Source organism: Labeo rohita, chromosome 5 (genome assembly GCF_022985175.1).
Source record: "Labeo rohita strain BAU-BD-2019 chromosome 5, IGBB_LRoh.1.0, whole genome shotgun sequence".
NCBI classification, from domain to species: Eukaryota; Metazoa; Chordata; class Actinopteri; order Cypriniformes; family Cyprinidae; genus Labeo; species Labeo rohita.
The window spans coordinates 32779741-32920754 of record NC_066873.1 but is presented as its reverse complement, the minus strand read 5'-3'; the positions used below and the strand labels follow the sequence as shown (position 1 = coordinate 32920754).

The window sequence follows — 141014 nt, the reverse complement described above, 5'->3', positions numbered from 1 at the left end:
GAAACAGCAACCCTGATAACACACATACATCACGGAGACGTCTGTTTGACGTCTGCATTTACATCTGGAATATGTATTTTTTTAGTGTTTGCTCATCTGCAATACGTCTATAGGACGTTTCCTATCAAATGTCAAAAAGACAAAAAAACTGACATCTTACAGACATCTGTCAGATGTTTGTACACAGCAGATGCTTTCCAAGTGATCTTTAACAGACATTGTGCTATCTGGGAACCCTCTGGTGACCAACGCCAGCCTTTATACTGGTAAACCTTCAGATAGCACACATACATCTGCAAGATGTCTGTTAAAGGTCACTTGATCTGGAAAGCATCTCCTGTGTACAAACATCTGGCAGACATCTATAAGATGTCAGTTTTACATTCATTCTAAATCATAAACATCTTAAAGACATCTAATAGGAACGTCCCACAGACATATTGCAGATGAGCAAACACTAAAAAATATGTTTTGCAGATGTCAAATGGACATCTCCATGATGTATGTGTGCTATCAGGGAAGCAGAGCTACATTCCCAGATAGCACACGTACGTCTGCAAGATGTCTGTTGAAGATCACATGATCTGGAAAGCATCTGCTGTGTACAAACATCTGGCAGATGTCTGTAAAATGTCAGTTTTACATACATTCTAAATCATAAACATCTTAAAGACATCCGATAGGAAACGTCCTATAGACGTATTGCGGATGAGCAAACTAAAAAATACGCCTTCCAGATGTAAATGCAGATGTAAAAACAGTTGAAGCACTTTACCATTAATCTCTTACTACACAAACCTGTTTAACTGTCAGCTGCTGCTGTGCAGCATGTAGTACATTTACATGCACAGCAGGCGCTTATTTGCTCAGCAGGTGGCATGTATTGCATTTGTGATGAGGATTATTTGTAAGTGAGTTATTATAAATATGATCATCTCTTCATTTAGCAATGGAAAGGCTAATCCAGAATGCAGAGCTTTTGACATGTTCTCATGGTCTTATGGTAGTTTAGTGGAACATGTCAGTCAGCTGTGCAGGGCTCCAGCTGTGTAGCTGTCAGACATGATAAAAGGTGACAAAATTAAGATGACTTAAGGTGTTCTTCAACACCTTCTATCAACCTAATGCATACAGACAACTATAAGGCAGACAATACTACACTGAAATTCCCTGAGAAGTGTAAGCATCAGTGCACTTGAGTACAAATTCACAGGTACTGAAGCTGAAATGAAACATTAGTCAGTAGAAATTTGTCTTAAATCTGTCTTTATTTACAAAATATACTTAAATGTTTAAGAGTCGGATGCAGTCATGCAGAGGGACAGATTACTGTTTTCCTCAGGATGTTTCTTGACCATTTCATAATTTTCTATTCTTTCTTTTTTTATTAATAGGGAATGGAGGAGGAGGAGAGGGGGAGCAGAGGGCTGGGACTTGGGAAGAGGGGCATATCAAGGGAGGCTTTATTGAGGGGAAAAAGCTGTTTTCATCCTTACTGTACATGCAAGTTCATTTAGAAATCAAACAGACATCAGTTTTATAAAATCTTCAAAATAAATATGCATTTTACCATCTAAACAAATGTTAAGAATTTAAACAGACTTCATCTGCATTTAGAAAATCAAAGATCTATGCGTTTTCTTTCTTTCTTTTTTTTTTTTTTTTTTTACTTTATCAGAATTCATATTTTATTTCAGTGGCAATTGCATTTTATTAAAACAAAAAAGTAATTACAAACTATTAAACATTTTTTTGTTGCTTGACTTTATAAAGATCTGATCGAAACAGAAAACAGCTGACTATGATAGTGTAATATATGAAGTTTTTTTTCTTGCTGATGTTATATGCATGTGCTGTCATTATTTATCTTCTACGTTTCAAAATGAAGTAATTTTGCAGATAAATTCAGAATCTTACACTCTTGTTGGTTTTAGAGTACAGAAAAGAGAGAAATATCTCTCTCTCTCTCTCTCTCTCACACACACACACACACACACACAACCTGAATTTACTCCCACTGAAGTAAATATGCTACAAATAAACAAAAAATTGTAAATAAACTGCAAATTGTGAAAGGGAAACAATATTGACAGTTCTCTGATGCACTAATGTATGCTGAGGAATTATGACACAGAATCACAGCACAAACTTTAAATTAATAAGCAGAATCCTTCAAAAATATTTCCTACAATTTGCATAAAATGTTTGTCTGCAGACACTCCTTCTAGTGCGAGTTGTCATGGAGACAAACCGACTGTCACTCATTAAACACTGTCATCACTGATCACGAGATCAGCCGAATCAAACCTCTGATCGCTGTGTGTCTCTCTCTCTCCTTTTCCGTCTTTCCCTCTCCTAATAAGAATGAATTGAAATATGGTTTTAGACCCAGCACCCAGCAGGACATCTCCAGGACTTTGGTGAGATGGTCTGCATGTTTTGATGTTTTGCCACTGGTTCAGTAAGGCACTGAGAGAGGGCGGGTGGGCGGGAGGGTGGGTGTTTGGTCCATCCGATAGTCTGTCGCGTGATTATTGGTTCAGGTTGTGGTCAGAGCCGAGAAGAGGAGTGTTCTGGTGAGATGAGTTTTGGTTGGGTGCGTGTCCACTTTCTAAAGGGAATCGCAGTCGACTCAAAGAGACGGAGAGTCTATCCCATGCCACAAAGCACATGTTCAGCAAGGGACAGGCTTCCAATCTGAGAATAAGAAAAGAGAGTAGCCCGACCCATTTGAGACTTGCAGACAGATACGCTATTTTGATAAAAACAGAACAATTCAGTCACACAAAAGACAGCAAATCAAAGTTCTAAAAGCAGAAAGTTTGAAGAGATGGAGTCCCTGATTCATAGGAATCAATTTAAAACTGCTCCGCCAGACTAAAAGTTTGGTCACATCAGCAAACTTTCGGCAAAAAATAGTGTATTGATGTACAACACACAGCTCAAAGAGATGTGACTTTCAAAGCAAGCAGCTTTCAAGAGAATTCGCTTGATCAAATTGAACCAGATGAGAAATCTGAATGGGGAAATATTTCACAATCCTGACTGCATGGATTCCTACTGAACAAACCGTAAATGTGACCACACTTTAAGACACTGAATTAGAGACATCCTCCTACGGTGTGTATCCCTGAGAGTTTGAGATGCGCCTTGAAGTTTTACAATCGGCCCCATTTTCTTACTGGCAAATAACTCATTTTACATAGTCACTACTTATTGTAGTTATTTATGCCATTCATAACAGTATTTTATTTACACTATCATTCACAAGTTCAAGGTCAGTACATATTTTAAAAAAACTTAACAGAACCATCAGTGGGATAAATCAAAACTGAAAGCATTTATATTGTTACAAAAAAAATCAATTTTAAATAAATCCTGTTCCTTTGAACTGTCTATTTATTATAGAATCCTAAAATACTCTACCAGTCAAACGTTTTTAAAGTCTCTTCTGCTCACCAAGCCTGCATTTATTTGATCCAAAGTACAGCAAAGACAGAAATATTTTGAAATATTTTTACTATTTATAGTCACTTTTTTCTATTTGAATATAATATTTTAAAATGTAATTTATTCCTACGATTAAAGCTAAATTTTCAGCATCATTACTTCAGTCTTCAGTGTCACATGATCCTTCAGAAATCATTCTAATATGCTATTATTATTATTATTATTATTATTATTATTATTATTATTAATCAATGTTTGGTTGAGTACATTTTTTTCAGGATTCTTTGAAGAATAAAAGATCCAAAGCATTTATCTGAAATAAAAAACTTTTGTAACATTATACACCATACCATTCAAAAGCTTGGAGTCAGTATATTTATTTATTTATTTATTTACTGGGGAAAGAAATTATAGAAATTAATACTTTTATTTAGCAAGGATGCTTTAATCTGATCAAAAGTGATGATAAAGACATTTATAATGTTACAAAAGATTTCAATTTCAGATAAATGCTGTTCCTCTGAACTTTCTATTCATCACTGAAACCTGAAAAAAATCTACTCCACTGTTTTCAATATAATAATAATAAAAATACATGTTTTTGAGCAGCAAATCAGAATATCAGAATGATTTCTAAAAGATCATGTGACTGGAGTAGTGATGCTAAATATTCAGCTTTGAAATCACAGGAATAAATGACATTTTAAAATATATTCAAATAGAAAGCAGTCATTTTAAATAGTAGGAATATTTCAAAAATGTACTGTTTTTTACTGTATTTTGGATCAAATAAATGCAGGCTTGGTGAGCAGAGGGCACTTCTTTAAAAAACAAAACAATCATACTGTTCAAAAACTTTTGATTAGTAGTGTATGCTTTAGCAGCACAACTGTTTTCAACATTGCTAATAATAAGAAATGTAAAAATAGGAATGAATTACATTTTAACATGTAAAAAGAACATGTTAGAATAATTTTAAACCCTAATAATATTTTAAAATATATTACTGTATTGATTGTATTTATGAGCAGCCATGGGGAGTATAAGAGACCTCTTTTAAAAATATTTAAAAATCTTGTAAATCCCAAACTTTTGAACAGCAGTGTAATTTGTCACTTTTAAAAGCAACAACTCTGCTGACTGGCTAACAAGGCTGGGTCACACTCAAATTCTTGTTTTTTTTGTTTACAGAGCCTAAGGCAGTTACAGAACCAAGTTATTTTGATATTTCTCAAATAGCAGGAACAACTTATAAGTGTTATTCTAAAAAACAGTAGCTTTAACACAGTGGGAAACTTTACTCACCTCAGAACTGAACACCAACTCTGATATGATCACTCATCAGAAGTAGATCTCCAATCATTCACACCCTTTTCTTAAGAAACGGTATTACTAACAAACATTCAAAACACACAGAAAACAGCCTGACACGAACCATTATATTTTGACGCTCTCTGTGCCGTAGACGTTATAGCCCTCTCTGTACGTGGTGAAACTCTGTGCGGTGGATGGAGGAGCTGGTTTGAAGTTCTGGGCATTTTTGGCAAGTTTGAGGCGTTTGGTCTCCTGGTGCGACTTATAGCAGAACTCCACCAAAGCCACAGTCATGGCCAGACCCAGACCCCCCACCAGGATATAGAACACGCCAGCCACGTTACTGAGACTCAGCGCGCTGGTCTTATCCTGCAGGGGGGAGACACAGTTAGTACAAAAGTAGTGTACTTGGATGCACACCAAACTACTAGGTAATTAACAAATTAAATATATGCATGCAAGCTTTTACCACCCAGCATGCACTCATTCACACACACTCACACACACACAGAGCAGCGTATCCTCACTTTCGCTCTCTTGCACATCAGGGGTTGCACGACTAGTCAACTCACTGGGTCTGTGTCGACTAGTCATGGTTCAAATGACTTTAGTCGTGCTAGTTCTATATATTTCTGACAGCAGGCGGATAATTTGTCTGTCGATAAACTGCTTCTGTGTAGGTACATGCTGTTAGCTCTGTATAACAACCTGTAATGGCCAAAAATGCTGGAAATAACACTCTTAAATAGGATCTTTAAAGACATCTACCATATGGTTGCATTAAGAACCTTTAACACCAATGGAAACTTTCCAATGCACAAAAAGGATCTTAATAGAGGGGAAAAAAAAGAATGTTCAGATTCAAATGTTCTTCACACTACTTAACAAAATGGGTTTTTTTTTTAATTCTTTACTGAAAGGTTCTTTGGGGTTCTTCTATGGCAGCTCTGTGAAAATTTAGATTCTTCATTTTCGTCGTAAAATTGCGTCAAATGACACTTATGTAGGGTTGGGTACCGAACTCGGTACTTTTAAGAGAGAGACACCCTGTGACGTTATGTCACCCCTGCAACTCGTTCAAATATACAGGAAAAAAATAAATGTTCTAAAGTGTGGTTACATTTCTAGGGCCAAAATACAGAAAAAAGGTACCACTGGGTACTGATTCCAGGTAACCATACTGGTACTGTATCAGTTAAAATGTGAACGGTACCCAACCCTAGACTTAAGAGAAGAAATGATTGAAGTCATTACTTGTGTTTTCTGTGTGCCCAAAACGTAATTCTCAAAGCTTCATAAAATAACTGTAAAACCACTGATGTGACATGGATTATTTTATCGATGTTCTTACTACTTTTCTGAGTCTTGAATGTGTCAGTTGCGTTGCTGTCTATGCAGGTTCAAAAAGCTCTCGGATTTCATAAAAAATATCTTAATTAGTGTTCTGAAGATGAACGAAGGTCTTACAGGTTTGGAACAACATGAGGGTGAATAATTAATGACAGAAGTTTCATTTTTGGCTAAACTCACCCTTTAACAAAATGGTTCTTTGAAGAATTGTTCATTGAAAGTTTGTTTGGTGTACCCAAAATGAATCCTCTATGACACCACTGTGAAACCCCCCTTTTTGGGCCCTTTATATTTAAGAGTGTACGCTCAAATACACTGGAAATGACTTAAATGAACACTGAGTGGTTTACTTTCACAAAGCGCATTATAAGCAAATGTTATATAACTGCTGCAGAAATCTAAGATGGTTAATTTCAAGCCAAATTGATCCAAAGTTATTGCGAACCGTTCTGAAACTAAGTGAACTTAAATTAAGTGGAGCTCAGAGGCTGACAGAAACCATAAGCGATTGAGACATGACTGTTTTTTTGCAGAATGAATCTGGAAATGGCAATTTCTCACCTGATTCGGCCGAGTGGACACTCAAGCTCTCCATTAATGCAGAATTAGACTTGCCAGACACAGCAAAGGCTGCTGATGTTGAGTCATATGAATAAAGCAAACAGTGATCCGCTGACTAGTCGACCACTTTCCACCTAGCAAAAATGAGAAGCCGTGCAAGCCCTATTACACGCATACCGCACGCAATTCGCTTGGAGGGAAAGAAGATGAGCTAAATAAAAGGGGGTACTTGAGGGGGGGTATTCAAAAGGGCATCAAATCAATGAGATGTGCCCAGAGGTCAAAGATTAATGTATTAAAAGCTCAGGCAGCTCAAGAGAGGAAGAAATTATTCCCTCTCTCCTCTCATACGTTCACTCTATTGGCCAGAGACACACACACACACACACTCTCATAAGTGAAGAGCCAGCTCTGAGCTTGTCGCCCCCTCTAGAGGTGAAGTTAAGTCAGTACAGAACATGACAAATAAGCTGCCATCAGAGAGCTACAGTCGGATCCTCTGGCTTCTTCGGTCTGCCATCTTAACAGAGGAAGTGAGGAAGAGGAGAAGGAGGGGGAAGAATATTGATGTTACTATGGCAATTCCCCTCTCTGAACTACTTCTGCAAGCTTCACAGCCTTCAAAACTCATTAACAGACACCTGCATGCGACCAACGCCACACCTCAAAACACAGACAAGCCTCAACAGGACTCGGTTCTGCTGCTGTGACCACCAGCCTTGCTGTCTACCAACACTCTGACACACACAAACATGGTCTGTCTTCACTAGACGCCTGAGAAAGGGCACCATAGCAACAGAGGACTGGGAGTGTTGCATTACCGTCTTGAATGCAAAGCTAGAGACCTGGGTTTTTTTTTTTTTTTTTTTATAAATACGGTTACCATGGTTACAGGCCCATATAGTCAGCGGTATAGCCTCCGCTGTGCATATGGGACATATGAGGGTTAATTAACTTTCTTATCAGACTGGATTACACTGAGAATTGTAATAAAACAATTGCATTTCATGCCCATTAACTAGAGTCTCCAGGCAAACACGCTTTCCTGCACGTGGTCTCTATTAAACCGATGCCACTGGCTAATAAGGGAAAAATCGATTTCTTCTTCTATAGGGGGCGCTGTGCGGTTTCATCAACTCGGTCAGGACTGAAAATAAACTTATATCCCAGGTGTCTGTCTTCAAATAATATACAGCATTCAGACTCCTACTTACTCCCTTCATTAGCATTACATGATAATGCATCATTGCATCCGGCCAATTAGAAATACTTTCTAAGAGACTGTGCTTCTGTGAAATTTCTGATGACTAATGTGTTCAAATGTCGCCTAGAGATGATTTCTACACGAATCAGTACACACGACAACAATATTGAGAATGAGGCCATGTCACAGCAGCAGAAGAGAAGAAATCTAATGAAATACTTAATTGCTAAATCACTGTTATGAATGCTTACTACAAAATACTTTTTATGTAACACTTAATTACTACATCATTAAAATAATGAATCATATAAACTCGTAAGTGCTTTGTTAATATGTCGTATCGCTTCCTGTGTGTGCGTGTTTGTGATTTTGTCCTACGTGATGTTAAAAAAACAAAAAACCTGCTTATGTAAAAGATGATTTCTTAGGAAGGATCCAAAATGAAGTGAATCCAGCTGGAGCCAAATCTACTGAATCCATTAAAACCAGTAAGTGATGCTGGGGCTCGTTGTGATACTTAGAGTATGAATATGTTTGTTTGTTATAAGTAAATGAGTGAGCAGACTAACCTTACTCCCAGAGTCTTTGGTCCCACATTCACCCTTATCGTACCACCACTTGTTTTTCAGCTTGTCTAAGATGCCTTGTTCACTGAGTTTCAACACTGCAAGGTTTACAGGAGTTCTTCACGAGGGGAAATAACATAAATAACATGGCACCATTATGTTATTTTATGTTATTAAAACTTAAACCTACCGAATATCTGTTAACCAAAGCGATACTGTAGGACACCTGGCCTTGTGCTGTTGATATCGTAGACAGTAAGAGAATAAGAGAGGGAGAGATGGAGAGAGAGAGAGGGAATGCAGGCAGGGCTAGCCTCAGTGTTACCTTTGACCTTTGACCTGGCAGTGCTACCTACTGTTATCGCTTTGAGTAATCGGCACTCACTGTTCCAACAGAGGCAGAGAGAGTAACCATGGTAACACAGCCAAACAGAGCATAATTACAAAGAGCATTGGGCAGATGAGTTTGGTTATTTGTAATTGTGGTGTGAATGCAGCTTTTCTAACCCAGTATTCAGCAAGCCGGATCCGTCGGGAGAAAAAACCCTTACTTGACTAACAGACAAACAGGACCCAGCAGTCAGAAGGGGAACCGGTCTGTGGTGGGTGAGGGCTGAAGCCAAACATCTTACAAACTAAAACACTGAGCCCAGTAAATAATAAACAAACTATTAATATAATAGAGGGGAACTAGTAGAGATTTGCATAATGCATCCTTCTGCAAATTTTATTTGCAACAAATCGTTTGTTTTCGGCACGGCAGACAAAATAATGGAAACGGTACTGCTCGATGATGTTACTATTCCTTCTGGGCATTTCGGTTTGTAAGATGTTAGTATGTCATCAGCAGGACTGCTGGGAAACTCAGTTTATTTTCCTTCTGCTAAATGATGAGAGTCGTAATCCAGAAAAGCAAATATGCCATACTTACCACTGCAACACAAGCCAGCTTCAGACACTGAGTGGTTTGACACCTGACAAATAAGACCTATTTATGCTATTTATGGAGAGATGGACTTATACTGGAGAAATCAACTTGTATTTATGTATATAATTTAAAATCCACAATATTGATTCATTTTCAGCTCTACGTATGCAACGGCACTTTACAAATATGTGACCCTGGACCACAAAACCAGTCATAAAGCTTAATTTTTTGAAATTGAGATTTATGCATCATCTGAAAGCTGAATAAATAAGCTTTCCATTGATCTACGGTTTGTTAGGATAGATTTTTTTGGCCGAGATACAACTATTTGAAAATCTGGAAGCTGATTCAAAATCTGAATACTGAGAAAATCACCCTTAAAGTTGTCCAAATAAAGTTCTTAGCAATGCATGCGGGTAATTCCATGCAAAAGTCAACCTTACCATGAAAAAAGTTTTTATTTTTAGTGTATGATTTTCCATAGTCTGGTAAGTGATATTTTCAGGCTTGTCATATCCATATTCTTCATAAATAGACACATCAAAATTAAAATCAAGTAACAATTATATGTTCTTTGAGGAGTCATCGCTTCTCTGTTTGTTGGGTATTATTGCGTCTGGTTTGTGCATTTTAATTTGCAGAAATCCTACAAAGTATGTAGTCTCTCAAAAACGGTGTCCTTTTTTTCACATCCATAACGCATAATTATTTCCCTTTTTTTTTAACATAGAAAACTTGTGCATAGACTGATATTTTTCTGATGTTTAGACTATAAACCAGGGTTAATAAAATATAAACAGATAGTTCGGTATATTGAAAAACATACATTCTCTAAGAATTCATGTCACATCCATAATGCTGGATTTGCCCATACTACTTATTAAAATTTGATTTTGATATATTTATTTGAGGAAATTTACAAAATATCTTCATAGAACAAGATCATTACTTAATACCCTAATGATTTTTGGCATAAAAATTTTGAACCATACATTGTAGTGTTGGCTAATTGCTACAAATATACCTGTGCTACTTACGACTGGTTTTGTGGTCCAGGGTCACATATGGTTTCTCCAAATTTCATTCACATTTTAAAGGGGTCATGAACTGCGAAATCAAAATTCCCTTGAATGTTTGACATATAAGAGTTCAATGTATTATAAAAACATTCTGTAAGTTTCAGAACTCAAAATTTTCTTATTAGTCTAAAACAACTTATTAAAGCCAGTCTGCCAAAATTACAGGTTGACAAATGTGCCACTCTATGATGTAATAGCGTGGCTAAACACCGACTCCGCAGTAAAAGATCAACACCTGCTTCTACATCGCTACCTGTTTAGCCCCACCCACCGGATTTGCACATTTAGTGTAAATAATGAGAGCAAAAATAGGACAAAACATAGCCTGTTACTTCTAAATTATGTTTTTTGATGTAAAAGTCTAGATAACATTATAAGTGGACCTCAGAGAACAGTACAAAATAATAAAAAAGGCAGTACATGACCCCTTTAAATCAAAATTCAACAAATTACTAACTTGCTACAACTTCAACACTGTGTTCTAGATAGAATGAAGTGGCCTTGGCAGCCACAATCGAATACTGTTTGTTAAATCGAACCTTGTTTATGAGCATACAAACCTATTGCGTTGACTCCACAATGAGCAGAACTCAGGATTGTGTCAAATCACTAACAGCTAAATACAATTGGATCTATCACTAACAAATGTATGAAAAAGAGGCCTTGATTCTTACATTTATGACCATTTCTTATTGAACTGTGGTAGGTTTTCACTACTGTTGCTGTACAGTATGTTTGCTGTTGGGATTTTCTATATATTTGCAGACATACTGTAGTATATGGTTTTTAATTTTGCTGTGCACTAATAGTATGGTATACTTGCTGGGTTTGCTGAATTACTCCATTCATGCATTTTGGATCAGACTCAGGTCAATAAATGAGAAACATGCAGTTGTGATGTCATAACAGACTAGACACCCTCCACCCAGCATGCTCAACTTATCAATGCATGGACTAGGCAGCCATTTCGGTCTTGGAGTTTAGATCTCTTACACCATTCATGAGCGAGAGCCAATTACTGAAGTGAACTCGCTTTTGAAGACCAAAAAGGACTGAGTGGGGCTGCCTTGCCCTCATGATAGGCTGAACACAGGGTGACCATTCTGCAGGCACAGGGGCTAAAGAAAAGTGGCCATAAATTCATTGAGAAGTGTGGGAGTATAATGAATTTGTGTTTGTTTGTGGTTGTCTGTGCAGATGAATGTGTGCATTTTGTGAGCCTACAATACGGCACCAGATCCTTCTCCACCTTTGATTTCTAGGAGTGTTTAATTAGAATTCTCACGTTTTCCTGTGATGTTTTGTCCCTTCAGGACTGTCTGCCCAAGCGGGCTTATATTTTCCTTTAATCCCACAACAAGGGAGCTACGGGCTTTTCCATGGGTTACACGCCAATTCAGGGAATAATCTGAAAAAGCTTGCGGCTTCAAAGGGATTTGCATACTAGTGGAAGGAAGTTGGCTAAAGCCCAAAAATGGTGTCTTTTCAAAAAAAAAAAAAACCCTGACATTTGGCTGTTTGATTGGAGATGTGAAGATACCCAAGTCTTCACACTTCTTTTCTGCCACTACCAACAATTTTTCCACCATCACATACAAACAATCACTCAACATGCCCTCCAAACATTTTGAAACTCCATAGGCTTGGATAGTATCAGCATAAATCCTTGTCATTTGTGAAGAACTCACAAGGGACAACACAAAATATTAAAAAAACATTTTATTAACCAAAAGCAAGTTGCTTCAATGTATTTACACCACAAAATGTGACCCTGGACTACAAAACCAGGTAGTGAAATTGAGATTTACACATCACCTGAAAGCTGAATAATAAGCTTTCCATTGATGTATGGTTTGTTAGGGCAATAGTTGGCTGAGATACAACTATTTGAAAATCTGGAATGTGAGGGTGCAAAAAAATCTAAATATTGAGAAAATCACCTTTAAAGTTGTCCAAATGAAGTTCTTAGCAATGCATATTACTAATCAAAAATTAAATTTTGATATATTTATGGTAGGAAATTTACAAAATATCTTCATGGAACATGATCTTTAATATCCTAATGATTTTTGGCATAAAAGAAAAATCAATAATTCTGACCCGACGCAAATATACCTGTGCTACTTACAAATGGTTTTGTGGTCCAGGTTCACAAATGATAAATATTTATGCTGATATTGTCCAAAATCTTACTTCACATTTCCAAACTTCTGGAGAGTATTGTAAACTACAAAGTAAAAATGTAACTACGCTAAACTACACCTACAAAACTATTAAGGCAAGAGTTTAACCCAAAACATACAAATTCTGTCATCATGTGTCCTTGTGTCAATGCAAATCCTTATGACTTTATTTCTTCCGTGGAACGCAAAAGAAAATACTTTGAGAAATGTTGGTAACCAGTTTCAGTGACTATTATCCAGACAAAATATGTTTATGATTCACAGAAGAATAAAAGTCACTGGTTTGAAATGACATGAGTACATCAAATGACGACAGAACTTTCACTTTTGGGTGAACCATCCCTTCAACACTGTAATAAACATCAAATAGGCCGATCCTCTGTCCTTTAGAAAAATATAGACACCTATTTTCCAGAGCAGTTTTGGTCTGTTTGCCTTGTCTATTAGATCCTTGTATATCTCTCTTTTCTTCTTTCTGTTGATAGCCCATTAAATCCTAGAGCCCTGGTGTACACAAACAGTACATTTTCTGACGATCTGATATTACAGATCAGAGGAGAGAGCCAGGGAGGGCCTAGCCTCTTCTACCTAGAACAAGCTGTTTGTTTTAGCGCACAAACAAACCAAGAACCTAAACGTCCTAATAAGCTGCACTCTTGGTGACCGTGACCTCGCTCCACACATCCACCCACCCGAGCCTTTATTCCTCTCCTCCTCTGCTTCCTTTCCTCCATTAGCCAAGTAAAGGGTCACATATGATCACAGTTTGCCTTATTACGTAAGCTCAAAAAACGTTACATTAGCAGCGCCGACAGTAACCGTGGCCGTCGCTGTGATGCTAATGTCCTTGGGTCATTAGGCTCAGTTTGCTCATGTCCACCCCTTAGGGTCACGGTACTGTTGCCGGGGGTCATAGGTCACAGCCTTGCCGATTACTCGTAGCTAGGAAATGGTTGTTTGGGTGAGATTGAGGCTGACCTTCGAGTCCCCTCCCCCGCTGCCGCACTCTCCCTTGTCGTACCACCATTTATTTTTCAGCTTGTCCAGCAGGCCCTGCTCATTCAGCTTTAACACCGCCAGGTTTACAGCACTTCTTCAAACGATAAACACATAGCTCGTAAGAAAAGGGACAGGTTCGTGAGAAATCTAATGAGACTGCAGCAACTGGCAGTTGCTTTTTTTGTTAGGGGTCAATACAAGAGGAGAGACCGGTGGTTGGACCACTCGACTGGTTAACTGGTGAACTGTTTGGACCGTTCCACTGGTTAATTGCGTCAGCTAACGGGTACAGACAGAAGCGTGTGTGCAAGTGAGGTGCGTGTGGTGCAGAGTGGATAGAGAGAAACAGAAAGAAGTGAGAGTAAGAAAAAGATGTTGAGTGCTAGTGAGTAATGGGAGGATGCAGGAGGAGAAGAAACAGCGTATGGCATGACATGCTTGGAAGCAGGCAGTACAGCGTCAGTGCAGAGAAAAAAAACAAACCATACAAGCATTACAAAACTGCAATCACAGCACAAAGCAGAATAAAACAGAGGAAGGAGGATGACAAGAAAAAGGGGGTAGGAAATCAACAGCAACAGGCATTACACTGTAAAAATGGGCTGTAAATTAAGTTAAGTGACATTTCTGTAGAGAGAAACACGATAAAAACATTACAAAATACATAACTTAAAAAAAAAAAAAGAAACTTAACACACAAAGACACGGTTACCTTATCATGTACCGCAAGAGAAAGAGAGAGAGATAGGCAGAGTGAAAATAAAAAAAAAAGAGTTTGAGGTAAAAAGAATGAGAAAAGGTAGAGGGCGAGAGAGTAAGAATGAAAAACAAAACATGAACGAGACAGAGAAAAGAGAGAGATGGTGGAATCAGGGTAGGTGGAATACTATAACAACAGAGCGAATTGTTATATTATTCCACCCACCTTAATGCCGACCCTTTGGGCGTGGCCACACCGTAGCCCTTGGAGTCCAGGTTCCCTCCCACCTTCATAGTGTCACACGGCTTTCTCTGCTCGATGTATTCGTTCATCGTGGACTCGAGCAGGAACGCGAACTTCCCCTTCGACTTGCGCACACGAGCCACTCCGTCAGGGGTGGTCTTAACGAACACGGACGGCTCGGCAGACTTCATGTAAGACCACATCTTCTCGTAGACAGCGATCTTTGAACGCTGAAAGAGAGAAAGGACAAAGAGGAAAAAAACAATGAAAGGTTAGGAGAGAGAGAAATTCGTGAGTTTCATGACCTTTTACTAATAAAACGTGGATGGCTCAGATTTCCTGTCAGCAGGGATGGACTTGAACTTATTTTGTGACATATAAAAGTCCACCACAGACAATTCTCCACTATATTATTAGAAAAGCAGCTAAATTTGGTTAGATATAGGGTACAATGGGGCTAAAGGCACCCCTTAAGAAAAAATGTATGTATGATTGCAGAAAAACACAAACGTTTGTATTGAACATTTATGAAGCAACAGATTCTGTGTGAAAAAAAAAAATCATACAAAGTTGTTTATTTTGTTTAAAAATCTCATAAATGTATGAGGTGGCAAGGGGGGGCTTTTACCCCACACATGGGGTAAAAGGTTCACCAGCATGGAGTAAAAGGCACACAGTATTGATACAAATACTTTAGCTAAAATAATAATTTTTTTTTAAAATAATGCTTAAGTTAATACTTGTGCAAAATAATCACTTTAGCAAAGTTTGTACTATTTTCTGCTTATTTTGATAAATAAAATAATTATTTTTTGTTCAGTAAATATACTGTCATTAGAATATGTTAATATGAAACATATATTAAAATACAGAAACAAAATCATTTTAAAATGTAAAGATTCTGAAAGCATTGAAGAGGATCCCATAATAATTTAATATAGATTTACAGTAATAACAACAAATGACAATTAATTATATGATGTGATTAATATCATATTTTTATATATGATGGTTTCACTGTAAACATGGTGATTATCTCTAAGATAATATATCATAATTTACCATCTCAATCTAACAATGTCATGTCAATAAATGGAAAAGTCAGCCTTCTATTAATTATCATAATTATTGTGCCTTTCAGCCCCCACAGCAGGGGCACTTTTTACCCCAAATACCATACTTTTACATATTGTTTCGCTATTCAGAAGCTGCTGTTTTAATTATCTTAGTTTTAACAAAACTGAAAATCATTTAGAAGACTTTTGTCTTAAGATATACCGAATAATTGTAGCAATTCTCATTTGCTACTTAAATCTACAACATTTTTAAAAACATCAAATATTAGATCAAGTAAGCACAGAATCGACTTTTTGCGCTGCTGCTGAAATATTATAAGATAAAATGATTCTCAGGTCGGTATACAGAAATCTTAGCCATCTGGCAAAGATTTATCTGTAATATTTTACTGGGGCACACCGGTAAAAAAAGGATGCATCCATATGCTACGGTGTGCATTTAAATGTGCATTCAATTTAAAACCTACACTGGGTTAGAAACAGCCCAGCGCTGTGTGAAATATGGACAAACTCAGCGAATGGGCTGTTTTAACCCAGTGGTTGGGTTAAATGTTTAACCCAAACTTCTGATTAGTTTTATTTAACTTAAAAGCTACTATATTTCTGGCTTAGAATGAACCCAAAATAGGTTGAAAATTAACATTCATTAAAGGAGAAGTCACGTCCAGAACAAGAATGTACAGATAATTTACTCACCCCTTGTCATCCAAGATGTTCACGTCTTTCTTTCTTCAGTCGTAAAAAAGCTATTATGTTTTTTGAGGAAAACATTTCAGGATTTCTCTCCATATAGTGGACTTCAATGGTGCCTGTGAGTTTGAACTTCCAAAATGCAGTTTAAATGCAGCTTCAAAAGGCTCTAAACTGTCCCAGCTGAGGAAGAAGGGTCTTTTCTATCGAAACGATCGGTTGTTTTGTAAAAAAAAAAAAAAAAAAAAAAAAAAAAAACACAATTTACTTTTAAACATACTTTTTAACCTTCAAAATCTTTTCCAACTTCAAAATCATTCTACGTCGCTGCAGACCTAGTGTTTACAAAGTGAATGTGCAAAGAAGTTCAAACTCCCTTAACAAAAAAAGGTAAAACAACGATGTAGAATGATTTTGAAGTTGGAGAAGAAAATGAAACGGGAGTTTTTCGACATACCCTAACTGCCTTAAACCGGAATACAAAGAGTTCACACAGAGCTAGACAAGATGAGCATTAAAGGTTAAAAAGTATATAAATTGTAATTTTTCTTAGAAAATAACCGATCGTTTCGCTAGATAAGACCCTTCTTCCTCGGCTGGGTTCTCCTTTTGAAGCTGCATTTAAACAGCATTTTGGAAGTTTAAACTCGCAGGAACCATAGAAGTCCACTATATGGAGAGAAATCCTGAAATTTCCTCAAAAAACAATGTCTTTACGACTGAAGAAAGACATGAACATCTTAGATGACAAGGGGGTGAGTAAATTATGTGTAAATTTTTGTTCTGGAAGTGAATTTCTCCTTTAATATGTATTTATAAGTTGAATAAATAATTCATTAAATAATAAACATTTAAAAACATAAACATAAAATCTTAGGAGAAAAAGAAGAGCTCTCTAAGTAATCACTGAAAAGGTCCCTCACATTGTCTAGAGGGAGAAACATCTGCCAAGGTTGCTCAACCAAGGCTATTCCTTTTAGCGGCATTACAAACATTCTCTGTGAAATGTATAAGATGACTCACTGACTACTGAACATACCATAATCAAAATCAAATTCGAGGACACAAGTTTTTTACATGACTTAAAGCCAAGACCATTTAAGTTAAGAATAAACCTAAACATTTCTCGCACACAACTTTCTTATACTTAGAATGCGTAGGCTGAATGAAAGAACAGAGAAATTATGGCTTTACTCATCCTTGTAATTCTGCTGCAATTCTGCATTTGGGGTGAATCAAAGCTTAAGTTTCATAAACCAAAATATTCAGTGCCCATCTCTTGCGAGGGTAGCTATAAATGGCCATGTAGCGGACAGGATATCTCTGGAGAGAACACACACACATACACCTAAATTTATTAGGACAAACACACACAGACACACACACACTCCTTCCTTTATAGGGCACAGATTTACACACATACACTCACACATATCGTACATGTAAGTAGGTTAACTTGACCTCCAAACAGCTGGTGTAGGAGTATATGTGAATGTGTTTTTCTTAAGTTTTCAGACACAAACTGTAGAATTCAAAAGGGGAAGTGTGCAATTTCTGTGCCACTAGCGGCACCAAATGGAAATGCAAAGTAATACCTCTTTCCAGATCTCTGACATGATAAACATATAGTACCAACTTACACTACTGAATGACCTGTGTCGGGCCAATTGAATGCTCAAGTACTTAACAAACCCCTAAACGTAACCCTCCCAGAAACCTTTCTGTATTTTAACATTTTCATTAAAGGGATCATGTAGAGCCATTTGAACCTGCACTGAAACTGCAATTTGGACTTTCAACCCGCTGATCCCCTTTGAAGTCCACAATATAGAGAAAAATCCTAAAATGTTTTCCTCAAGAGCCTTAATTTCTTTTCGACTGAAGAAAGAAAGACATGAACATCTTAGATGACATGGGGGTGAGTAAATTATCAGGAAATTTTTATTTTGGAAATGAGCTAATTCTTTAATCAATCACTACCTTCATTAAAAAAAAACAGTTCACAAAAAAAAATGAAAATCCTGTTATTATTTACCCAGACTTATGCTTTTTCAAAACTGTACGTGTGAGCGACTTCCTCAGACCACAAAAGGAGCAATTTTGAAGATGTTTTCATGTAATCCTTATAATAAAATTTTGAGGCCAGTCAGATATTTTTATGAAAGAGGAACAGCAAAAGCAGTAATATTGTGAAACGTTATTATGATTTAAAAATAACTGCTTTATATATTTTAAAATGCAATTTATTCCTGTAATGGCAAAGTAGCCATAACTCCAGTCTTCAGTGTTATGACCCTTCAGAAATCATTTACTGATTTGGTGCATAAAGGAGAAGTTCACTTCCAGAACAAAAATGTACAGATAATGTACGGTGGGTCATCCAAGATGTTCATTTTCTGTCTTCAGTCGTAAAGAAACTGTGTTTTTTAAGGGAAAACATTTTAGCATTTTTCACCATAATGTGGACTTCAATGGTGCCTGTGAGTTTGAACTTTTAAATGCAGTTTGAATGCAGCTTCAAAAGGGGGTTTAAATGAACTTATCTAGTGAAACGATCGGTTATTTTGTAAAAAAAAAAAAAACCTCAAATGCTCATCATGTCTAGGTCTGTCTGAACTCCTCCAACTTTAAAATCATCCTTCATCACTGTTTTAGCCTTTTTTGTAAAGGGCGTTTGATCTTCTTTGCATGTTCACTTTGCAAACACTGGGTCGGTTCTTCTGCAGTGATGTAGGACGATTGCAAAGTTGAGGGAGAAAATGAGATGTGAGTTTTTCAACATACCCTGACTATACTGAACCAGAAAAAAAAAAGAATTTTGAACAAGACGAGCGTTTGAGGTTAAAAATATATATATATATATATATATATATTTTTTTTTTAAAATAACCGATCATTTTGCTAGATAAGACCCTTCTTCCTCAGCTGGGATCGTTTAAAGCCCTTTGAAGCTGCATTTAATCTGAATTTTGGAAGTTCAAATTCATGGGCACCATTGAAGTCCACTATATGGAGAAAAATAAAAAACAAAAAAACAATTTCATTATGACTAAAGAAAGAAAGACATGAACATCTTGGGTGACAAGGGGGTGAGTACATAATCTGTACATTTTTGTTCTGGAAGTGAACTTCTCCTTTAAGCAACATTTATTATTAATATTATCAGTGTTGAAAATAGTTGTGGTGCTTAATATTTCTGTGATTACTGTGATACATTGTTTTTTCAGAATTCTGTAATGAACAGAAAGTTCAAAAGAACAGCATTTATTTAAAAAAAGTAAAAATTTACTGTCACTTTTGATAAATTGAATGCATCCTTGCTAAATAATTATTTCATGGTGTTTTTCTAGTGCTTTTTCATCTTTCTTTTAGTTTGAAAGTGTTCGTTCTCATTCTATGTAATTTAATGGAAAAGAGTACTAGCATAATTTCTCCATTTGTGCTCCATGGAAGAAATAAAGCCATCGAGTTTAGAATGACATTGGGGTGAATATTTCTTTAAACTGCTTGTTTTGTGGTGACCGTTTCACAATATACCCACATTGCTTTTCCACCTAAAAACGAACTCAAACCGGCATTACCATCTACAACAGCAGAGTTATATTCAGTACTTGCAATGATAGATTGCTGCAATAATGAGTTATGAACACAAGGTGGCGACTGTCTCCACATCAGATTCAGTCCAAGTCTGTGTCAGCTGCTCTCCTGTCATCTTTGGTCTGATCCAGTTTGTTAACAGATGACAACTCATGAAAGAGAGAGGAGCAAAAGGGCACCTCATTTCATGTGTTCTCCATCTCAATCTTCAACCACTCTATAGTAGGTCTGTGAGGTGACAGTGACTGTGTGAGTGACTGATTACGTGTACATGTACATCTGCTTTCAAACAAACAAACCACACACATACAACAAGTAATCGTGACATTAAGGTGAAATGACAGGATGAGCTCATCAGCAGTGGTGTATCTGGGTCATCTTAAAACTGCCCTGTTCCCTGTCATCTCAAAACACACAAGCACACACATACTCTGCCTCTGGCTGCCTCACATGAAAAACGGTTTCTGGCTAAGATTCAGTAAAACATGTCTTTAGTCAAAGGTGGTCACATGTCTGCGGTGACAGCTTTCTCAGATTGCCAATTGACTCGCAGTCATCGCAGTATAGTCTCAGAATTTCTTGCAAGTAAATGAGCACAAATAGGTGCTTTCCCTTAGATTACTTAGTTGTTTCAGATTTAAGCCAGCAATCCTTTACCTTTCTCACCCTATGAACATGTAAAGTAAGCCTATAACTCAAAATTTATGATGTTTTAGAAAAGAAAATTAAAGCAATATCAGACACTCACTCAAGCCCATATAGCAGTATTTCTCAATCCTGAATCCAAAAACACTTACAATACTGCACATTTTGAATGTCTACCTTAATTGACAGATTCAGTTCAGCTACTAGTACCTAATGAGTTGAATAATGCACATTAGGCTTTGCTCAGACAGGAAAAATACATTTTTGAAAAATAACATTTTTGGCACATTTGACTCAAATCCATTTAGTGCCTGAAATACAAAAAAAAAGAAAGCACAAACCCTATCCATATGTGATTAAAAATGATTTAAAATCTTTTTTTCCCCCTAGCGAAGTTCAGGCTGAATGATCTGAAAAGTATTTTTGTCATACACGACACAGCACATATAACAATATACATTATACATTTCATAAAGTGCTTTTTTTTGGTTTCAGTATTGATGTAGTTACTACAGTTTGCCTATAGCTACCAATGTACAGTACTGTTTAAAAGTTTGGGGTCAGTCCTTTTTTGGCTGGAAACAGAAACTTATTCAGTAATATGGAAGCTGTTTCCACCACCGAATAAAAACAAAGTAAAAAAAAAAAAAAAAAAAAATTGTGGCTTTTTATTTCAGAATTCTGATTTTTTTTTTCTCAGAATTGCATTATCCAAACTCACAATTCTGACTTTTTTCCTCAGAACTGAGATAAATTTGCAATTGCAAGTTATAAAGTCAGAATTGTGAGATATAAAGTCAGAACTGAGAGAATTGTGAGATATAAACTTGCAATTGCGAGAAAAAAAGTACAAAAAGTCAGAAATGCGAGTTTTTATCTTGCAATTTTCACTTTATTTCTTAAAATTGTGAGTTTGTATCATCCAATTTTGAGAAAAGATTTAGGCTGCGTCCAAAAACCTAGTCAGCTGACTTGCTGCCTCGCTGCCTTATCAGGCAGTGACTTCGAAGGCTGCAAAGGCAACTCTAGAAACAGTTTCGGACAGACTTCAGAGGCAGCAGAACGTGACGCCGTTGCTAGGTTACCTAACGGTTAAGTTGTAGATTTTGTAGAAAAACGATCTTATACAGTTACGTATAAATGCTTTATTAATACATAAAGACCTCAATGTCATTACCCACCGAAGGTCTATGCGTTGGAGAAGACGACTGAGAATAGCAGCTACTTTTTGCTTAAAAAAATAAAAGCACTGATGCAAGTAATATTGCAGAACAGGTCATTGTTATTAGTGGCTGTTTCGTTATTATTGGTAGTATATTGTAAATATTATTCTTATTCACTACTCATTTGAACAAACAATATTATTTATCATGCTTTTTACACTATTACGATTCATAAAGTTTATCATGGTCAAGATCTCATCTATTATATAAAGTAACAAGTCTAATTTCACCAGAATATCTTTATTTATATAGCCTATATGACGCACACGCACAGGATTGTGGGAAATCGAAGGCAGCAAAGGACACATCTATGCTGCCTTCAAAATTCCATCAGAAGAAGGTACCTCCGGAGACAGGAAGTGAAGCAGAATTAGAATTCGGACGTGCCTTGATGCCTTCCTGCCTTGGAATGCTGCCTCAGAAGGCAGCATTTTAGAGCTTTTGGACGCAGCCTTAGAATTGTGAGAAAAAGTGGCACTTTAACCTTTTTTTTTATTCAGTAGAGAAAACAGGGATCCATAAAACAAGAATATGTTAAACTGATCAAAAGCGTTTTTAGTACATTTTACAAATTATTTCTATTTTAAAAATAAATAAATAAAAATAAAATTTAAAATAAATGTTGTTCTTTTGAACTTTCTATTTATCAAAGAATCCGGAAAAAGAATCTGGTTTGTACAAAGGTATTAAAGGAGAAGTCCACTTCCAGAACAACAATTTACAAATAATTTACTCACCCCCCCTTGTCATCCACGATGTTCATCTCCTTCTTTCTTCAGGCCCAAAGAAATTATGTTTTTTGAGGAAAACATTTCAGCATTTTTCCCCATATAATGGACTGATATGGTGCCCTGGTTTTGAACCAAAATGCAGATTAAATGCAGCTTCAAATGATCCCAAATGCAGTTGTAAACGATCCCAGCCGAGGAAGAAGGGTCTTATCTAGTGTAACGATTGGTTATTTTAATAAAAATAATACCATTTATGAGTACTTTTTAATGCCAAACGCTCGTCTTGTCTTACTCTGCCTGGACTGTTTTTGTTCCTGTTCATGACAGTTAGGGTGTGTCGAAAAATTCCCATCTCATGTTCTCCCTCAACTTCAAAATCATCCTATATCGCTGTTTTACTTTGTTTGTTAAGGGTGTTTGATCTTCTTTGCATGTTCACTTTGCAAAGACTGGGTCGGAACTTCTGCAATGATGTAGGATGATTTTGAAATGATTTTTGAAGTTGAGGGAGAAAATACGATCAGAGTTTTTCAACATACCCTAACTGTCTTAAGCCAGAATACACAGAATTCAGGAAGAGCAAGGCAAGACGAGCGTTTGAGAATAAAAAGTATTTAAATTGTATTTTTTTTAATGTAAATAACCGATCGTTTTGCTAGATAAGACCCTTCTTCCTCGGCTGGGATTGTTTACAACCACATTTGGGATTGTTTAAAGCCGCATTTAAACTGCATTTTGAAAGTTCAAAAGCGGGGCACCATATCAGTCCATTATATGGGGAAAAATGCTAAAGTGTTTTCCTCAAAAAACAATTTCTTTACGACTGAAGAAAGAAAGACATGAACATCGTGGATGACAAGGGGGTGAGTAAATTTTTTGTAAATTGTTGTTCTGGAAGTTGACTTCTTTTTTAAGTAGCACAAATGTTTTCAACAGTGTAATAAATGTTTCTTAAGCATCAAATCAGCATATTAGAAATGATGTGACACTGAAGACAGATGGCTGCTGACAATTCAGCTTTGCCATCACAAGAATACTACACTACATTTCAAAATATATTAAAATAGAAATCAGTTATCTTAAATCGTAATAATATTCCAGTAATATTATTGTTTTCGTTTATTGAACAGTAGCATAGACATAAAAAAGGGACAGATCCAAAATATGATTGGGGATCTCCGGGATCAGGACTAAGAAACACAGGTCACGGAATAAAAGTTTTATTATTATTATCAATAATCATTTTCCTACTTTTGGCTAAAAATGCTAGTAATATTGTATTTGACAGTCCATTTTTATTGCTGTCTTACCCTGAAGAACTCTTTGGTGGAACCGGAGTCAAGTGTTCCATAGGCGATCTCAGTCTGCTTGGCCAGGTCTTCTGCACTCTCTATAGGCGACACCATCCTCTCCACAGTCAGGAAAGCAGCCAGATTGGCAGTGTAGGATGAAATGATGATCAGAGTGAAGAACCACCAAACACCTCCAACAATACGGCCAGACAGAGACCTGAGATAGAGTGGGAGACAGGGAAAGAGGGAGCAAGAGAGACAATAGGAAAGCAAACAAAACCCCTGTGAAAGGTTAACAATTAGTACAGTTGTATTGAAACTATTACTGCTGATAAAACATGTAAATGTCTTCAAGAAAGTGTCAAAACAAGTGAAGCTTCTGTTTGGACAGGTCTGTCACATGAGAGACAGCAGAAAGAAGAGGATGAGAAGAACAGGGTCACAAAAATGACCTCGAGAATGAAATACAGGAATCCAAGAGGAATTAAGTGAGTATGATGGGCAGGAAAACTGAAATGAATGAATAGACGAATGCTGGAATGAATGAAGAGGGCTGACACTCCTCCACTGAAACAGTTTATAAACACCAACTGCTGACAGTAAAATAGAGACATGCAGCAAGAACACGGTAGCCCTCCAAGAAAGAGAAAAAGAGAGTGAAAGAGAGAAAATCTGAACACTTTACAGTCAACACATGGTGAATATAAATTATTTTAGTTGGTGCCCAGCATCACTTTAAGCAGTGGTTCTCAAAGTGTAAGGCAGTTCTCAAAAAAAAAAAAAAAAAAAAATATATATATATATATATATATATATATATATATATATATATATATATATGTATATATATATATATATATATATATATATATATATATATATATGTATATATATATGTATATATATATGTATGTGTATGTATGTATGTATATATATATATATATAATGCCTTTAAAAGCATTTAATAAGCCTTTAAAATAGTATAATTAAATTGTAAAAAATAATTTATTTAATTTATTAATAATTTATTTTATTTAATAATTACTTATTTATTTTTTGATCTCATAAAAGAGATTTTTAAACATTTTTAATATATACATTTTTTTTACAAATAATATAACATAATAATAATAATAATATATAAATATGATAATTTCTTTACTTTAAATTATTTAGAAACCAATTCAATTATTATCCAAAACATGCAGTTTTCACTGAGTTTTATGTTTAATAATTTTGTTATCATTAACAGTAAGTTTCAACAATAACACTTACAATATTTATACAAAAATATTTTAACTGCTGGCGCTAACTTGTGTATTTCAAATTGCTTGTTCCCCCAAAATAATCGGTTAAATAATTATATGTGACCCTGGACCACAAAATCAGTCATAAGGGTCAATTTTTTGAAACTGAATAAATAAGCTGTTTGTTATGATAGGACAATATTTGGCGAAAATACAACTATTTGAAAATCTGAAATCTGAGGGTGCAAAAAAAATCTAAATATTGATAAAATTGCATTTAAAGTTTTCCAAATGAAGTTCTTAGCAATGCATATTACTAATCAAAAATTAAGCTTTGATATGATTATGGTAGGAAGTTCACAAAATATCTTCATGGAACATGATCTTTACCTAATATCCTAATGATTTTTGGCATAAAAGAAAAATTGATCATTTTGACCCATACAATGTATTGTTGGATATTGCTACATATATACCCGTGCTACTTACAACTGGTTTTGTGATCCAGGGTCACATATGGCATTACAAGTGCCAAAACTGGCTACAAATACTGACAGATGCCGATATTTTGGGGTGAATGTAGTGCACAAGTCTTTTAATTTCAAAGAGAAATATGAATAAAAAAAAATGAGAACCACTGATTAAAACAAGCTGTACTTCAAGAGAGTAAAAGAGGAGATAAAGACAGGAACAGCTGTAGTGACAATATTGTGATTGATGAGTGACTGAGTGACTGAATAAATGAATGAATGAATGTATGAAGTGATGAAAGTGATTACAGAATGGGTTAAGGTTTGAAGATAAGCTTATTAAAGTGAAACGCCCCAAGTAGAATAACATATATGCACCATGAAAGACAAGACAACCATAAAATGCAAAGATGAGGGGAGAGAGAAAGATGAGGATGGAGAGACAAGGATGGGCTAAATAATACACCAACCTTGGCGAGATATCGCATCCTTGCTGCATGAAAGCTCCAAGAGAGAACCAGAGACTGTTAAAGATGCCGAAGTCGTTGGGAGGGTCGGGGGGCGTCTGCGGATCCTTCGCCTCTTCGTTCTCATCCAGGTGCCATTCGTATGGACTGAAACGACTCACCAGGAAGAGAACCACGCTCACACCGATATATGCAAACACGATACACATCCAGATCTCATAGGCCAGCGGATCCAGGAAGGAGAAGACTCCTGGTTTGGACTTCTGGGGTTTCTTGATCATGATGGAAATGCCCAGACTCATGAAGGGCTTGGAGAAATCTATCACCTCCTCCCGGACAAGGGTTATAGTGAGAGGAGCCACAGCTATATCTGCCCTCTGGAAACATGGAACACAGTAAAGCTCAGTTCATAATAGGAGAAAAAACAAAGTATGATCATGGAGATGTGATTAGATGGTCTGCTATTTTAATGCAGAACTGAGAAATTAACTTCTTTACATTTAACTGTATGTTATAACTGTATGTAACAGATGTTACCATGTACTTCTGTCCCAAAATGCCTTCTTGTCTCCATCTGCTTATAAATGCAACTCAGAACTGAATTTAAAATTCAACAATAGATTTAAATTAAACTTCATATTAATATTTTGTGCAGGGATGCACTAAATTCTGGCCAATATAAACCAAGAATTATTTTAATGGACAATAAATAGCTTATGATAAATTGATGACAGGATATAAAAATTTAAATATTAAATATTACATTACACATCAGCCAATAAATACTCAATATTGGCCAAAACTGATAAAAAAAATTGACTGATTACCAATATGACGAAGATACACTGCATTGTGTATAATATATTATATAAGGTACTAATGTAAGATATTTTTAGTAAAAATAAAAAATCATCTGAGATGATTAATTGATATGTCTCATATGTTCAGGATATGTTGAATGGCACACAAAACCAAAACAAATGCAAATACACACATGCACGCTGTCATTCTTACAGTGAATAAAGAATAAGTTGTGTTGTTTAACTTTAACAGGAACCGAATTGGTGGAGCTGATTTTTGATTTCCCAAATAAATGCATTTTAAAAGGCCTCTACACGTAGTGCTTTGACAACATGCAGAGAGACACTAATTTGGAGCCTTATTGTGTAAAAACACTGACCATGACCAAAGACTTGGGTGATGTCAGCAACACCAGAATATTGAAAGTAATTTAAAAATCACATCACAGTGTCAAAATAAATCATGTGACACAGGAAAGAAACAACATTCAAGCACCAAAGTTTAAAATATTAAATGTCAGTGAGAATATCTTCTAAGTGCTTTTGTGACTTTTATTTTGACAGAGTGCTCAGTGATTTTATATGAGGCCTCCTAAGTGTTGCTGGCTTCACAAAGCCACTATCCAACCATCAACACTTTCCCATTGCAGGACCATTTTCCCAGCACTCACCCCATATACCAACTCCCCCACCATGCCGTTCCAGGTCTTGGTCTCAGGGTCGCGTGCTCCGTATTTCCCATCAGCCACAATGGACAGTTTGTACTTTATGCCCACATGCTTTGCGATTTCTGACGCCAAGTCTACACAGTAGCCCTCATAGCGATCATTCCCTTCCAACTGCATATAATTCCTCTTGTACATTACATATGGAGCTTCCTGTTAACCAGATCAGATGAGGTTTAGCTGGCTTTCAAACTGTTAGCCCAGAACACACATACATACACATAAAATCACTAATTAGCCTGCAATCATGCTGATATGTCTCACACATACACACTTTCAATTCTCTTCCATTCTTACTCATTCACACACTGAGATATAAACATGCATTGTGAGTCTCGTAACAGCAATGTGACCAACAGCCAAGCTACCAGACAAACAGCAGCTGTGAAGAAGACTAGTCTGAATTTAAAATGGGATTTGGGATTGTGGACGGTGGTATTTAATGGTGGTTTCTGATTTTTCAAACTGGAGAGGTTAAAGAACTGGCAGATGTGAAGTTACAGGTCCTCTCATTGGTAAGCTGGAGTCATTCGTCAAAAGCAAGCAAGGATATGGTAGTTTAGGGGGTTCTTTTTTTAAAAAAAACTCACAAACATGTATGTGTAGAGTGCATGCACAAGGGTTAAAAAGGGCAGTGTAGGTTTTCTCACACTGGTGTGCTTTTGAATATTTTAATTAGGCCAAAAAGTAACATCTGATGAAACTTCAGCATTAAAAGCAGATCAAAATCTGCTTTAATAGCATCAGATCAAACTCTAGTTTTCTTTCATCTTATTTACTGAACACAATCATCTATATTTTCAGTTAGTTTCCAGCAATTTAAACTGGAGTCATATATAAATATATATATATATATATATAGGTTTCTTTACACAAGCTGTGCAGAACAAAACATTCTTTTTACAGTCTTTTTAAACTAATTATATACTTAACCTGCTTTCTATTTCTGAATCTACTTATGAGGTCATCATAGGCAGAGTCAGAAAGAGGTCGTCATCACTTTTAAATGTAACATAAGGCGAACCATATGGTACATTTAAATATGACTTTGCTTCTTTGCATCTACTTTAGTGACATTTTTATTTATGCAACTGTAACTGGTATTATAAATGTTAATTTTGCTAATGTAATGTAACTTATCTGTATTATAACAACTGTATTCCTTAATGACACAGTTCTGAAGTTCAATTTATTTTTTCCTACGAAGATTTGGTTTCTGTGACCTTCAGGTTATGTATTATTCAAAAGATTAATTACCATATTCATCCTTTAATTAATATTCTTTCAGTTTCATCCCAGTCCTCTCCTCTATCCACCCCTGCCCTCAAGTTCTCAGAGTTCTTCATTAAGGACGTAATTATGAATCTCGTTTAAGCCCAGCTGTAATCACTGTACAGCCGCAACCGATTCACTTCTAGCATTTGGTTCAATTAACGTGTGTTTGTTTAAAAACAGTGAGTTGTCCAACACAACATGTCCAGGTGTATAACCTGACACGTGTTAATATATGGGATGGACAGCTAATAGTTCACTCAAATGTATTAATCACTTTGTGTTGGGTTGGGAGTTCTAAAATAAGTGCCAAGATTTTTTTATTTTTAGTCAAAGAAAACTGCAGCTGTATATCAGAGAATGTATTTCAAGAATGCACTGGAACGTTATATTGAACGAACAGGCTCTGAGCTGGTTCTCAATCACAGCTCCTATGGCTGAAATAGCTAATAATAAATTTGAGAAATAATGTCTAATCAAAAACTTTAATTGGATTGATTTGCTATTGAGTGGGCACTAGCCACACTCACTCACATAGCTACATCCCCGCACACATTCATCATTCTGGCATGGACAATTGTGTCATTTTTAAGGAGCTAAATAAAGAACTGTCTGCACCTAATGGGCACATCTGATTGGACAGCTGGATATTAAAAACAGGACCTCAGCCAGAAAACACACAGCACAACTCGGAGGGGATGCAAAACGACTTTACTTTGCATCCTTTTCTGATGCTTACTATTTCACACCATGTGTGAGAAAACCATCAGCCATGTTTTGTGTGTATATTTGTGTGTATATGTTTTCTGCAATTTGCATCCAGCTTGGCATCTCAGTTATTTAATACTTACGTTTGGTGAAGTGAAAAAAGCAGAGAGAGAGACAGTCTAACCTATTTCTTACCAAAGCCAGTATTGTGATGTCACTGCTACAACAGGCCACCGGAATGGAACTGAAAATGCTTTGGCACTCACACGGATACAGTTGAAACACTCTTCTGTGATCGACTGTTTCAACATGTAGTGAGTGAGTGCAAAGCAAAGCAAAACACAAAAACGTTCTGCCCCTCAAGGATGCAATGCAACTGTGACACTAAACCTGAAAGGGCAGAAGGATCATGGTTCGGTATATTTAAAAGCAGCTTTAGATAGTGTACCATAATAGTAGTGACCACAATGGTTCTGTTTTCCACAGAGGAGGATTCGTTGGTAACCTGCTGCTCCACTATATAAACAAATTTCTCATATTCATTCCAGTAGCCAATCTGCAAAGGACAAAAACAGCAACAGCACAAATAGAATCAATCAATCACAGTCCACCAATAACAGAAATACAGCAATTCAGTAAGAGAATGACTCAGTAGAAACATGATCTCATGACTGATGGAGGAGGAAAGCAAGTATGAGAGCAGCTGGAGTGTTTAAGTGCATGTTAAAGGGGTCATATCATGAGAAATATCATTTTCAAGAGATTTCATGAGAAAATATTTACTTGCACTGTATGAAAACATATTGTAACTAAAAAAAAATTGAAGAAATGGACTAAAAATGAGACATTTAATGCTGAGGGGCTAAAAACACACACACATATATATAGCACTGCTAATGTTCTAAAGTGGCTTGTGGTTTTACTGTGACAGTAATATTGTGTGAATTTATAGAAACTGCCCTCCCAGAGCCACTAACCTTTCTGGCTCCTCCTGGCTTCATTTCATAAACATCAATGGTGTAATTTGATCGCCGTCCAAATGAGTCAAACTGAATATTTCCCGTCATACCCTGAACCTGAACCTGCAGGAGAAAAGCACACAGGAACAGTAATACCCACAAAATAATAAGCACATCAAAAAAGAAAAGCATAATACAATATTATTAACGGGGTCATATGATGTAATTTCATGTTTTCCTTTGTCTTTGGAGTGTTACAAGATGTTATAAAAGAGATATTCTTTATAAAAGTTAAGACTCAGCCACGCCTTCCTAAAACGGCTCATTCAAACATGACGACATGTCTACGTCACGGTGTGGGAAGATTTGCATAACACTGCACAAATGTATACGCAAAGAAAGAAGGCGCAACTTTTATTCTCGCTATAGTATTGTTGCAGCCGCCGCCATGTTGTGGAGACACTTTGCGTTTTGTTGTGAAAGCAAAAGTACTTTCCGGAACAGTACAACACAAATATTTGAGTGTGTGCAGCGCATTTTATGCAGGACTGTTTCCTGAACCTGGTAGAGTAGCTGTGCACACTATAAAGTGGGGCAATTCCAACATTGAAAGTACAATCTGGCGCTTCTGACTCACAGCCTGTAAGTACGTCTTCATATTTAAAGAATTTGCTACCGGCTATTCAAACACCAGTTTTGAGCAGTGTAGAGTAATGCTTCTTGTTTGTCGTTTCTACAATCACAAATGCAGACATAGTGTTATGTCGCGCATGGTGCAACACAACGCGTATAAAGACAGTATGTGTCATTATAATCAGTTTGTGTTTTTCTCTTGTCACACCAGGAGGCATCACAACATGGTAAGGGGTGTAACATTTCCGTCACACGCTTGAGATATTCGGCCAATCACAACGCATTGGTTACCTGGCTAATCAGAGCACACCGCACTTTTCGAAACGATGAGCTTTGTAAAAATCAGAAAGGCGGGGCAGAGAGGAGCAAGAGTAATGTACAGTATATGGATAATAATGTGTTTTTTGAACCTCAAACCGTGTAAACACATTACATTACACCAAATACACAAACTAATGTTCTTTTTAGCAACATCATATGACCCCTTTAAACATAATGGAAGCATCATATAACCATATAGACCTTATGTAGCACCGCCCCCTTTCAGCAATCTGTTTATCATGCTCTGTCTTCTGGTTTGTATTTCCACAGCATGAAGGTAAGATCTTACAGATTTCTGACTGAACTGCTCGTTTTAAGTGGACATCGGATGCAAACGTGCCAACGAATACACAAAAAACGGAAGAGAGAGCCAGGTTGAACAGTAGCTCATTAGCATTTAAAGAGACAAAACTGCTTGGGACAGAGCTGTTTTTGACAAGGTAAAAAAGGGTGTTGTTTTACACAACCTTTGAGGAATTTTACCCAAAGTATGTTGCAGACATTTCACAAAGACCCTAAAGAATCATACCAACTTGTGGAAAATGGGTATCTGATGTCCCCTTTAAAATCTTTCTGATCTATTGACATTTTATATGGCATCTGCTTCAAACATTACAATATTAATGATAACTTTTATTAAGCCTATAATAAGTAAATCTACTTCACCAGCTAATTAATCTTCAACAGCAATGCCATAGAAATATACAGAGCTACCACAAAAATGGAATTCAAAAGACAGCTGTGCTTCTTTTTCAGGCGCATAAAGTCTATAGGTAAACATAAACAAACCATTTAAAATTCAGCAAATGATCATTAAAAAATGTGAATGCAGCTTTTCTCCTAATTCTCTGAGGCCCTTTATGGACCCCTCCTACCATTTTGAGAGCTCTCTCAATGTCGATTCCCTGGCTCCATGGTACAGCCGGATTGGCAAGGCAATCGCCTGCACTCCCTCGACGAGAAATGTCAACACGCTGACGTCTCAGATACCGAAATGCTTCGGCTATCACCAGGATGGCATCATGTGTCAGTGCAGAGGTGTACTAAACATGACAACAGACATAAACGGTTTACATCAGCCACGTACACACTGCAAGTTTCAGGAGTGACAACTGCATTAGCTCATAAAGCACTTTATGTTAAATAAGGTTTATAAAGTGGTCTGTTGCGGATATGAGATATGATTTTAGATTTGGTATTACAAAACGAAGCATTTGGGTGTTTTAGTGTTTTTTGTGCTTTTTTCTCTATAAACATCTGGCAACACACTTTACTGCAGGATTCGTGAGTGCAACTAGCCCCGTGTCAAAATGTGCCAAGGTTAAGACTTCTTTCACTGTTATTTTCTTACGCACGTTTAAAATATGTTCAGTTCAGTTCCGTACACACTGCGTAGAATTTCTATAAATGCGGTTGTCACTACCTGTATTTTTCGGGAGTTAATGCGGTTGTCGAATGTGGTTGTCACTCCCGTATTTTACTGAATTATGTGTGTACAGAACGTGATTAAGGAGTAAAAGTTGAACTGACAACCGAATTTAGCTGCAGTGTGTACGTGGCCAAAGAGAACCACATGCACATTTAAATTCAAATGCAGACACTCAGAGCTCATATTCTGTTCTATTATAAACAGCTCTGTGGAATATTTGATTCTGATTGGTCAGTCGAGATATTCCGAGGTATGTAATTCCTTGATAACAACTGGCAAAAGCTGATAACACAGGTTCATCTGGGTAACTGAAGTTATAGTGCTATACGCTTGCTAGGACTGTTTTTTCTTCATGGAAGCTTTGTGTTTGGTTTGCTAATAAAATAAGAAATCTCAAATCAATATTATGTGCACAATTATTTAATTATGTCCTCTCATTTCATACAAATGCAGCTGCTGCCATTTTGCAATATTTTATTATTCATGTGTTAAAATGCTGTGTAATAAATGGTGTGATTGTACCGTATCTTTTAAATGTCTGTCTAGTTTGAACCTGCCGTTTGCTAGCGACTGCTTTCTTCACAAAAGCTTTGTGTTCGATTTTTTTCATCTTAAATCTATATTTTGTATCTAATTATTTACTTACGTAGCTAGTAGCCATGTAATAAGTGGGTTAATTTACATCCAGCTGGCTGTTATTGCAGTATAACCCCTGACAGGGTGATCAGGACATTATCCCTTACTTAAACACTCAATGAACAGTTAAATGAGGTGAATTATGGGAGAATTTAAGCAACATAGACTTAAAACAACAAAAAGTGATGACTAACGAAACTACTGCATGACTGCTACATTAAACTCATCAAAATATGTCATCATAAATTACACATACACACAAACAAATAAACTCTGCAAACATATTCACAAGTAGCACACTCACAAATAAACACATCACAAATGCACATAAATAAGCATAGAAATAAAGAGAGAGAAACCTTTAGGGGAGCGTTTCTAGACTCAGGAAACTCTCTCTCATCAAGCCGCTCCCAGCGCTGAAGGAACTGCTGCACAATCGGGCTCTCAGGATTTATAATTTGGAATCCGGTAATATTTGCTCCACCAGAAAACACCTTATCCAAACTCATGTTAGAAAATCCCTGGAGAGAAATGGTCAGTGGTCAAAAGTGAAAGGTCACTCGTAGAAGGTTAAGTAAGAAGAGATCTAGGCATGTGTGTGCATTTTCTCACAAGATTAGCCAGGATGTAATGATATCCTCGGCTGTTCTTTCCTGAGATCACGACCTGGAAATAAAAGAATGAAAGAGTGTCACCCAGCATTATGTCTGATTGTTTATGCAGAACCATGAGATGAAAATGACCGAATCACAGATTAAATTGGCAAACGACAAATTAAATGCAAACACCTGAAGAACTGCTGAGGGGTGATTCTGTAACTATGGGCACTTTGTGGTCCCAGTGGTGAAAAAAAAGGTGAAAAGCTTGCTTGCGTTTTTCTTTTTATTAATAGTAAAAAGCTGGAAAAAAGTACCAGGGAAAATATTTGTGTTTTTTATTAATAGTATAGCTGACAAGGACTGTTTGTCATTTTATGGGAAAAAGTTTCTGCCACGTCATGGAATATTTTACTTCAAAACTAATTTAAGCCAAATGACAAAATACTTTTATTTAAAATTAATGACAAATTTAAAATGTTGAACTAAAAGATGAATTATTTTGTAGCATTTCAAATTGTAATATAATATATACAGTTGAGGTCAAAAGTTTTCATACACCTTGCAGAATCTGCAAAATGTTAATTTTACTAAAATAGGAGGGATCATTCAAAATACATGTTATTTTTTATGTAGCACTGACTTGAATAGGATATTTCACATAAAAGACATTTACATATATTCCACAAGAGAAAAGTTGAATTTTTAAAAAAGACCCTGTTCAAAAGTTTACATACACTTGATTCTTAATGCTGTGTTATTACCTGAATGATCCAAACCTGTGTTTTTTGTTTGTTTGTTTGTTTAGTGATAGTTGTTCATGAGTCCCTTGTTTGTCCTGAACAGTTGAACTGCCTACTGTTCTTCAGAAAATCCATTAGGTCCCACAAATTCTTTGTTTTTTCAGCATCTTTGTATATTTGAGCTCTTTCCAACTGTATGATTCTGAGATCCATCTTTTCACACTGAGGACAACTGAGGGACTCATATGCATATGAAGGACTCATATATTACAGAAGGTTCAAACACTCACTGATGCTCCAGAAGGAAAAACAATGCATTAACGTTTTGAATTTGAAGATCAGGGTAAATTTAAATTATTTTGTCTTTTGGGAAACATGTAAGTATCTTCTGTAACTTCTGAAAGGCAGTACTAAATGAGAAAAATGTGATACTTAGGCAAAATAAGAAAACTGTGAACATCCTCGTTCTGTTCAAAAGTTTTCACCCCCCAACTCTTAATGTATTGTGTTTCCTTCTGAAGCATCAGTGAGTGTTTGAACCTTCTGTAATAGTTGCATATGAGTCCCTCAGTTGTCCTCAGTGTGAAAAGATGGATCTCAAAATCATACAGTCATTGTTGGAAAGGGTTCAAATACACAAAAATGCTGAAAAAACAAAGATTTTGTGGAACCTGAAGGAAGAACAGTGGACAGTTTAACTGTTCGGGACAAACAAGGGACTCATGAACAACTATTACTAAACGAAAAAAAAAAACAGCTGTGGATCATTCAGGTAACAACACAGTATTAAGAATCAAGTGTATGTAAACTTTTGAACATTGTCATTTTTAAACTTCCATTTTTAAACATGTAAACTTCCTTTATGCAAAATATCTTACTCAGATCAGTACTAAATTAGAAATAACATGCATTTTGTATGACCCCTCTTATTATGGTAAAATAATTAATATTTTGCAAATTCTGCAAGGTGTATGTAAACTTTTAACCTCAACTGTAATTATAATAATTATACAATTATTATAATTTCAAAATATGTATATTATATCAAACTCGTTCATGAGGACACAAAAAGATAGCAGTAGTAAAACTAACTTTAAAATGAATTTAAAATATCACTGTTCAGCACTCAAACAATACTTCCCCAAAAATTACTATACAATTTTTAACCATGGTGGTACTGACAATGTCCATTGCTAGTTATAAATACCTAAACAATACAACACCACATTCCATCTATGTACATTTGCATTTAAATTGTTTTTTAATTAAACAAATTAGGCCAGTATTGACCATATTTACATAATCAGAAATGAATGAACTGCTTGAACCTGTTGGGCACAGTGGAGCTGTTATAATATTGCGCCTTCCCACACATCACAGGACTGTGTTATTATTTATTGTTCTGCCAAGGTGCAGCACTTGAATACATTGGCAATATTGAAAATGTTTAATGCCGTGCCAGTAAAGCTCTGCTGACTCTTAGGCACAACATAAAGGTATGACCCAACCACACCCACACACACTCAGCTATTGATTTACAAATAGCAGCAGACAGGCAGTCTGCTGGAAGCGCAACGCTCTGATTAGCTTTCTCTGAGTGCTGATTGATCTACTCGTGGATTTCATTATCTCTGTGACCTCCTAGTGACACACACACACAAATTCTTCTCTCCATGTATATGTCCGTGTGGGAAAAAGCTAGGAAAGTAGAGACAGAGGATAAAAAACAGAAAGAGAAAGAATAAGTGAAAGAGACAAACAGAATCGGAGAATGTAACAGTACCTTTGAGAGCTGTATTTTTGGATGAGAGGAAAGGGAGTATTTTTAGTTTTCTCACTGTTCCCTTGTTATAGGACGCTGTGCCCTACTTACACAAACACACGCGCGCTCTCACACACACTATTTTTATCACCTTATTTGCTAACAACAGTTGAATTTTGGAAAGGTATTAATCAATAACACAAAACTGAGACGGAACTGTTTTTGAACTACCAAAACGACAAACAGACAGACAGTCCCTGCAAACTGACTGACAGATGAAATTATGTGTGCATGTGTGTTTTTATGTACCTGCTCTAGAATACTGTTAATACGTTCAACCTCACAGTCGATGAGGAAACGTTTCTCCTGCCGACGATCCATTTCTTCAATAATGCGCCGGTATTCCAGCGGATCCACTATGTTCCCCACCGAACGTGCCGTCACCTGCCAATTATTCATTACTGCAGATTCCATGATGGCCTGTAGGATGGCAAACCCTGAGAGAGAAAGAGAGAATAACACATGGTGTAAAATAGACCGCTACAAAGGGCCTGTGTAGATGTAGTACCAGGGCAGAATTGGGCCAGAATGATGGAGCAAGTACTGCTTCATTTCTCTCTCTGGTTTGAGAACACAGAGGAACTGCTGATGCAGTGCAAATCTGAAAGGATGAAAGGAGGGAAGGCAGAGAAAGAAGCATGGTGAATGTAATTACTGCAACTCTGCGCTAATGATGCTAATGCAATTGCAGAACACACATGTTTCAATATGATATACATATGTTTGTGCATATGTGCGCAGGTGCGTAGTAGGCTTTCATTCACATATTTCAGATACGCGCCGCTATAGATCAGATCCATTGCAGATCATATCTTCACACAACTAATCAGGTCTTCTGCAATACATCAGATACACTGCAGCACATATCAGACCCCTGCATAGGCACCCCACCCCAGCGAGTGAGGGTTTATTTGTTCTAAGCTATGTTTCCCTCCCAATTCAATTTAGTTGAAATAATTAGACTATTTCAAAACATGTTTTTTTTAATTAATCAGCGTTTCCACTCTGTTTGTTCAAGAGAAAAAAAAATCTTCTATGGAATGTGGTGCAAAACAAACAAATGTATTTGGTCTTTTTACTGAATACAACATTTTAAAATATCTAAAATATAAAAATAGCAATATAAATTATATTTATATTTATCAAATTCAATTATTAAATTACATTTATTATATGTTTTTTTAGATTAGTTTATTTTTATTTATTACTTTATTTATTTCTTTTACAAATGCGGGTATTCCCATCCACAATTTTTATACAATATACCCAAATCTGCATATAAATGCCCTCAGTGCCCTAAACCTACACCGTAAAAAAATAAGTTGTAAGTTCTCCTATTACATATGGTGAAAAACTGTATTGGATATTACATGTAATTTTACGGTAGTATATTGTACAAAGTATTTTGTAAGTGAACGTATAATTTATGGTGATTAACCGTAAATTGACAATCCCAGAATTCCCTGTTACATTTCACATTTGATGTTTAATGCCTTATTTCAGTTTCATGCGTGTTACCATGATGGTGCACCTTCTATATATGTTAGTATATAAAGGAGAAGTCCACTTTCAAAACAAAGATTAACAGATAATGTACTCACCTCCTTGTCATCCAAGATGTTCATGTCTTTCTTTCTTCAGTCGTAAAGAAATTATGTTTTTTGAGGAAAACATTTCAGCATTTTTCTCTATATAATGGACTGATATGGTGCCCCGATTTTGAACTTCCAAAATGCAGTTTAAATGCAGCTTCAAACGATCCCATATGCAGTTGTAAATGATCCCAGCCAATGAAGAAGGGTCTTATCTAGCAAAACGATCAGTTATTTTCATTTAAAAAGTACAATTTAAAATTTACTTTTTATTCTCAAACGCTCATCTTGCCTTGCTCTCGTTGAACTCTGTGTATTCTGGTTCAAGACAGTTAGGGTATGTCGAAAAACGTTGTATTTTCTCCATAACTGATCGTTATACTAGATAAGACCCTTCTTTCTCGTCTGAGATAATTTACAACCGCATTTGGGATTGTTTGAAGCATTTGTTTTCTCATACTCAATCGTTTAAACTGCATTTTGGAAATTCAAAATCAAGGCACCATATCAGTCCATTATATGGAGAAAAATGCTGAAATTTTTTCCTCAAAAAACATAATTTCTTTACAACTGAAAAAAGAAAGACATGAGCATCTTGGATGACAAGGGGTTGAGTAAATTATATGTGAATTTTTGTTTTGGAAGTGGACTTTTCCTTTAAAAGCTGCTTGTGATGGGCTTTGGTTCGTCATGTGACTTTCTCATCACCACCTGCTTTTGGTGGTTGTCAGTGTATTACAAAGGTACAAAACAGATTTGATGAAATCTGAGGGCTTTCTAACATTGCATAAACAGCAATGCAACTACCAAAAGGCCCAGAAAGGCAGTAAGGACATTGTTAAAATTGTCCATGTTACATCAGAAGTTCAACCTTAATTTTATGTATTTTATATACCAGAATTTTAATTTTTAGATGAACTATTCCATATCTTTTGAAAGGGAACTGCCTTATTGACAGCTTGGTACCTGTTTTCCTTTAGAGTGTACAGTGTACCACAGGTGTGCTTAACCCAGAATTTACATTAAAGGATTCAAAGCGCATACAATGTAACAGAAATGTTCACGAACACCTTTTATAACCTCCAGCTCAAGGCCATACAGGACACAAATCAGCCCTGTTCCATTCTGTCTCGTTTTTAGCCCTGTGATCACATTCATTATAGGACAACATGCACACACACACACACACACATTCAATCACTATTTTAATTAGCATACATCCTGGAGTGCGAGGCCGCCAGGCTGTTTAGCCGTGACCAATTAATCAAGACTGACAGCTCGCACAGAGGTGAGAATTCAAATGACACACATACACACAAGCACTTCAACTCTTAAAGTCATACATGTCAGTATTAGTGGAAGGCCACATGTGTCAGACAAGCAAAGGTTTATGAAAGATGAGTTAATTAAACATGAGTTTCTCATTAGCAATTTAAGAGGGTCTTGTTAAACACTCCATGGACAAAATCTTTTACAGCACCTTCGTTAAATATCTCTTAACCTCTCTCGCAGATCTGTACCTTAAATTATATACTTGGCCTTTTGCATTTTTTATTGAGAGTCTCTGCCAAATATTGCAGCACTAATCTCAACAGCACAAATCAATGTCTTAGAGCATTTATGCTAACCAGCAAGCCAAGACTCACACAGGTTTTTTTAAACACCAATGTTTAGCGTATTTACCAGATGCACGAGCCCTGTGGTGATGTAGAACCATTTAAAGTTTGGCATCAGCAGCCAAACTCCCTGCTGACAGTAGTGGGTGATTTCAAGGGTGGTAACAGATTGAGACTGTCCGCACTGTATCGTGATTTGAGAATGATCCAAGAGCACCATGCTTCAATAAAAGAAAATCTGACCTTTTGTACGAAAGAATTCACATGATCCAAGTATTTCAATGTGGTGTCTGACTTTTGTGCCCACTGTACTAAAAAGTGGAGCTCCACAGGAAGTTTCATTGAATTTAAGCTGAAAGTACACTGTTCTCTTCATTAGTATGATGTGTTTAATCCATTAAAGAAGATCCCTGGAGAAAACATAACAATATCTCCCGTTATCTTAAACTGTCCCTGTGAGCACTCTCTTTAGAGTAAACAAGCTAGTGAAAAAATGTGTGATTGTTGGCTGGAAGCCCATCAGGTGATCTGGAACACAAACACAGAGAAAAACTGTCCTCCATTACGCCAGTGTTTGACTGTTATGTCACTACGCCCAATATAAACAGCAATGTGCACTCCTTTAGAACGAATTTTCAAATCAATATTTTTTGATGAACAAAAGCAGACATTAGACCTATACAACTCACATAACAGACAAGGCCCTATACTACAGACCCCATTTCCACCTGAAATAAAGATGTGTTTTAGTTACCTTATCACAAGTGGTCAGCCGAGACACATTACCATTTACACAAGATATTAAAAGAGACATCGGATGCGCATTTTCCACAAGTTGATATGATTCTTTGAGGTCTTCATGAAATGTCTGTAACATACTTTGGTTCAAATTTCTCAATGGTCATGTAAAACAACACCCTTTTTACAGCTCTGTTCATCAGTGAGCTGTTTCAGCGCATGTCTCTTTAAATGATAATGAGCTGAGTGGCTCTGATGTCGGTAGAAAACTAAGACTGTCATGTTCACTTTTAGATCCTACAAAACACTACATTACATTACACTACAACTACAAAACACCTGGATTGCTTATGAGACATTGTTGTCGCTACAGTTACTTGAGTGTGGAGATAATGGCAGACAGCGTACAACTGGCTGAGGGCAGGAATACGGTAATACAAGACAGTGTGTCAGCGGTTGTGGGCGGGCCTGAGCAATATGATGTCATACTGCTTAAATCAAAACAGCTTGATAATTGAGACTGTTTATATTTTTTGTGGATTAAAAAGGAGTGAATGGATTTTTATCCATTTTATTGTAGGGTGGTTGTGTCACAAATGAAGATATTTTTGATGAAATCGGAGAGCTTTCTGACCCTCTATAGACAGTAATGCAACTGACACGTTCAAGGCCTAGAAAGGTAGTAAGGACAAAGTGCTTTTGTGCTCAAAGAAAATAAAACATTTCTTCTCTTTTGTGTCAGGTACTGTCTTGAACACACGTCAAATGCTCTCGGATTTCCGGACTTCCGTTGATGAACAAAGGTCATATGGGTTTGGAACGACATGACGGTGAGTAATTAATGACAGAATTTTAAGTTCTGTCATCATTTATTCACCCTTATGTTGTTTCAATACTATGATTTTCTTTTTTGCAAACCACAAAAGAACATACACTGAAGAATATTTGTAACCAAACTTCCGCAGAAGAAACTGAAGACATAGTCACAAAATTTTCATATTAGAAGAACAATTTTTTGTGTAAATCATTCGTAATGTCATTCTGACGTAAACTTTCGTATTCATAAAAAAAGGTTTGTATTTTCAAAATGTTCGTTGGTATGGAAGAAATGTACACCTGCTCCCTACCACATATAATTGGTGCGTAAAACATTTAAGATTTTAATTTTGGGTGAACTATCCCTTTAAGGGTTCAAATACTTTGCCTTTGACAGTATATGTGTTTGTGTGTGTGTGTTTACTCACCTCTATCAGTATCATAAAGGTAGACAAATTTCTCCCATTTATAATGGGCTAGCAAACTGAGCAGCGCCCCCCGGAGGCTCGGCCTCATCTGCAGGACAAACTGCACATCTGTGTCCGTGGGAAAAGATGGAGTGATGAAGGAGGTGTGCAGAGCGCCGCAGAACGACGTTAATGTGTTCATTGACCTCCTGTCGTAGAATCCAAATATTGCATATACACCCCTGGAGAACTGAGAACAGACTGCCAGAACAAGAGAGAGAGGGAAGCAGAGTCAGTGTACATAAACAAACATTAGGCACACAAACACTTATAAGCATTTTGTATTACGATGATCACTATTGAGAGTGTGTACTTTTCTTTGTGTATGTATGTGTGTCCGGGTCTTTAAAAATGATCTGAAGAGACAATAGCCTGTTCGCAGAAATGGAAAGGTTACGACATCAGGTTAAATATCACAGGCTGCATGGATATGATGTGAATTTGTCAAAAATCCAAATCAAATTCCTTGTTATTTATTTATTTTAAATACCCTAAATGCAGTTGTCACCTAAATTATTTAAAGATAAACTGCAAATGTTTCTAAATCTGGCAACCATGTAGCTAAGCTGACAGTAGACAGATTGAGTTCACTGACGTCGCTACAGCAATACATGAACGAATGCTCAGAAAAGTCAGTGTTAAGCATTAATTCAGCTTTAGTGCTGTCTTATTAACTGCATATTTACAATCTTATGTTATCCGGAGGGAGGACATTTGTACTATTTGTATTTTGCTATTTCCTGAAGCAAATGATTTTTGCCTTGCACAAACACCTGCTTCTTGAAAAATGAAGGAACAAAAGGGACAAATGTTCCTAAATGTGTCCAGAAGACATACAAACAAAAAAGCAAGAAAAAACAAATATGTGGCATGTGGACATGAGAGAGAAAAAGGAAGAAAATACAAGCAAATGTCACATTACTCAGAGAGCCCAGAGGTTAAAAATCATCACACACAGATGAACACACCGCCTACACTAAAAAATAAATAAATAAATAAAAATAAAAAAAACCCATACATGCTCAAACACTCATACAGCAAAGCAAACACATTCATACACAATTGAGAGCTGTAGTACAACAGAGAAAACACCACAAAACACATCTGCAAACACTGTAAGAGACTACATACAAAGAAACACATACACTGAGCCCTCCACATAAAGCTATATCTACCACACACACTAAAGGTGACACAACCTCAATATTCAAATTGGTGGTATATCAAAATGAGCTTTTGTATAAGCAGATTTTAATCCATTAATATAGTGGTGGTTATGAATGCTCTCCTCTGCACCATCCAGTGCTTCACACTCCAGTCCAGTAGGTGGCCGTATGATGCACTAGAAAGCAATGCTGTCCACCAGCATTTTGTTTTTACAATATGTGTTTGAGTGACACATTTTTGTGGCCAAAAAAAAACTCGTTTAGTTAGCATTTTAGCACTTCTGGTTCCGTCGTCAATGGGCCTCATTCATGAAACATGAGTAGAGAAAATTTTGATGTAGATCATTCGTAAAACCGTTCTGATGTAAACTATGAAATTCAAGAAATTTTCGTATTTTCAAAATGTTAGTTGGTACAAAACGTACATCTGCGCCCTACCACGTGTGACTGGTACATAAAATGTTCTGTGTTCTTTTTGGAAAACTGATGAGACTTAATTTTGACGCACTGCCATTAAAATATTTTACAAGTTTGTTTGCTCTGTCTTTTTTTTTTTTTTTTTTTTTCTTTTTAGGTTTTTTAGGTTTTTTAGTCTTTTTTTTAACTGTTCAACTGTAGGTAAACCACAATGCTCATCACTGTCACATTTTACCCAGCCATTCAATCAGTGGAGGCGGGTGGGACATTTACTACACCGACCAATCAATGCACTTGTACATTGACTGATCAACAATGGAGAAGTTAATATTACTGGTTACTGCATTTTTATATTCAGTAATATTCTTCAAAATGCGGTACAAGTAATTCGTTACTACCATGGATATTCCAAATCAATCTCAGCATCTTAGCTGGAAAAATGCTGTGCTACCAAAGCGTTCTCAAGAACCACCGTTTTTGGCCGTTTTTAGAAGAGTGCCTGGCATTTTTCAACTGAAAAAACTTTTTATTATTAGGCATATGGCCTATCAGTCTAATTTGCATTTATGAAATATACTGGGACCAAACCTGAGAAGGGAGTTCAGAATATTCCACTGCATTCCTGGACATGTAACTTACATAGCTGCAATTCATAGGCGGGACTATGCTAAATGTGAATGAATGTGCACGCATGCCCTATTTCCGAATGACTGGAATTCATTAACATACACGTTTAACTATCAAATCTGATGTTTACAAAGCATTTGTGAATCCGGAGAAGAGTTTTCGGGAAGGTCTGCTTTATGCGCAAATTACTCTGAATTGACTCATATATTTACACGAGTTTCATGAATGAGGCCTAAAGGGTTTTTGGTTAAATGTCTGAAATTTTTTAATTATCTTGAAAAAGGGAGTTACAAGTGGCTAAATATGATCACAGATGTTGTTTGGACCACCAAACAGGAAAACTCTTCTACTTACTAGCTAGCTTTCACAGCTTTGTTTATAATCGCACTCTTACAAACTATTTGACCTCAAACTTTCAGGAAATTTGTAAAAATTTACAGATAGCGAAACAATCGGTTATAAAAAAAAAAAAAAAAAAAAAAAAAAAAAAAATTATATACTTTTTAACCTCAAATGCTTGTCTTGTCTAGCTCTGTGTTTCTTCCCTAACTTCAAAATCATCCTACATCGCTGTTTTACCTTTTTTTTTTTTTTTTTTTTTTTTTTTTTTGTAAAGGGCGTTTGACCTTCTTTGCATGTTCACTTTGTAAACACTGGGTCGGTACTTCTGCAGCGATTTAGGACGATTTTGAAGTTGGAGGAGAAAATGAGATAGGAGTTGTTTTAAATACCCTAACCGTATTGACCTGGATTACACAGAGTTCGCATACGTGTCACCCAGAATAGACAAGATGAGCGCTTGAGGTTAGAAGTATATAAATGGTACTTTTTTATTTATTTTTTAAAAGAAAATAACCGATTGTTTCGCTAGATAAAACCTTTATTCCCCGGCTGGGTTCGCTTAGAGCCCTTTGAAGCTGCATTTAAACTGCATTTTGGAAGTTCAAACTCAGGGGCACCATAGAAGTCCATTATATGGACTGGAATCCTTAAATGTTTTTCTCAAAAATTTATTTAAAAAAAAAATTTCTTTACGACTGAAGGAAGAAAGACATGAACATCTTGGATGACAAGGGGGTGAGTACATTATCTGTAATTTTTGGTTCTGGAAGTACTCCTTTAAGTAAAGACTGAAAGAGTTGTCAGAACCTTAGTGATGACATTTAAGTCATGAAACTGCATTTTACTTCTGGCAGTTGCATTTAGACTTCTAAAAGTTGTGTTCATTTGTGAAGACAATCATGATGGAAATGCGTAAGAACCAAACCTGTTGGTCACAGTGATTATTTTCTACAGTAATCCAAATGCCAATGGAAAAATCCTGTTTGGTTTTTGTCGAGGGAACCAGGGTTACGCTAACTCCCGAGCTGACCTTCAAAAATACGTCTTGACTTTGGTGCTCCATTAGGTTGTTTTTCACCAAAACTAATCAAAGCACTTGGACTCAGTGAGATACAAACATTCATTAGCTGACACTAGTGGGTGTTTTGGTAATTGCTCAAGCAAGTCAGGATGCACTATCATTGTCCTTAATTCACCAACTGGATGTTCACAAAATGTGTCTAAAGAAGAAATGAAATAATACAGATAATATCTACACACAACTGGAACACTGCATTTGTGTGAGTGTCTTTTTAAGGTGGTCCTGTCCTGCTCTCTTTCTATATTGATCGCGTCTCGGAGGAAAGCAGCTCTCACCATGAGAGAACAAACGATCACTGCAGTTCAGAGAGACACATTCAGCTCTTACTCGCTCCCTCATTCAGTCCTTAAAGCTGAAGTGTGTATTTTTGTTACAATACTTTCTACTATCTCAGCTCAACAGTCGTCTATAAGTAAGGCTGACTTTCCTGAAGTGTAAACACTGTGGCTCTGGGGTGCATTCAAAACATTGCTCAGCTTGTTTGAGAAGCACAACATAGCAACACTGGCTTGACCAATAACGTGATTTTAGGGCGGTCAAATTACAGACAGTGCTTAAGAAACCTGTTTGACAACAACTATAGGTGCACGATACATGTATTTTGTTCTTAAGACATAATTTCTATAATTTGAAGGTGGAAAAAAATATGTTTTAATTTAAATATATAATCAGCAGTTAAGATTTGGTCTGTAAAAATAATTAAAAAAAAAAGTTTGAGAATGAAATTATTACAGAAATCTGTTCCACATAACCGAAGAGAAGTCTGATGTTTCACTGGAAGATTAAGTTATGACATTTTAATAAAAAATTACAAGGTCAAAAAAAGATATTGTAAAAATGAAATGAAATAATCATTTAACAAAACCAATAACGTGCATTTACAAATTTCCATTTCATGCCGACTTTAAAAGTTATTTTTGCAATTCCAATTGGTGACGCTAGTGGCGTAAAAAATTACACAGAGACAAGGTAATGATTACACGTCTCTCTCTCGCTCTGTTTTTCTCTCCTTCATTTGTTCTTCTAACTGAGCCAGCAGGTTACATCTGCTTACTGCCTTTCTGCCCTTCTTTTCATCTGTCTTTCGAATGCTCCAGGGAGCAATAAAGAAAAAAACGTTGAGAAGACTGAAAACCGTACAGAGGGAGAGGGAGCAAAAGAGTGAGTGAAAAATAACCTGTTTACAGACCCTCTGACCCCTACTGTTTTCTCTCCATTATGCAGATTGCCTCAATTAAAACAGCAGGGTCACTGCATACGTAAGCTGTCAAAACCTTTTTCTCAGAAACCGTTTGACGCACAACTCTCTCACACAGTGCTTTGAGCGACTTTTAGTAAACCTGCTCACCTGACTAATGCAAACACTGCATGCAAATGTTTGTGTGCTCTGATTCAAAGACATCCCCAGAGAGAAAAATAAGTGTCTGTCTCTATTTATGAACCGTTCTCGCATCACCGTTAAAGCACTTTGTCCTTCCTGTCATGTTATTCCCGAATATGTACTCTGAGCTTTGAGAGCATCTCTGCAAAGTTTATTCATTAAACTTTAAAATCACCTTCAGAGTCTGAGAGGTTATGTGCATGTTTCTCCACTTGCAAACATTTTCATTTATATTTTTAAAAGCCCAGCTGTTTTTGTCTGATGGGCCAACCAGATGCCTGAAGCAGTGTGTGTGTATGTGTGTGTTAATGCAGTGAAGAAAGATCAATGACTGCAGCAATAACATCATGATAAGCCAGGAAACCAAAAGCTCACAAAGACTGTCTCTCACACAGACACGCTCAGATGAGCAGCCAGGCCAGTCAGAGACACAAAATGGTAATGACAGCAGCTGTAAACAGGCATTTTATAATGATGGTAAAGCTCTCTCACTCTTGTGCACACACACACACACAAACACAGTGCAGGGCACTAACCCTTGCACTGGTTTGGGCATGTGTGCAAATGTCAGCCTGCACTCATCATCATCTCTCTCTCAGTCTTTCTGCTATTCTTTCAATCTCTCCATTATCAAGACCTGAGGCTTGTGCCACTGAAGAGTTTTTCACGTTTTCTTCCCTCCATTTCTCTTTTTTTGCCAACTTCTCACACTCTTAGTTTTTATCTGCTCTCTTTTTGTCTTCTCTTTTTCTTGACATTGTAAATAAATCATTGGATTTTTCATATTAAAACCTTACACTCTAAAAAATGCTGGGTTATTTTTAATGCAAATGCTGGGTTCAGCCCATTGAGTCATTTTATTGGGTTGTTTTTAATATTTTTACCCAGGTGCTGGGTAGTTTTTCTGCACTCTAAATGCTGGGTTCAGCTTGTTGGCTCGTTTTATTGGGTTATTTTTAATATTTGTTACCCAGGTGCTGAGTAGTTTTTCTGTAACTAAGCTGCTGGGTTATTTTTCTAATCAACTGCTGGGTTGAGCCTGTCTCCAACGAAACAACCCAGCCGCTGAGTTACAGTCAGTGCGCGGGCTTTTTGCATTCTCTGCACGAGAGAGCAATTCTCAGCATTGCCGATTTGGTGCACTTCTTCAGTGAAATAAAGGTCTTTACTGTGCTGTAAATTAAATGATTTTATACAGCGCAATATACAAGGATACAGGGATTCGTTTCGCATGATGGAAACGCCTTTTGTCATAGCTTAAACTGATTTTATTTGTTATAATACTGAATTTAACTTGATGTTAAAATATGTTTTATAATCTGCGTATTGTTTCTTTATGAGCACGTTATGGTGTCTGTCACGGCATCTTTCAGCTACAAGTGAAAAGCGAGGCTGTAGTCTGAGGTTCTTAGTTTCCCCAGCGAACAACAGCCCAACAACGGCTCAGATTTCGCCAACACACCAGCATGAGAATTAGCACTATTTTAGTGAAAAGGAATTACAGAGAACGGCTGAATACACTTGAATTAAAATGCTTCTTTTAAATGTTACCTTTTTTTTAATCTCTGTAATGCTTGTTAAATGAGTTTAAATGCATGCAATATTGTAAATTACACCGTATTCACCCAAATAAATTTAATTTGTCTTATATTTTTGTCCATGGGTGTTCTTGCTTATTATTAAGTGTTCATATTTTGATTATTGATGTTGCTTCAAGTAATTCTGTGTGTGATTTTTAAATTCCAGCCTATTTTAAGACAGCAATATAGTAATTTTAAACAATAGTTGACTTCAAAAAAACAACCCAGCATGTTGGGTAAAAACATTTAACCCAACCAGGTGGGTCAAAATAACCCAGCATGTGTTCTGTCCAATATTTACCCAGTGCTGGGTTGCCAAATAACCCAAGTTGGGTTGTTTTTAACACAAAGCATAGCTTTTTTGTCACCTACAAACAAATTCTAAACCGCGAGAATCTTTGAATGAGACAAACAGAATGCGTCTGTTACAGTTGTGTGCGGGGACAGCACTTCATGTCTAATGCTGCTGCCTTTTGTTGCCCATGACTAGACTTTAAGAACAATAAGAACAATACCTAATGCAATGAACTTTCAAGTTTTTAACAATACGTAAACAAGAGGATTCAGAGTGACATACCAGAAACAGGGCAGATCGGCACTGTTATTTAATATGTAATAAGCAGATAAATGACAGAAAATGAGACTTGTGATGAGAGGGAATATTGCACATGCTTGTAATAAGAGATTTACTTCCACGCAATTAAATTTTCTAAACTCCTACATAGTGAACATGATCAAGGTCCCGTGACTCACTGCTTGAATCGCTTTTGGTTTGTTTTAAAAATTACAATCTGAAGGTTGTCTCCTGCCTCCTCACAATATGTCCCTACCAAGTTGAAAACCATATGTGCACCCTTGGCGAGAATAAGGAGCTTTTGTTGTATTCTTATTATATTACAGACAGTCAGACAGACAGTCAGATAGACAGACATATAGATAGATAGATAGGGTTGAATTAAGCTTAACTGGGACATTTTTAATTTTTACATTTCAGTTAGAAAAAGTGTCCCAATTAACCTGAATTCACCCCTATTTGTTATTATAATGCTCTATGAACGGTTAAAGAAGAACAGGTGCGGGGCATCCCGCAGAATTGTATGTGGAAAAAAGAGCAGAGACTCACACGCGTGCGTGACTGAAAAGCTATTGGATGACTCCAGATTGTCCACGTTATAATTCAGATGAAAGGGTTTCTCGGTGACGTTCTGATTGGTGTTGTACAGCTGAACGGCGAAGCGGAACGCGCTGTGTTCCTGGACAGTGGAGCGCATGAAGAGACCACCTGCATGCGAGATCAGATGAGTTATGAGCATTTACTTGACTTTAGACTTGTTCGAGTGAGGGATAGTAGTAGCAACATTCACATCATTACACTCTGTTTGGCACCAGAGGTGCAAACTTCTCATATTAAGTGTCTGTGGGTGATGCAGCAGGTAGATGAATCTCTCGGCGCGATTCCAAGGAAAGAGATGTTTAATATTTTAATCAATAAATAATCAACTCACCGATATTGATCTGGTTTGGAAAGCCTGCCTGGGTTTGCAGCACCAGCCACGGCAGGAGCAGGACGCTGGCGTGCGCTCGCCGCCGCATTTTGTCTCCGACCTCTAGAATTCTTCAGCTCACACGCAACATCCAGACCGGGCGAGAGGGCGACAACAAAATCCGCCAGATGTGCACCGACTCCCTCAAGCGATGCCAGAGAGGTGCATTCGGGCTGCAGGACGAACGCCGAGTACGAGCAAACAAGCGCGGAGAGCTTCTCAATTCAGGACAGCGCTGCGGATCATCCAATCGGACCGCAGATCAAACTTGATGTGACGTGAAATTACAACAGCACCCGCGTACGCGCAAACGGACGCGCGCAACCCGCCACTGCGGACCCGCGTGCGCAGTCCGCATACAGCTCAGAAAAATCGGCACGCGACCCTGAGAACAGTCCACTTCAAAGCCGTCGTTTAAACCCCTTATATTCCCCACAAATCTTGTGTCTTTTCGCGCGCTTTTACCCCGCGTACAGTGGTAAATCAACGCAAAAAATTAAAGTTCCGAAACAGCCCACAGGTCCGGACCATTACGATCCCACACCCGCGCGCCAGTCACACAGTGACAAAGTATCTATCGAGAGATTTTGATAGGATACGAGTCAATGAGGTGAATTGCATAAGTCTGAATTTCTAACAGAACATTAATATTTTATGTCGAATAGCGGTGATCTCTGCAGGCTGTAAACTTGATGTCTTTACCAAGTACACCGCACTGCGTGTGTGTAAACAAATCATATTTGTGTTTTCCCTCATAATCTATCAGGAGATTCTTGCTGTTTAAAGGGGTCACGACATGAGAAACCAAATTTCCCTGGATCCTTTGACATTAATACATTCTGCAAGTTTCATAACTTAAAATGTCCTCATCACTAAAAAAAGCATTTACTGTGTTGGTCTGAATATAAGACCCTGATCATGAGACGAAAAAAGGCTTTTTGAAAACCAAACCAAATCTTGTGTTTTATTAAGAAAAAAAAAAAAAGTACCAACAATCACATTTAAGAATATTTTTAATATACCATAAAAATAACAGGTGGCCATCTGAATCATATAACAATTACAGTATGCATCTCATAGTAGCCTACCAAAATTTCATTAACAGTAGATGTGAAATATTAGTGTAGTCTTCAATCTGGGTACTGTCTTACATTTTAAAATCACTTATGAAATTGTCTTACTATAGGGAGATGAGAGGGTCTGCATTACTTACTATTGGAGAAAGCGTAACAGCTAACTTAGATCACGTGTGCCTTGATAACCAATCACATTAAAGTTGTGCGACACTCGCCGTTTACTGTCACAAAAAGGCAGTGACTTCTCTTATAAAAAGCATTTTTTTTCGTGGTAAAGTCTAAAAATAGTTCAGTCCAGAAGTACTGTTTAGTGTAAAACATGTTGAAGATTAGCAGATAGGACTCCATGTACTGCCAAACCAGAAGCGTTAGCATTAGCCATTACGTTTTCTTGGCTAATGGTTTCAGGTTTGCCTTCTAGTGGCTTTGACTTAGAGGATGTTTGGTCCCATCAGGCTACATGATAGTCACGACTCATGCCGCTGTAAGCATTACACATTACATTACATTACATTATGTATTTCTTGGCACACTCATTTTTTTTTTTTTTGCGTATTTGGCGCCACGTATTGTTGTGGGCGTATTATTGACATGTCAAAGTCTAGACCCTGAATATAAGACGGCCACGCTTTATCAGATGTATTTCCAAGAAAAAAAACATTGTCTTATATTCAGGCCGATGTAACCCCTTAGAAAACAGCTGGTTTGGATCCGAGGTGCAAGGTGACACCACCCAGGCACAGTCGTTTGCATAAACACTGCCTCCAGAGCAAGACACTGACAAATAGTCTTCTTATCACCAAAGGCCCCGCCCACTGACATTCAGTCACGTCAAGTCAAAAACAAATACAAATTACAATCACTGCCGCTATCTTGTCTACACTGGACACAGTATACAGATGCCCGTTTGCTGTCTGACACAGTCCACGCACTTGAGTCTGTCGTCAATAGGACAAATGGAGTGAAAAGACGTTCATTTTGACACATTTGTTTAAAAAGCTTGTTCGTGTCTTTGTACAGATATCAGAAGGATCCCAGCGTCAGGAACAAGTAGATAATTATTTTTAAATGGCATCCTGGATCGTGTCAGAGGATTGTTTGGAGCATGTTGTTTTGTAAACGAGGCACAGTGTCATGAAAAGTTCACAAAGAAACAGATGAAGCGGAACTAGATCTGACTGCAGCTGCATCACAAACGGTAAGTAAATTATTTCACAATGCTTTGTCCGGAAATGACCATTTTATTTTGATTATGCGGTCAAAACACTCACATGCAATACCGAGGGGGGTGTTAATACGGTTTCCTTTGCAATGATGTTAGCCAATCATAACTGTGGCCGATTACTGACTAGCCTTAAAGTACACGCTCCTTAAAAACAGGTAGTTTCAGATAGAGGTTCAGAATGAGACTTGAAAATAATCATTTTCCCACGGTTATTTTGTTTAGTATTTCTTTTGTGCAAAAAAATTAACATTATATGAAGAATATTAAAATAATACAAAATCCATGTCATGACCCCTTTAAAGAATTCTGTGATTTAATATTATCCATCTATTATTTTCATGTGCACGTTTATCTATTTTGTCCCGTGCATATCACTATACAAGTGATTTTTCTTCTTTTTTTAATCCTCTGATCTGTTTGATCACTGCTGTTGGCTGTGTGTGTGAAGTCTGTCTCTGGAGTGCTTCAGATAACACAAGCTGTCCTTTTATGCTTCTAAGAACTGCCTGACTCATAAAATGAAAACGTGTTCATCTATAATAATATTTTCATGCATTTAGGCTATTTACACCATTACAGGATCTGTATTCTTCTTGAAACACGCTCTACTCAGAGAAAAGCTCTCTGCAGGTGCCTGTAATTGTGATATGCTCCCACATTTTCAGCCTTGGCATCACCCAAAACTGAAAGCTCACAGCTCTGAGCTGGATACGGCTGACTAACAGCGACCCAGATTTCCTCAGCTCCTTATTTCCTATGTGTGTGTGTGTGTGTGTGTGTGTGTGTGTCTATACTGACCATACAAGCCATGTCTGTGTACGCTCTGCCAGATTTATCAGACTGACTCTCTTGTTGAATGCAGACACACATGCACACCCTCACAAACATCTTTCTCACTCAAATATAAGTGAACCATATGCCTGCTAATGTGAGTTGACCACATTGTCTTTTGGCTAAATTTTGACTTGCAGCTTGATGTGCAGATGGCTGGATAAGCTGTGTGCACCTAAAACAAATTCAATTATGTTTGAATTCAAATCTCTCTATAAAAATAGTTTATGTCATACATAACGACTCCAAGGAGAACGAACTGCTCATCTTAATTATCTCTTTATTATTATTATTATGTCACAATGACTCATCTTGCACCTGTTGCTTACAGGTGTCACTAATGAAATCTATTTAACATTGGATGCGTGTGAATTCAGATTAGCACGCAACACACCCACAATGCCACAGAAACGGTGAGGATTTCTACAGCTGGCTTTTCCACTCTGAAACAGCAGCACAGATGGAACGCAGCTGATCTGACGTCTTTTGAGTCCTCTGTACTCCCACGACAGTGCAAAACACAAAAGTTATATTAGGGGGAAAAAACATGAAATAAACAATGGGGTGCCCTCGCAAGCTGTGCAAAACACTGCACATGCAATGTAAACTAGACTATGAGCCCTTAAAACAAAACAAAAGTTATTTAGTACAAAGTAATAAAATATTCTTTTGAGTGATTTGTGGTTGATTGGTAATATTTAGCACTGCTGTATTAGCACTGCAACTTACAGCACAACAAGTACAATGTCACTGTTTAAGGATCCAAATCAAATAAAATCAAATCAAATCAAATAATAATAAAAAAATAAAATCAAATAAAATGTTGGCGTACAGTAAATGTAAATGCTGTATTAACACTGCAACTTATAGCACAACAGGTACAACGTCACTGTTCCAGGATCCAAATAAAATAAAATAAAATAAAATAAAAAATAATAAAATAAATAAAATAAAATAATAATAATAAAAAATAAATAAATAAATAAATAAAATAAAATAAAATGTTGGCGTACAGTAAATGTAAATGCTGTATTAACACTGCAACTTATAGCACAACAGGTACAACGTCACTGTTCCAGGATCCAAATAAAATAAAATAAAATAAAAAATAATAAAAAAAATAAAATAAAATAATAATAATAAAAAAAATAAAATAAAATAAATAAAATAAAATAAAATGTTGGCGTACAGTAAATGTTCATTTTGAACCCTAACAGGCACTCTGAATTGTAATTTTAGTATTCAGCTAAATCTAAATGCTTAAAACTACATTTCAGTTGCTGACCCTGAATTGTTCATTAAAACTCTCTCTCTCTCTCTCTCTCTCTCTCTATATATATAAACTTATTTTATTTCAGCTTGGAAACATTTATATATATATATTTATATATTATATTACATAATTTATTCTTGTGATTTCAAAGCTACATTTTCAGCATCATTACTCCAGTCTTAAGTGTTGCATGATCCTTCAGAATTCATTTGAATATGCTGATTTGCTGTTCAAGACACATTTTTATTATTACTATCATTATCAATATTTAAAACAGTTGAGTACATTTCAGGATTCTTTGATAAATAGAAAGATCCAAAGATCAGCATTTATCTGAAATATCATTGAAAAGCTTAAAGTATAATTTTTTGGGAAAGAAATTATAGAAATTAATACTTTTATTTAGTAAGGATGCTTTAAATTGATCAAAAGATGATAAAGACATTTATAATGTTACAAGATTTCTATTTGAAATAAATGCTGTTCTTCTGAACTTTCTATTCATCAAAGAAACCTGAAAAATTCTACTCAGCTGTTTTCAACATAATGAATGTTTTTAAGCAGCAAATCAGCATGTTAGAATGATTTCTAAAGGATCACTGGAGTAATGATGCTAAAAATTCAGCTTTGAAATCACAGGAATAAATTACATTTTACAATATATTGCTGTACTTTGAATCAAATAAATGCAGGCTTGGTGAGCAGAAGAGACTTAAACCCTTAAAAAACTTATTGTTCAAAAACTTTTAACTGGTAGTGTATATATCTCAATTATACTAAAATAAAGCTGCAAGCTCCAGAAATTGATTAAAGGAACTTACTAATTAAAACATATGCATAATACAAACACACACATGCACACACACCACATAGTCTACATCAGAAGCCCTAGGGAATTGTCTGTCCTATATTCGGGCACGTGGAACGTTCATTCATTCTGCATAATGATGGAGAGCTGTGAACAAATTTAATTGCACTGCAGGTTACATTCAAATACCTGTGAGCTCGCTATCTCCTTCTAAAATCATCTCATTCTAGTGATGTACCTGAAAAAAAATAATAATAATGTGGTCAGACTTTTATGTCTGAGATTGTAGCAACAGAAGCTGTTGTTTCTTGGCCTATTTTTGGAGACTACTTGGACATTATGTTTTATTGATTTATTTATTTATTTTTGCATGTGTGCAAATGCTAGTTGTGAATTAATTAAACAAATATGTTTTAATAAAGCAGGAATGTGTGTGTATATTCAGTGCTCAGCACAGCTGTCACAGTGACCTCACCATAATGAATGTGCAAGAAGTGATGTGGTATTAAATGTGGCCAGTGGCATCAGCTGGTGGGCAGTCATCCAATGAGACACAAGAACAGCGTTTTGCAGCAATCACTCCATTTTCACACTGAAGAAAGAAATGGACAAACAAGTGAGAATGAGGCAGTTCTTAGAAAAGTGTCAGTGCAGATTAGGAATTTCACACGTGGAAGTGAATACAACGCTAAAAGACACACAGCTCTTTGATGGCCATGCTGAAAAACAAAAGGCAATCAAATCACATCATAACATTTTAGCACGTATTTGATTGTGACCACACGTTATATCTGGTAAAACTCACGTTGTTTGATTCTAATTGGGCCAATCGGCTACACAAGCTCCTATGGGGATTTTAAGAGAAATAGAAGTTTTCAGCAGTAAACAGCTTTTCAATTTCCAAGAAGGCACTTGGCCCCAAACTGTCACTTTAAAGATCCCATGAAATCAAAATTAGACATTTGTGGCTTTTAGCCCATGTCTGTAAGTTTTTAGGCCATATATATGCTAGCATACTCCTAAAAACTGACAAAACGAACTTCAAAGTTTATAGCTTTCCCTCTATATGGACAAAACACAAGCAAAATATTGATGGCTCATGTTGCTCTCAAGGGTACAAGCCAAAGTTTTGTCCAATAAAATGCTAGCCAGAATGAAAAAGTCCTTCTAATCAACAAATAAAAAAGCACTTGCTTTAGACTCAAGCCTTTGAGAGCGAGACATTTAACGTTAGCAGAGAATGAAATGACGGTGAAATAACAAGGACAGCCATGTAGGTCTAAAGACAACTCATCCGAATAAAAGTGAATGATGCAAACCCAGTGCTTTCACAAGTGTACTGACTACACAGTTATATCATCAATCTGAGACACAGTGCTCTCCAAATTTTAGAGACTGTTCCTTTTTATGTTACTTTATTAAGCAAGTCTGTCAGTTTATATTAGTGACTCTGAATTGTAAGTCTGCATAAAACAATAGCTAATTTAGTGTTTTTCCAGACAGTTTTTCTTGCTCCTGCTCCATTGCCTTCACAACTCTGTTCCTGGCTGTGCGTTGGCGGAGAAAAAAAAAACCATATGGCCAAATTTTGTCTTGTTTGATTGTTGTATAAATATCACACTGCAAATCATACTGTTGGTCTAAATATTACCTGATATTCAAGTACAATAGCATGATTGTGAAATAATTCAAACCTCCATGGTTTAATGAATTAGATTTTTGAAAAGCATCCAAATCTAGTGTCCTAAAAGCCTTAGTGACCACAACTTTGACAGCTGGTTTGTATAATAATTTAACGTCAATAACAGCTAGCAAGTGAAGATGACTAACTGACTTAATCAGTAATCGGAGCGTTGTGGGTCCATGACTACTGACCGGAAAATTCTTACAATCTCTCATGAGCACTGCTTCGAGCCTGCAAATTTTCTTTTTTAGGGTTGGGATGATGCCAAACACTAGCAAAAACTGTAGCTAGTCTAAACTCTATTTGTAAGAATAAATAGATGCACTACAAAAACAGATATTTTTAACAGGTCTGAAGTGATGCTGACTGGTCAGAAACTGGAGGAGAATTACTGAAGTGATGAGGAGTATTTTACGCAATGCAATGACCATGAGCCACCTCGAGTGAGTGAATACACACACGTGCACACACACCACTGGGATCAAGCTGTAAATCATCCGAGTGTTGGTTATATGTTTGTGTGTCTTCATACCCCTCACTCACACCGGACATTTCATAATAGGAACCCATGGTTGACTAAGCACACAAACGCACACGAACCCACACACCCAGTAACACAGCCTCAGCAGCCATCACTCTTTCTTTTTTTCCATTTCTTCTCCTTCATCATTTATTCTCCGCATTTTTTCCAGGCAGAGATTCTTCAGTGCCGGCCCACTGAAGCATAGAGACTCGCCCTGAGCACACATACAAACACACACACGAGTACTAACACATTCCTAACTTGTCTCTGCAGTCTCTCACACACACCATCTAAGAGAACAAATCAGATTCACTGCAGATGAATCTCTATATTCTCAAACAGGAGCGCAGCAGAGAGAAAAGAGATTTAGATTTGTTGTTATTTATTGCATTTTATTAATAATACGGTGATATACTAATAAAAGAATATACATAAGTGCATGTTAACTGCAATTGAAAAAACAATGTGTTATGGTTAGTTAAAATTTATATCAAATGCAATAAACTACAGTATATCTATACATGAAATTTCAAAATTTCTTCCTATGTCTTTGAAATATGGTTAAAGTGTATAACAGAATACAAACACACATTTATAATTGTAAATAAATTGTAATGGTGAAATTCCAATTTGGTGCATTTAAAATATTACATTTAAATGTAATATTGAATAACTGCAGTTAAAATTTTTGTGTTTTTGTGTAAAGGGTACTTCAGTGTGTTAGGAAACAGGTACGAAAGTGTACTTTCTTGAAATACACTTAAAGGGCACCTATTATGCCCCTTTTTACAAGATGTAATATAAATCTCAGCTGTCCCCAGAATGTGTCTGTGAAGATTCAGCTCAAAATACCCCAATGATCATTTATTATATCATTTTGAAAATGCCTATTTTGAGTGGAAGCAGAAACTCGCTGTTTTTGTGCATGGCTCTTTAAATGCAAATGAGCTGCTGTTCCCGCCCACTTTTCCAGAATAGGGCTGTGCTTTTACAGCTTGTGCCTCAGATATGCTCAAAAAAACAAACAAAAAAACAAAAACAAACAAACAAAAAACACGTAAGTTAGACAGTTGATTTTATCTGTTAAATTAAACAGCTGGGGAAAAAATTGCACGTTCATATTAGATCTGTGTATTAAATGACAGAAGTATAATATACTGCTGTCTACACTGTTAATATGACCCAAACAATAAAATAAAATCTGAATATCACTCACTGCTTGTGACTGAATAACGTCTATAGCATTAACAAGAAGACATTTCTTACTTGAATGCTGCTCTGAAATGCTCTAGTGTGAAGATAAACATAGCCCTACAATTACGCCATTAAATATTATTTAAACCTATTACTATTAACATTTCAAGTTTATATCTTAGAATTTGGACTTTTTAACTCGATTTAACAAAACTAATGAGTTTGTTAATTCTAAGGGAAAAAGCCAGAAGTGTGGGATATAAACTCTGAGGCGAGGGGAAAAGAGAGAATGACAAGTTGTTTTTCCTCTAGAATTGTGGGATATAATCTCAGAATTGCTAAAATAAAGTCAGAACACAGAGTTTAGGAAAAGCAAGACAAGACGAGCATTTGAGATTAAAGAGTATTTAAATTGTAATTTTTTACATGAAAATAACCAATCGTTTCGCTAGATACCACCCTTCTTCCTCTAAGACCCTAAATTTTTGTTCTGGAAATGGACTTTAAAAGTACAGTAATCATAGCAGTTTTCATCCATAGTATGTGAATTTAAACGTCTGCGTTTAGCTTCAAATGGCGTCTTTGATGATGTCTAATGTCTGATGTCTACTCCAAATTGGTCTATACCAGGGGTGGCGAACATCGGTGCTGGAGAGCCGCAGCCCTGCAGAGTTTTGCTTTAACCCTAATCAAACAAACCTGAACAAGCTAATCAAGGTCTGTAGGGTTACTAGGAAGCTACAGGCAGGTGAGTTTTTAATAGGGTTAGAGCTAAACTCTGCAGGGCTGCAGCTCTCCAGGACCGGAGTTCACCACCCCTGGTCCATACGGTAGTGTCCGTCAACAATCTTGGGTGGGATGTCACATTTTGCGGATTCTGTGATTGGCTTGCTCTGAGATACTGCTTATGATTTATGGGGATTTTTGTAATGGGGTGGTTGTGTACACACGCTGCCAACACACATTTATATTCAAACAACATGTAAAAGTGAATTTTGCATAATAGGTGCCATTTAAATGGCCTTTTGTGTATTATCAATTAAATAAAAGTACATTTAGTTAAAAATACACTTTTAAGATTTTAAGTACACTACAAAAATGCACAATTAAGAAATTTAAATACGACTGATGAGTTAAGCTGCAGGGGTGAGACTTTTTCACAAAGGTTAGAATCCCATTAATTCAGTTTGAATCATTGATTCAGCATTAAGCGCATTCACACAGCTTGTAGTCTATGACGTAAAACACACTCTGAAATCACACACAGCTAGATGGTCGCTTAAAAACCACAGCACTCACTGCTGCAGAGAAAGAGTTATCACAGGGGAGGTTTATTTATTATGTTCAAATTGTACTGCTGATGCAAACAGGCAGTAAATTCTATGCTAATATGTTAATGAACAGCCTGAAGACTGTGCCAGTGATGTTCAAATCAAGATTCTACATGATTCAGTTCATGAAAACATTTAGCCAGAAGCTGCTTCCTACAAGTTAATACCACCGATCAAATTCTGAGGGTTTATAATTAGCTGCTTCCTCAGGCACAACCACAGCCTTCATCAGTTTTCTCAAGAGTTTGTATTGACGAGGGCCACTCCAAACCCTACCTGATGAAGCTTCATACAAACCGCTACATTTAAATACAACTGATGAGTAAAGCTGCTGGGGGCGTGGTTTAAAGAACATTTGATGACGCTGCGAAAGAGCAGCCACCGTGACGACTGCACTGATGATGTCATAGAGAGCAGGAGATCAAACTCTCCCTTCCGGCAAAAGTGCAACAACACAAAGCCTTCCTCTAACGCACACGCAGGACGTATTAAGGGTTCTAAGATTTCAGAGGGAATAAAAGCCTCATCCATCATTAAGTTCCCCCTCTTAACCCCCTCGGGGGAGCAGTGGGCCTCTATCATTCCTGCACATTTATCTGTGTGTCCGTCCTCTAAAAGTTCCCCCCAGGAAACCGCTCTCCCCGTCCTTGCGTGGCTCACGCAAACATGCTCTGTCAGCAGCTCTCACTGTCCATCTGCTAGAGGCCTGAACCCCAACTGCAACGTGCCCAATGAGAGCAAAAAGCGTGTGTGGAAGAAAGAGACTGTTGGAAAGTGTGTGTGTGTGTGTTTGTCAAGCTGAATTATGCCCCATGGTTTCTGTACAACTGAGGTCAGACTCGGATATAATGTTACGGAGAATTTTCATGGCTAGTACCATATCTACAGCGATCACACCAAGAACTTGTGACATTACCGATCGGTTATTTACAGTCATGCATGACATCCATGAACTGTTCAGTAGGGGTCACAAATCTGCTTTCATTGAGGTTCTGATAGAGCTTCAGCGGGTCATACCACCTATTACTGAAGCACACACTTCCATTCATTCAGTACATATCCCTTCAAATCTTGTATGGCAGCTGCTTGCGCTTTAGGAAAGGCACACAGGCCAGCTGCAGTTAAGCAAAATGGTTACATGAGCAACGTCGCTTTTCATTGAGGGAAATGTGGAGAGCGTGTCTTTAGGGAAAATTAAAAGTTTGAGCATAAGACAAAGACTTAGTAACATCACAAATAGGAAGAGAAGTGAAGCAACCAAAAGGTCAAAGTTTGGCTGGTCAGAATGACCCTGTTCCTCCTGGTGGATGGCTTAACTAAACCATCTATCTCTCCATAGAGTCCTAAAACCTGGAAACATGTTAGCATTTTTGAACTATGAATTTTGAATTACGAATATTGTTGGATCTTTGACAAATTGCTTTTTTAAGTTGTTTTGGATAACAGTGCCTGCTAAATACATAAATGTAAATGGGTCATTCCGTGTCAATTCAACCAAATTTTCAAAAAAAGCTCAAATTTTTGATTTTTCTAATATTTTTCCTGAGGAAAGATAGACATGTATAGTGATGAAAGCCAAAATAATAAATGTCATGGATGAATATTTACTGAGTCATCCACTATTTTGTAGAGGAAGGGTAAAAAAAAGGCAATTTTCACCTGAGATTCAGAGTCAAGTTACAGGGGGGTAAAAATGGCTTCAGAAAGATGCCCGCATCATCATCTTATTTTTACACCATTTTTGTTGCATTATGTGCCAATGGTGAGCATTCAAAAATGGGGAAACAGCACTTTAAGTTTTTCTCCAAAGTTTGCATGCCTGTAACTCAAGAAGTATTAAACATATTTTAATGCTCTTTTAGATACTGGCTCTCCTTTTGGCATCTTTATATTTAATGCTTTATGAGATTTGGTACCAGAGATATTGAAATTTCAACATGGCTCCAGGAGTAAATTGTTAAAATTTGCACATTTTCAGTGGTCAAAAACCAAATGTGGGTCAGTTTGCAAAAATATGATGATACTTTTCTTTTAAAGAGGAATGTTTGAAGAACAAATACTGTTGAAACTAGTGATGTATCTCGTTTCTTTCTGTCAAGCAACTGCATTGAACATACCAGTCTGAGTGACATAAATATTCTTTTTCCAAAGTTTTCATGTCTATAACTCAAGTAGTATTAAAAATATCACAATATGATTTTAGATTCTAGTTCTTCGTAAACTTTTCTATTGGAACCTTCATTTTCAAGGCCCTGCATTGTTCAGTCCCAGAGATATGAGCATCTAAATAAGGCTCTATGTCCAGATTGTTGTGTATTACCCACTCTCAGTGGTCGAATACCAAATGTTAATGCTTCTTGAGTAGGCATGCAAACTGGAGAAAAACTTGAAAAGTGCTGTTTCCCCATTTTTGAATGGTCACCATTGGCACATAAGGCAACAAAGATTGCTAAAGTCAACAGATTTTACTAACAGAACTACCTATCTCTTTGTAAAAATAAGATAATAACGCTGGCATCTTTCTAAAATCATTTTTACCCCCCTTTATCTTGACACTGAATCTCAGGTGAAAATTGCCATTTTGACCTCCCTCTACAAAACAGTGGATTACTCTGTAAATATTCATCAATGGCGTTTAATATTTTGCCTTTTATCACTGTACATGTGTATCTTTTTTCAGAAAAAAATATTAGCAAAATCAAAAATTTGAGCCGTGGACCTCTGGTTGAGTTGATACAGAACAACAAAAATGTTTTTTTTTCGTTAAATGCCTGAAATTGGGTCTGTGCTTAGTAAAAGGTCAAGAGTTTTTCATTTTTTTTTATTCTACAACATCAAATACATCAGTATTATTCCACTCAAATGCGTTTTTAAAAAGGCTGCTGTCAACAAGTTGCTAAATGGGACTATAAAGTTTAGACATTAAAGGGATAGTTCACCCAAAAATGAAAATTAAGTCATTAATTACTCACCCTCACATCGTTCTAAACCAGTAAGACCTTTGTTCATCCTTGGAACACAATTTAAGATATTTTTGATGAAATCTGAGAACTTTCTGACCCTCTATAGACAGCAACGCAAAAATAACTTTCAACAATTTCTTCTCTTCCATGTCAATTGATGCACGTTCACTTGACATGGAAGAGAAGACACTGTTGAATAAAGTCGTTATTTTTGTTTTCTTTGCAAAAAGTATTCTTGTAGCTTCATAAACTTAAGGTTGAACCACTGATGTCACATGGACTATTTTAACGACGTCCTTACTACCTTTCTGGGCCTTGAACATGTCAGTTGCGTTGCTGTTTACGCAGGATCAGAAAGCTCTCGGATTTTATCAAAAACATCTTAATTTGTGGTTTGAAGATGAACGAAGGTTTGGAACGACATGAGGGTGAGTAATTAAAGACAACATTTTAATTTTTGGGTTAACTATAACTTTAAATTCACTAGTCAGCTTTTTAGCCTCATTGTTTTTATATTCTTGCACTTGCCAAATAATTAAACAAAATTTGCAACTTGTTAACTATAAGGATTAAAAGAGTTGTCAGAGGCTTAGTGGTGGTGATGTTTAAGTTATGAGCTGTGCAATAGTTCAACTGTATTTAGACTTAAAATTTTACAAAAATGTTCAAACATGTAAGAATCAAACATTGATTGGTCACAAAACGTTCTGCAATAACCTAAAACGTAAATGGAAAAATCCTATTAGCTTTTTGTGTGATGCCAGCTTCTGGGTTGGAATGCAAAATTGTCTAATTTCTGCAGACAGCCATTAGCAATGTCTTCTGACGAACTCTGACTGACTGAAATATAGAAGTCTACCCAAAAACGACTCTCTATTAGAAGCAATGAAAAACAAATTCTGAAATGAACAAAGCATACAAATCTCCCTCTCAAAGTCATTTCTTCAATACTACATCACACAGCAAAAACATAATTCTCACAATAACTATAACGTGCTTGTCACTTTCCACTCCAACTCGTTCTTTCTCCTTAGTCACAAACAGGGATTTTTTATGGCCTCTCAGTAACCTGTAATTTAGCCCTTTAGTGGATAATATATCCCAAACTGCACCTGTAGAAGCTGAATGAGACAGAGATGGAGATGTGTTCCAAAACAGAAAAATACAGACATTACCTGTCAAACTAGGAAGAGCTGTATCAAGCAGCCAGTGAGTGATGCCTTTCTCTCCCTAACACAGTCTCTCAGCCTGAAATACAAGCAGCACTCCAAAAGTTCTCTGAAGGTGAGTTTAAATTTTAATGGATGCACTCTACACTCTAAAAGCAGAGTGGATCCATTTAAGAACATATCAAGGAAATATATGACAGGAAGGACAAAGTGGTTAAACACGCACGTACCACTTATTTGCAGGTTGTGCAGAAAAAACTATTAAAGTCAACATGAAACACACGTTCACAACCCATTTACTGTCATAATCTGACATATTTCGGAGTGAAACGACACAACAAGAGGGAAAAAAAAAAAGTGTGGGAGTGAGGATTTCATCCTTGGGGTATTAAATGGATAATGAAAAATGGGCATTTCATAGGAGCCAGGTGGCTGAAAGTGAAGGGTTATAAAACAAGGTTATGTTGGCCGAAAAGGACAGTCGAAGGTTATGTTTTGATGAAAGATTACAAAGACTTTTTTTGTTCAGATCTGGGCAGCCTTATGAAAACACTGGGCTTAACAACCAAAGCTTTTGCTCTATTCTATCTTACATGTCTTCACATTAACATTAATGTTCATCATTTTGGGGCCAGTATGATTACATGTTTTTTTGTTTGTTTTTTTATAATAATATTAAAGGAGAAGTCCACTTCCAGAACAATAATTCACAAATAATTTACTCACCCCCTTGTCATCCAAGATGTTCACGTCTTTCTTTCTTCATCTATGGTTTTTGAGGAAAGCATTTCCATATAATGGACTTCATTGGTGCCTCGATTTTTAACTTCCAAAATGTAGTTTAAATGCAGCTTCAAAGGGCTCTAAACGATCCCAGCCGAAGAAGAAGGGTCTTATCTAGCGAAACGATAGAAAATTAAAGTTTTTTATACTTTAAGCACATCTGCTTGTGTAGCACAGGCTCTGGGATGTGCGTTCATGACACTACGTACTATTAAATCACGTCGAAAGGTCATGCAGAACGTAGGCAGTTCCAGTGTTTACAAAGCGAACGCGCAAAGACTAAGAAAGTGCAAGTAAGTTTGTAAATGCTGTTTACAAACAAAAAGGTACAACGATGTCCTCCTCTCAAGTTGTAGGAGAAAATAAGATTTTGAGTAAGTTTTTCACCATACTCAGTACACAGACAATGAACTTACAAGTGATTCGTAGTAGTGATGGGAAGTTCGAATCATTTTACCAACTCGGACCTTTGAGTCTCGTTCAGCAAACTGAACAAATCTCTTTTCGAGTCATTTCGTTCATTTTAGCAAAATATAATTAAAATGTTACGTGTTACTTCCCTAATACATCTACTGCTTACACAAACGTTGATCACACTACAAACAAGACAAAACTGTAATGCTATAAGAAACAGAAAAGATTAATTCATTATTTACCTGGGTCTTCAGTCTATGATTAGCTCACCTCACCTCTTATCTTCAGGTTTGAGTCGTTCGTTCATCACATGACAGCCCCGTAATATGAACGAACGACTCAAAAAACCTGAAGACTCGAAACAGGTGAACTAATTCCAGTACAGAACCTAATAGGATGTTGCGCACGCGCGACTGAACAAAACTCCCCCAACTCGTTCTTCCCGAGTCACATTAAAGATTCGTTCAAAATGAAAGAATCGTTCAAGAACGTCCCATTACTAATTCGTAGCATTGTGGAAGCGCATCCCAGAGCCTGTGCTACACAAGCTCTTGTGCTTAAAAAGTTTATTTTTTTATTTTTTGGAAAAAAATGACCGATCGTTTCACTAGGTAAGACCCTTCTTCCTCGGCTGGGATTGTTTAGAGCCCTTTGAAGCTGCATTTAAACTGCATTTTGGATTGGGGCACCAATGAAGTCCATTATATGGGGGAAAAAAATCCTGAAATGATTTCCTCAAAAACTATAATCTCTTTAAAACTGAAGGCGAAAGACATGAACATCCTGGATGACAAAGGGGTGAGTAAATTACTTGTAAATTGTTGTTCTGGAAGTCCTTTAATATTTGCATTATCTATCTATCTATCTATCTATCTAATTATTATTATATTTTATTAATCAAGGATGCACTAAACTGTTAAAAAGTCACAGTAACTGTTTTCAACACAAGAAGAAATGTTTCTTGTGCACCAAAAACGATTATTAGAAAGATTTATGAAGGATCACGTTAAACTGAAGACTGGAGTAATGGCTAAAAATATTTGCAATATTTTTTGTTTTTTTTAATAATCAAATAAATGCAGCTTTAAGCATAAGAAACTTTTACACACACACACACACAAAAAAAAACCTCTTATTGACCCCAAATGTTTGAACTGTAGTAAATGTGTTAGTATCCTAGTACAAGATCATACACTGCAAGGGATCCACACTGGAGTTGCTGACCAATGGCAGCTACTCATTTCCCTCGTATTCATCTGCTATAAAGGATATGGGATAATTGCCAATAAATCTGAAATACAAACCAACAATTAATACTGATATGAAGGCACCAACGTGTAATTTTGCAAAATTTGAGATTAATCGAAAGATCTACAGATATAATTTAACAAAAATTTCTTTTATTAAATTATAAAACAGACAATAAACACCATGAGAGGGGGTTGGACAGACAGCGAGTGTGTGAGAGAGAGAATTGCTTGGTGTGTTCAGCACTATTCTTTATGTGTGTCAGCACAAGAGGGTGTTTGTGTTACAGTGAAGGCCTGACCCTCCTCATCATCCTCTTCCTCTGAGCTGCCCATCACTGCGGCACTAAGAGCCTGCAGTGCCCCCAGCAGACCTGAGAGAGAAGCAGGAACCAAGTCAAGTGCGAAAGAACATTGAGTAGACATTAAAAAAAATGAATCAGTGTATGAATGAACAAATTATATAACTAGAGATATTACAAAATTATACATATGAATGCATATCATGCGCATAAAAGCATCAAACTAACTGCTCACAAGTGAGTGTCAGTGTATGCTTACTTTTAGGTGTTGGAGGATTGCTGCTCTCAGACTGAGAATGATGTTTTTGTTTCAGGGCCTCAGGTGTCTGAATTGCTGATCTCCTCAGTCTTTTATATTCATTCATCAAACCCTGTTCCTGAACCACTGCCTGCACACACAAAACAATAGAAAGTAAAGGAGAGAGAAACAGATCTTAAAAAAACAATCAGATCTCTGAGGCAAGAACATTTTAAATAGAACTTATTATTTGTATCCTTGATAAGTTAAAAATCCCCCATTCACATATTTTAAAGAGGTTTAGACTGAAATGTATAAATTCACACCTCATGTCACTCACATATGATTTTTTTTTCTATTACAATGAGTTCTGAAATTAGCTGACAATATTGATGATAAAATGAAAGCTTCCAGTTTGATTATATAATTTGTATGATTACAAAACTTTAAATTGTAATTTTATAATATTACCTGAATTCAATTTCCAGCCTAATTCATCAAAAAAAGTGACAGTAACAAAAGATTTTTGTACAAAAGATGCTGTTATTTTAAACTTTCTATTCAAAGAATCCTGGAAATGTAACAAAATTTTGACAAAAATATTAAACGTCGCAATATTTTTCAACATTGATAAAATATGTTTCTAGAGCACCAAATCAGTATATTAGAATGATTTCTGAAGGATCATGTGAGTAAAAACTGAAGTAATGGCTGCTGAAAATTCAGCTTTGGGATCACAGGAATAAATCACATTTTAAAATACACTACCAGTCAAAAGTTTTTAAAGAATTCTCTTCTGCTCTCCAAGCATGCATTTATTTGATCCAAAGTGCAGCAAAAGCAGTAATATTGCGAAATATTTTCACTATTTAAAATAACTGCTTTCTATTTAAATATATATTTTTAAGTGTAAATTATTCCTATGATTTCAAAGCTGAATTTTTAGCATCATTACTCCAGTTACATGATCCTTCAGAAATCATTCTAAGATTCTGATTTGCTGCACATAAAAACATTTATTTCTATTATGTTGAAAACACTGAACATTAATTTTTCAGGTTTCTTTGATTAATAGAAAGTTCAGAAGAAACAGCATTTATCAGATACCTTTTGTAACATTATACATGTCTTTATCATCACTTTTGATCAATTTAAAGCAGCCTTGCTATTAATTTCTATAATTTCTTTCTCAAAAAAAAAAAAATCTTTAAAAAGATCTTTCTATTCAAAGAATCTAGAAAAAATGTGCTCTTGAACTGTAAATCAGCATATTAGAATGATTTCTGAAGGATCATGTGACACTGAAGACTAGAGTAATGATGCTAAAAATAATTAGCTTTGATCACAGGAATAAATTACATTTTTAAAATATATTAAAATAGAAAGCAGTTATTTTAAAGAGTAAAAATATTTCACAATATTACTGCTTTTGCTGTATTTTAGATCAAATAAATGCAGGCTTGGTGAGCAGAAGAGACTTTAAAACAACATAGAAACTGTTATTTTAAATGGTTAAATTTCACATTATAACTTTTTACTGTATTTTTTTGATCAAATAAATGCTAATTATTCACATAAAAAACAGCTATTTAAAAAAAAACAAAAAAAAAACAATAAGATATGCCAATTGATTTAAAATTCAATTCTCCTAAATGTTGCATGACTAAAATTCAAATGCTCTATACTATTTTTTGAAAAAAAAAAAAAAAAAAAATACCACAATTAAAGTTTTTTTTATTATTATTATTTCTTTGTGAGAAAGGTTGTGTCCTATCTCACTGAGGCCACCAAGTGAGCCAGGACTGCCACTGATGCCCCCTCCATAAAAATAGATGAGAGTACGTGTGTGTGCGTATGGCTCACCAGGAGAAGGTTGCAGTCTTTGTCCTTGTCTTTCAGCTGTTTCTGCAGATGTGTGATCTGTCTGTGTGTGTGTTCTGCTCTCTCTTTCTCTACGTCTTTCATCTGTTCTTTTTCTCTCTCCACCTGTCTCTGAACTTGTCGCAAAGCTACCACTACATACACACATATAAAAGAGATTGTGTGTGTTCAGTAAAAAGCAGACATTAACTCAAAAATACATACCGTGACATTTTTATTTGTATACAAGTTCGTATACCTGCTTTTGTGTGCTCTCTCCTTGCTGTGTTGAGTTGAACATCCATGTCCCTGAGCTTCTCTGCACACACACTCTCAGCTTCTGATACCCTTTGTAAAACTACACAAACATCCACAATAAGCTTTTACATCTTTAAAAATAAGCAACTGTATCCCACAACCAAACCTGAGCAAATATTAGATGGATACGCAGACGCCCAAATGATTATTCACCAGAGAACGTAAGCAGAGTGGAAGCAGAGTTGCCTGGAGCAATGAGCAATTGATGTCAGCAGAATTCACCATGTGTTAAACACAGTGTTAATAGACTATTAGCAATGAGAATGAAAGAATAAGATAGAATTTGTGAAGTGAATACACAATGCTTTGTGTGGGGAGGGGAAATTGCGGTTACTCCTCTTAAACACTTTGTTCTTCACGCACCTGAGTCACACTGCTGCTGCAGTCTCTGCGTCTCAGCACAGAGCTCCACAATGGTTCCTTCATGCTCTTCACATTGTCTTTGCATCTCCATTCGACTCGATTCTGATGCCTCTAACTCCTCTCTGCTTTGTGACAGGGCTTCTCGCAGGTGTCCTAGTTCTCTCTCTCCTGCAGTGTGCATTCAACACAGTTATCACTCCTCTCTTTACTATCTTTAGTAGACATTCAGGTTGAGGTTTGTGTACATACGCTGCTGCTGTAGTTCAGACAGGGAGGCCTGGATGAGCTCTGGTGTGCGTTTGAGCTCCTGTGTGAGTTTGTCCCTCTCTGCACTCAACAACACCACCTCTGCCTGGAGACTCTTAATAAAGCTGCAACAGAAGACATTATTTCTGGCTTATTTGTGACACTAGAAATAAAAGGTGATGGTAATAATAACAAAAATGATGATAATTATAATAATCATTCATATTATTATTATATTAAAGGGGTAGTTCACCCAAAAATTTTAATTCTCTACTCACCCTCATGTCATTCCAATCCCATAAAACCTTCATTCATCTTCGGAACACAAATTAAGACATTTTTGATGAAATCCAAGAGCTTTCTGACTCTGCACAGGCAGCAATGCAACTGACACGTTCAAGGCCCAGAAGGGTAGTAAGGACATTGTTAAAATAGTCCATGTGACATTTGTGGTTCAACCTTAATTTTATGAAGCTATGAGAACGTTGTGTACATGTTTTGGTACTCCACTGAATGCACATCAAAGACTGACATGGAAAAGAAGAAATTGCTGAATAAAGTTGGTAGGGGTTTAAGCACCTAGCGCTGAAACCCTATTATAATTGTTAGAATGGTCACAGATCAGCGATCTCCACATAAAACTAAACGTGCAGACGAAACTGTAATTCGTTGAGACTTGAAACTTGGAGGCATGGTAGTACTCACACCGCCTACAACGTGACCAAGGCTCACCCCAATTGGCCTGACGGGGGCACTACAGCGAATAAAAGTACTAAATCGCTCATAACTCCCAAACCACTCAATCAGAAGTGCAGAAAGATTCTCTGGAGAGTGAATATCAATAATTACAAAAATAAGTTGAACTTTCGACTCTCATCGCACTGGGGTGCCAAAACGTTTGAAAGGGGCAGGGCCACTTTTAGTAAAATGCCTATAACTCCTGAATAGAATGAGAACACTTATGTAAGAGCTCAATCTGAGGTCACAAGAAAAAAAAGAAAAATCATGACGCTTGGCCACTTGGTGACACTATTAGAGGAAAAAAAAATATTAAAAAAGCTACAACTGCACAACCATTTGTCCTTTCAACATGAAAATCAGCGTGCACAGTCTTGGTCCAAAGTACCACAAGTTAGCGCTGCACGATTACGACAAAAATCATAATTGATGATTATTCCCTTGAAATTGTAATTGTAATTATAAATTGCAATTTTCACGATTTACATTAAATGATGTTTTGAACAGCTTTATACCTTTGTTTAAAGCAACTGCATGCCACATTTTTATATGTAGTTTCTTCTTTAAATACAAAAAAAGGAAAATTTAAAAAATTAAAACAATGAGAAAAAAAAACCTTAAGATAACCTGTAGGAAAAATACACGCACTCTCTCACACATACACACACACCCCCACACATCTTAAGAAAGCAGAATAATGTAAGTGGATTTTTTTTTGTAATTGTGCCTTTGAACAATTACATAATTGTGGCATCTATAAGGACATTTGCGTCTCTCAAAAAACATAGACGCCATTGGCTGACGAAGTCTGAGCACCTGTTAGACAAGGTTAACGGAGGCTGGTCGGAACGAAACTCGTTGGGCCTGTTCAACTCACGGCCGCCAAGGATTGAGAGAAATTAGAAAGAAATAGGCCACTGGGGGCAATATCACATTGTTTAAAGCCACCAACAATCATTGAACATTTTTCACACATACGCGTGATATTCGTATGATAGAACTCCTCATTCCGGATAACTTTGCCTCTTAAAAGACTGCTGTCAATCAAATCGTTTGTTAAATGATTTTTGCTGATCTGGAAAAAAACACTGCAGTATAATTCTCTGGACTCTCTAGGTAGGTAATTATCAATTTAAATTTTCCCGTTGGGACGCTATAACAGGGTCGTTTAAAAAACGGGCCTGTCCAAATTTACCCAAAAAAGCCTAAAGGAAAACTTAAAACTTCACAAAACCTGGTGAGCATATGAGAAAGCTGGCGCTATAGCTGTTAAAAAGGACTCAAAAACACTGCATTTCTATGGTAAATGACCTGGACTTGCCAAAAATGCTTTTTAAATCATTGATTTAGGTGGGTACAGCCTTGCTAAATAATATGTAATGTCTTTTTCCTTATATGCTTAAATGTCTTAAGCACTTGAACTCCGGTAATTGCTGCTTGCAGCTATATTTATTTTAGTTTTCTTGCGCACAAAAAGTATTCTTGTAGCTTCATAAAATTAAGGTTGAACCACTAATGTCACATGGACTATTTTATGTCCTTACTACCTTTCTGTGCCTTGAACTTGTCAGTCACGTTGCTGTCTATGCAGGGTCAGAAAGCTCTCAGATTTCATCAGAAATATTTTAGTTTGGTGTTCCGAAGATGAATGAAGGTCTTACAGGTTTGGAACGACATGAGGGTGAATAATTAAGAACAGAATTTTTATTTTTTGGTGAACTTTAAAAGAATACTATTATTGTGTGAATATTACTTTGCATTGTAGGATAAAACACTTAAAACTGACTTGTTTTAGGTTTTAGGTTATTTAAAATATATGATTAGGCTGAACCTCAGCTATCTCTTGTTTCTGAAGCCTCCAATAATCAGAAGTGAAAATTTACATTGAATATCAATGCCTTTAATTTATTCCCACGATTCTGTACCTCTCTGACACTGCTGGCTCTGGAGATCTTGTAGCTTTCTTGGTTCTCCAAAGAGCTTCTTTCCTCAACAGCAGCCCTGCAGACAATCAACCCACTTATATTAAAAGTGAAACTCATTTACATACACTCACACACAGATGACACCCTCTCACCATGTACTGTGTCCAGACGTTTGGCAGCGAAGACGAGTCTCTGGTTCAGATGATTTACACTGGACTGAACTGCTTCCATCTGACCTGCCTTTATTTCTATGGCTGACATCACCCTGATGAGAGAGACAGAAAGAGAAAGATAACACAAAGAGAGAGAGACAGATGTTTATGGATGAGCTGGCTTCAGGGCTTTGGTCAGAGGAACAGTCAGCTTTAATCTAATCATGACAGTCATGTTGGTATTAATTAAACTTGTTTAATCCAAACAGACTTACAGAACACTAACAGATTCTAGGGCTGGCTCAAGGGGTGTGATTGTGCGTGCTACCTGTGTGCTGTTTCACTGATATCATTCAGCGATCCCTCTGTGCACTTATTGCGCTCTGTCAGCTGAGCGTTCTCCTGTAGAGCACTGTCCAACTGCTGCTGTACTTGCTGAACACACACACACACACAATGCAAGCTCATGAGCTGTCAGAAACACACAATTGCCTGCAGGCGCTACAGAAGAAGAGTTTCAGTGCTGTCATCGTATAACACAGCTGATCAGCTGGACAGCTGCTCTGAATGAGGTGAGTAACCACGGATGAACAATGTGATGTTAAAACAGCAGATCTTCTATGAGTCAACGCTGAACAAACTTAAACCTCACTAAGCTCTATCCAACCAGTTCAGACTGATTAAAAGCAAAAATAACAAGAAAAGAATGAGGGAGAATGGGACGAGCGCATGAGGGTTGGAGACAAAGTCCAAAAGCTGATCATGAGTAACTACTTAAATTTCAGTCAGTTTCTCATGCACATCTATCATATCTTCTGGAAGACCTTTTATGTAATAAACCTTCATCACAGCATGCCTGGTTAGGACATGTATAGTGCTGTGATAATGTATATTGATTCCAAAAGCCAAATATATATAATAGAAGAACATCTGGCATCTGTGCAGACTTTGTCCATTACCAATGAGATGAATTTCATTCTAACGGAAGAACCACAATGCCTAAACCTAACTGACCCCACAACCAGACTTAACCTTAATGTATGTGCATACATGTATGCCAGCGTACCTGTGCGTGCACATGCTGTAACTCCAACTGGGCCATTTTGTCTTCTAGCTGATGCTGAAGGACACTGTTCTGCGACTGCAAACACTCTACTTGCTGCTGTAGAGAGGAAACCTACACATACAAAGATATATTCAAACAAATAAAGTACTAAAATCAGATTTGAGAACACTAAATATTAAGTAAACACTCCCAACAACTTAAAAACTTATACTTGTAATTACAAGATGGTAGCATTAACATGGAAAACAAACTTTTATTTTTGATGTTGACAGCCAAAACTGTAGAAACTTCATATTTTAATGAACTGATTCAATTAACTGACATACTCTACCATTCAAAAGTTTAGTGACTTTGTATGCTTTTGAAAGATGTCTGAAAGATATACACTGCTGTTCAAAAGTTCAGGATTAGTAAGATTTTTAAAGTTTTTTAAAGAAGTAGAAAAGTTCTGCTCATCAAGACTGCATTTATTTGATTAAAAATATAGAAAAAAAACTGTAATATTGTAAAATATTATTGCAATTTAAAATAGTGGTTTTCTATTTTAAAATACTTTAAAAAATAATTTATTCCTGTGATGCAAAGCTGAATTTTCAGCGTCATTACTCCAGTCTTCAGTGTCACATGATCCTTCACAAATCATTCCAATACGCTGATTCATTATTAATGTTGGAAACAGTTGTGCTGCTTAATATTTTTTTGGAAACTGTGATACTTTTTTCAGGATTCTTTGATTAATAAAATGTTATACACTGTAACAGCATATCGTTCAAAGTTTGGGGTCAGTAAATTCTTTCTTTCTTTCTTTCTTTCTTTGAAAGAAATAAATATTTTTATTCAGCAAGGATGTGTTAAATTGCTAAAAAAAAAAAATAAAAAAAAAAACTTTTTAACTTTTTATAAATCAAAGAATCCTGAAAGACGTATCACAGGTTCCACAAAAACATTTAAAAAACACAACTGTTTCTTCCAACATTGATAATAAATCAGTATATTAGAATGATTTCTGAAGGATCGTGTGACACTGAAGACTGGAGTAATGGCTGATGAAAGATCAACTTTGCATCACAGAAATAAATTATATTTTATATATATTAAAATAGAAAACTGCAATAATAAATTGCAATAATATTTCATAACATTACTTTTTTCTGTATTTTTGATTAAATAAATGGAACTTTGATGAGCATAAGAATCCTATTTATCCCAAACTTTTGAACTACAGTGTATTGTGATAAATGAATAATTTGAAATATTATCACAAATTCTATTTTAAAATAGAATTTATTCTAAAGCTGAATTTTCATCAGCCATTAGTCTAGTTTTCAGTGTTGCATGATCCTTCAGAAATCATTCTAGATTTACTACTAAATCTTGTAGTATCATACTAGATTTTCAATGTTGAAAACATTTGTGCTGCTTAATATTTTTGTGAAAACTGTGATGTTTTCCAGGATTTCAAAAGAACAACATTCTATTTATATATATTAGTAATAATGATAAATTCCTTTCTGATTAAATTAATGCATTTCTGAAGAAAAAAGTAAAAACTGAAAAAAAGCAACCTCCAAACGTATGAACAGTAATGTATATGAACTACTATATAGCGTTTGAACAGTACACTGTTGTTGGCAAAATATGCTCGTATAGGTGGAAAAATAAATTTCATGTGTCAAAAAAAAATGCAGATTACTGACACCAGTGGTTAGGAATGTTTATCTATGATTTTACATTATATATGTGCATGATTAAGCTTTTACATTACCATGTTTTGTAGTTGTGTTTTCTCCGTGTGGAGTTGTAAATCTCTGGTCTGCAGTTTAACAAGCAGCGTGAAGACTTTTTGTCTCCAAACACTCAACATCTGCCCAGCTTTACTGCCAGTGTACAATGGGTCAGTCTGCACCTACACACATAATAAAGTATCACTACATTTACAAATTAGTTTGTATGTGCCAAACTGCACTGGTCTTTCATTTGAAAAACTACATATGCATATCTACATGTGTGTGTAATATCACCTGTTCACCGAGCTCTTTCTCCTGAATAGCCAAAATGTCATTGGCTGCATTCACTCGAACATTCAGCAGCTGGATTGATAAAGATAGGGCTTCCTTTTCCTTCTCTAAATGCTATACACACAGATTCTAATTACATTCACACAGTCACAGAAAACATTCATTCAAAGGACCACAGCTGATGCAGTGATGGCAATTCAGCAGACTGTGCATTTACACACCTGTATCTGTCGTCTAAGCTCTTCCTCTTCTTTTTTCTCTGTGATGTTGCCGCCAATGTATGTCCGCAGTTTCTGCACACACTCAGACTGTTCCAGCAATGAGTTGTTCAGGACACTGCACAAATACAAATCATGCAACATCACATAAACAGACCTGTAAATGATCTGACATTTAGAGAGAGCAGCATGAGCAACATCGGTTTCTTTTATTCTCACCTCAGCTGATTTCTCAGCTCATCTCTCTCCGATATCACCTCTTGTATTTGGGACCTCAGTAAGGTCACTTCATGTGCAGCATCGGTCATCACATTCTGATGTGGTTGAAAATTAGATTAAAAAGTATTTCACATACAGCATTTGTTCAGAGAACTGGGAACAAAATATTGCAACTCTATTTTTAAGTATGCCGTACCTGTGTCTTTAGGCTTTGTTGCAGTCTCAGCATCTCCTGCTTTGAGTCCTGTAATTCTTTCTCCAAATGTTGACGTTCTAATTCATACTCTCTTTTTTGAATTGAAAGCTAGATGCACAAATTCAAGCTGTAGTTATAAACTAGCATTTGGGGACCTAAAATACATATTCTACACCTGTTCTAAATGAACAGGGAATAAAGTGAAAGTGTATTTACCTGGCCTTTGCTCATACTGAGTTCAGCCTTGCAACTCTTCAGTTCACTGTGCAATTCATCATGCTCTATACACTGTCTGCAGACACACACACAAACACATTTTAGCTCACATACACAGTGAAAGTAAAAAGTCAGCTTGAGTGTTTGTACCTGTTTATTCGGTTTTGCTGATCTCTGATCTGCTCTCTCAAACATTCTACTCTTCCTCTGAGACGCTCCATCTCGGCTCTCATCATTTCCTTGTCTTCTCTTAACCTTTCCATCTCTTGCAGCAGGGGCTTTGAGCTGCTTCTCTCATCTTCTGGCAACCTGACAGAGAGAGGGATACATTTATTGACAGACCACTAAAATAGCTGACAAGACCACTGTTGTGTTTATGTACCTGTGGTCAGAGTGCTGGTGTAATATTTTTTCGCTTTGCTGTTTGTGATGGACAGGCCGCCACGCTTCCAATGCAGCAGGCTCTGTCCAGCAAAACCCATCCTCACTGAATTTAGAAGGGGGCGGAGCTCTGAAGGGTGTAGACTGCGTCAGAGCCTGGGTGGGAGTTGTCTGTGAAACTGTGGGCCGGGCCAGAGGACCCCCAGTAAACTGAGCAGGGGTCATCAGAGGAGGAGTGGGGTTACAGACAGATGCTGGGAAACAACACAGACAGACTGATATTCATGTAATAAACACATAAAGGCTGAAATAAAGGCAGGACCTTCAAATGTCTATTCTGAGTGTGTGTCTCCTGAGCATCTGGATTTTTTATTTTTATTTAAATTTACAACATTACAGATGCCTCACATAGGACACAATTTAAAGGAATAGTTCACCCAAAAACACAAATTCTGTCATTAATTACTCACCTTCATGTCGTTCCAAACCTGCAAGACCTTCGTTCATCTTCGGAACACAAATTAAGATATTTTTGATGAAATCCGAGAGCTTTTTGACCCCACATAGACAGCAAATGTCCTACCTCAAGGTCCAGAAAGTTAACAAAAACATCAACAAAATAGTCCATGTGACATCAGTGGTTCAACTGTAATTTTATAAAGCTACAAGAATACTTTTTGCGTGCAAAGAAAACAAATGTGTGCATGTGTGAGGTGCTGCTGACATAGAACATGCATGCACTGCGCCTTGTTTACTAGCAGAGGAATGTACGCGTATGTATTTTGGTAATATTCATAATGATGGTAGACAGTAACTCAGGTGAGAACAACTGTTGAATAAAGTCGTCATTTTTGTTTTTTTCAGCACAAAAAGTATTCTTCATAGCTTCATAAAATTATGTTTGAACCACTGATGTCACATAGACTATTTGTTGATGTTCTTGGTACCTTTCTGGGCCTTGAACATGGTAGGACCCTTGTTGTCTATAGAGGGTCAGAAAGCTCTTGGATTTCATAAAAAAATATCTTTATTTGTGTTCCAAAGTTGAACAAAGGTCTTACAGGTATGGAACAAAATGAGGTTGAATAATTAATGATAGAATTTTCATTTTTGGGTAAACTATCCCTTTATTAATACTGCTCATTATCTTCTTTTAAAGGGATAGTTCACTTAAAAATGAAAATTCTGGCAATAATTACTCATTTTCATGTAATTTCAAACCCATAAGACCTTCATTCATCTTCGGAACACGAATTAAGATACGGAACTACCACGTTCAAGGCCTAGTAAGCACTCTTGTGAACATCTGGTGGAGACTGACGCGGAAGAGAAGAAATTGTTCAATGAAGTCGTTATTTTTGTTTTCTTTGTGCACAAAGAGTATTTTCGTAGCTTCATAAAATTAAGGTTGAACCACTGATGTCACTTGGACTATTTTAACAATGTCCTTACTACCTTTCTGTGCCTTGAACGTGGTGGGACCCTTGCTGTCTATGTAGGGTCAGAAAGTTCTTTAATTTCATAAAAAAAAAAAAATCTTAATTTGTGTTCCAAAGATGAACAAAGATCTTACAGGTTTGGAACAAAATGAGGTTGAGTAAATAATGACAATTAATGATTTTGGGTAAACCATCGCTTTAATAATACTGCTCATTATCTTCATTTGAAGGGATAGTTCACTCAAAAATGAAAATTCTGGCAATAATTACTCATTTTCATGTCGTTTCAAATCCATAAGACTTTCGTTCATCTTCGGAACACAAATTAAGATACGGAACTACCGGGTTCAAGGCCCAGAAAGTACTTTTGTAAATGTGTGGCAGACTGACACGACAGAGAAGAAATTGTTGAATTAAGTCATTATTTTTGTTTTCTTTGTGCACAAAAGGTTTTGTCGTAGCTTCAGAATAATGTCCTTACTACCTTTTCGTGCCTTGAACGTGGTAGTTGCGTTGCTGTCTATGCAGGATGAACTGTCCCTTTAAGTTTGTTATTTTAATCACCTTTTAGCTTTCGTCTAGTTAACTTTTAGAATGTAGTCTCTTCGTTCGAGTTCATTTGAGACACATAAACTGCGGTTAAGATAATACACAAGAACTTAAATGCTGTTTAAATGGTGTTAGAAAACGTTATCATTTCACACTGCAGAGCTGTCACTGCTTGACATGTCAACTAACCCAGATATACACACATCTAATATACTGCTTATTTTGACACTACAAATAGTATTACTATAAATATTAATCGTATGATAAGTATACAAGATCACTAGCTCTTCTGCGCTTGATTATTTTGTTTATGTCGGTCTTCATTCGGTTTATTCTATGTTTGTTTACCTCCATCAGCAGCTTTCATGAAGTCCGCCGGCGCGTTCAGCCTTTCTGCTCTCCACATATCCATAATAATCACTAAAAGCTCAGTCTTACAAAATCGGTCTTATGTAAACGTGTAAAATCTTTAATTCGTAATGTTTCGATGAACATTTTACGTCGTATTTCAGAAAGTGCGCGTCCTCCCCGCCGTTGATTTCAAAGCTATGCGTGCTGTTGTCATGGCAGAGATTTCCGGTCAGAGTGAAGCACTACAGCGCCGCTTGCTGTCTCTGTTTAACACCTACAACAACCATAACATGCTGTGTATTTTTCACTTTATCACCTTATTGATATATTTACACAGGAATTCCTATCAAACTCAAATTATTTGAATCACTGTCTTTCGCATTTGCTCATCTTAATGTTAAGAGATTTGATAGATAGAAATCTTAATGTGCATTTGTAATATCTTTAAAAAGACATTCTGTTGAAGAGCTCAGGGTGAACACTTCTGTGTTAATTTCGAAAGCCTAAACAGTGATGTTTTAAACTAGAGATATAATTTTTACATCCAGAGCATCCAATATGATTCTTAAGTTCTATGTTAGAGTCATTTTTAAAATATGACTATGCTTCTTATAATGTATACAAACAACTAACCCCTCATGTTTAGTAGAGGTTTGCTATACTGCAAATGTCCAGACCTTTTGCGCTCTTTAGCATTGATCTCTGTCATTTGTTCTGGGTGGATGTGTTTGTTCCGTCATTGATTCTTTGTGTGAATGAAGGCTTTGATCAGGCCTCTGTAGAACACTGACCTTCTTGTTCATGACCCAGAAAATGTCACAGTTGCATTCATGGTTCATAGGAACAGATGAATGAAGCAACCGTGATTTTGTAGGACAAATGTTTGTTTGCTTTTTTTTTTAAATAGAATATAGACAAAAATTATAATTTTGAGATCCAGTATTCTTCAATAAAGCAATTGAATAAAATTGTATGTTCTTAGATTTTAATAAAATGCGCAGCTGCTGATTTAAATAGCAGTGCTAAAGAACAGGAAGGTAAAATATAAGTGCATAAACAGTAAATGAAACAACTGACATCTTGTAAATAGAATAAAAACATCTTGGTTTTTATGTACAGTCCAATACATTAAAATACATACACTCACACACTTCTGGAAATAAGGAGACATTGCAGGACCGGAAATTAAAATCAAAGAGGGACAAATGACCAGCTTTATGTCAAACACATAAAAAGATGCTTTCTTTCTAATCCTGAACAAACAGCTCCATGCACAAATGCATTTACCTGGCGTAAAATCACCATGGCTACATTTACCAAGATTTCTCACCACAAAGACAATCATCAAAATTCACTCTGATTAACAAGTCGTTCATGTTTTCAACTACCTAACCTCAAAAACATCCCACAACCTGAATCCAAACCTCAATGAACGACACAAACGGGAAAGATCAGAGAATTTTTCACAGTGGAGCTTTTTCATAATGAAAGTTAATAAAACATCAGTGATTCTCTCAGGACAGATGCAGTGTGAATGAAACAGTAGGTTGGATACCAAACATAAAAACATTAAGTTAAATATAAATCAGCAATGATTCACATTACATTACACATTTTGTGTAAAACAAAATAATACATATTTATATATAATTATATATACTTTTCAAGATATATAACAATATAATATAATACCCATTTCTAATATTTAAAAACAAATTAGATGTATTCTACAGAAAGAGCTTTTCTTTGAACATGGGGGGCAATGCCCTTAATGCAGAAATACCTTTGAAATTTAAAGTTGACCAACACAGTTTCAGCCGATCAGTACAAGTGCTTTGCGCTCTTAGAGGACCAATAAACACAAAAACCTCTCAATCAGCCAATCAGTCAAGTAAATAGTGAGGAATATCATCACAATATGAGGTTTAACCTACTTCTGGGAAGCAAAAACACTGTGAGTGATGAATTAAAAACAAAAAACAAGAAAGAAAGGTTCTGTGAAAAAAAAGAAAACAGACACTGCAAGTCTAAACCCTTTAAGGAAAGTTGAGTTATAAATTTTAGCTTTAAATCACCCTTTATAAAGTCATTTACAACTGATTGTCTTTACAAAATTACCTAAAAATCAAAACTCCTCCTGGAGTTACAAAAAAACAGCTATTTTTAAACCTCCATTACAAAAGAGCATGAATAGATAAGTCTGATCTCATGCTGTAAATGTTCGTCCGTTGCCCTGTGGGCTGTTATATGTACAGATGGAAAGTTATGGTGTGTTTTCAGGAGGGAAAGATACGCAGCACCGTATTGTGCATTTAGTCCATGGAGTGAAATCAGAAGAGGAGAAACTCTCATGTACCCCTCTCAGAACATGGAGACATTAAGGACCTGTTAGACAAAACACATAGAGAGTCACTTTATAACACCAGTATTGCAAGTGTAAAGAGTTAAAGCTCATTCACACAAAGAACAATAACTATAATGGCAACTATATTCAAGTTGGATCTAATAATGGCTATATATTTAAAGGGGTCATCGGATGCAACATTAATGTGTGTTGGCAGTGTATGTACACATCTACCCTATAATGATAAAAATCCATGCAGTGGTTTTTAATTAATCTGTAAAAATAATATCCCCTTTTTCAAATCGAGCCATTCTCGGATGCCTGCCAGTGTGGCGTCAGCCGCTCCCACGATAGTTAATTGACATGAGCGTCTTACCTCAGACCCACCTTAAATGAGCTGTAACAGTCCGACCTCCATTATTTACATGCCGGAGCAGGGATGTAACTTAGACAAGAATATCTCAGATTGAGCGATTGAGGTGTTGTGTTGCTGGATGTAATAATGAACATAGTGGTCGTCATTTACACACGACATGTGTCGCTGAAGATACAGTGGATTACGTTTGTCTGTGAAGGAATGCACCTCCCAATCTACATATACCTGTCTATGCTCGCGTGAATCATTTGTGATCCAGCTTAACTTACAGCAGAAGTGAGTATAAGTGTTTTTTTTTATTAATCTTTGCGAACGCCTTTCCTAATAACATGCTAGTTAGCAAGCGGCTTAACACGGCTAAATGCGGCTAAAGTAAACAGGCTCATCACTCCACAGAGAGAAGAGAGGGGCGGGGCGAGCAGAGCTCATTAACATTTAAAGCAACCTTGACCAGAACAGGATGATTTTTGCGAAGCTGATTTTAGCAAGGTAAAAAGGGTGTTGTTTTACACTACCATTGAGAATTTTTAACCAAAGTATATTATAGACTTTTCATTAAGACCCTAAAGAATCATATCAACTTGTGGAAAATAGGCATCCGATGAACCCTTCAACAGGTTTAAGTTGTTTACGTGGACTTCTGTGTGAGTTGTGTACATCATACATCACTATTTTTTTGACTGTAGGCAAAAAGCCCCTTTTTTCATGAAATGATGCGAACCTTAGAATAATGTTTTAAACTTCAAAGATTTCATTATAGTTATTGTTTTTGGTGAACGAGTGCCGCATTCTTCCTTCGCATCTCATCTGTTTGTTCACAGTGTAAATGGACAGAGAGAACACACAACCAAAGTAGATTTTAAAAAAAAAAAGTCAATGTAAATTTACTGCCACAGCGCTGTGTGGTTGCTTGCTGGCACAAGATAATAAAAAAAAGCACATAATCCTCTGGTCCCTCCCTTTAATGTAAATCTAAGGGATTTCTAACAAGCACAACTTATGAATAAATAATAGAGTGGATTAATAAATGAATGAATAAACAGACAGATGAAAGAATGCTTACCGAGTCGTCCATGATGGAGGCAGGGTCAAAGTAGTCTGGTTTCAGCTCTGATCTTTCCCTGCGGTTTTTGGATGGAGGCTTCAGAGACACAAATAAGGTGAAGTTAAAAATAATGACGCACAAAATGTGTTTTCTGTCTGTGTATGAGTGTCACTGTCACTGTGACTGTGACTCTGCACCTGATTGAGTGACAGTGAATCTTTTATGCTTTCCTGAATTCTGATTCCTACCAGATCAATGTCCATGGTATCAAAGTCCATGCCCTCGTTAAGGTCGTCCAGTCGTTCCTCTGACGACATCATCACATCCTCTACAATCGGTTCCTCATCATCCTCCATCAGCCCGCTGCCACGACGACTGCCAAAAAAAAAAAAAAAAAAAAAAGCATTTTGAATATGAAACCAAGAATATGACTGTGACAGACCTGTTCAAAAATGATGCAAAATAGCGTTACAATGAATAAAGTAAAATTGTATCAAATCACAATAAGTAATTGATAATCGAACCAGAAGTTCCATAAATTTGCATCACTAATATATGTAAACACTATCATTCAAGAGTTTGGGGTTGGTAAGATTTTTATTGCTATAAAAAGAATGCTAATGCTCACCAAGGCTGCTTTTATTTAATCAAAAACATTGTAAAAACAGCAATATTTTTTAAAGAATATATTTTAAAGAATTATTTGAATTTTTAGCAGCCATTATTTCATTCTTCAGTGTCACGTGATATCTCAGACATTATTCTAATATGCTCATTTGGTGTTTACAAAACATTTCTTGTTATTACCAATGTTAACAACTTACAAACATATTACCAACGGCAGAACCTGCTTAATATTTTTGTGGAAACTATCATGCATTTTACTCAGGGTTTTTTGATGAATAAAAAGTTCAAAAGAATAGCATTTACTTCAAATAGGAATATTTTGCAACATTCGTTGCACTGCCGTTAAAAAAGTTTGGGATTTTTTAAAAACGTTTTTTATGCTCATCAAGGCTGCATTTATTTGATAAAAAATACAGAAAAGCTTAATTTTTTTCAGTAATTACTCCAGTATTCAGTGTCACACCATTCTTCAGAAATCATTCTGATATGCTGATTTATTATTAAAACAGTTGTGCTGCTTAATTTACTTCTATTTATTTAAAATAGAAATGTTAAACAATATACACTACTGTTCAAAAGTCAGTAATTTTATTTCCTTTATTTGATAGAAATTAATACTTTTATTCAGATAGAATGTGTTAAATTGATAAAAAGTCATAGTAAAAGACATATATTACTAGTAAAGATGTCCATTTAAAATAAATGCTGTACTTTTAAACTTTTTATTCATCAAAGAATCTGAAAACTGTTTCCTGCACAACAGTTTCCAACACTGACAATAAATCAGCATATTAAGAGTGATTTCTGAAGGATCATGTGACACTGAAGACTGGAGGAATGATGCTGAAAATTCATCTTTGCATCACAGAAATAAATGATATTATACAAGTATATTAAAGTATATTAAAATATTTTTTTTTTTAAATTGCAATAATATTTCACAATATTAGTTTTTTCTGCATTTTGATAAAATAAATTCATCCTTGATGAGCAGAAGACATTCCTTTTGAAAATTTTTTACATTGAAAATCTTACAAATCCCAAACTTTTAAACAGCTGTGTATGTCTTCACTGTCACTTTTAATAAATGTAGTGCATCCTTTAAACATATACCTAAAGTATTACTTTAAACAAAAAAAAAAAAAATCATACTGACTTCAAACTTTTGACCAGTAGTGTACATGTATGTAAATGTGTTCTCACATGGTGTGCTGAATGTGGCCTCTCATCTTTCCGTACTGCAAGCTTGCTCTTTCCTGCTGCTGTTTTTGGGCCATCATCCACGCGACCTGAGAACTGAAAACAAAACAGCTCTCAATCAACATGTGAGTGTACGTGTGCGTTAGAGTATGTGGATAAATGTGAGTGAGTGTGTGTTTACTTGTAGTCCATGTGTTGGTGCGGCTGCTGCAGGGGTGTGTGTTGCGTTTCGTTGCTCATGCTGTAAACTCCCATGTACCCCTGCTCTGGGCGGAGTTTCTTTGCATCCCGCAGGACAGTAGAGACGATGTGGGGTGATGACATCATTACAGGAGTGTGCGGGCCACTCTGCTCACGATTCACCCACGCGCTCACATCACTGCTGCTACAGCTACTCTCCTCTGAGAGACAGACAGACAGACATAAAGTTAGTTCTTATCTAGTCTAAAGATTAACATCGTAAAATTAATCTGTAAGCACACGTACCCTCGGGCAGTTTTCTCTTGCTGGCGGCTGGTGGTTTACTCCTGCGACTGCGGGCAGAGCTCCTACTGCTCATACCACTGATGACGGACATAGTGTCATCATCAGCGCCCGCCTGCAGAGAGTTCCGGTAGGAGATGAGCGGTAACCAGCAGTCATCCCTCTGCAGGGCCATCTGAAAGGTCATAAACCGCTCTAGATACAGGTGCCTGATGAGAGAGATCAGAGGTTAAAAAAACATAAATATACTTCACACATACTTCAATAGTTACTAATATAACAAAAACAGTACACAGTTAACCTTCAGAGACTCAGCATAGCAGAAAATCAGCATTTGTATATTTAACAATTAGGGATAAAACAGTAGCTGACACTGACATTTACCACAACATTAGCTTTAGTAGGGAGAAAAATGCATATCTGCCAGAATCACAAAAATGGCATTAGCTGACACAGTTCTTAAAGGAGTAGTTCACTTCCAGAATAAAATTTCCTGAGAATTTACTCACCATCATGTCATCCAAGATGTTCATGTCTTTCTTTCTTCAGTCAAAAAGAAATTGAAGTTTTTGAGGAAAACATTCCAGGATTTTTCTCCATATAGTGGACTTCAATGGGAGCCAACGAGTTGAAGGTCCAAATTGTAGTTTCAGTCCAGCTTCAAAGGGCTCTACACAATCCCACCCAAGAAATAAGGGTCTTATCTAAATGATGAAACAAGCCATTTTTCAAAAAAAAAAAAAAAAATAAGTAAAAAGTAAAAAGTAATATACCACAAATGCTCATCTTGCACTAGCTTGGCATCTATGACTTCACACATTACGTGGTCATGTTCGAAAGGTCACACGTAATGTAGATGGAAGAGCCTAATGTAATTTATTTATTTATTTTTTTTTTTTAGAAAATGACAGATCGTGTCACTGGATAAGATCCTTATTCCTCGGCTGGGATTGTGTAGAGCCCTTTGAAGCTGCACTGAAACTGCAGTTTGGACCTTCAACCCATTGGCTCCCATTAAAGTCCACTATATGGAGAAAAAACCTGGAATGTTTTCATCAAAAATTATCAGGATTTTTTTATTCTGGAAGTGAACTAATCCTTTAACACTTTTCAAACCTGCCCTGAAATTTTGAACATCAATTTCAAAAATATTTTTTTTTTAAGCAAAGCAACAATGCAATACTGGCCTTAGATGTTAAACTACTTTCTACTGTTTTCACACAATAAAGCCTATTCAACAAATGGTACAAAAACATTTTATCAGCTGTTTTCAGAGCTGTTTTATCATTAATGTCTCATTGACATTACATACTGTTTTTAAAGTAGATTTAAATACAGATTTAAATGTATAATTTTTACATGCATTTGTTTACTGTATTGCGTTGTGATCCAAGCTTTAGTAAAAATAGTGGGGAAATTTAGCTAAATGCCAGTGTTTTTGCAACATTTTCTCATATTACACCTCAATGCAAATGGCGCATAAGTTAAATGTTTTAAACTAACGTTAAATTAATGGCTTCTTAAAAATATTGCATCATGAATATAAATACTTGGGTCTCTGAGGGATCCGACAGATAAAGATTCTCAATGTGAGTGTCTTACACAGTCTTCTTGTCCTGCCGCAGTAGTTTGGAGGAAAACTCACTGAGGATGTCGAGGAACGCGAGGTTGAGAGGAGGGCCACCCTCCCCTTGTGGACTGGGTTCTTTAAAGGCAAATTCTATTCCATCCCTAAAACACAGAAAGCACACACTTTGTGACTCTAATTGTGGTTCTAATGGTGCCAGAATTCAATGTTTTTAAATGTACAAAATATAGTTTTACATAGGATAAAAAAGGGGCAGGAGCCATCATCCAGATCAAGAACCTAAACACCGTTGGGACTTTCTAGAAGTGTGTTTGAATTTTCTTACTTGTGGAGCATTGCAATGGCCTCTCTGGTTTTGAGCTGATCGAGTCCAAACGTGAGCGAGAAGCGTCGGGCCAGTTCTTTGATCCCACAGAATGCGGATGTGGACCGATCAAAGTTACAGCCCAGATCATTCAGCATCTCATTAAACAGCTGAAACACAAACATCACACTTCCATTATTCAGTGTTGCTAAGAGAGCTGGTCTGAGTAAGAAGGAAAGCACTGCTTCACCTGTTGCAAGCTGAGGATCAGAGTCTTGGCACACTGAATCTTATCGATCTGACGTGCTTTACTCATGGTCTCCTTGATGATATCACCATAATCATTATAGTACTACACACAGACAAAGACAGAGAGTCAGTGTAAGCATCAATTAACAAACATAGAGGACCATTACAACATGAGTTAGACTCACTCTCATATATTGTTTGAAGACATCTGCTCCCATCTTCATCTCTACCACGTTGTAAATGATCAATTTGCAAAAGGCAGCCAGTAAATTTCTGCGTCTGTGGAGCGCTTCAATCTTACCAGCCTCATCATCTGCAAGACACAACCAAAAATAAATTAATTTGGCTAGTTAGTGCAAAAAGCACAAATTACACAACTAGCATAGGCTGCATACACACTGTTATACACTTAAATTCACACAGCAGTGCTCCTCACTGCCACCTTGGTGTGGATCGGAGCATCATCTGTCCTGTTTGTCATTTACCTGTGCTGCTGTCCTCGTCCTGGTCAACAAACACGTGATCAAGGATGAAGTTGAGTAGCTCGCTCTGTAAGGATGCATCTGGACTAAACACCAAAGGCTCTAAAGCTTCCCGCCCCGATGCCACAATCTGATAACTGAATATCAATAGTGCATCGCAGAGAATGGTAAAGGCCTGCAACACACAAAAACACAGTTCATTTTTCTAGAATTTTCCCTTTTACATGAAAGGACGTAGGGGGTTGTTGTGGCAAGTCACACTCACCTGTTCTTTGACAACAGTGCTGATACTATTCAGGTACCTTTGACACATCATACATAAGGCTCTCACCTGCCTCCGCAAGAGCACCATATCATCCTGGAACGAGACGTGGGTGTAAAACTCACATATAACAGTCTCATCTCAACGCAGTTCTGCGTGTGTAGGTGTGTGTTGTACCTTACTGCCACTGCCCTCTGAGACCTTAGCCAAGTGCCAGAGTATGACATAGTGAGTGCACTGGAGTGCATGAGCCACGATCTATAAAGACAAAAAACAAAATCAAATGACGGCCACACACACCAATTACCACCTAAAGAAAAGTCAAGTAGGGCCTGCTTTTAGAAATTAAAAAAAACATTGAAAATTTGCTTAAATTAAAGGGTTTATCTGTACTGCGGTAGCTAAAAACAGAATATTATATTTTAATACTAAAAAACTGTACATTAATATTTTAGTTACAGTATTTTTAATGAAATAATAGGGAAGTATAATCACATTATATTTTCAAGAGGTCATTACTTTTCAGATATGACACATTAATACTGATTTGATGCTGTCTGTTAAACAATTTTGTTGGTCTAACTTTGTGTTAATGTTCTCTTATCCAGTCATCAGTAAATCATTTTCTCTTGTTCTCAACAACATTGTTGCTTGATTAATATTCTTTAATTATGAAATGTAAGTAAATGTCATCTAAATGCATCTGGGGGGTGTAAATAGTAAAATCAAAGAGCTCCATTTTACCCCATTACTTGTTATTAAAGCAACATTAAATTCAGAACATCATTTAGCTGCAGAAGAGCTCATATGTGACCCTGGACCACAAAACCAGTCATAAGTAGCACGGACGGGTGTGTGTATCAGGGTTCCCACATTTTGGTTAACTTCAAATCCAAGGCCCTTTCAAAAACTTTCCAGGTCCAAAACCCTCAAATTCAAGGACTTAATGTGAGGACACTTTTAATGTGAGAGCAAGGTTACATCATGTTGCCTTAGAATGTAAGATACATTGTTACAGTTTTCATGTGTCAAATACTATGCAAAAAAAAACAAAAACTTTTTTTTTGTATTTATTTTTGGTCATATGACAGAGATCTAATATTCTATTTGTTGTATTTCTGTTTTGCATAAAACTGAAGAATATTCAGCTCTACACCTGGCCAAGTGATGGTCCTTTGGATTTCTGGCAAGCCATTCTTTGTAATCTTAATTATTATTATTAAAAAGCCCCCAAAGTAGCGCAATGACCATATCCCACATCAAACCTCAAATTATTTCATTTCCATACCTAAAATATATATTTTACAGTCACCCTTGTGCAGACTGATCATAAACACAGCTAAAAGGCTTCCTACCAGCGGCCATCACAAAACGTAATATCTTGCACAGTTTTATCACAGGTAGAATGCAAAATGTTTCAATACAAGCATTTCAGTCAAATGTAATTTACGCAATATTTCAAACATTTAACCTATGGGAAAAAAATCAACACTTCGCAGTGGTTTAAAATCAGCCCAATTCCGTGCAAAAAATGCGGAGTTGGCAACCCTGCATCCAACACAAGCTGAAGGAATCAGATTTATCTGATCTGATCATGCGTCAAGACAAGAGTTATGAGAGATGACTAACAAATCATGCTGGAGGATTTGCTGCTCAGTGGATAATGTGCTCATATCTGATCTTGTAAGATGTGCTCCTTTTATACAGAGTGAGTATAGGGAAAGTGAATTGCCGCTCATACTCCACATACGATAGCGGCTCCTCGATGCGCGAAAATTATATTCAATATTAGAATGACTGCGTGAGCAGGTGGTAATGGCCTGAAATTCAGTGGGAGTAGGATCAAGAAAACAGATTCCAGATTTTCAAATAATTTTATCTCTGTCAAATATTGTCCTATTCTAACAAACCAATGGAAATCAATGGAAAGCTTATTTGTTCAGTTTTTAGATGATGTATAAGTCTCAATTTAAAAAAAATTGACCCTCATGACTGGTTTTGTTATCCAGGGTCACATATTAGACATGCAATCTGGCCAGTAAACCAAAATAAGATAACGCCCTGGGTCAGTAGTCACTACCTGCTCAGGCATATCCCCGTTTTGCAGGCCAGAGTTCAAAAGTTTGTAGTTGCTGGTGAAAAGGTCCCATTTAGTGAGGTCATGGGCACTGCAGGGAGCACATACACAAACACACACAGTTATGATGAAGGCAGTCCTCTGTTCTATGAATGTGAACCTCACAAAACATGTACAGATTTATTATTTAGTCAAAAGAATAAAATAATCTGTGTGTTTTTTCCAAAAAAAAAAAAAAAAAAAAAAAAAAAAGATAAAGATGCATTTTAGGACCTTTGGGATTTCTCAATTTTAGTGACAAAGTGTGTTCTTACTTGTGGAACGCTGTGATTCTTTTAAGTGTTGACAAAACCTGATAGGCATCATCTTCATCTGGCTCTTCTCCCTTAAAGAAACAAAACTGTTAAAGTTGAAATTGGTGAAATCACAAAAAAAAAAAAAAAAAAAAAAAAAAAAAAAAAAAAAAAAAAATCACACACACCTCCTGCAGGACATCCTCCAGCAAACGGTGAAACTTATCAATCTGTTCATCAAGCATCTGGCTGCAGACAATATCCACGCGGTTATAGATGGTGAATTCCTCATTGCACAGTGCATGGAATGTCATGGAACATGCCTCTAATACATCTGTGTCTGTGTGCTTCTCCACCACATCACGAACCTGACGCAGCAAAGCATCCAGATGCTGCAGGACATCAATGAAAGAATTACTTAGAACTACTATAACAAAACAACAACAATCAATCATTTCTTGACTTTATGTCTGTGTACTGATTATTGGAAACTTTCCTCAAGTTAAAGTGACTCCGCAAAATAACAAAACCATATGTTATAAGCACAATATTTACTGTACTATGTGTTACAATATGTATATACATATTTTTTGTTTTTGAATAATTACCTTCTCCAGCCGACCGGTTGTATAGATCTCCAGATCAAAATACTGAGGAAACTGCAACAGATTAGTGACCTTCTCTGGGTCCACTGAATACTGAGAGAGAAATAGAAAAAGATTTGAGAGAGAGTTTAATTCAGATGGCAACCATTCACTTGGAATATTTGTAAGGAGTGAGTTGTGGGCTGCTGCTTTATCCCCAAAAAGCCAATTAATACCGCAATTAAATTTTTCTTGAAAACCCAAAAACATGTCCAAAAGTGTTGAGGACTTATGACCACAATTAAATGAAAACATTTTGTCACAATCATTTACATTTGTTTGTCATTCTACTAATGCATTACACACAATCTGACAAGGCAGATAATCACTTACTTTAGCCAGTAACAGCGGCAGAGCCACAGCAAATGTTTCTGTTATCTTTGTTCGATCATCCAGCTGGGTTTTCTTTTCTTTAGCTGTCAGAACCTGTGCCAGAATAAGAAACAAACAATCATTTGAAGCAGCAAAGAAAATAAGAAAAGGATGACAGTGTTTTTATTTATGGGTGTTTTAGAAAAATTATTTGATCTATTTTGATTAAAAAAAAAAAAAAAAAAAAAAAATGAGTACATAAGTGGTCCTATCTATTTGAAAAGAACAAAACATGAGTTGTGATGAAAAAGAAATACAATTTCCCCCATATTAGAATGTACATCAGAGTGAAATAGATAATCAAAAAAGAAACAGTAGAACAGGTACTTTGTTCTATCCATCAGGTTGACAAAATGGAGGCAGATCTGAATGATGTTTTAGACAAATACATAGTTCAGGCATGAAACTCTAACTAATCGCTAATTGGTTCATTCAAATCCCGTTAGCACCAGCCTATCAAGAGTGCTTTCTAATCCACATAAGCACATATCGCGTATCCTGGCCTGTGTTTCATAATCATGTAAGTTCCATGATTATGAAAGCTTGTGTTACCCCTCCTCCTCCCCAGCGCCACCTGTACAGATCTGCTAGGGGGGTTCTACATTCCTTAAAGCAGCCATCTTTCATTATATTTGACTAAGCTGAACTAATTATTGTATTTTACTCAGCAGCAGCAGCGTAGCAGATTTCGTCCGCTAAAATCAAGCTTATGTATATTATGAGAGTTGTCATGACTAAACTGTAGAAAATATGCAGGGTTTAAGTGGACTAAATGATTAGAGAAGTCCAGCATATATTATGAACCAGATGCATGGATGAATCATTTACAGTAAAATCAATATCATAAATCTAGAAAAGACAGGGTGAAGGACGTCCTTACTAATATGGCAAAACAAAAATGCTGTTTGTGTATGTGTGTCTCTTACCCTTTTGCCAGGGCCTCGTCCGATGGGTGGATGACACTCACAAGTCTGTCTGACAGCACAGAGCATGATCTCAATCAGAGCAGTTTCCTGAGCATCACTGAGAGCTGAAACACACACATCATGGTGTTTGAGTACTTTAGGTAAATAACATTTTTAGCCAAATTCTGATCCAGATACAAAAAAATGCAAGTGAGTGGATTTGATAGCCATGTACCCTCCTCTCCAGGGTAAGGTTCATCCAGCAGCAGGCTGATCATACTTTCCCAGTCCTTCAGCAACTCTGATGCACAGTCCCACAAGCTGTCCACCAGGTAGGCACCATGCTCATGGAGCTAAAACACACAAAGATTCATAATATCCGTAAACAAAAAAAAAAAAAAAAATTGCAGTACACTTCATGCATTTGTTGTGTATTCAAAAAGATTCATTACGCTACATTCTTATTTTCCCTAATTTCTCCCAAATTATTTGAACAACTGCCTTTCAATCTGTTCCCATACAATGCACTGGCATCTCTGAGAAGAAAAATACCCACTTGAAACACTAAGACCTACTTAGTCAAAATATTTCTATATCGAGACATTAAGAAGTGACATTACAAGCTGAGTACATCAAGCACACCTCGCTCTCCAGAAAGAACAAGACAGTTGTTCTGATGAGGTTAGCATTCAAACACTGTCTGCCTCTCCTGGGCCGTCCCTCATCCTCTGGACCATGATGACTGAATAACCTGGGAACACAGCACCAGCATACATGGACAGTCTTAAATGGAATCAGTGAGTCATAGTGAGTGTCAGATGCATTATGGTTAAGAACTAATGTGGCAACTATGTTTAATAACCCTGGTATTTAATGAAGCACAGACTGTTCTATGATATAAAAACAGTGGCATTTACTTTTTGTAGAGAAACTCCCCTGCTGCCACAGCAACCGGTCGATGAGCAGAGTAAACCAAGTGATAGACGCTCTCACAGTCTTCAGCTGTCAAAACCTCATCACTACTCCTGTGTGCACAAACAAAAACACAATCACACAGTAAACAGACACAAACGAAAAAAAGTAAGGCTCAATGATTAAAATTCAATGGTGAACTTACTGCAGAACTAGCGTCAGGAGCTTAATGGCCTGAACAGCAACTTCATATTCCTTATCCAGAGTCATGGACACAATTCGATCCTACAGAGACAAAGAATTAGAAATGTCAGTAAAAAAGTACATTTTTCAGAGTCTCATGAAAGCAATAACAGAAACCAATAGTTAGATATGGTGTTGCCATAGCAAGTGTCCTGGTGAAAGACTAACCTTGAAGCGGCTGGTGAAGAGTTCCAGTCTGGCGTTGAGTTCTCTGCTATAATACAAACCCTGAAGAGCTGTAAGACACTTCAGACGAACCTCACCTTGCTGAAGATTAAAAAATAAACAAATAAATAAATGGGTGAGACATGAGATGGCATGCGGTTTATTTGTATAGTTTTGACCTGTATATAACAACCAATCTGTGTGAATGCACTTGTGATACCTTATCATACATGGTCCAGCCGACATACTTCAGATAACTGTCATTAAGAAAAGCCTCACTGTACATCTTCATCCACATACCAATCTCTTCAATGCAGACCACCCTAATCTCAGCAATCACATCCCTGCACACAAATACATAAAAAAAAAAAAAAAAAAAAACAGCTCTAATCCAAGACTGTGTCCACTTAAAAGAAATAGTTGACCCAAAAATGAAAATTCTGTCATTAATTACTCACCCTTATGTCGTTCCAAACCTTTAAGACCTTCGTTCATCTCCAGAACACAAATTAAAATGTTTTCGATTAAATCTGAGAGCTTTTTGACCCTGCATAGACAGCAATGAAACTACCATATTTACGGCCCAGAAAGTTAGTAAGAACATCAATAAAATGGTCCATGTGCGGTCACAAGAGCACCATGCGATAAAGACCAACACGGAAGAGAAGAAATTGCTCAGTAAAGTCTTTTTTTTTTTTTTTTTTTTTTTCAGGCATTCCGAGTCCCGGCTCATGGACCTTTCCTGATCCCACCTGCCCCTCTCTCTCCCACTTCATTTCTGCTATACTGTCCTATCCAAAATAAATGCGAAAATGCCAATAATAATAATAAAAAAAAAAAAAGTAGTTGTTTTTTTTTCATTGCATATATGGTTGACGGTTGTCACATGGACTATTTTGACAATGTCCTTATTACCTTTTTGTGTTGTGGTCTATGCAGGGTCAGAAAGCTCTCAGATTTCATCAAAAATATCTTAAATTGTGTACTGAAGACAAATAAAGGTCTTATGGGTTTGGAACGACATGAGAGTGCATAATTAATGATTCATTTTCGCTTGATCTATCCCTTTAACATATTCATTTATTTAATCAGTAAGTTAATATTTGGGATGTTTGCTCACCTGTATCTGTGGATGAATACTCCTTTAAAAATGGCATTCATCATGTTCTCAATCTCATCCTGGTTTTCCTGGAGCTAATAATTACAAAAGAACATCTTTGAATCAGGTGTGTGCGCGCGTGTTAGGACACAAATTTGCATAATGACACGGTATGACATAGGTACTACAAGGAGAAGGTGAATTATGAGGACATTCTGAGTGCCCCCATAATTCAAAAGGCTTATAAATCATACAGAATGAGTTTTTTTGAGAAAGTAAAAATGTGCAGTTTCCTAGGTTTAGATATAAGGTAGGTGTAGTGCGATAGAAACTACGGTTTGTACAGTATAAAAACAATAGAAGTCTATGAAAAGTCCCCACAATTCACAAAAACAAAACTCTGTGTGCGTGTGCATTTGTCACCTCCTTCCGTTTTTGCAGCAGGAGCTCCAGGCGTTCATTGGCTCGTTTCCCGATGCTCTTGTTGCGTTCCGTCTCGTATTGTCTCTGCGTGTTGTCCAAATTGATGCTCAAATTCAGAGCAACATTTACCAAAGCGGTCATCAGTTTCATGGCTGAAATACAGTGAAAAACTGTAGGATTAGAATGTATAATTCAAACCTTTATCAATAAGAACACACTGACTGAAAACTGCAAGACAAAATTGATGACACAATAGTATACCTATAGGCGCTTTCGCACCACATAGTTCTAAGAAATTAGTTCTGGGACCTAGCCATCATGGTGGTTCCTAGAGAACTGATTTCCCACTCGGTTTTCCTGGTGGCATTAGGAACTCTAAAGCAGCCGACATCGACGTCTTTATTCACAGCATCAACAACAGGTGAATGGAAGATGCTGTGATCAGAGCCGTTTTTGTTGTGTGTCGTGGGTTTCGTGATGAGATGGAATGTAAACGCACAGTTTACACGATACACAACAATGCAGATAACAGCCAGCTAAACGCAGTTATTAACGTGGTTCTCCATGTTTGCGGAGTAAATATTTTTTACACAGCTTTTTAGCCAGTAGTTTTGTATACATTTGGCCAATCAACGCACACTTAAGTCACTCGTAGTTCCTAAAGAATTGTTTTAGACCCTACTCTGAAGTTCCTAGAACTAAACTGTTCATAGTTCCTGCAGTGCGAACATGCCAAAAAACAGGAACTTCTGCCAATAGCTCTAGGAACTATGAAAAGGGTTCCTCTGGTGCAAAAGCCCCCAATGCTGCAGAAGTAGTGCAGTAGTATGTATTCTGAACATTGCACAATACCTAGCCCAAAATCACCCACCTGCCAGGGTGCTTGTGTGTCTGAACGCTCTGACCTGTGAGTCTGACAGGCCGGTGAGAAGAGAGATGACTGTGTCCATCATGTACTCATCATAGATGATGCTATACTGGCACTGTCGGACCAGGACCGCAATGAACTCACACAAGCTTAATTTAAACTTCTTCCACATTGGGCCTGCCATCGCCAGTGGGTAATCGCCACTGTCCTAAACACACACACACACACACACACACACACACTCGTTACATATACATTTACACTATCTAATCTCATCTATCCCAGCACAAACACTGTTTTACATATCATAAATTCTTTCCATGGAAACGTCTGGTATAAACATCAACAAACCTCATCAAACTCTTCCGTCATTTTCCTGATGATTTCAGAATTCTGCATATGCCGAAACATCTCGGAGCTCACCGCACCTATAACAAACACATATACACTAAGACAAAACATACACTTATTTGCACCTAGAGAACTCACAAACGCATACACACATACACACACACACACCTTTACAGCCAGAGCAGTGGATAAAGAAGTTGATGAGTTCCAGCAGGGCAGTGTCTCTGTCCACCTTATAGGACTCAATCCAGTCATCAACCACTGACTGCAGAGAGAGAGAGAACATACACACACATTTGCTCAGTTGAACCTCCTTTCATACACACACAGCCTACACAGAAAGCATAAACTGCAGTTAGACCTGGATATAATAACCAAGCACACAAACCACTGATTTACTCTGATGACGCATTTTGAAACGGAGAGCGTGTGTGTAGGTGAATGAATACAGTGTGACAGATCAGCTTGTATCTGGAGTTGTTCGTGTGCATCCTGGTACCTGTGTGGCACTCTTGCCCAATTTGACAATCTCAAACAAACTGAGATTCTCCATGTCATTCTCCTGATGGTGGCCATTTACCCGACCTCTCACCTCTGACCCCTTCAACTTCTCTCCAAGGGTTTTTTTCCCCTTCTAAACATAAAAAAACAACAAGAAAATTTTAATTAAACAAGCTAGTCAGCCCTATTCTATGGCTGCATAACTCAAATTATGATTTAAAAATTCCCACTATAATATGAGAAACCCCAGGTTTGGCATTTTATGATTTTATATATCAAAATGATAATATTAATAACTGTAATAACAATAGTAATATTATTATTAATATTAATATAAAGACAAAATAAGGAATATTATTATTGTAATATTTCACAGTAAAACCCATTTAAAGGGATAGTTCCCCAAAAATAAAAATTACCCCATGATTTACTCACCATCAAGCCATCCAAGGTGTATGTGACTTTCTTCTTTCAGACCAATACAATCAGAATTCTATTAAAAAAATGTCCTGGCTCATTCAAGCTTTTTAATGGCAGTGAATGGGTGTTTAGATTTTGAAATCCAAAAAAGACTTCTAAAAAAAAAAAAAAATGTCAGAGGATATTTCGATATAAGCCAAGAGACTGGTTTTCCTTTGCTGTAAACAAAACCTAGTTCTTGCGAGACCAGCATATTCTCAAAATCTCAACACCCATTCACTGCCATTATAAAGCTAGGAAGAGCTAGGACATTTTTAAAATATTTTTTAATTTTTAATTTTTTAATAAAAGAAGGAAATCATATACACCTAGCATGGCTTGAGGGTAAGTAAATCATGAGGTAATTTTCATTTTTGGGTGAACTATCCCTTTAAGAACAATAATATTTATTATTTTTATTTTAGAGTATAATCGTTTTAATTTCTTTCTTCTCGAACATTAAAACATTAAGCTTTATTTTGGTGGAAAACCACAAAGAGCCCTTAAATGTTCTCTTTTGTTGAAAACAGCTGGTTTAAAGACAGTTGGTGCATACTGCGTTCCCAAACGAACATTATAAGCAACCCAAATTGAAAGTTCATGCAGAGATGAGTTTGTGAAAAGCAGTACTTTCTGCAAACCACCCAGAGACTCTCATGAGCTGCAGATTTGTTTGTTTAAAAAAAAAAAAGCTATGCTGTGCTTCACTCTGAAACACACAACACATTTATTTATTTAATTACTTAATTAATTAAATCACACTAAACAAACACTGCAGTTTGGTTTTTATACAATTAATCGAGCAGTGGTTTAGCAGTGTATTTGAAAGCTGACGATAAAAAAAAGAACTGAATGCCTTTCTGCAAGGTCACTGGCTGATAGGTACCTTCCCTTTCCCAGGTTTGCCATTCCGACCCTCAAGATCTTCAAGATCGGTGTCTGAGAGTCGAGAGTATCCTTCCCTAAGCAAATAAAATGCACCAGCGATTAGAGCAGTGTGTATGTGGACTGTGGAGTATTTCAGGTGTATGTATTTTACAGGTGCTTTCATTTAGTGTTGGTGTTTACAGAGCTCTAACAAGAGGTCACATCAAATGTGCTCTGTGTGCACACAGGGCTGAAACACCCAAGATATCATTTAATGAGCTGTTTTGCTACAAACATTAACACTGTGTGGTTTTAGGTAACACAAGAACACAGTAAGCAAGTTGTCTATGATGTCCATAAATGCTGTCTAGGCAGCTCACTAGGTTTTTGAGACACAGACAGTGTCTGGCTAGAGAAGGAGAGAGTTAGTTTGTGTCTTGTACTTACTGGTAGAAGTCTGTTTGAAGGTCCTGAGCTGCTATCATTTTGTCAACATCTTCTATTTCTTCTGGAGTTTATAAGTGTCCCCACACTGCAGTAGACAGACAGACCCACACGACTGAAAAACACACGCTGCAGCATTAAAAAACATATTTGCATATAATAACAACCACCACATATAACAGCCGTAAGGACTCATGAGGCAGTTACTGAATGAGGTTATTCAAACGCGCGTTGTGTGAAGGACGTGTGTACATTTGTATGACTTTAATAATATAAAACATCTGCTGTCAAAATCATTACTGCACGCAAAATATAGCCATAAAACATTGTAAAAACTCCATTTATCACATAAAATCTCTGTGCGTTCGTGTAACGTGTGAAATTTTATTAATTATGTTTTTAATGTTGAGTTTGATTTCCGTAAACACGGGCTAGCATGCTAACATGCTAACGGGCCTCCAGCTCCTCTAACAGTCATTAAAACCGCCCCAAACCCTCCAAAACAATGTAAAACTCACTGCAAAACCCCCATTAAAACTTTACATTTCTTCATACGACGCACATTACATTTTTTTATTAATTCTCACTATTCAAACTAATGGCTCAAACTGTCTGACATATGAACGACTCTGGGAAATGAATCTCCCGAACGAACTCACAGAGAAATTTATTTATTTTATTTTTTCTAAAATCACGGATATTTATGAAGATCGGCCGCCATTTCCTTGCTCACCTCCCTCAGCGTGAGTCCAGCAGCATCAAACCCGCCCAGAGCTGCTGCAGCTGCCGCCAAACGGTACCGAACCGGACCGGAGCTCCGCGGCTAAGACATTAAAACATGCTCCAAGTAGAAGTGGCTCAGTTCTGTTTGTGTTTCGGAGCTGGAAGAGGCAGTTTGGTGCTGTGGGCGGACAGGAGTAAAAATACAGCCTCGAGAAACCCAAAACACACTTATTACGCGTCCACACACACCCACATAGCATCCACACACAAACACACCCACACATACATGCATATCATGGGACCGCCACGGCTAATTTCTGAACAATTGTTTTTGTTTATAATGGTTGCAATTTTAGTTCTAAATCACAACTTATTTACAAACAAATAAATGAGAAAGATGAATTAACGTCAGCCAGATTTGAAGACATCAAAAGTTTTATTTTGTCAGCTATTTCAAATGAAATGGAGGAGTACCTAACAATATAGCAGACTTTGACATGAGAAATGAACAGTTCTAACAGAAAAGGCCAAGGGTTAAACTTCTAGCTCTCCAGACACAGGCTGAGATGGAGGGATTCAACGATAACAAAGCACAGAAAACAAGGTTTGACAGATAAATAAGGAGAAATAGCCTGACTCTGTGTGCCCAGTTTGGAAAATCCAGCTTTGAAATGAGAGCGATACACAATAATTGCAAGTGGACTGTTTCAACACACCTGAAATGTGCAAGAGAATACAAGAAGTGTCAAAACTCTGAAATGACAGTGGACAGAGAAGGAAAAAGGGATGTGTTTAGATAGAAAACGAGTGGTATCAGAATATATCTCAGTCAGAAAAAAAACTGTGAACAGTTCACAGGTATAGAGCTTAAAGTAAAAAACATATAAACCTTTAAAATGTCTCAAACGTTGTCAAACTACTAAATCAAGCACAGATATAAAAACAAACAGGAAAACAATAACAGGATATTTGGTTTGTTTAGGCAAATGATAAAAACTGTGTGATAAAAAACTGATTACACTGAGGAATGGTGATACAGTTTTTAAAAACAAAACTATGCAATATATATATATATATATGACTTTAAAATATGACTTCCCAGGTTTTATCTCTGATGCCCTAGACCTGTTCATCTGTGCATGAGCATTTGAACAACCCAACCAAAGATGAAATGTACAATCATAAAAAGAATCCTCCCTTTCATGTCAATGGTATACAGAAAAAAATATTTCCCATACATATGTAAACATAAACTCATCCCACATTATATTCTGTAGTTTACACAGTTCCCATCTTTATTCCTGAAGGTCTTAACCACTCTTACCATCAGAAATAAGTGGGGTGACTCACACTAAACAAAACTGCATCAGCTTTTGTTTAGTGGACTCCAAACAAACAATTAAGCAAACACCAAGCAACTAAAAAAATTACATTTACCAATTGCATCCCAAAAACTCTTTCAAGTAAAGTGGCAATTTTTGAACATTTAAAAAAAATATTTGACATAGATATGCTTTAAGGGACCTTTATAAGTAAAAAGAAAAAATTATAAAATAGTATAACAGTAATGCATACATTTTTTCTGCCATTAAATAAATCTAGTCCTCACAGTACTTACTCACAGAGAAAACAATGACTACATACATCCAGCAGAGGGCAGAATGGTGTTTCTACTGAGATCAGCAGAATTGGCAGTGACTTTACATGTGGATGAATCCCAATTGGCAGACTTTTTCATGTCTAGTGTATGGAGTGTGACAGGACCACAATAAAATTGCATTATGATGCAATACTATGATTTGGAGGGATGGTAATATACAAAGCATAGTACACCAATTGGGAATCAGCCTAGATGAGTGTTGCATGTACATCATTTAGCCCCATATAACCTCTCAATGTCCTTTATATAATGATTTTTCAGCTCTTTTCTCTTCAGTTTGAAGGCATCCGTCACCAGGCCTGTTTCTGGAGTCCAAGCCTCAGAACTTAAACGGATCTTCTGTGGAACCTCAAACCTTTCCAGTTTATCTGCAATACACACACACACACACACAAATGTTTAATAGTATATACACATAGACACAAACAAAAACATAAATACCTTTGCCATTTTATCACAGTATCAAACCCAAATCTCTGCAGTTTACAATAGTCACCAAATCAGACAGTTCTGTACCCAACTCAGGTTGTATATAAAGCTAGCATAGGTGAAAAACTACTGTAAGCATTACACACTTCCGCTTCAAAAACACAAAACAGCAGACCTTTGTAGCACACTTAATTATCCAAATATTATTAAGAATATAGTATAACATTAAAAATGTGCTTACGTGTGACTGCAATCTCTTTGATGACTTTTAGTACTTCCTCCTCCATCTTGGAGTGGTTACAAAGCTCTTCCCACTCGCCCTCTATCCCGTTCTTTTTTGCAATCTCAGTCAGTTGCTTCTGGTTAGGCACCACAAAGCTGATCAAGTAGTTCTGATCACTGATCGGAAACAGTACAAGGCCATATTAGTAACGATCTGACGACGTGTTTGTTCTACATTATGGTGTCTTGGAGAACAAAGGATGTGTTTTGTGGCTTTTAGTACATATCTGTTTGCTTTAAAGCCATGTATACACAAATACAAGTTGTTAAAAGCGTTTAAAAGATGGGGTAAACTCTAAAAATAAAGGTGCTTCACGATGCCATAGAAGAACCTTTTTTGTCTAAATAGTTCCATAAAGAACCTTTAACATCTGAAGAACCTTTCTGTTTCAAAAAAATAGTTCTGCATTCCTTTTAAAGCACCTTTATTTTTAAGAGTGTAGGCAAGATTTTTTTTTTCTTCTTTTTTGAAAAAAGTCTCTTATGCCCACAAAGGCTGCATTTATTTGATCAATAAACAATAGAATTTTTAAATATTTTTTAAAGTGTAATTTATTCCAGTGATGGCAAAGCTGAATCCAGTCTTCAGTGTCACATGATCCTTCAAAAATCTTACTAATATGCTGATTTGGTGCTCAAGAAAAATGTTATGTTATTATCAATGTTGAAAGCAGTTTATGGTAACACTTTACAATACATGTGCACACATATGCATTAATTCATGCTTAATTAATGCACAGATAATCACAAGTTAATGTATAATTCATGAAGAACTAAATCATTTATTAATGATTACTACATCAGCAGCTAATGAACATTCTATATGATTCATAGATTAAGTAATCAATAAATTGTTATTAGTTAAATGTGTCATGTATTAATTCCCTAATAACTTATTTTATTAACTAACAATGTAAATTCGTATGTTAATTACCACAGTGGTCAAAGCTATGTGCTTCAACTTCCAGTTGTCTGCTTTAAATACTCATTAGCTAATGATTTGCAAATGTATCATTATGTTCTGACTTTACTTGTTGAGGCACAGAACTATTAACTAATTGTTAAGTAATATGTCACTGTGGTTATGGATATAGAATTAGTTAGTTAGTCATGTGCCTCAATGAGTTCCATCATTTCAACTTAATCATTAGCTAACGATCTGCAAAGATATCATTATGTTATGACTTTACTTGTTGAAGCACATGACTAACTAACTAATTCTAAATCCATAAACACAATGACATATTACTTAACAATTAGTTAATAGTTCTGTGCCTCAACAAGTGAAGTCATAACATAATGATATCTTTGCAAATCATCAGCTAATGATTAAAGCGGACAACTGGAAGATGAAATGCATGGCTTCAATCCATTGTGGTAATTAACACATGAATTTACACTATTAGTTATTAAAATAAGTTATTAGGGAATTAATACATTATGACACATTTAACTAATAACAAGTTATTGATTACTTAATCTATGAATCATATAGAATGTTCATTTGTTGCTGATGAAGTAATTATTAATAAATGGTTTAGTTTTTATATAAGATAATTTAAGTACTAAAGTTAATATATAACTCATGATTATCTTTGCATTAGTTAAGCATGAATTAATGCATATTTGTGCACCCTTACTGTAAAGTGTTAGCCAGTTTACTGCTTAATATTTTTAATGGAAACCACTGATACATTTTTTAGGATTCTTTGCTGAATAAAAAGTTGAAAAGAACAACATTTATTTAAAAAAATATATTTTTTTAACATTATAAATGTATTTGTTACATACAATTAATTGTTGCTTTAAAAAATATTAATGCTTTAAAAATTAATCTTACTGACTCCAAAAATTACATCATACATGCCATTTGTTATCAGAATAATAGCTACACTACACTACACTACAGTTTTTTAACAGTAAGATTTTTTTAGTTTTTTGTTTTTTTAAAGAAGTCTCACATTTGTTTGATCCAAAGTACAGAAAAAAACTGTAAAATTTTACAATTTATCTGAATATATTTTAAAATGTAATTTATTCCTGTGAACAAAGCTAAATTTTCAAAATCATTACACAGACTCAGTGTCACATGATCCTTCAGAAATCATTCTAAAATGCTGATTTGCTGTTTACATTTATTATTATTATTACTATTATTATTATTATTATTAATACTATTATTATCATTGATTTTTAAAATTAACAGTATACACTATACCATTCAAAAGCTTGGAGTCAGTGTGTATATATATATACACACTGTTTTTGCTGTACTTTGGATCAAATAAATGCAGGCTTGGTAAGCAGAAGAGACTTTAAAATTTTTAAAAACCTCACTGTTCAAAAACGTTTGACTGGTAGTGTATTTCAGTGAAGAAATTGCAATCATATGTACATTTAGTGTTTATCCAGGTTATAGTTACAGAATATTATGCTGTGTATAATTGTTTTGCTGTCAACTGGGATATACGGTTCTGGTGTACCTGCTGGCATAGACGCAGATGTTATCAATGAGGGGGCTGTTTTTCAGGGCACCTTCTATCTTCCCCAAAGACACATATTCACCTGCCTGCAGCTTTACCAGGTCCTTCTTACGATCTGAGAACAGGAAAGTGGAGGATTGGCATGTTATGTTCAACATAACTCAGCAGCAGACGTCATCTCTGTTAGATGATTCAGACCTTACTCACCCACAATCTGCAAACAACCGTCTGGATGAACTTCTCCAACATCTCCAGTACAAAACCAGCGCTGCCCGGCCTCATCCACCCAGAAGTTGTCATTTTCTCCCTCCCCCTCACTCCCAAAGTATCCCATGGCAACATTTGGTCCACCAATCAAAATTTCCCCTCGTGGGTGTGGCTTGTCCTGACTGGTGTAACCACCTAATGATGAAAGAGAGAGAGGTCGTTTGAAAGTTAGGAATGTAAAGTGAACCTGAGAACCCTCAGCTGCAGTTGTTGTTTGCACATGTGTGTGTGTGTGCCTTACCCTCAGGCCAGTCTCGCAGTTTTATTTCAGAGCAAATGAGAGGAGCTCCAACTCGTCCTGTACTGTAATCAGAAACTGCAAACACACACAAACACAAGTTTGAACATGTCGGCACAGGAATCCAACAATTTTAACAAACAGGTAGAACATCACACATTGTGTAAGTGTGCGTACACTAACATTCAGAGATAGCTCCGGCTCCACATGTCTCTGTAAGGCCGTAACCCACAGCAATAGGGCAAAAACACACATTCATAAATCTCTGTGTGGAAGCAGACAGTGGAGCTCCACCGCTCAACATCAGGCGTACACACCCTCCCAGCAGCAAATTCACACGCTTAAAAAACAACCTGAAACACACAAAAATATCATCATCTCAAACATCAAGATCTTAAAGCCAGAGATTGTATAGGCAAAATTTTCAATTGCATCACTAGGACACATGTTAAACATTTCACTATTTTTTCATGTTGAAAAAATAGTGAAATAGTAAAAAAAAAACACAAAATTAATATATTATATCAATGAGGCAATAATTATGAAACAATTATAAAAACTGTTGCATGAGAACAAAAGAAAAAAGTTTGAACCCTAACACCCAGCATTGCATTTATGCTACACTTGCTACAAAATGGTCTCAAATGTATGTATGTTCAAGATTTTAGAGCAGAAATACCTTTTTCTCATCACTAGACTATTTATAGAAATAATACATATGAATATTAGGTCTCAAACACTATACATTTGTTCCAAATGTGTTGTTTTAGTACTTGTTTTAGTTGGCTGGCGCCACTTGTGTGACTTGTGACAGCGACTGTGGCAGTTATTATGCAAAGCATACTTTTTTTGTTCATTGTTTTCATTGTACACAGCTAAGCAGTAGTTTTTTTGTCTATATAATTTTACAGCTATTTGCCTTGCTACAGACATATAATGCAAATAGACAGACAGACAGATAGATAGACAGACAGATAGATAGATAGATGACAGATAGGATAATTGGATTCGAATAATCAGTTATCCAAGCTTGGTAAATATTCGTCACAGACAGAGATTTACGTTAAATTTCACCAAGCTGATTATTTGCTAAAAATTCCCACAGATCATGTTTTCATGCCATTTTAAATCTTTTTTTTTTTTGACGTAACAAAGTGGTTAAATCTAAGTGTGTGAATTTTTACCTAATTTTTAAAATTAGTTTTTCCATTAATGCCATTATATTGTATATATTGATATATGTTAAAACAAAGTGGGCTCAGGGAAGGTGACACGTGGAATCCTGCTGTAACTTTACTTGCTGAAGTTGCTGTTGGACAGTGTTTCTTTTGTTATATTTTGTTATATTTTTAAAAACTGACTTTTTTTATTTATGTACTATGAATTTTTTTCTCATCCAATATTTTGAGGAGAAGCTGCGAGATGTCTGTTAAAGATTACTTGATCTGGAAAGCATCTGCTGTGTACAAACATCTGACAGACGTCTGTAAGATGTCAGTTTTACCTACTTAATAAATCATAAACACCTTAAAGACATCTAATAGATGTCAATTTGACATCTTATAGGAAATGTTCTATAGACTTATTTCAGATGAGCAAACCCTCTAAAAAATATATCTTCCAGATGTAAATGCAGATGTCAAATAGACGTCTCTGTGATGTATGTGTGCTATCAGGGCTGATAGATAGATAGATAGATAGATAGATAGATAGATAGATAGATACCCCTCATCTTTCTAACTGACTCACATGTTACACACCGGAGAATCAGCTCCTCTTGACACCTTCTGCAGCTTGAAGTTGTATCCCACTTTGAACAGAGTTCTCTGAATGACAGACATCTCTCTCAACTTCCCATTAACATTCTTGGAGATACGGTCCATGATCTCCTACACACGCCCCAACAGATACATACACACAAATATTGAGTAAAAAGAAGGGAACAAACATAAAAAAGCTGACGTTTTTAATTTTTTAACTCACCGGGACTGCTGCTACCAGGGTGGGTTTCAGCACAGAGCAATCTCCCTTACCACCGATCTTTATTTTACTGGACTGCATAGACAAGAGCACAAGTCAAACATTCAGAAGCTTATTTAATAGAGGAAAATAGCATGTGTTTATGCTCGTGTGTGTGTTACCTGGTCTGTAAGTGTGTGTGGGGAGGAGTATCCAAGCCTGCAGCCATATGATAGACAGGATATTTCTGCTGTCAGCTCCAGCACATGAGCCAATGGGAGATAAGCTATGTATGTGTCCTGAGACCTGTATATACACACAGCAATGTCGTTATTGTTGTTAACTTGTCGTTATTGTTGACTAAACACATTCTAATTTCTTAAACTAAATTTAGAAATGTTAATAAAAATAGAAATGTTGCTTTGGAAACAACTGAAAAAAGTTAAAGCAAAGTACTAAAATTGTTCAAATTAAAAACTAAAATAAAAAAAAATGACAACAATACAAAAACAATATAAAATTATTTCATCAAAATTAGAGAGATCATACAAAATGCGTGTTATTTTTTTATTTAATACTGACCTGAATAAGATATTTCACATAAAAGACATTTACATATAGTCCACAAGAAAAACTGCTGAATTTATAAAAATGACCCCGTTCAAAAGTTTACACACACTATTTTTTTCTACAGATGTATTTTTGCCATTTTTGCCTTTGTTACGATAGGACAGATCAAAACTGTTAGGAAGCAAAGAGGGAGAGAGATGGGGGTGGGATGGGGAAAGGTCCTCAAGTCAGGACCTGAACCTAGGACGCCCGCAGCACAATGTCGCCCACAGGCTACTGACGCCGACAAAACATTTCATTCTTAATACTGTGTTGTTACCTGAATGATCCACAGCTGTTTTTTTTGTTTGTTTGTTTTTGTTTGTCTAGTGATAGCTGTCTCTTGTTTGTCTTGAACAGTTAAACTGTTGCTGTTTTTCTGAAAAATCCTTCGGGTCCCACAGATTCTATGATTTTTCAGCATTTTTGTGTATTTGAACCCTTTTAAACCTGACTGTATGATTTTGAGATCCCTCATTTCACAATGAGGACAACCGAGGGACTCGTATGCAACTATTACAGAAGGTTCAAATGCTCACTGATACTCAAGAAGATAAAATAATGCATTAGGAGCCGGGGGGTGAAAACTTTTTGAATTTGAAGATTGAATTTTACTTATTTTGTCTTCTGGGAAACATGTAAGTATCTTCTGTAGCTTCTGAAAGGGCAGTACTAAATGAAAAAATATGATATTTAGGCAAAATAAGAAAAATGTAATGTTAATTCGGTTGAAAAGTTTACACCCCTGGCTGTTAATGCATTGTTTTTCCTTCTGGAGCATCAGTGAGTGATTGAACCTTCTGTAATAGCTGCATATGAGTCCTTCAGTTGTCCTCAGTGTGAAAAGAAGGATCTCAAAATTAGACAGTCATTGTTGGAAAGGGTTCAAACACACAAAAATGCTGAAAACCAAAGAATTTGTGGGACCTGAAGGATTCTTCTGAAGAACAGCGGGCAGTTTAACAGTTCAGGACAAACAAGAGAGTCAAGGACTATCAGCTATCACTAAACAACAAAAACAAAAACACACAACTGTGGATCATTCAGGTAACAACACAGTATTAAGAATCAGGCGTATGTAAACTTTTGAACAGGGTAATTTTTATAAATTCTAAACTATTATTTTCTATTCTGGACTATATGTAAACATATCTTATGTGAAATATCTTACTCAGGTCAGTACTAAATAAAAAACTAAAATGCATGTTTTATGATCCTTCTTATGTTGGTAAAATAATTAACATTTTGCAGATTCTGCAAGGTGTATGTAAAATTTTGACCTCAACTCTACTTCACCACCTCACTCGAGTTTTACACTACTGATGAATTTTGGCATAACCAGAAGTGACATTATTTGCGGGAACTCATTTGTTTGTCCGTAGTGTATGGAAAAACATGCAAATTAGTGAACTAGTTGTTGGTGTTACTGTTGCTCACCCCAGGCCTGGGATCCGCTGGCACTGACCAGCCATTCCTGCAATCAGATTACTGTGTTGCATCTTCACTCCTTTAGGCTTCCCTGTAGACCCACTGGTATACATCACCACTGCGAGATCAGACGCAGTCGGCCTGTCATACTCTTTACTTACTGAAAGAGAAACACAAAGAGAAAGGGACAGTGTTTGTGCATCAGCTTGTGAATCATTTTAGTTTGGTTGTATAAATAATTGTTTTGCATGTTACTCACAGTTCTCTGGCTTTGCCCCTAGCTCCATTACTTCCTGCATGCTGTGCATAGTAAGAGACTGTGGGTAATCAGCATGACATACTTCACCACTGCCGGCATAGATAACATGCTGCAACCTCGAAACTGCACTCACGATGTTCTGAGATGGAGAGAAGGAGTAATATAATGCAAACTTTTAGGCAGGCCATACAGATAAGCACAGTCATGCTTGCATGTCTGTGGCTTTGTGTACCTTTAGTTTGGTCTGCAGCAGTTCTGTGCTGGTGATGAGATGAGTGGCTCCACATTGATTCAGACCATAAGCTACAGCATCCTCACCCAGAGTTGCATACAGCGTTACCACTGCACACACACAAACATACAGTTGCACTCACAAGTTTACACAACATTTGCAGAATCTGCAAGATTTAGCAGACAGAAGTAAATTGGAAGAAAAATAAAGTTCTGTAAATGTATATAATGCCAGGTATTTTTTTGCAAGCTGTTTTGCCAGGGATGGCCTGGCATGGATATTGCTTTTATACAGTTAAAAATTTTACTACTATTTGACATATATTTTAGGCAAAATGCTGCCTTAGTCGCTTTGCCTGTTTTTGTACTAGTGATGAAAATAGTTCCAAACAAAGTCAAAGCACAAGCATGCGGTAAAATAGAGCCATTCTAGAAATGTATATTTAAAATTTTATTAATCTTGGAACCTCGTCCTTGTGTAGGACTTTTAGGAATGGAGAATATCAAGCACAGGCCATCTGACTCTGTATTGTGCTCTCAAAAAGACTTGTTTAGATATGGAAGTTGGACTCTGTCCCTCCTTTTAGATACGGGCCAGAGAACTGGGAAATATGTCATATTATTTTCTTAAGTCCTGGAAACAGATGAAATTATATCTTACTAGAAGATGAATTCAGGGTGCATGCCTCCTATATACATAGCGTTTGTTTATTTCTTTATTTACGGTCTTGTTGTTCACCAAAAGAAGTGACTATTTTTACTTTGTTGCTCATGTATGCTTTCTGTGTAGTGTTGAAGAAGCCTTCTACAATTATTGTGTATAAAAAAACCTGTTAAACACGTGCAAAGCAGTATTAAATGCGTTTCTGTGTTAAGAATTTGCGGAGTTTGTCACACCACAGTAAAAATGTGTTATTAACCACCCAGCCAGATTTGAATGATTAAAAAACCGCCAAGTATACTGATAACAATCTAGAAAAAAATAAGATCACAAACGCTGGGGGCGTGTCCGCTGTCTGCGCTAAAACCACGCCCACTCGTGGGAGAACTTCTGAGTCTCTTTCAACTGTCAAATACGCTACAACCTGAATCCATGCTCTCTTTAGCAGCGTAATTAGATTTACACAGCCATGCAAAAGGTAATATGCATGTATGTGACAAAGGCATAGCCTGCTAGCAAAGTGGCGGCTGTTAACTAACAGTAATGACAGTAACTCGCAACTGAATAGGCGAACCACTGATGCTAATACACTAATACGTATTATAGTGTTGGGAAAGGGGCCATGCTCAGTGGCTCAGTGCATCATCGAGACATGATTTTAGGCCTCCCAAAAAATCATGAATGCAAAAAAGGTCTAACTCTACAATTCAGTACTACGTAGTTCACAGTCCTCGTAACACGTTTTCAGCAATACATTGTTAATATTTATAATGTGTTTCGAAACAACTCTCTGAATTGCCTTTACATAGACTTTAACTGTATTTGTGACCACAAAACCAGTCGTAAGTAGCACGGGTATATTTGTAGCAATAGCCAACAATACTTTGTATTGGTCAGTTTTCTTTTATGTCAAAAATCATCAGGATATTATGTAAATATAAAAGTACGGTAATGCTACCATAAATACATCCAAAGTTAATTTTTGGTTAGTAATGTGCTTTGGTAAGAACTTTATTTGGACAACTTTAAAGATGATTTTCTCAATATTTTGATTTTTTTTGCACCCTCAGATTCCAGATTTTCAAACAGTTGTATCTCGGCCAAATATTGTCCTAACAAACCATACATCATTTGAAAGCTTATTTATTCAGCTTTCAGATGATGTATAAATCTTAATTTCAAAATACTGACCCATATGACTGGTTTTGTGATCCAGGGTCACATTTAAGCAACACAGCAGAGAAATTCCTAAATGAGTCAGTGTTGTTAAAACAAATGGGCTGAATGAATGATTCATTAGATAAAAACAGACTTGTTTAATTCCAGAGTGAATTAGTGTTTTTGAATGAATCCGTTCAGTTAGCGATCGAATAACTCACTGATAAAGACACCTCCGCCACCTACTGTGTTTAGCGATGTGACCTGCGGAAAGTTTGATTCACTGAAAAATCCCCACCACTAATATCCACCTTATTTTCCAATGCAAAAGCTTTTTCCTGTTAACATACAAGAGTTCTGATTCCAATTAGCTTCTGTAGATAAATAACTAGTAATAAAGTGAAATGAAACCAATTAATAACAAAACTGTTTTTTTACAGCTAAAATGATTGGGAATTTGTAAACCAGAGTTTACATAAGCTCAAATAGCTGCGATATAACAACTTCTGAGCAGCACAAAACAAATCAAAACACATTTTATATGACTAAGATTTAAAGGGGACAACGGATGCAAAATTCACTTTTACACTGCATATAAATGTGTCTTAACAGTGTGTGGACTCAACCACCATAAAACTAAACAATATCAATTATCAAGCCGTTTTGATTTTCTGAGCAGTATGATGGACTGTTCCACATTAGCATATTTCCGCCCTTAGCCAGTTGTATGCTGCTCACCAATTTCTCCATGCTTGAGCAGCTGTAGTGACAACAGTGTCTCGTAAACAATGCAGGTGTTTTGTATTTGGATGTAAAAGTGAACATAAGAGTCTTCATTTTCTCCCGACATCAGAGCCACTGAGGACGCAGTGGATTAGTTTTGTTTTTGATGGTAACGCGCCACTAAATAGGCTACACAAGAAACGGAAGAGAGATGTGGGGTGTGCAGTAGATCATTATCATTTAAAGAAACCGAACGGGTCGCTGTAAGCAGAGCTGTTTTTGACAAGGTAAAAAGGGTGTTGTTTTACATGACCATTGAGGAATTTTAACCAAAGACCCTTAAGAATCATACCAACTTGTGGAAAATGTGCATCTGAAGTCCCCTTTAAACATGTTTAGAGTAAAAGTAGTGTGATTGTATTACATGGGAAGTTGCGTCTGAAGCAAGCCTGTGCTGTGATCATCCATTCTGCCCGTGTCTCACAAAAGATGGCAATTGTATTACGTGGCTGTTGGCCCAAAGCTGCCAGACCGCTGCCAAAAGATTCCACTTTTTGGCTGACCTCTTCATAGGTCATCCAGCTGTAGTCCCCCAGGGCCAACTACAAACAAAAACACACAAGTTTCTATATCAAATGTCACTGATAGTTTGACTGTTTTCAGAACTGATGCTGAAACACAATGAATTGAATCAATAAATGGATTTACCTTCTTAAAGATCTTCCCATTAGGTTGTTTTTCTTCTTCTTCACTAAGGACCTCTCTGGTGCCCAGACAGGATGCCTTACTGAATTTCTTCACTGCATATAGAAAAAGTTTGTCTAGCGTGTCCACGCCCTCAAAGTCCTGTGTAACGAGAGCATCTACACATTCTACCGCTCGATACGGCCCTTCTGGACGTCCACTTATACTCCGCGCTCTCTCACACTGGGGCATCATGACCTGTACAAGACATACACAAACCAGCATACAGTTTAGTTCAAAAGTTTACATACACCTTGCAGAATCTGCAAAATGTTAATTATTTTACCAAATCAAGAGGGATCATATAAAATGCAAGTTTGTTATTTAGTACTCACTTGAATAAGATATTTAAAGGAGAAGTCCACTTCCAAAACAAAGATCCACATATAATATACTCACCCCCTTTTCATCCAAGATGTTCATGTCTTTCTTTCCTCAGTCGTAAAGAAAGTATGTTTTTTGAGGAAAACATTTCTGCATTTTTCTTCAAATAATGGACTGCTATGGTGCCCCGATTTTGAACTTCCAAAATGCAGTTTAAATGTGGCTTCAAACTATCCCAAATGCGGTTGTAATTGATCCCAGCCGAGAAAGAAGGGTCTTATCTAGGGAAACGATCGGTTATTTTCATTAAAAAGATACAATTTAAATACTTTTTAAACGCTCATCTTGCCTTTCTCTCCCTGAACTCTGTGTATTCTGACTCAAGACAGTTAAGGTATGTCAAAAAACTCTGATCCTATTTTCTCCCTCAAATTCAAAAATCATTTCAAAATCATCCTACATCGCTGCAGAAATACCGACCCAGTTTTTGCAAAGTGAACACGCAAAGAAGATCAAACACCCTCCAAAAAAAAGGTAAAACAGCGATATAGGGCGATTTTGAAGTTGAGATGGGAGTTTTTTGGCATACCCTAACTGTCATGAACCGGAACAAAAACAGTCCAGGCAGAGTAAGACAAAACGAGCATTTGAGATTAAAAAGTATATAAATTGTATTATTTTGATTAAAATAACCGATCATTTCACTAGATAAGACCCTTCTTTCTCAGCTGGGATCGTTTACAACCACATTTGGGATCGTTTGAAGCCGCATTTAAACTGCATTTTGGAAGTTCAGAATCAGGGCACCATAACAGTCCATTATATGGAGAAAAATGCTGAAAGTTTTCCTCAAAAAACATAATTTCTTTACGACTGAAGAAAGAAAGACATGAACATCTTGGATGAAAAGGGGGTGAGTATATTACATGTGGATCTGGAAGTGGACTTCTCCTTTAACATAAAATAAATTTACATATTATAGTCCAGGAGAAAATAATAACTGAATTCATAAAAATGACCCCGTTCAAAAGTTTACATACACTTGATTCTTAATACTGTTGTTTTGTCTGTGTAGTGATAGTTGTTCATGAGTCCCTTGTTCGTCCTGAACAGTTGAACTGCCCTATGTTCTTCAGAAAAATCCTTCAGGTCATGCAAATTCTTTGGTTTTTCAGCATATTTGTGTATTTGAACCCTTTCCAACAATGACTTTATGATTTTGAGATCCACCTTTTCACACTGAGGACAACTGAGAGACTCATATACAACAATTACAGAAGGTTCAAACACTCACTGACGCTTCAGAAGGCAACACGATGCATTAAGAGCCGGGGATGAAAACTTTTTGAATTTGAAGCTCAAGGTAAATTTCAATTATTTTGTCTTCTGGGAAACATGTAAGTATCTTAAGTAGCTTCTGAAAAGCAGTACTAAATGAAAAAAAGGCAAAGTAAAATGTGTAAAACGTACACATCTTCATTCTGTTCAAACGTTTACACCCCTGGCTCTTAATGCATCGTTTTTTCTTCTGGAGCATCAGTGAGTGGTTAAACCGGTAGTTGGTACTAAATAAAAAATAACATTTGTATGATCCCTCTTATTTTGGTAAAATAATTAACATTTTGCAGATTCTGCAAGGTGTATGTAAACTTTTGACCTTAACTGTATTTCCATATGAATCAACTTACAAGAGTGCTGAAATAGTAACAACACATGATCGACAAATTCAATACTCTCTTTGTATCGTACAGCCAGAATTATACCCCTCTGGGAGACTCAGAACAAGACACAGCAAAACAGGCATCCAATACACATGACTGATAAGATGTCGTTATCAAATGTAGATAGAGCAGAGGAAGAAAAGAGGAAGAGTAAGTGAAATTTAGATGTGCGTGTGATTGAATGGCTGATTTAGGAACTACTTTACCACTAACGTTTAAGAAACCCTGAGGAAACATCAAGAAACATCCGTGTTTGTGGTCGACCACAGTCAGTGAGCTAAAAGACTAAATATTTACTCTGTGCAACACACACATGCACCCACACATAAGAGATCAACTCAAGTGGATGTGTAGGCTGTTTCCCTGGCATAATTATGAAAACCTTTCTTTCGTGTTACATTATGTACTAACAGAGCAGTTTATTCTTGCTTACAGATGTTAACCTTATAGCAAAGACTGAAAAAACAAACAAGTGAAAAAACCAGTTACAGAAGCATCACTTGCACGATCTGCTGGCTTCAAAAGAACAGATCATATCAACATACACAAATACTCATGCTGTACCAGCTTAAGTTACAGCCGCACTGTGCAAGGAGGCCACTGTTTCCAAACTGATGACTTCACAGTTGGGAAGGATTTGTACGCTGTGTGCAGGAAGTCAGATGACCCTCTTAAACATCTGGAAAAACTGTCCAACTGTCAAACAAACACATCCTGTATATCAAGATATTACTTTTATCTGGCATGATATATAGCCCTTGTGCATATCATGCATAAAAATGATTAAAAGAGAACGTAAAGAAATATTCAAATATTGAGCAGCAGTTTTAAATATTTATAATACTTAGATGTTTCTTGAGCACCAAATCATTTTAAAATTTTGAAAATGAGATGTGTACATCATCTGAATATTTGGCCTAGATACAACTATTTGTAAATCTGGAATGTGAGGGTGCAAAAAAATCTAAATATTGAGAAAATCGCCTTTAAATTTGTCCAAATGAAGTTCTTTCTTAGCAATGCATATTACTAATCAGAAATAAAGCTTTGATATATTTATGGTAGAAAATTTACAAAATATCTTTACTTAATATCCTAATGATTTTTGGTATAAAAGAGAAATCGATCATTTTGACCCATACAATGTATCGTTGGCTATTGCTATAAATATAACTGTGCTGCTTATGACTGGTTTTGTGGTCCAGGGTCACATATTAGAATAAATCAGCTTCGCCATCACAAGAATAAATTATATTTTTAAACGTATTGAAGTAAAAAAGTCAGACCGCTGTAGTGTGTATTGTATATATATAATGGTACAACAATAGGGTTTCACTTGTTAGCATTAATTAGTTAACATAAACTAATAATAAACATGAAACGTCTACAGCAAATATTTATCTAAATGTTCTAACATTGTTCTAACAATGTTTTAACAATTACACATCTTTAAAATCAAATAATACTTTTGTTTGCATTAGTTATTGCACTGTGAAAAAAACATGGAGAACAACTCTATTTTCGACATTAACATATAAAATATAAAATACTGTAAAAATAGATATATACATCGCTCATTGTTAATTCAGGTTATACATACTATATTTATGAAGGAAGATATTAAGCTTTATAAATCGAAAGTAAAAAAAACATTTAATTTTTTTAATAAACAATACTTTATATTACTTTTGAACTGATCAAAAAGGGTAAAGCTATAAAGGGTTTATACTATATCTTAATATACTCAGAACATTTAGTACAATCTGAAAAAAGAAATGAACACTTTACAATAAGATTCATTAGTTAACTACTTTAGTTAACCTGAACTAAGAATGAACAATACTTCTACAGCATTTATTAATCTTAATGTTAATTTCATCATTTACTAATGCATGATTAAAATCAAAAGTTGTGTTTGTTACCATTAGTTAATGCACTGGGAATTAACATGAACTAACAAGGACAGACAGTATTTTCATTAACTAACGTTAACAAAGATGAATAAAAACTGTAATAAATGTATAGTTCATTGTTTCTTCATGTTAGTTAATACATGAACTAACACTAATGGTACCTTATTTTAAAGTGTTACCAAGAAATTAAATTTAAAAACAAAATCTCCTATCAAACCCTTAAAAGGAAGTATGACCACACAGATCCACATATTCATATAAATTCTCACACACAGAGAAACCTTTATCTACATTAATATCTATAATTGCGCTTACATGAGTGTAAACACCTCATGTCTACTCCCTCTCTGAACACTTCAAAAACATCACCACTGCAGGCTGACAGAATAACATACCGTAAACAACTGAAAAGAAAACCATTGCCATTCACACATGAAACCTGAGACAAAAGAATCTGAAGTGTATAGGAAGCTGAAATTTTACCTAGAAATAAACACTGTACACAGCAATTCTTCTTTTCCAGACGGCAAACTGCAACAGGAGGTTAGGGCTTCCCTTTTCTCACTCTCTCTCTCCGTCACCGTCTCTCTCGGCTGATTGGATCCCTTTTGTACAGTCACAGTTCCAGTGAACCTCTTTTAGAGCCCACCCGCTGGGCTCAGCCAATCAGAAGACAGTCCTGAGGAGGAAGTTCTGAGGTTACGTCTGAGTTTTTAGAGGGAATATCAGAAGGTGTTTCCTTTATACACAGTCTTGACAAACAGTTTTTCCTTTAGCTTACTTACACAATCATGTACGTCAAGAGTGCTTTCTCAAACGTTAAAGAACGCTTAGTTCTATTAGTCAAACACCCACACGGCTGATGCACATTTACTGTTGAGTGAAAGGCATTCCAAGAAAATGTGAATAATCACTAAGACTAGCTCTGGGTCATTGGTCATGGATCACACAGCTGCCAACAGAACAGGTCTGACCTGGAAAAGCGCCTTAGGTGTAGCAGTTCATTGACTTTGACCGCATAAATACATCACTGACTAAATACATCTGCTAACACAGTCCTCACCATGCCTACTACAAGCCATTCTTTCTTTAGCTCTGTAAAATGACCGTTTATTTGCTATCAGGACATCTAATCACATCCTCACAGCTGGTTTTCTTTTCAAGCAAACAGTTGAGACTACTAATTTTAGTCAAACTGTCCATACAGATCCACAGTACTGATTCTATATATGGTCTTTCACAGAAATTCAGGCCAGACAGAAGAGGATGGGTTTCCTTTTTCAGCCTTGGTTCTCGCAAGGTATATTTGTTGCATCAAGGGAGTTTTTATGATGAAACGGTCGCCTTTTTTTCTCTCACTGGGTGGTTTAGGCGTTACTTTGTTGGGCTGCTTTGAGACAATCGCCATTGTTGAGAGCCCTAAATAAATAAAACTCAATTGAATGAAGAGAATAAAGCATGTTGAGAAAGAAGGATCAAATTACAGATGGAGGCAGAATAGAAAGTCCCCGTGAAAGGATGCAGGTCAGGTTGAACTCTGTGGAAAAGTCAGATGTGCTCTACTGATTCAGAGCGGGTCTGCTTCAGTAACTCAAAAAAAACCCATGAGTCATGACCTGGCCTAATAGTAGGGAAACGTCTGAACATGTGAAGGATTATTCATTTTATCAATGAGATAAAATAAAAACAATAAGAGAAGGAGAAGTCCAATGGCAGAACAAAATATGATACAGAAAATGAACCCACCCCTTTTCATCCAAGATGTCTTTCTGTCTTCAGTCGTAAAGAAATTATGTTTTTTGAAGAAAACCTTTCAGGATTCTCCTCCATATAATGGACTGTTACGGAGCTCTGAGTTTGAACTTCCAAAATGTCATTTAAATGACTTCAAACAATCCCAGCTGAGGAAGAAGCGTCTTATCTAGTGAAACGATTGGTTATTTCCATAAAAATAATACAATTTATGTACTTTTTAATGTCAAACGCTTGTCTTGTCTTACTCTGCCTGAACTGCCTATATCACTGTTTTACCTTTTTATTAAGGGTGTTTGATCTTCTTTGCACGTTCACTTTGCAAAGACTGGGTCAGTGCTTCTGCAGCAACGTAAGATGATTTTGAAATGATTTTTGAAGTTGAGGGAGAAAATACGACTGGAGATTTCGACATACCCTAACTGTCTTGAGCCAGAATACACAGGGTTCAGGGAGAGCAAGACAAGTTTGAGATTAAAAAGTATTTAAATTGTATTTTTTAAATGACAATAACCAACCATTTCGCTAGATAAGACCCTTCTTCCTCGGTTGGGATTGTTTATAACCATTTAAACTTTTTTTGTAGCCGCATTTAAACATTTTGGAAGTTCAAAATCGGGGCACCATATCAGTACAGAATATGGATAAAAATCCTAAAATGTTTTCCTCAAAAAACAATTTTTTTACAGCTGAAAAAGAAAGACATGAACATCTTGGATGACAAGGGGGTGAGTACATTATCTGTAAATTTTTGTTCTGGAGGTGGACTTGTCTTTTAAAACAACTGGGTCACATACAATAGAAACAGAAGAGAAAAAGCAGTCTATTTTTCCATTCTTTTTTATTGGTACATTTCTTTTACAGACCAACTACTGAAGGGCAGCACATAAAGATTAAAAAGAAAAAGCACATATGATATTTGCTAAAAAGAAAAAAAATGTTTAAAACAAACTGCTGACATACATTTTTATAACATGGCAATCATTTGACATATTTCTCCATGAATTTCTTGTGGAATTCAGAGCGCAGGGTGTCATTAACGAAGCGTTTCTCCTTTCGAGATTCATCCACTCCTTTAGCGCAGTTTTTAAATACGACATCATCATCCCATCTGCCAAAAACAAAATTTGAGAATGTGTTTGAGTGTCATCAATAGTATATCATTGAGCTCTCTCTGTTTTAAAGAATTCGCAATTCCAAGACAAAGCTGTTTTTCCTTCATTCAGTGAGAAAGAAAAAAAAAAAAAAAAAAAAAAAAAAAAAACACCAAACAATATTATTATTATTATTATTATTATTATTATTATTATTATTATTATTATTATTATTAGTGCTGCTAAAAAAGAGCATATTAACACAGGCGATTTATTTTTCCAGTTTAACAGTGTTAAAAATATTTAATGCTCACAACTGCTGTTTCTGTCTCTTTTTTTTTTTTTTTTTTTTTTGACAGGAGTGTGGTTATTTAGTCACAGAACATCTTTACGACCACACTGAATGTGTTATACTGTGGTTGTAGCATGCTTGCTTCAACTGCACGCACAAAAATGGTGGCAAACATCATAGCCTGTGTCATTTCATATTAAAACGTGAATGAAACTACAAGCATCAAGCTCTTAAAGTAATCGCAGCCAAATAACGTAACAACTCAGCTGCTGTGATGTCTATTAATCAAAGAACTAAAGAAAAAAAGAAAAAAAAAAAAGAGGACATCTGTAACTTTTGTAGCTTTAAGAATGAATCTATATTCATTTAGTATTTAATGTTTGATAATATTAAATTTCTATACATTTCCTACTTTCTGAAGTGGAACGGTAAATAATGGGGTTATGTGAAGATGTATTAAGAAATTAGAAGTTATTTTTTAAAATCTAATGTTAAAATTGATAGCTCTCAATTATTCTGTAATGTTGAATAGCTCTCGTCAATGGTTAAATATTAGGAAGAAAATAATTTCCTACAATAATATTGGTATCAGTGATACTCGCCTTCAGTCATAATATTTTAAACAAATATTAAAAATATACAGTTTTTATGTTGTTTCCACATTTTACAAATTATTGCCATATAAAAGTATAATTAAAAACATTAATATTAGGTGGGATTAATCGTGCTTAATTTTAGAAAAAAAGTGTGCGTTTAATTAGTTAATTTTCTTTTATTGATTGACAGCACTTAGTCATTATTATTGCTACTACTGACTTACAAGAATCTTTTAGACCAAATTGACATTTGGACTTGTTGATATTGTCAATCTCAGAGTACATAATATATAAAAGCTATAAAAACAGCAAACAAAACAAAATTACATTAAAAAAGAAAAATAAATTCAGCCGTTGCATTTCATACTACAGTAGTCAACATTTAAAGTGGATCAAAACTTTTCAAAGTTGTCCTAAAACTAAAACAATACGCGTTCTTGTTTTAGGACAACTTTGATTAACTTTTTTGATCCACTTCAAATGTTGACTACTGTATACCTACCTGATGTACTATTGTTAACAATAGTACAAAAATTAAAAATTAAAAAAAAATAAAACAAACAAACATAAAAATTAAAATTATGTCATTAATTACTCATCCTCAACTTCTGAAGGAGAAACTGTTGAATGAAGTCGCTATTTTTGTTTTCTTTGCACACAAAAAGTATTCATGTAGCTCCATAAAATTACGGTTGAACCATAGATGTCACATGGACTATTTTATTGATGTCCTTACTACCTTTCTGGACCTTAAAGGTGGTAGTTGTGTTGCTATGCAGGGTCAGAAAGCGCTTGGATTTCATCAAAAATATCTTAATTTGTGTTCTGAAGATGAACTAAGGTCTTACGGGTTTGGAATGACATGAGGATGAGTAATTAATTACAGACTTTCTTGGTGAACTATTCTTTTAACTACTGTAACTGAAGGTAACTTATTAGAAGAGAAAGAAAACCAAATAACCTTGTTTTACTTATTTTTAACACCATTATATTACCTTCTCTTCACACTGAATGTATTCTGGGTCTGTGTTTTTTGTTGTTGCTGCTGCTGCTGCTGGCCTGCCAGATTGAGCAGTGGATTCCCACTCAGAATATTCTCCATACGTATCCTCTCCTCTTCTGCTTTCTGTTCCCTTTCCTTATTACACACAGACCATAAAAAACACAGCGAAAAAATCAAATCAATAAGATATCAAGCCCAAAAATGATTTAAAATGCACTGTTAGGTTGTTCATAATCACAAAATAAACCAGAACAAGGTGAACAGGGTCATCAGTAAGGGCTTTATTTAGCTGTAATGATCCAAATCGGTTGTAAATTGTCAGTGAGGTTTACCTTCCTCTCCTGCTCCTCAGCTCGCTCCTTTTTGATCTTCTCCAGTTCAGCCAGCAGGGCAGCAGTGTCATCATCACTGTCAGAGCCCGAGTCTGAGTCTTCTTCATCCTAAAACATACACAGACACATCCTTCAAACTGCCATCAAAATCAACCTGCATGCCTACGCATCTATAAGAACATGCATGTACATCAGTGAGGGGATCATCAGCATCCAGGTTGGCAGCAGGAATCTGATCTAAACGTGGCCGCTTGGAGGAGGAGGATGAAGATGAAGACGACGAGGAAGTTGTGTGCTCTAACAGAAAAAAAAAAAAAAAACTGGTTAATTAACACATTTTGACAAAGCCAAAAAACACTGACATAAAATATGTTTCCTCACCTCTTGCTCCTCTGTCTCTGCTCTTAACAGCAACTCTCTCTCTCTCCTCCAGCTCACGTCTGAAATCACGAGCTCTCACCTCCTCTGGGGCATCCTGAGTGGGCTGCCTGCAGGGACACAAATGTATCAGGATGAGTTCATCTTAAAGGGACAGTTCATACAAAAAAAAAAAAAAAAAAAAAAAAAAAAATTTTATATGAACAAAGGTCTTACAGATTTGGAACGAGTTCCAAATCTGTAAGACCTTTGTTCATTTTTGAAATACAAATTAAGATATTTTTTGATGAAATCCGATAGCTTTCTGACCCTGCATAGACAGCAATGCAACTGACACGTGGTGCCCTTGCGAACGCACATCAAAGACTGACACGAAAGAGAAGAAATTGTTGTTGTTTTTGTTTTCTTTGTGCAAAACAGTATTCTAGTAGCTTCATAACATTACGGTTGAACCACTGATGTCAAATGGACCATTTTAACAATGTCCTTACTTTCAAGCTATCCAGAATGTAGATTAGTTTGTTTTTAATCATCAGAACAGTTTTGGAGAAAATTAGCATTACATCACTCTCGCCAATGCATCCTCTGCAGTGAATGGGTGCCGTCACAATGAGAGTTCGAACAGCTGATAAAAACACCACGGTAATCCACAGTCAATCAGTAAACACTTGTGAAGCAAAAAGCTGGGTATGTAGTGCAGAAACAGCCAGAAATGGACATTTTCATTAGAAGATGTGTTATTTTAGTTGGAAGCAACAGTTTGAAGCTAGAAATGTCTTAATGATGGATTTGTTTCTTACAAACACACAGCTTTTCACTTCACAGGATGTTAAATGATGGAATGAATTCGTGTGGATTACTGTAATGTTTTATCAGCTGTTTAGACTCTCATTCTGACAGCACCTGTTTACTGCAAAGGATCCATTGGTGAGCAAGTGATGCAACACTAAATTTCTCCAAATGTGTTCCTTAAATGGCCTGAGAGTGAGTAACTTAAGCAAATTTTCATTTTTGGGTGAACTATTTCTTTAAGTGCAAAGGTGTTATACAAATTCTGTCTTAATAAATGATTCTTTTCCCACAGAGATTTTGTAAAGAACAGCAACTTCACCTGTATTTGATTTTGGTGTGTCCCGGCAGGTCTCTGCTGGAGTACTGTTTAGACAAAGCACTCAGATCACCTTCTCCTTTGCCCCGTCCTCCTCTTGCGGGCTCAAACGTTGGCCTTGCTGCTGTGGTCATCTTCGGTTACCTGAAACGAAAGCATTGTAACACACAAATGCCTTAAGCCTGACATAGCAAAGGTTTATGGATGTTTCAGTTGTTATTAGGATTTCACATAAATACATGACACATGTTTACTTTCCATCACAGCTGTAAAACTCTATTGTTCAATTTGGACAGAGTTCATTCACTGCTATTCATTTTTTAACAGTAAAAAGGGGGACTATTATCTGTTTGTTTATAGACTCTTTGTTCATCTTCATTTTGGTACAAGGATGTTAATGTGGAAGGATAATATCTGTAATCCTGAATTTACCGATTGTGGCCATGCATTGATATGTTATTTTAAAAAGAATAATGTAAACTATCAGTTTGTTTCTGTAGCTAGGTAAATATTAAATTCTTCATAAGTCGTCGAGTGATTCAAAAGCCAATTTTGCGCGTTTACATCAGTTTTAAATATTTAGTCCAACAAACAAGGAGCCTGGGAATATTGTCTTTGTTTAATGAATGCGACAGGAAACATGTGTTACGCCTTTTAATGCCTATAATGCTGGCTGTTTGTCCTGTTAAGTTTTCAATAAAAACATGCTCGCTTTTACGCCACTTACGTTCCATTATTTTACACTCACCTGCAGCAGGACGATATAAATCCAACCCTATTCTTCCAAGTTTATCAACGAGGCTACACGAAATCAAAGTTACGTTACCAGTATCGAAAAACTAACTAAATAACGCGAATCTTTATAAATTTGTCGCTATTAGACCCGCTGTTGTTGCTCCTCAGTGGTATCCCATCAACCACCGCGATTCACATATACAGTCACGTGTACGTGGAGGTTACGGTGGCGGCGGAGGGACAAACATTGCCGCGAAAGCAAATACACCACGGTCTCCCACAGACCTCTGACATGATAATATACAGATCTCAGTTATATTATCTAAATAACAGCGCCTTAACCACCACAAGATTAGGTAAGAATAAGTACAAAGTTGTGCAAATACATAGAAAATGCAGAATCAAAGACCTACGATGTTTACATTCCTGTTGCGCAGACTAGTGCAAGTCTTGAATCTACACTGACACCTAGCAGCGTGGATGCAAACGTTCATGCAAAAGTTTCCTTTTACCGATGGCATTGTAGAAATGCGCACTTCACAGTCAGCCATTAAGTTAATTACACAAATAAATAACATAAGTCTTACCAATTTAAATAAATCATATTCGGTTAGTCACGTGATCTCATACATGATGTCGGCCCCCATGAGGCGACCCGCTCTGTGTTTACACTAAAAGAAGAATCCACAAATGATCAGCATGGACTTTATCAGCATGTTTATTCAAGCTTCATTATTAATCGTTATTCATTAAATATTAATTTGTTCTTACTTCACCAAATAGAATGATCTAATAGGTTTTGCCAAAACCAGAAAGTTCTGATTGCCGTGGTAATTTTAATGTCAATCAGTGCAGTGCAGAGATTTAAATAAAGTCCTTTAACTCCTTTAAAAATCCTTTTAACTAGAATTCCAATAACACATTTGAAAATGAATGTCTGCAAAACAAACTAAAAGCAAAAGTATTTTTGACACAGCATTTAAATAAAAAAATACAAATGCAGAACTATAACCTCATACACTTCCCACCACTTTTAATACATAAGAACAGACACACAAACTGAGGTTTTTACTAGCTTTAATATTCCTGAAACGTCTGTGTTGCAGAAAAAAGAAAAAAAAAAAAAAAGGTACAAAAGTGTCTGACAGTAAAAATATGAGAATGCATGGGGGGGTTGGGGGGACATAAGAGCCCTCACTCACTAAAACAGCAGTGTCTCATACAGGCCTGCAAAATTCATCTCTGAAATATCACTAACACAAAGCCAAACAAAACAGAGTAATCATTTAATATACAAAACCACACAGTTGACCAGGCAGTAAGACATGCAGTAATACAGTCTTTCCATGAGTGTGTGTGTGTGTGAGTGAGAGAGAGAGAGAGAGAGAGAGAGAGAGAGAGAGAGAGAGAGAGAGAGAGAGAGAGAGAGAGAGAGAGAGAGAGAGAGAGAGAGAGAGAGAGAGAGAGAGAGAGAGAGAGAGAGAGAGAGAGAGAGAGAGAGAGAGAGAGAGAGAAAAAGAGATGAATTTAGCATCTATAAAAACTGTTCAGCATATCTGACACGTTCAATTCATAACATTTCAGTACATTTGTCGACAGTTCTTCTGCTTCCTTTCGATCAGTTTTCTTAAGTTCTATAACGTTTTGCATATGAGATCTGAGGCTGGATTCAGCCTGGGCTCCTGTAATGGCTCTATACAGTTATGTCTGTTTTGTAAATACATGTGATTACTAAAACCGCTGAGAACAGCCAGAGAAAATAAAACAATTATAATAATAATTTGAGATTTTTGCATATGTGACATCATCAGAATAATAAAACAACACACAGAGAAACTGTGAGCAATGGAGGGTGAAGCTTCCTCACAGTAATGACACATCAGGGCAAGGGGTCATTCTTATGGCGTGAGGTCATTGCTATGGTAACAGCAGTGAGCTGCTGCTGCGGTCAAACTTCTTGCCTTTCGAGAGTGCAGCAACTTGTTTCAGCAATTCTCTGTTCTTCGCCTAAGAGACATATACAAACAAACCACAGCTGGTGAAAAATATGAACTCTGTAAAACTTTTTAGAGAAATATATTTTTTTTTTTTTTTTTTAAGTGCCCCTATCATGGCATTTTGAATAGTGTAATGTGGCTGTATTTAAAGGAGACGTTCACTTCCAGAACAAAAATTTACAGATAATTTACTCACTCCCTTGTCATCCAAGATGTTCTTGTCTTTCTAAAGTACAATTTATATACTTTTTAGTCTTAAATGCTTGTCTTGTCTAGCTCTGGGATGCGCATGTGAACTCTGTAATTCAGGTCAATACAGTTAAGGCATATCGAAAAACTCCCATCTCATTTTCTCCTCTAATTTCAAAATCATCCTACATCGCTGCAAAAGTACCGACAAAGTAAACGTGCAAAGAGGGTCAAACACCCTTTACAAAAAAAAAGGTAAAACAGCAGTGTAGGATGATTTTGAAGTTGGAGAAAAAGAGATGGGAGTTTTTCGACATACCCTAAATGTACTGACCCGGATTACACAAAGTTTGCATGCACATCACACAGCTAGACAAGATGGGCATTTGAGGTTAAAAAGTATATAAATTATACGTTTTTATTTCCTTTTTTTTTTTTTAGAAAATAACCAATCATTTCCCTAGATAAGACCCTTGGCTGGGATCGTTCAGAGCCCTTTGAAGCTGCATTTAAACGGCCTTTTGGAAGTTCAAACTCACAGGCACCATAGACGTCCACTATATGGAGATAATTCCTGAAATGTTTTCCTCAAGAAACAATTTCTTTACGACTGAGACAAAAAGACACAAACATCTTGGATGACAAGGGGGTGAGTAAATTATCTGTACATTTTTGTTCTGGAAGTGAACTTCTCCTTTAAATGTAAACAGTCAAAGTTGTAAAGCCGAAAGTGCATGATAAATAACGGTATTGTCTATCAAAATAAAGAATCGACTCCGAACAGCCTGAACGTTTGCAATTCGAATCCCACTTCCATAACAACTACACGGACATAATGCCAGCCTATGTTCTACGTTGGCCGGCTGCGAACAACTTAACCCACCCTCAGACTGCTTCTCTAAATTTTGGGGAGTTCAAAACGGAATTTACAAAAAACTCTTGAAAGATGGCTCAGTACCCAGTTTATTTGAACCAGCAGGCTCCACTGAATCACAACCTGCAAGTATGATAAATAACAGATGTTTATATTTTCTATTGAGCGTTCAAAATACACAACTATGACAATGTGTGGATCGTTTTCAACGCGCTGTATGCGTTAGACCGATCACAACATACTGACCAAACAGAGCAGAGTAGGTTAACGGAAAGGAGGGGTTTAGAGAGACTAAATCTTTGAACTGCTTCGAACTAATTGTTTAAGAATTGCTGGAAAATCAGGTAATATTAAACGCATATTTTGAAAAAACTAAATGTTTTTTTTAGACCTTGCATGCATGTAAACCTATTGTAGAAAACTCAGCTTTGCATCACAGGAATGAATTACATTTTAAAATATATTCATAAAGAAAACTTACTTAAAATAGTCTTGGCGAGCATAAGAGACTTCTTTCAAAAACACTAAAAACACATCTTACCAACCCCAAACTTAAGAACGGCAATTTTTCAAAGTGCTCATTCACATCAGACACATTTCCCACAGTATTCAAATAATAATAATAATAAAAAAAAAAGTATTAAAATGCTTAAAATAATGAATTATGATGTGTGACGAAGGGTGTACTGTGTAAGTGACCTGTTGTTGCTCCATGGCCTCTTTGTGCGCTTTCTCCATGTTGTTCATCTTCACCCGCATATTTGACTCCTGATACTGAAAGTCTGCCTTCAGCTCTGTCAGCTAAAACAGTAAACAAAGTTATGAAATGACATTTTCAAAATATTAAAGAACAGAAGTCATTTTCCCAAAGTTGCTAGCTGTGTGCTGATATCATTTATGGCAATGGACCAGTTTTCCTTATGTTTCATTACCAAACAAACCAGCACAGAAACATTTCTAAACAAATTAACAACCATAAACAAACTGAAGACAGCCTCTAGAGAATTTCTCACTATTTTATTAACAAACCAAAAAAATCTTTCAATTCATAAGTTGGAATTTAACTGAATTGGCCACACTGCATAGGAAGCTCAACTGGAGTAACCAAAAACAGGGATTTGCACAACAACTGCAAACCCAAATTCACATAAACAAAATCTTTATCTATACTTATGGGCTTCTAGTAACAGCTCAAACATTTGAGCATAATTATCACCTGGGTGGCTGAGCAGACAACAGTCTGATAATGTTAACAAATACATTATCAATTTCTATGTGCCATTTCTGGCATCTGATTTTGCGTTTGTGCCTTATAAAAATATGACTGAATCACATGATTTAGCGAGTCAGAATCATGAAAGAGCTGCAGCTACACAAATTGTGAACATTCCATGTGCATATTGCACCAAAGCCAGGAAGCAGCATTAGAAGTTACCTTCCTGTCTTTCTCAAGGATGGTCTGGTCTCTCTGCTGGAGCATGCGCTTCAATGACATCACTTCTTCTTTCAGTTGACTAATCAAGATGAAGTTGTCTGTGCCTCCAGAATCCATTGACTGAGTGATTGAACTACTGAAAGGAAGGAAAAAGAAATGTTTAGCATTAAACGAGTAAATGTGTCAGCCTGTCCGAACTGGATGGACAGAGACAGACAGATAGAGAGATGATTACAGTGAGAAGTAATTACCTGTCTCCATTAGATGGCTTTGTCTCAAGTTTGGGTTTTTTCTTTGGCGTTTCCTTCTGAATGCTACACAAGAAAAGCGAGTCAATACATCTCAACACAATCTCACGCCATGGACAAAAACACACTGGCCATCCACCTGTGTGTATTTAAAAAAAAAAAAACATCTCACCTCTGCTTCCACAGTCCCTGATCCTGCTCTGGACTTAGAGTACCACTTATTCTGTAACACACATACACAGGAAAGCATTTTTGTAAGGTTTTTCACTAAAGTTTGTATTTTTGTTACTGGACGCTGATGCACTTTGGTTGCTTGTTTCTGTATTATATCGTTCATGCTTACTTGTGATGCGAACTTCCGTGTCTGTGGTGCTGATGATGATGATGGTGTCGTTGATGTTCTTTCTCACTGAGGGACGAAGAGTTAGAGTGGGAAGAGCCAAGGCCTTTCCGCTGCTCTTTCGTTTTTTGGAGAACACGACGATACGACAGTGTGCAGAGCCAACACAAGAGCTTCCCATCCACCTGCAGAATGAGAGAATACACATCTGCATTAAGTGTGCTCAGGGTTTCATACAACAGTCAAAGACAGACATGGAAGAGAAGAACATTTTAAATAAAATCATTATTTTTGTTCTTTTTGCACACAAAAAGTATTCTCATACATTCATAACATTACGGTTGAACCACTGATGTGACATGGACTATTTTAACAACGTCCTTACTACCTTTCTGGGCACTGAAAGCTCAGATATCATCATCAGAAAGCTCGCGGATTTCATCAAAAATATCTTAATCTATCTTAAATTCTGTTCTGACAACGAATCTTACATAAAGGCGAGTAATTAATGACAGAATTTTCATTTTTGGGTGAACAATCCCTTTAATAATGACATGTGGATGCTACAGAAGTTCTGTAAGATGCAATCAGATTCAAGATATGAGTGTAATATCTAAAAATCTATCTAGCATAACCAAATCGATTTGCTAAATGAATGTTTTCAAACAGGTTGACCTTTAAAAAAAAACAAAAAACAAATTTATACCACCTTAAAAGACATCTACGCATCTCAAAATACACAATGCACTGCTGATCATAAACCTTTAAAGGAGAAGTCCACTTCCAAAACAAAGATTCACATATAATGTACTCACCCCACTGTCATCCAATTCTGTGTATTCTGGCTCAAGACGGTTAGGGTATGTTGAAAAACTCCAACTGTATTTTCTTCCTCAACTTCAAAATCATCTTACATCGCTGCAGAAGTACCGACCCAGTCTTTGCAAAGTGAACATGCAAAGATGATCAAACACCCTTAACAAAAAAAGGTAAAACAGCGATATAGGGCGATTCTGAAGCTGAGGGAGAACATAAGATGGGAGTTTTGAGACATACCCTAACTGTCATGACCCAGAACAAAAACAGTTTAGGTAGAATGAGACAAGATGAGCGTTTGACATTAAAAAGTATATAAATTGTATTATTTTCATGAAAATAACCACTACACAAGACCCAACTTCCTCGGCTGGTATCATTTACAACTGCATTTGGGATTGTTTGAAGCCGCATTTAAACTGCATTTTGGAAGTTCAAAATCGGGGCACCATATCAGTCCATTATATGAAGAAAAATTCTGAAATGTTTTCCTCAAAAAACAATTTCTTTATGATTGAAGAATGAAAGACATTAACATCCTGGATGACAATGGGGTGAGTACATGGTATGTGAATCTTTGTTTTGGAAGTGGACTTCTCCTTTAAAGCTGGCTGATCAGTTATTGGAGGGAGGAGAAGGCCTTAAAAGATTAGTTTGCTCCAGAATTAAAATTTCCTGATAGTTTACTCACCCCTATGTCATCCAAGATATTCATGTCTTAATTTCTTTCCGACTGAAAATAGAAAGGTTTTTGAGGAAAACATTTCAGGATTTTTCTCCATATAATGGACTTCAATGGGGATCAGCGTGTAGAAGGTCAAAATCAGTTTCATTGCAGCTTCAAAGGGCTCTACACGATCCCAGCCGAGAAATAAGGGTATTGCCTAGCGAAACAATCAGTCATTTTCTAATAAAAATAAAAAACTTTAACCACTAATCCTCATCTTGCTTCTTCCATTCTGTAGTTATGTTGGGAGTAAACGGAAATATCAACCCAGTATTTACAAGTGTGGAGGAGGACCATTTAAAAATTGTTATGTGTCGAATGACACACATTTATGTTTTTGTATCAGTTTATGGTTTAAAATCATCTGGTTGTATGTGCATCCTGGATATTTAAATCTTTTGAAACCTAAAAGATTTCTTCCACTAGGAAAAAATGTGACCTTTCCAACGCGATTACATAATGTGTGAAGTCATAGTTGTGCATTTGTGGTAGTATGTAATGTTTTTAGAAAATTACTAATTGTTTCACTAGATAAGCCCTTGTCTCATGTAGAGCCCTTTGAAGCCTCACTGAAACTGCAATTTGGACCTTCAAACCACTATATGTCCACTATATGTTTTCCTCAAAAGCCATAATTTCTTTTCAACTGAAGACAGGCATGAGCATCTTCGCTGACGTGGGGGTGAGTAAATTATCAGGAAACTTTAATTCTGGAGTGAACTAATCCTTTAATGTTTCAGCTCAGTGTTGTGCCTAAACCAACAGCAGTTTAGTGCAACTTGTCCAGTAATTAATGACAGACATGATGACTGAGTGTTTGATGCTGAACGAAGCTGTGTAAGCTCCTGCTTTCAATGTGCTGAAATCTGGAAACAGTGACTGTCCAATCTGTCATAGCAGAGTGAATCACATCACATACATGAAGTGAGAGAGATCACAGCCAGAGCGTGTGGATGACTAATAAGACAGAAGAAGAACGTGCATGTGTGATTTGGTCACCTTCCTCCTTCCTTCGTCCTTCCTGTCGAAGGCACACTGCTGCTTGCACTGTTCGCAGGTCTGCGGAGGGCCGTACTTCTTCTCAGAGTTGGTGCAGCGCTGACATTTGGTCCCAATGAATGCAGCAATAATGTTACAGTACTGACATGGCTTCGGCTGAAAATAGAGGAAAAAGATATGCGTTAGCACACACATCTGTGGGATTTGTAGTTATTTATACATATATACACTCAAGTGAACTTACTGTCCCAAACTGTTTGACATTCTGTGCGCATTTCTTACAGATAGTGTTGGTTTTGCTGAAAAAAGAAAAAAAGACAGATTTCCATTAGCACAGAAATTGAGAAGGAATTGCGTTCCCCACTTTGGTTGTAAGTCTCTTACCTCTCCTGCTGAAACTCTGACCTGCAGTAGGTGCATTTCACTATAGGGTGAGCGATCCGACACTCCTGAGAGGAAGAAACAACCAATGATACGCTATAGACTTTAAAGATTGCTCTCGTCCAGTGTTAAATGTGTGTTCTGTGTATGTAGGTGTGTAAACACGCCGCTAAGAATCTAACAAGAGCAGTGGAGCTTAGCACAATTACAATTTCATGTATGACTGGTGGGCTGTGTATCTTAAAACAGGTTTCAAGACAGCAGTGGTGTTTTAGCTTAAATATAAGGTTAGAATGCTTCCACCGTTCACCACTGACGCTTACACAACTCACTGACCTTACACAGGACACACACTTTTTAACCCCAGACTCTTTAAGCGCATGTAAACAGTACGCTCTCACCTTGCAGAGCTGCTGGCCCTGCGACAACTCCTCGAACGGGAACCGCTGGTTACACTTGGTGCAGGCGTACAGGGCCGATGTGGCCATCACAAACCCCACAAACACACAGTTACCGCTACTGATAAAATATAACACTTAGGCGCACACGGCCTTTAACACATGCGATAAAGCGAGACCTGAGCAGATTTAATCCCAATTAAAACTGCACTTAATCCCGATAAATAAAACGGATCCAACCATCTAAAACTGCTCTGCGAATACTATTATAAAAACATCAGTGGCCTAAACTCATGATTGAGAACTACATATAAACTCATATATCGTTGTACGTAAAAAGAATAACTAAAAACCTGATTTCATTTCTCGGTTTTTCGGCTCCTGGTGAGATTTTTTCGCTTTCTCCTTTTTGTATCTCAGTCGACGCACGAACCGGATGCGACCTGTGACTACAAAGGAAAGACTCAGCAGCCAATCAGGTGCCAGCGCCGATGGGCGGGAAGAATAGGTTTGAAAAACCAGCACCAATCAGAGAACTTGTCCCGCCTCTTTAAAAAACTACGTATTGTTTTTTGTGACGTGTTTGTGATGTAAAGCTCTCACCCTTTCTTGTGCGTTCGAGTGAAACTGGAAAGAGAACGACTGTAAGGAGCTCCATTGTGGCTCAGGCAGGAAATTTGAGTTTTCTTGAACAAAACTAAACATAAAAGATGAAAGAATGGTGTCTATTAGAAGCTATAGCTTCCTTGTGGAATGTAGACAACCGTGTTGTAATCTGGAAATAATTTAAGTAACTGTATGATTAATTCAAATCACAGTGGTGATATTTAAGGAATATTTAATATGATTACTAGTGATTTTCAGCAGCAACCCCCGTTTCAGTTACTTAGAGCTCTAGAGAGCACTAAAGATTAACAAGAAAAAATAAAATAATTTCAGCAGGCACATGTTCCAGATTCCAATAAATACAAAAATAGTTAGATAACACTATTACACTATTACTCTTTTTAATATTTGACCCTCAGCTATTTTTAATCACAGTTTTGAAGTACTGTATTCTTGCCTAATTAAAGGGTTCTCTGCTTATTGTGCATTTAGTATTCACTTTAGGCTCTGAACCTGATACATACAAACTTTTTGTAAGAAATGCTCTAGCTGTAATATTTAAACTAAACATAGAGTACGTGTTTTTATTATTAATTTTAGTGTTCCTTAATCTTTCAAATTGGACATTTGACAGTAAATGCCACAAATAAACAAATTTTTTTATCTAAAAGTCTAATTTCATCAGCACATTTCATCGCAGTTAACCTCACAGTATTTCGTGTTTGCTCCTTACACATTTTCTTACTCACTGTTCTACATGTAAATGCAAAAACAATCCAAAACACAACAAAAGCAGTAATATTGTGAAATATATTTACTATTTAAAATAACTGCTTTTTAATACATTTCAATATTCCTGTGATCAAAAGTACATTTTCAGCATCATTACTCCAGTCGTCAGTGTCACATGATCCTTCAGAAATCATTCTAATATGCTGATTTACCGTTCAAGAAACATATTATTATTATTATCAATATTTTAAACAGTTGAGTACATTTTTTAGGATTTATTGATGAATAGAAAGATCTAAAGATCAGCATTTATCTGAAACAAAAAGCTCATACATTATACACTATGCACTATTACAGAAATATTTTTGAGCAGCAAATCAGAATATTAGAATGATTTCTGAAGGATCATGTGACGAGTAATGATGCTAAAAAATCAGCTTTGAAATCACATAAATAAATTACATTTTAAACTATATTCAAATAGAAATCAGTTATTTCTAAATAGTAAAAATATTTCAAAATTGTTACTATTTTGCTGTATTTTGGATCAAATAAATGCAGGCTTGGTGAACAGAAATTCTTTAAAAAACAAAAAATCTAAAAACGTTTGACTGGTAGTATAATTTACTATATAAACACTACAGATAGAAAAAACAATGATAGCCATACCGGCTAAAATAATTTTATCAATTATAGTTCAGTAGTATAGTGCGTCACTCAATGCAAAATGAACGCGACTGGCGTGCTACTGTAACGCGCATATTTGTGCGACTGATAAAAAAAGATGGCGGATCACTCGGTGAGTAATGGAGAGGCAGTGGGTTTCTATGTCGTCTTGGTGGCGATTTAAATGGCATTTGTTCTGTCTTTGTTGGTTATTGTACTTTATAATTGCGTTATGTCCTCATAGGTTGAGATCACAGAGGGCTGTCGCCTTCCTGTACTGCGAAAAAACCAAGAAAATGAAGACGAGTGGCGTAAGTATCAGCCTGACAGATGCGTATAGAACGTACACAGAACACTAGCAGCTTCTCTGCCTTACATGTCAGCGCTCATGTATACAAAAGCAGCTACATGCGAATAGCAGCATAATAATATATATTTATATGTTTATATACAAGTTGATATAATCAAGGATTTAACTGTTTACTTGATTAAAAGAAATGTATAATTTTGTCCCTTCGTAGCTTTGGCTGAAATTCTCAGTGTCAAAGACAACCCTGGGAAAAAGCTCTACTATGTCCACTATATTGACTGTGAGTATTAGCTATTGGCTTTGGTCTTTAGTAAATACTGGTCACTTACCTAATTTCTTGCCCTCAGAGTGTTTATTTCAAAGAAGAAACACTGATAAATGTGTTGTATGTTTGAAGTCAATAAGCGCCTGGATGAATGGGTTACTCCAGACCGCCTGGATATTAAGAAGCTCCAGTTTCCCAAGAAAGAGGCAAAGACTCCCATGAAGAATGGCCTGCCTGGGTCTCGCCCAAGCTCCCCAGAGAGAGATGTGGTAAGCGAAACTATTCTGTATACCGCGGCTCTAGACATAGAAATAACTCTCCCCCACTTCAGTGGCAGATGTATACAGTATATCATACGGAGCTGTTTTCAAATTTGCATGCTGTTCAGTCTGTTTACCATCTCTCTCACTTTCTGTTCAAATTTAGAAGAAGAGTCTAGATCTCCATGTTCAGTCTGCTTCAGCTCCTTCAAGAGGCAAAACCCTCCCCACACCGGTACAGACGATCCCTGCCCATTCTGTTTTGCTGATCAATCTGTACAGCAAGAATTTACGATGAATGGGCTGCATTAAAGACTAATTTGAAAAAGCTCATTAGACATGTTTCAAACAGTGTGAGGGATGCAGTTTTTGCCTCGTCTCAATTTAAACTGCAGATAGCAGCTTGTGTGACGTAAATTAAAAATGTTTATTGCAAAATAACATTAGCATTGTAAAAGGAATTCTGTAAGATTAAGTCTTTGACAGGTTACAAGTTATAATGTATGTCTAAAATACTAGATATATTTAGATAAAAAAGTTGTTTCATGTTTCATTTTGCAATCTGAATGTAAAAGCTCTCAATACTGCCAGACCACATTAATTAGAACATTCTCATTACTCATAATTTATTTTCATGAGGTAAGTGGCAGAAGTCTATTCATGGTTATGTTTTTAGGTATGAAGGATTTTAGCACTTTTTAAAAAATGTTCCATTCACTTTCTGTGCTGAGAAGAAAACACTAGCTGTCTTGTTTCTGTCTCATCTTACAGAAGAGGAAAGCAGAATCAGTCTCTTTGGCAACACAAGTGACAGCAGCGACTCCAGTGCCTTCACTTCCTAGTTCTGCGGAAGCGAGTCAGGCCTCTGTCTACCCAGCAATGAGAGATACTTCTTTCAGCATTAAATCCAGAGACGAGCATGAACCACTCACCTCCCTCACCACAGTAAGAAATGACTGTGTTTGAAACAATTCGAGAATAGTTTGTCTCTTCTTACATAATATTTAAATAAAAAATTCATTGTCAAGTATGTAGTTTTTTTTTTTTTTTTAATATCATTTTAAAAATCAAACCTTTCTTTTGTTTCCTCTGCTCCTTCCTTCTGGAAGAATGGCACAACGTCCATCCAGCGTCATCTCATTCCTCCTCAGCCTGGGAGAAAAAGAAAAAGTTGTGGAGGGACAGACGAGGTATGTCCTGATGTCCTGGAGCTAAAAATCAATATAACATGAAGATTATGCTGTAAAGTGTGCAGCATCTGTTAAAATTAGGATTGTAAGGTTAGGATTAGGATGTTTTAGGGAACTTCTTTTTATCTCATGAAGGTGCTTTGTTTTACTATTAGTTAACAATAGTACTATTGTTATATAGGTGAAATATTGTATAATTACACAAATTGTGCTATGCAGAGTTATATTAGAAAGCTGAGTTTGGTTTCCAACCAAAACCAAATCCTTCAAATGTTTTCCACTGAAATTTTGCTTTCTGCTCTACTAGGAAGGCTTGCCTTCCGCCATTTAAAATTCCCAAAGCTTTGCAACCCCTTGTGTTTTCTAGATGGTAAAGATGTTCCAGAATAACAGCCCTCGCTGCTCCACCGTCTATTTGCTGCCAGGAGAGGTCCGGCTCCTTTACTTTCCATTGCTTTTGCTTGAGTGTCTTGTCAGAATGGAGGCTTAGGGCTGTTAAAGAATCAGATTATAAATAGAATGGATTTTTAAATGAAGCAATAGAATCTATTGCACTGAATACATAAGTATATATTTTTGTTAAGGAATCAGGTAAAAAAAAAAAAGAAAAAAAAGAAAAGAAATTCACATGAGACCAACAAACATTTTTTTTTTTTTTTTTAAAGTACGAAGGACATTCACTTTCTTTATGTATTGATGTTTCGTACTATTCTCCCTGACTGTACTCTCTGATCTCAGGACTCTCAGGACAGTTCTGATGGAATCCCATCTGCCCCGCGCATGACTGGAAGCTTGGTGTCCGACCGCAGTCATGATGACATTGTGACGCGCATGAAGAACATAGACTGTATTGAGCTGGGCCGGCACAGACTGAAGCCTTGGTACTTCTCTCCGTACCCACAGGAGCTCACCTCTCTGCCCATTCTGTACCTCTGTGAATTCTGTCTCAAATACCTCAAGAGCCTCAAATGTCTCCAAAGACACCTGGTAAGAGTAGTTTCAAGACGTTAGGCTTAAGATGCGGTCATTGTCCACTGTCAGTGCATAAAGCACATCACACACTGAAGTCACATTTAAACCAAGCAGCTTTCTCTTGGTCAGTGAAGCATATTTGTGTTTGCTTAGGGAACATTTTCACCCTGGTGCAAATTGCACAGATTCCTAATGAAATTTTGCAAATGGTAAATGTGACCACATGTTTAAATAGCTAATATAGAAACACATATTTTGTATAGAATTGGTATTAAATTTAATCAGGGTCAGAAATTAACAAGGGCTTATGACAAAAATGCCACCAACATAAACAAAAATGCCCCATAAATTCAAGACAAAGAGGCAAAAAATGTCTCCGCACTATTAAACAATGTATTACAGCTGCCACAATTAAAATGAAATGTGAAAATGAATAAAAGAGTCTTTCTGCGGAATTACATTTAGATCCACTCACACTGCATCAGATTGCTTAACGTGCTGTTTTGTGCAATGTTGAGCCTTATAACCAATCAAACCAGTCCTATAATTTAGATTGGCTAAAATTTTTTAAAAAGTGTATTGTTATAGATAAAAACAGTTATAAAATAACAGTTTAAAATATTAATTAAAGTAATTGGGTTAATGAAAGTATTTGACATTAAAGGAGAAGTCCACTTCCAGAACAAAGATTTACAGATAATGTACTCACCCCCTTGTCATCCAAGATGTTCATGTCTTTCTTTCTTCAGTCGTAAAGAAATTGTTTTTTGAGCAAAACATTTCAGCATTTTTCTCCATATAATGGACTGATATGGTGCCCCGATTTTAAACTTCCAAAATGCAATTTAAATGTGGCATCAAATGATCCCAAATGCGATTGTAAACGATTCCAGCCGAGGAAGAAGGGCGAAACGATTGGTTATTTTCATAAAAATAATACAATTTAAATACTTTTCAATGTCAAATGCTCGTCTTGTCTTGCTCTGAACATGAACATCTTGGATGACAAGGGGGTGAGTGCATTATCTGTAAATCTCTGTTCTGGAAGTGGACTTCTCCTTTAAAGACAGTGTAGTTTATTATAAAAATTGCCTCACGAATGTAAAAAATGCCCCTGAAATATTGCCCCTTAACGAAATAGTTCATTTTGGACCCTGCATTTAATAAAACTATTACTCCTCCTTGTTTTCCAGACAAAGTGCAACCTTCGGCATCCACCAGGAAATGAGATCTACCGCAAAGGAACCATCTCCTTTTTCGAAATAGATGGCAGAAAAAACAAGGTGTGTAATAAGAAACAAACAAAATTGTGATTTGACACAAATAACTGAAGAATGATGTTGTTTATGTGGCTAAACATAATCAAGAATATGTAAATGTTGCTGTTTGGACACTTTTCCTCTGACAGGGTCCAGTGCACATGTTGTAGCATGTACTATACATCTTTTTTGGTCTCTTCATGGTCTTTGAAATCTATTTTAAATCTTTTCTTTCACTGCACAGGCATATTCCCAAAATTTGTGTTTATTGGCCAAATGCTTCCTGGACCATAAGACGCTGTACTACGACACAGATCCTTTCCTCTTCTATGTTATGACGGAGTATGACTCAAAGGGTTTCCATATAGTCGGCTACTTCTCAAAGGTATATTCTTTCTCTGCTGGCATCTGTTATATGTTTTTTTAATCCTTCAAACATTTGCTTGTGCTATATTCAGCACTGTAATGTCGTTTTTCCTTTTTCATTAAAGGAGAAGGAATCAACAGAAGACTACAATGTGGCCTGTATCCTGACCTTACCACCTTATCAGAGAAGAGGCTATGGCAAACTACTAATTGAGTTCAGTGAGTAATTTTTCAGTTCTCATGACTAGTCAAATTGAGTTAAATTATATTTTTGCTTAATAATTTGCTAAATGTTGTGGGGCTTGTTTCACATCTCATCTTGTCTCCAAGGTTATGAGCTTTCAAAGGTGGAAGGAAAGACAGGTACCCCAGAGAAACCCCTGTCTGATTTGGGCCTGCTCTCGTACCGTTCATACTGGTCCCAGACCATTCTGGAGATACTCATGGACCTTAAATCAGAGAATGGAGAGCGGCCACAGATCACCATCAAGTACGTGCCCACTGTTTGTACTGTACTAAGGAAATACTTTGTAGGCACAGTTTCCTAGCAGTGTTCTTACTTTTGCTGTTCTTAGTGAAATCAGCGAGATCACGAGTGTCAAGAAAGAGGATGTGATATCAACTCTTCAATACCTCAACCTCATCAATTACTACAAGGTAAAAAAAAAAATCACATTCAATGAAAGGATGCACCTTTTTCAATTTGAATTATTTTAAGGTAGAAAGTCATATACTTTGCTAATTCAGATACTAAAAGGGGGGGTGTCTCAGCATGATTGGTTTTGCTCTTCTACATTGCAGGGTCAATATATCCTCACCTTGTCTGAGGACATAGTGGAAGGTCACGAGCGTGCCATGCAGAAACGCCACCTCCGCATTGATCCCAAATGCTTGCATTTCACTCCTAAAGACTGGAGCAAGAGGGGGAAGTGGTGAAGCACAGAAGAGGGCCACTTGTTCAAAGATACAGACAAGAAATAAAACCAACATAAATACTGTAAATAGGCTTGTATTTATGTACGTGTATGGTTTTTGTATAAAGCATTTGTCCATAAATATTTTGAGCAATTTCAAAAATGTAACTGAATGTGATGCGAAAATAAACAGTCTGTTTGGGTTTATTAACACATTTTCTCAGTCACTATAGGCTTTGTAGCTCAGCTTCGGCACTTTGCGCATAATCTGAAATATGTGATGCATTACATGATTTAAAGGATTAGTTCACACAAAAAAGAAAATTACCCCATGATTTACTCACCCTCAAGCCATCCTAGGTGTATATGACTTTCTTCCTTCAGACGAATACAATCAGAGTTATATTAAAGGGGTCATCATCGGATGCCCGTTTTCCACAAGATGATATGATTCTTTAGGGTCTTAATGAGAAGTCCATAACATGCTTTGGTTAAAATTTCTTAGTGGTAGTGTAAAAAACCTTTTTACCTTGTCAAAATCAGCCCTGTTCAGAGTGAGCTATTCTGTTGCATGTTCCTTTAAATGCTAATGAGCTCTTCTCACCCCACCCCTCTTTTCCGTGGGGTGACGTGATGTTTACTTTAGTCGGGTTTAAACGCTAAACTTGCTAACTAGCAATTAAGAAAAGCAATTTGCGAAGATGCATTAAAAAACCCTTATACTCACTTCTGCTGTAGGTGAATCTGCATCACAAATGATTCGCGCCAACAGACGCATTTATGTAGATCGCCACATTTCCTTCAAAAACGAAAGTACCATTAATCCTCTGCGTCTTCAGCGACTCAGATGTTGGGAGTAAATGATGGTGTGTTCATTATTACATCCAACAACAAAACACCACAATCGCTTAATCGGAGACATTCTTGTCTTCCCCTAAACCGGAGTCGACACAATGGCGGTCGGACTGTCACAGCTCACTCAGGGCGGGTTTAAGGTAAGACGGTCATATCAATCAACTATCATCACACTGACAAGAAGCTAA

The 141014-nt window shown here is 36.5% G+C and overlaps 7 protein-coding genes across 15 annotated transcripts; 1 reads left to right on the top strand and 6 right to left on the bottom strand.

Annotated features, from left to right (window-relative positions):
* Window positions 1-2133: 2133 nt before the first annotated feature.
* Window positions 2134-50589, bottom strand: gria3a (glutamate receptor, ionotropic, AMPA 3a). 3 transcript variants are annotated; one of them, XM_051110021.1, is made up of 16 exons: window positions 49988-50589; window positions 49606-49764; window positions 41850-42089; window positions 36909-37096; window positions 34111-34164; window positions 33858-34019; window positions 32309-32476; window positions 30498-30602; window positions 29969-30076; window positions 27487-27693; window positions 26019-26392; window positions 23850-24048; window positions 14560-14807; window positions 13614-13728; window positions 4886-5133; window positions 2134-2697 (listed from the first exon to the last, which is right to left on the bottom strand). In XM_051110021.1, exons 1-15 carry the CDS (start codon window positions 50073-50075, stop codon window positions 4888-4890), a joined length of 2661 nt encoding a protein of 886 aa, XP_050965978.1. In that variant the 5' UTR covers window positions 50076-50589; the 3' UTR covers window positions 2134-2697; window positions 4886-4887. The 3 variants fall into 3 exon arrangements, with proteins under 3 accessions (XP_050965978.1, XP_050965979.1, XP_050965980.1); XM_051110022.1 differs by lacking the exon at window positions 13614-13728 and adding an exon at window positions 8449-8563 and having other exon boundaries at window positions 49988-50588; XM_051110023.1 differs by lacking the exons at window positions 2134-2697; window positions 13614-13728 and having other exon boundaries at window positions 4974-5133.
* Window positions 50590-66680: 16091 nt separating this feature from the next.
* cchcr1 (coiled-coil alpha-helical rod protein 1) lies at window positions 66681-79564 on the bottom strand. Its single transcript, XM_051108874.1, has 19 exons — window positions 79340-79564; window positions 77005-77257; window positions 76773-76931; window positions 76623-76698; window positions 76407-76514; window positions 76211-76305; window positions 75995-76109; window positions 75777-75887; window positions 75521-75661; window positions 73756-73866; window positions 73018-73124; window positions 72690-72802; window positions 72538-72613; window positions 69878-69999; window positions 69629-69796; window positions 69207-69305; window positions 68951-69102; window positions 67109-67238; window positions 66681-66921 (listed from the first exon to the last, which is right to left on the bottom strand). The coding sequence occupies exons 1-19, from the start codon at window positions 79401-79403 to the stop codon at window positions 66794-66796; spliced, it is 2328 nt and encodes a 775-aa protein (XP_050964831.1). The 5' UTR covers window positions 79404-79564; the 3' UTR covers window positions 66681-66793.
* An 865-nt stretch (window positions 79565-80429) lies between these two features.
* On the bottom strand, window positions 80430-99917 carry stag2a (stromal antigen 2a). Of its 3 annotated transcripts, none has more exons than XM_051109163.1 (34): window positions 99652-99917; window positions 98929-99042; window positions 98501-98576; window positions 97154-97288; window positions 96823-96919; window positions 96655-96731; window positions 96307-96511; window positions 95436-95587; window positions 95034-95107; window positions 94134-94257; window positions 93917-94015; window positions 93711-93790; window positions 93511-93618; window positions 93236-93344; window positions 92829-92946; window positions 92615-92718; window positions 91650-91742; window positions 91281-91370; window positions 90861-91064; window positions 90694-90764; window positions 90383-90470; window positions 88480-88560; window positions 88306-88398; window positions 88044-88215; window positions 87744-87871; window positions 87560-87661; window positions 87331-87479; window positions 87020-87148; window positions 85421-85626; window positions 85116-85335; window positions 84938-85030; window positions 83356-83482; window positions 83126-83203; window positions 80430-81727 (listed from the first exon to the last, which is right to left on the bottom strand). In XM_051109163.1, exons 2-34 carry the CDS (start codon window positions 98964-98966, stop codon window positions 81704-81706), a joined length of 3744 nt encoding a protein of 1247 aa, XP_050965120.1. In that variant the 5' UTR covers window positions 98967-99042; window positions 99652-99917; the 3' UTR covers window positions 80430-81703. The 3 variants fall into 3 exon arrangements, with proteins under 3 accessions (XP_050965120.1, XP_050965121.1, XP_050965119.1); XM_051109164.1 differs by having other exon boundaries at window positions 98929-99013; window positions 99659-99917; XM_051109162.1 differs by having other exon boundaries at window positions 98929-99040; window positions 99659-99916.
* Window positions 99918-100061: 144 nt separating this feature from the next.
* Window positions 100062-117420, bottom strand: acsl4b (acyl-CoA synthetase long chain family member 4b). Its single transcript, XM_051109165.1, has 15 exons — window positions 117221-117420; window positions 112744-112977; window positions 112460-112637; window positions 109495-109604; window positions 109263-109401; window positions 109013-109163; window positions 107149-107272; window positions 106991-107062; window positions 106757-106896; window positions 105191-105360; window positions 105011-105085; window positions 104710-104904; window positions 104503-104617; window positions 101979-102136; window positions 100062-101676 (listed from the first exon to the last, which is right to left on the bottom strand). The coding sequence occupies exons 2-15, from the start codon at window positions 112972-112974 to the stop codon at window positions 101519-101521; spliced, it is 2016 nt and encodes a 671-aa protein (XP_050965122.1). The 5' UTR covers window positions 112975-112977; window positions 117221-117420; the 3' UTR covers window positions 100062-101518.
* Window positions 117421-119311: 1891 nt separating this feature from the next.
* Window positions 119312-124517, bottom strand: cwc15 (CWC15 spliceosome associated protein homolog). 2 transcript variants are annotated; one of them, XM_051108711.1, is made up of 7 exons: window positions 124441-124517; window positions 123296-123436; window positions 122188-122294; window positions 121997-122103; window positions 121807-121914; window positions 121467-121609; window positions 119312-119600 (listed from the first exon to the last, which is right to left on the bottom strand). In XM_051108711.1, exons 2-7 carry the CDS (start codon window positions 123424-123426, stop codon window positions 119471-119473), a joined length of 726 nt encoding a protein of 241 aa, XP_050964668.1. In that variant the 5' UTR covers window positions 123427-123436; window positions 124441-124517; the 3' UTR covers window positions 119312-119470. The 2 variants fall into 2 exon arrangements, with proteins under 2 accessions (XP_050964668.1, XP_050964667.1); XM_051108710.1 differs by lacking the exon at window positions 124441-124517 and adding an exon at window positions 124041-124242.
* A 570-nt stretch (window positions 124518-125087) lies between these two features.
* On the bottom strand, window positions 125088-132885 carry fam76b (family with sequence similarity 76 member B). Of its 2 annotated transcripts, XM_051110847.1 has the most exons (11): window positions 132785-132885; window positions 132435-132549; window positions 132037-132101; window positions 131897-131951; window positions 131653-131808; window positions 129114-129295; window positions 128943-128993; window positions 128774-128836; window positions 128523-128658; window positions 127787-127888; window positions 125088-126034 (listed from the first exon to the last, which is right to left on the bottom strand). In XM_051110847.1, the coding sequence occupies exons 2-11, from the start codon at window positions 132519-132521 to the stop codon at window positions 125945-125947; spliced, it is 987 nt and encodes a 328-aa protein (XP_050966804.1). In that variant the 5' UTR covers window positions 132522-132549; window positions 132785-132885; the 3' UTR covers window positions 125088-125944. The 2 variants fall into 2 exon arrangements, with proteins under 2 accessions (XP_050966804.1, XP_050966805.1); XM_051110848.1 differs by having other exon boundaries at window positions 128523-128655; window positions 132435-132881.
* A 1549-nt stretch (window positions 132886-134434) lies between these two features.
* kat5a (K(lysine) acetyltransferase 5a) lies at window positions 134435-140186 on the top strand. Of its 3 annotated transcripts, XM_051111086.1 has the most exons (15): window positions 134435-134568; window positions 134680-134746; window positions 134957-135025; window positions 135143-135279; window positions 135437-135505; window positions 136042-136215; window positions 136380-136460; window positions 136828-136890; window positions 137199-137447; window positions 138626-138715; window positions 138936-139076; window positions 139183-139276; window positions 139388-139547; window positions 139633-139714; window positions 139859-140186. In XM_051111086.1, exons 1-15 carry the CDS (start codon window positions 134554-134556, stop codon window positions 139991-139993), a joined length of 1626 nt encoding a protein of 541 aa, XP_050967043.1. In that variant the 5' UTR covers window positions 134435-134553; the 3' UTR covers window positions 139994-140186. The 3 variants fall into 3 exon arrangements, with proteins under 3 accessions (XP_050967043.1, XP_050967046.1, XP_050967044.1); XM_051111089.1 differs by lacking the exon at window positions 135437-135505; XM_051111087.1 differs by lacking the exon at window positions 136828-136890.
* Window positions 140187-141014: the final 828 nt, after the last annotated feature.

Bases quoted from the DNA above. Each gene is read 5' to 3' on its own strand.
- gria3a (XM_051110021.1), bottom strand. From the start codon at position 50,075: ATGCGGCGGCGAGCGCACGCCAGCGTCCTGCTCCTGCCGTGGCTGGTG. The intron at 49,765-49,987 runs GTGAGTTGATTA...TCTCGCATGCAG, and splicing joins TCCAAACCAGATCAATATCG to GTGGTCTCTTCATGCGCTCC. The intron at 42,090-49,605 runs GTGAGTCTCTGC...TTGTTCTGGCAG, and splicing joins CTTTTCAGTCACGCACGCGT to TCTGTTCTCAGTTCTCCAGG.
- cchcr1 (XM_051108874.1), bottom strand. From the start codon at position 79,403: ATGGATATGTGGAGAGCAGAAAGGCTGAACGCGCCGGCGGACTTCATG. The intron at 75,662-75,776 runs GTGATATTACAC...TTATGTGTGTAG, and splicing joins AGAAAGAGCTCGGTGAACAG to GTGCAGACTGACCCATTGTA. The intron at 66,922-67,108 runs GTAAGCATACAC...CTTCTCTCTCAG, and splicing joins CAATCCTCCAACACCTAAAA to GTCTGCTGGGGGCACTGCAG.
- stag2a (XM_051109163.1), bottom strand. From the start codon at position 98,966: ATGATAGCAGCTCAGGACCTTCAAACAGACTTCTACCA. The intron at 91,743-92,614 runs GTAAGAGACACA...ATTCTGGCACAG, and splicing joins GACGAGGCCCTGGCAAAAGG to GTTCTGACAGCTAAAGAAAA. The intron at 83,204-83,355 runs GTAGGAATCAGA...GTGTCTCTGAAG, and splicing joins ATACCATGGACATTGATCTG to CCTCCATCCAAAAACCGCAG.
- acsl4b (XM_051109165.1), bottom strand. From the start codon at position 112,974: ATGATGCCCCAGTGTGAGAGAGCGCGGAGTATAAGTGGACGTCCAGAA. The intron at 109,605-112,459 runs GTAATACAATCA...GTGTGTGTGCAG, and splicing joins CTTCAGACGCAACTTCCCAT to TGGTAACGCTGTATGCAACT. The intron at 109,164-109,262 runs GTGAGTAACATG...TTTCTCTTTCAG, and splicing joins AGGGGCAAAGCCAGAGAACT to TAAGTAAAGAGTATGACAGG.
- cwc15 (XM_051108711.1), bottom strand. From the start codon at position 123,426: ATGACCACAGCAGCAAGGCCAACGTTTGAGCCCGCAAGAGGAGGACGG. The intron at 122,295-123,295 runs GTGAAGTTGCTG...GTGTCCCTGCAG, and splicing joins CACACCAAAATCAAATACAG to GCAGCCCACTCAGGATGCCC. The intron at 122,104-122,187 runs GTGAGGAAACAT...TTTTTCTGTTAG, and splicing joins CAGAGACAGAGGAGCAAGAG to AGCACACAACTTCCTCGTCG.
- fam76b (XM_051110847.1), bottom strand. From the start codon at position 132,521: ATGGCCACATCGGCCCTGTACGCCTGCACCAAGTGTAACCAGCGGTTC. The intron at 128,994-129,113 runs GTAAGCATGAAC...TGTGTGTTACAG, and splicing joins CACGGAAGTTCGCATCACAA to AATAAGTGGTACTCTAAGTC. The intron at 128,659-128,773 runs GTAATTACTTCT...CCTTCCTTTCAG, and splicing joins AAGCCATCTAATGGAGACAG to TAGTTCAATCACTCAGTCAA.
- kat5a (XM_051111086.1), top strand. The intron at 135,506-136,041 runs GTACAGACGATC...CTCATCTTACAG, and splicing joins GCAAAACCCTCCCCACACCG to AAGAGGAAAGCAGAATCAGT. The intron at 136,216-136,379 runs GTAAGAAATGAC...TCCTTCTGGAAG, and splicing joins CACTCACCTCCCTCACCACA to AATGGCACAACGTCCATCCA.